Source organism: Salmo trutta, chromosome 33 (genome assembly GCF_901001165.1).
Source record: "Salmo trutta chromosome 33, fSalTru1.1, whole genome shotgun sequence".
In the NCBI taxonomy this organism is placed as follows: domain Eukaryota; kingdom Metazoa; phylum Chordata; class Actinopteri; order Salmoniformes; family Salmonidae; genus Salmo; species Salmo trutta.
The window spans coordinates 27,624,571-27,758,655 of NC_042989.1; the positions used below are offsets into that span (position 1 = coordinate 27,624,571).

Below are 134,085 nucleotides of genomic sequence, written 5' to 3' on the forward strand. Positions count from 1 at the left end.
CATCTGGGACATCATGTCTCGCTCCATCCACCAACGCCACGTTGCACCACAGACTGTCCAGGAGTTGGCGGATGCTTTAGTCCAGGTCTGGGAGGAGATCCCTCAGGAGACCATCCGCCACCTCATCAAGAGCATGCCCAGGCGTTGTAGGGAGGTCATACAGGCACGTGGAGGCCATACACACTACTGAGCCTCATTTTGACTTCTTTTAAGGACATTACATCAAAGTTGGATCAGCCTGTAGTGTGGTTTTCCACTTTAATTTTGAGTGTGACTCCAAATCCAGACCTCCATGGGTTGATAAATTGGATTTCCTTGATTATTTTTGTGTGATTTTGTTGACAGCACATTCAACTATGTAAAGAAAAAAGTATTTAATAAGATTATTTCTTTTATTCAGATCTAGGATGTGTTGTTTAAGTGTTCCCTTTATTTTTTTGAGCAGTATATATATATATATCATGGCCATATATTACCAGCACAAAAGGAGACACTCTAGACCCAAACTGTTATAGACCTATATCCATCCTGCCCTGCCTTTCTAAAATCTTCAAAAGCCAAGTTAACAAACAGATCACCGACCATTTCGAATCCCATCGTACCTTCTCCAATATGCAATCTGGTTTCCGAACTGGTCATGGGTGCACCTCAGCCACGGTCCTAAACGATATCATAACTGCCATCAATAAAAGACAGTGCAGCCGTCTTCATCGACCTGGCCAAGGCTTTCGACTCTGTCAATCACTGCATTCTTATCGGCAGACTCACTAGCCTTGGTTTCTCAAATGACTGCTTCTCCTGGTTCACCGACTAATTCTCAGACAGAGTTCAGTGTGTCAAATCAGAGGGCCTGCTGTCCGGACCTCTGGCAGGCTCTATGGGGATGCTACAGGGTTCAATTCTCGGGCCGACTCTTTTCTCTGTATATATCAATGATGTCGCTCTTGCTGCTGGTGATTCTCTGATCCACCTCTACACAGACAACACCATTCTGCATACATCTGGCCCTTCTTTGGACACTGTGTTAACAAACCTCCAAACAACCTTCAATGCCATTCAACACTCCTTCCGTGGCCTCCAACTGCTTTTAAATGCTAGTAAAACTAAGTGCACGCTCTTCAACCGATTGCTGCCGCACCCACCCGCCCGACTAGCATCACTACTCTGGACGGTTCTGACTTACATTAAGCATCTCCAATCCTAATTTAAATCTAGAATCGGCTTCCTATTTTGCAACAAAGCCTCCTTCACTCATGCTGCCAAACATGCCCTCATAAAACTGACTATCCTACCAATCCTTGACTTCAGCGATGTCATTTACAAAATAGCCTCCAACACTCTACTCAGCAAACTAGATGTAGTCTATCACAGTGCCATCCATTTTGTCACCAAAGCCCTTATACTACCCACCACTGCGACCTGTATGCTCTCTTTGGCTAGCCCTCGCTACATGCCAAACCCACTGGATCCAGGTCATCTATAAGTCTTTGCTATGTAAAGCCCCGCCTTATCTCAGCTCACTGGTCACCATAGCAGCACCCACCTGTAGCACTCGCTCCAGCAGGTATATCTCACTGGTCATCCTCAAAGCCAACACTTCCTTTGGCCGCCTTTCCTTCAAGTTCTCTGCTGCCAATGACTGGAACGAATTGCAAAAATCACTGAAGCTGGAGACTTATATCTCCCTCACTACTTTAAGCATCAGCTGTCAGAGCAGCTTATCGATCACTGTACCTGTACACAGCCAATCTGTAAATAGCACACCCAACTACCTCATCCCCATATTGTTATTTATCTTCTTGCTCTTTTGCACCCCAGTATCTCTACTTGCACATCATCATCTGCACATCAGTCACTCCAGTGTTAATGCTAAATTGTAATTATTTCGCCTCTGTGGCCTATTTATTGCCTACCTCCCTAATCTTCTACATTTGCACACATTGTACATAGATTTTTCTATTGTATTATTGACTGTACGTTTTGTTTATGTGTAACTGTGTTGTTTTTGTTGCACTGCTTTGCTTTATCTTTGCCAGGTCGCAGTTGTAAATGAGAACTTGTTCTCAACAAGCCTACCTGGTTAAATAAAGGTGAAATAAAAATAAATAAATAAAAAATGGGTCAAAAAGGTCTCATCATCTCTGGCTCCTGGACATTTCCGGTGACCTCCATTGGCCAATCAGAGGCAGTGATCTGGCCTGGATGGCCAGAAGCCAGACTTCAGTGGGCTAAACCATGGATCCCGAACTCCATTCCCTCGGACCTCAGCCACCCGAACCACGGCCTGTTCACCCCAGAAGGTGGAGACCGTACATGTGCATCAAAGCTGGGACCGAGAGATAAACAGCTTCTATCTCCAGGCCATCAGACTGTTAAACAGCTACCACTAGCCAGCCTCCGCCCAGTACCCTGCCCTGAACCTCAGTCACTGTTATTAGCCAGCTACCACTCGGTACTCTATCCGGCACCTTAGCGATTGTTGCCCTATGTACAGTCATTGAACACTGGTCACTTTATTCATGTTTCCATACTGTTTTACCCACTTCATATGTAGTCATGGCTCATCCTATATGACTACTGCTGTGCACCTTTTCTATTCATATACTGTCTATACAGAACTTAATTATAATATTTTATATATATAAATAATCTGGACTCTGACATTACTCATTCTGATATTTCAGAATTTTTGGGGGATTATGTGTATATTGTTTTTTATTGCTAGGTATTACTGCACTGTTGGAGCTAGAAACACAAGCATGTTTGTTTGCTTGTTTGACACCCCTGTCCTAAAGCATAGAGAACATCCCAACAGTCTGCACAAAAAACTTCTTTGTTGTCTTTCAGGAATAAATAGCCTACACCCCTGGTTGAGAATGGACGCTGTTGCTGACAATTTTGCAATGATGGAAAGCATTATTGGATAACTTCTAAACATCGTTGGCATGGATACCGCTGCTCTCACTTCCTTCCCCTTTGGAAGAATCATTGTCTCATCCGTTTGTGCGATCTTTTTCCTGGCCCTCATACTCTTGTCGTGCCGTGGCAGGAACCAAGAGGTGATAGGAGCGGGCCGTGCGGTACTGATAACGGGCTGTGACAGCGGATTCGGTCATCATCTGGCCCGCAGGCTGGATGCTCAGGGGTTTGTGGTCTTTGCCGGTTGTCTGTTTCCCAACGGAGACGGTGCCCAAACTCTGCACAGAGAGAGCTCCAGCAACATGAACATTCTCAAGCTAGACGTCACTAAAGATGGAGATGTGACACAGGCAAGGACTGTGGTCCAATCTAACCTGCCAGAGAAAGGTGAGTTCTGTTACAAGTAGGTTACTTAACATAACAATTACGGACTGTTAATGGAATAATTTATATCATTTCCTTCTCAAAAGAAACTCTTAAGACTAAGCAGGGGTAGGCAACTATATTCAGCCATGGGCCAATTTTTGTCGGAGCGGATAGTCAGGGGGCGGAACATAGCCCAATTGTACACTGCAAATTGAGCACAACTAAACCCAATAAGATTTTTTTTTTTAAATAATCATGTCATACACAATCACGTCTCTTTTTGTGGGAATACTTTGGAACAGATTTCATAAATGTAACACATTTTGGCTCAATTCCTGGTGATTTTAGCCTCGTTTTTTTTTTTTTTTTACTTAAAAGAAATTCATTGGGGGCTGTTTTTGGCTTGTGGGACACCTGTTGCTGACCCATGACTAAGACTATTCAGAGGTTGATGTTCCTGCTCTTCACAAGTCCTTTTTCCCCCAGGGCTTTATTAATGATGAATTGACTGTTATTAACCTGTTGTCAACTAAAACATAAAATGTGCAACCTGGGCTCAGGGCAATTTGTAGGATTTTGTGCATACCTCCATTTAGCATGTTATATTACATTTCTTTAGGTAACATTATGAATTGAATAGCGGTCGTACAATATCATACGAATTAGAGGATTTATGGTGTCACTCAAACTCGCAACCCTTGGATTGCAGGAATTAGGGCTAGGGTAGAGCTGGGTGACACGGACAAAAATCCATATCCTGATGTTTACCTATTTTTTGCGATAATGATAAATCAGCGATAAATACTTTTTGTGGGAGGTGCTAGAGCCTGACGATAGTATGGACAAAAAGAAATGTGACAAATGTAACTATTTGTAACGTGGGTCGTCTAATGGGGACCAAGACGCGGCGTGTGATGTGCTCATAATTACTTTTATTGAACTCAAAATCAAACAACAAACGACCGAAAACAGTCCCGTCAGGTGCAACATACACAAAACAGGAAACAACCACCCACAAAACACAGGAAAAAACACCCCTACTAAATAGGACCTTCAATTAGAGGCAACGAGGAACAGCTGCCTCCAATTGAAGGTCAACCCAAGAAACTAAACATAGAAATAGACACACTAGAATAAACATAGAAATATACTACCATAGAACATAAACCAAAAACCCCGAAACACATAAAACAAACACCCCCTGCCACGCCCTGACCAAACTACAATAACAAATAACCCCCTTACTGGTCAGGACGTGACAGTACCCCCCCCCCCCCAAAGGTGCAGACCCCATATGCACCTCAAACAAAAAACACAAAATTAACCCAAAATAAAGGGAGGGAAGGGAGGGTGGCCACCGTCACCGACGGTTCCTGTGCTACACCCCACCTTCCCAAACCTCCCCCCATGGAGGTGGCTTTGGCTCCGGGCTTAATCCCCACTCTAACCTGTCCACCCCTGCTGAAGGCTCAGGGCTGTAGCCTACCGCTGAAGGCTCTGGGCTGAGGGGCGACTCTGGCTGCGCCGGACTGGCGTGCGACTCTGGCTGCGCCGGACTGGCGGGCGACTCTGGCGGTTCCGGACTGTGGGCCGTCTCTGTCAGTTCTGGACTGTGGGCCATCGCCGGAAGCACTGGACTGGGCAGGCGCACTAAAGGCCTGGTGTGTGGGGCTGGCTTTGGAGGCGCCAGAACCGTAACACGCACCACATGGCTAGTGTGAAGAGCAGCAACAGGACATACTGGACTGGGCAGGTGCACTAAAGGCCAAGTGCGTGGGACTGGCTTAGGAGGCACGCACCTCAGGGCTAGTGCGAGGAGCAGGAACAGGACGTACTGGACTGTGGAGGCTTACCTGAGAGAGAGTGCGAGAGGCAGGCACATGCACGACACAATAAGCACGGGGAGTTTGCTCAGGGCCTAACCCTGGCCCAGCCAAACTACCCGTGTGCCCCCTCCCAAAAAAATTGGGGGGCTGCCTCTCGTTCTTCCCTGGTAGGCTCCGATAACGTTCAGTAACTTGCCCCCAAGTCCAGTTTCTTCTCTCCATCCACTCCAATACCAACCAGGTGTCCATCTCTACCCGGGCACGCCGCTTGATCCAGTCATGGTGGGTGGTTCTGTGTGGTTCTTTAAAAATATCACTATTTTGATGGACAGTTACTTTGCAGGGCTCTAAAATATTTTTTTTCCAGTGCCAAGTAAGACAACGGAGATGGTAGCCTATATATGATTCAAAGAGTAGCTATGTCATCAAACCTATCCAGGGAATGCATGATTGAAATTGTGATGTGAAACCTGTCAAAAATTATCCAGAATTATCAGATTTTTGGGGGGGCTCTTCAGAGAATTTGCAGACACCTATAGGCAATATTATTTCACCTCCTGAGGTAGTGGGAACTCAAAACACTTAGCTAGTTTGCTGACTCTAAATATGATATTGTTGCTATATAGCCATGTAGGCTAATAGATTAAGATGAATCAAATATTAAATGTAGGCTAATGGCAAAAACTTTCCAGCACAAGGCCTAGGCTCCTTGATGAAGGCCTAGTCGCTGTGAATTGTGCGCTCGGCTCCGCTCCGCGGGCGTATCTAAACCATATTACAGCCTGCTCCAGATATGTTTAAGATGTACTATGCATAAATCACTCCGCCATTTCCTGGTTGCTAAAATAGAGTAGTTTTAAACCACTGTGAAATACCTTTTCCATAACAAAAAATATTGTACTTTCAGCTGTTTTAAGCTGGTGTAGAAAACTGAAAGTAAAAGACGCAAAAAACGAAACTTGAGAAAGGGAAGCATAGAAATAACGCACACAGAGCATATCTACCGCTTCTTAGACTTGCTTTCAATAAGAATGACAGCTCAATGTGGATTTGGTCAGGTTTAAAGTAACTGGACCATTAGTATATATTTTTTATTATTATTTAACCTTTTTAATTAGGCTTGTCAGTTAGTTAATTAAGAACAAATTCTTATTTACAATGACGGCCTAGGAACAGTGGTTTAACTGCCTTGTTCAGGGGCAGAACGACAGATTTTTACCTTGTCAAGTCAGGGATTCGATCTAGCAATCTTTCGGTGACTGGCCCAACGCTCTAACCACTAGGCTACCTGCCGCCCCAGAAACTGTATATACAGTTTCAATCATCTTGGAGGTGCTCAGAAATATGTATAGTATGCTTGATATGGCTCTGACGCCAGGCTGAAATGTGAGACACTTATGACAAAACTGATTTAACAGGTTTTACACACATTGTTAATGTAAGTTGATTTGTTTTGTTTGAAGGGCTTTGGGCAGTTGTGAACAATGCTGGCATCGTAGACTGGTCAGAGACAGAGTGGAACACCATTGATGATTATCGCATTATGGCTGAGGTCAACTTATTTGGCAGCATCAGGACCTCCATAGCTTTCCTCCCATTGGTTCGTGCCTCAAAAGGTAAGTTTAATAATTATTTTACCATCACCATTTCATAATGGTGATCGCAGTTCTTCATTTATCACATTCAATGTTCATATTACTCCACAGTGTTCTAAAATGTGTAATGTTCATTGATTTCCGTAGGACGGATGGTGTACGTCTCAAGCATCTTTGCGTTCTTCAACTGTCTGACCATGGGGGCCTACAGTATGTCCAAGAGAGGACTGGAGGCGTTTGCAGACTGCCTACGGGTAGAGATGGCCTGTTTTGGAGTAAAGGTAAAGACAACTCTTGGTAATCATAATAATTACTGTGTGTGTGTGTGTCTTTTTAATGCTCTGTAGATTTTTTTTACATTGATTGTAACCAACACATTCCCTTTAGAACGATTGCTATAGCCATTTATGGACATTTAAGTTAATGATATACAGTATACCCATTTATTCTTGAAGAATATAACGTATAAATGCCTCATGAGCGTAGTTCAACTGTGGTACCCCATCAGAACCCAAAATATAAGCTTGTTTTACTTCTTTGTTGGCTATAGCTAACACTATAGCTTTAAAACATGGTTAAATCTATAACTTTGATATCATGGATGACCAATCCTTGCATCCATAGCTCTGTTTATGAATTTGAGAAAGGTTACATTTCTCCAGCCCCATCCCTCAGGTCTTCACCAAAACACTGGCGATGTGACTGCTTATTGTTTGAACTTCAGAGTGCCCCTTTAACATTGTGGTGATGATCTCAGGTGAGCATCATCCAACCAGGTAACTTTGGTCCTGCTACCAGCATCCTGAGGAGGAGAACAGGGACAGAAATCTGGGAGAAACTGGACAGGGAGCGTCAACAGATGTTCAACAGGCAGTATGTGGACCTGGCCAATAACTACCACATGTCTACATGTATGACTGGCAACCAGGACAGCAGCCTGGTCATAGACGCTATGGTGGACGCCCTCACGGCGGACAGACCTAAACGCAGATATCTGTTGGTCTCTAAGCTGGATATGTTGTTCTTCTATGCCTTTCCCTATCTGCCGACATTTGTCACTGATGCAGTTTTCTACCTCAGTCCCATGTACAACAAAAGAAAAGCCATGCTTTATTCCAAATAGAGAATATCTGTATTATGCTGGAGTGACAGTAGAAAAAGTGTATGGCTTTGTGTTATGTTGTAATGTGACAATATTTTTATATCGTGCTTCTCACTTATTTTGTGTTGCACACTTGCATGTGTCCCAAATTCTCTGGGAAGTGTATGCATTCCTTCCCACCAACAATACATTAGGGAAGAATAGAAGATGTTTGGGACGTAACTAAGAGGATTCAATGGCATGTTACTGTGTCTTGCAGCTGCTTGCTTCACTCATAACCACAAAATTACATATTTACCTGATTTGTTTGATATTAATAGTTAGCAATTGATACTTAACAAATAGGAGGATATTTCTGTCCTGTTAGTGTCTGTGTTTTTATGGTCTCCACTCTAGTTTCCTGCAGCTAATCTGGGCGTATGGTCACCAGAGATGGCTTGAGCTGACAATTTAGTTAAAGACTGCATTACATAGACAAGATGTGGTGGGTGTAACCGAGATAGAGATAGCCAGGAAGAGTTTAGAACAATTCCTCATTGTCTCTAAATCCTCCTTGCATCTGGGAAACTAAGCCAGGGTGGGGTAAAGACAACACCCATGTGCAGATAACGACAGGATGGTTTGATGCTCCTTGGTCTGCATGAGGGGGGTTGAATCAACCATGACTGAGCATTGTTAGTGTCAGCTATATATAGTACTCTGCATTTGTGTAAAGGTTAGGTTACTTGGTCCAACACTCAAGGGTGGAGGGTCGACCAGCCTAATTATTGCAATAATTAATCGATATTTAATAAAGATGATTGTTTGAAGAAATGACCAAATCTCTCTCAGTACTGAATTTCCACGACAGTATACAGAACCTACACTACATGACCAAAAGTATGGGGACACCTGCTCTTCAAACATCTCATTCCAAAATCATAGGCATTAATATGGAGTTGGTCCCCCCTTTGCTGCTATAACAGCCTCCACTCTTCTGGGAAGGCTTTCCACTAGATGTTGGAACTTTGCTGCGGGGACTTGCTTCCATTCAGCCACATCATGGATGTGTGCTCAATTTTAAACACCTGTCAGCGATGCGTGTGGATGAAATAGCCGAATCCACTATTTGAAAGGGTTGTCCACATACTTTTGTAGATATAGTGTGTGTGGTTGTTTTATTCAAGAAGCTGTATGCAATGTTCTTTATACCAGTATTTGTTTTACTCCGTTTTTTACTATAATACTTTAAACACAACACAATGCTTTATGCAATAAACTTGTCAAGAATACAACCTCAATTCTAAGTACATTATCACTACAGAATCCATAGGCTTTAAAATGGATGTGCATAGTAACAGTGTCCCCTCTATTGGTGTTAACTACCTTTCTCTTGGTGCAGGAAACTGCAGTTTATGGGGAAGACCCTTTATCTTTAAGCTAATTCTTGCAAATGGAGTGTTGGGGAGTTGTTTGAAAAATGTCCCTTTGTGCTCAAGGGGGCCCTAAATGCTTCCTTATGCTTCGGTTTGGCTGGCGCCTTGCCAAACTCATGAAATCTGTTATTAATAACTAAGATGTTTGGTGCAGTATTTCTCAAGTGAAAAAATGTGCATGAAAACAAGTCGTCTTTTGTTATTAAATGACAACAAACACTTCATTGAAGAATCCCTACTGTTGACAAATGATCGACGGGGCATAGACTTAGTGGATTCGTCTATTTCAGCCACATCCATTGCTGACAGGTGTATGAAATTGATCACACAGTCATGCAATCTCCATAGACAAACATTGGCAATAGAATGGGCTTACTTTTAATTTATTTACATACATACATACATACATACATACATACATACATACATACATACATACATACATACATACATACATACATACATACATACATACATTCATAGGATGCCACCTTTCCAACAAGTCAGTTTGTAAAATGTCTGCCCTGCTAGAGCTGCCCCGGTTAACTGTAAGTGCTGTTATTGTGAAGTTGAGACATTTAGGAGCATCTACAGCTCAGCCGCAAAATGGTAGGCCACACAAGCTCACAGAACGGGACCAGCGAGGACTGACGCTTCCATTGCTCCAAATCATCTACAACACTCACTATCGAGTTCCAAACTGCCTCTGGAAGCAACGTCAGCACAAGAACTGTTTGTCAGGAGCTTCATGAAATAGGTTCCATTGGCCGAGCAGCCGCCCACAAGCCTAAGATCACCATGTGCAATGCCAAGCGGTGGCTGGAGTGGTGTAAAACTTGCCGCCATTGGACTCTGGAGCAATGGAAACGTGTTCCCTGGAATGATGAATCATGCTTCACCATCTGGCAGTCAGATGGACTAACCTAGGTTTGGCGGATGCTAGGAGAATGCTACATGCCCCAATGCATAGTGCCAACTGTAAAGTTTGGTGGAGGAGGAATAATGGTCTGGGGCTGTTTTTCATGGTTTGGGCTAGGCACCTTAGTTCCAGTGAAGGGAAATCTTAACGCTACAGCATACATTGACATTCTAGTCGATTCTGTGCTGTCAACTTTGTGGCAACAGTTTGGGGAAGGCCCTTTCCTGTTTCAGCATGACATTGCCCCCGTGCACATATCGAGGTCCATACAGAAATAGTTTGTCGAGATCAGTGTGGATAACTTGACTGGCCTGCACAGAGCTCTGACCTCACCTTTGGGATGAATTGGAACGCCAACTGCGAGCCAGGCCTAATCGCCCAACATCAGTGCCTGACCCCACTAATGCCCTTGTGGCTGAATGGAAGCAAGTCCCCGCAGCAATGTCCCAACATCTAGTGGAAAGCCTTCCCAGAAGTGTGGAGCAACTCCATATTAAAGCCCATGATTTTGGAATGAGATGTTCGATGAGCAGGTGTCCACATACTTTTGGGCATGTAGTGTTTGTGACGTAGTAGCAATTTTCGGCGACCACTTTTGGCTCGTGAATGCTACTTTCAGAACTACTGACTAAAAAGTATACAAAAGTACCTGAAAATCTCTTTATTAACTTGATGGTTACATAAAGGCCTAAGCAGTTGATGATCATCAAGTGCTGCTCACAGCTCGGCTCCATGACGGTTTCATATCTACAGATGTTGTCCTTATAGGAAAATATTAGATGAACTCAGTCACTTGCTCTGAGAGCATTTTCTGTCATCTTAGAGACAGTTGTACTGCAGTATAAAACGTCTTCAATGTTACTGCTATTGTTGAAGCTATAGTTTCTAGTGCCTTCTGTATGCAGTGTGATAAAATCTACACTGCATACAATAGGCTATATTATATCACTGACTGTCTCATTGTACTTTCTCCCCTCTGCTTCCTCTGGAAGGCTTTATTCAAAGGCAGATGGCATGAGAATCTGTATTCGTCCGAAATACCATATTCGCAAGGAATATTTCAAGCATTTTTTCCTATGGGTACTGTCTACATGGTTGGAAAAAGTTAGTGTATCATCATTAGGGTTTAGTAGAGGTTTAGGGAGGGGCATTACAGGTGCTGTCTGTGACACAAATACTGTGGACATTGTCCTACCAGCAGTCACTTCATTATTGTGCATTATTGTCCAATTATACGGCTAATGTTGTACAACTGTTTTATGGATGCCACTTTTTTAGCTTTTCTTCCTCCGCTGCATCTAAAGCCTTGTTTGTACCTGGTGCTAACATCCATCCATATTCTGATTGTGTCCACATTGTAGTCATTGCGTCTACACATGGTACTAAAATGTGTCTCTTATTCGTCCACTGTGTCCGCATTGCGACCAGATATCCTGGTCCCTCCCAGTATGCAAATTGTTTGACAGATATTCTTTCAAAATAATATATATTTATTTTAAGACAGATATTGATGCTATAAGTCAATGGTGTCACCTGTCAACTGTTTTAGAGGGCGGGATAATGATGATTTAAATGGTTTCACTGTCCAGAGCAGTCTACACTTGTAAGATATACAGATACAATGCGAGTTTGACTACCTCCGGAGGTGGTCAGGAAGATGTGTCTTTTAATGTATACACCAGTCTAAAAATGTGGGCACAATAACAATGTGGACAAGATCAGGACAAAGATAGCATGTTAGAACCAAGTATAAACAGGGCTAGTGCCTTTTAACTCTGCTCAACACAAACACTTTCATGTGGATGACTGCAGTCTTTACTTTCCCTCCTATAATTTTGCACAAAGCAAAACCTATGTTGTTGAAATGTGCCCTTTCCCTGAAAAGCTCATAAATGGTTGAATCAAAAACAGGATGTTAATAGAATAAAGAGGAAGGTCTTAATGTGTCTTTGTTGTGATATTGGACATGGGGAAGTGATCAGAGTACTGTAATTGTTAAGATAAACACAGTATACTGTATGCTAAGGCTGTAATGATATGAACGGCACAGGGGTCAATTAGGGATTTATTAGGGATTTATTCCTTCCTATCACCCAATAAGATCACACCCTGCTTCTGTCTGGTCTTTTTGTTGGAAAGGCTCCCTCTGGCACCAAGTTACTTTTGCTGAAATGATTGGTATATTCAAATCATCCCATGGAAATATTAGTGAGAGCTTATTTGTATTTTCCGTGTGAGATTATATCTGTCCTAGGCAAATACATGTATTTTAGAGACCTGAAATGCAGTATTTGTATTGTATTAGGTTGCATCCAGTTACATGTTTTAGTAATTCTTTGCTACATTTTCACAAAAGATCATATCATGCTGCGAAGTTGGCATTGATAAACACGGTGGAACTAATTCAACATTTCACAATACAAAATATGCAAAGAATGTCATATTCTTGTAAAAACCCATAGCAATTTCATTAAAGAAATAATACAAGGCCATTTATTTTAATTTCTCTCCTTTTCTATGTTGTATATTGCAGCGCTACTGATTTCTGCATGTCGCACCATCAAAGACGCTCACCACCCCCTCACCAGGCTGACGTGCTGGCTGCTTTAAGTGGAAATGCCTTTTTCTCGACAATGGACCTTACCTCTGGCTACTATAATGTGGAGATGCATAAGGATGACCAGAGATTCACAGCCTTTACATCGCCATTTGGATTTTATGAATACAACCATATTCCACAGGGGTTATGTAACAGTCTGTAACATTCATGAGGATGATGCTTGTCACGACTTCCACTGAAGTTGGTGCCTCTTCTTGTTCGGGTCGACGTCACCGGCTTTCTAGCCTGTACCAATCTACATTTCTTTTTCCATTTGTTTTGTCCGTATAGTACACACCTGGTTCCCATTTCGTTTGAATTATTTCCCTATTTAACCCTCTGGAGCCATCATGGTTTTGTGCGTGTTTATTGTTGTCAGTTGTCTCATTTATGTGTTCTGGATTTTTGTTCTCCTTGTTGGAGGATTATTTTTGAGTAAAGTTACTATTATTACTCATCTCTCTGTTCTGCGCCTGACTCCGCCTTACCCACATCACCTAGATTCTGACAGAAACACGCACCTTCAATGGAGTCAACAGGTGCACACAGCCCTCCTCTACCTATGGAGGAGTGCGTCCAGCAGCACGCGACTATGTTGCAAAGTCTCGGCACAGCCATGGATCACGTGCTGCAAACCATGGAGTGATAGGAGAGAGGGGGTTTTCCAGCAACCCCATCATCATCACCCCAGCTCCCACAACAACCCACACCGCTGTCCACCCCTCCTTCACCGGGATCCAGTGGAATTCGGCTCGCGCTCCTGAGGGTATACGATGGAACGGCTGCCAGGTGCCAGGGGTTCCTACTCCAGCTTGGGCTCTACCTGGCAACCGTTCACCCAGCTCCTTCGGGACGCGAGAGTGTAAATGCCCCCATCTCCTGTCTGACAGGTAGAGCACTCGAAAGGGCCAACGCAGTCTGGGGAAGGGAAGGACCGACGTTGGACAATTATGAGGATTTTACCCGCCGCTTCCAGGCAGTTTTCGATCATCCACCTGAAGGGAGAGCGGCGGGGGAGCGCTTGTATCATCTCAGACAGGGGATGAGGAGCGCACAAGACTTCGCTCTGGACTTTCGAACTCTGGCCGCCAGCGCGGGATGGAATGAGCGGGCCCTGATCGACCACTACAGGTGTGGTCTACGCGAGGACGTTCGTAGGGAGCTAGCCTGCAGGAACACCACCGTTACCTTTGACCAGCTGGTAGACCTATCCATCAGACTGGATAACCTGTTGGCCTCCCGCGGACGTCCGGATCGGGGTTCGTCAGTCCCATTTCACCAGCACCTCAGATCCAACGCCGATGGAGCTAGGAAGTGCTGCTATGAGGGGGACCGGAGGGGAGGCCATTCCCTGCACCACCTGTGGCCGCAGAGGGCACACTGCTGGTCGGTGCTAGGGAGGTTCTCCAGGGAGTCGAGGCAGCAGGCAGGGCACTGGTGGATCATCCCAGGTGAGTAGACACCCGACTCACCCAGAACTTCCTGTTTCGCACATGTGTGTATGTGTAGAATTTCCTGAGTTTTCCCCGCATTCCCAGCATAAGGCACTAGTAGATTCAGGTGCAGCTGGGAGCTTTATTGATCGTTCATTTGCAATTAGATAAGGGATCCCTATTGTTCCTGTTGATGTGCCCTTCCCTGTACATGCCTTAGATAGTTGTCCTTTAGGGTCGGAACTGATCAGGGAGGTCACAGCTCCACTATGTATGATAACGCAGGGGGATCATAAGGAGAGAATTAGTGTCTTTCTGATCGATTCACCTGCGTTTCCTGTGGTGTTGGGGCGTCCCTGCTTGGCCGATCATGACCCCACTATTTCGTGGAAACAGAGATGGTCAAGGGATGGTCACGTCAGTGCTCGGGGAGGTGTGTAGGTGTTTCCATAGGTGCAACTACGGTGGAGAGTCCAAACCAGGTCTCCACCATGCACATCCCCCCTGAATATGCCAATTTGGCTCTTGCCTTCTGTAAAAAGTAGGCGACTCAATTACCATTCAATCGACGGGGGGATTGTGCGATAAATCTCATGGTAGATGCAGCACTTCCCAGGGGTCACGTGTATCCTTTGTCACAGGAGGAGACGGAAACATATGTCTCTGAATCTCTGGGACAGGGATACATTCGGCCTTCCACTTCACCTACCTCCTCGAGTTTATTTTTTGTGAAGAAGAAGGATGGAGGTTTACGCGCGTGTATTGACTATCGAGGTATAAATCAGATCACAGTGAAGTACAGTTACCTGCTGCCTCTCATAGCCAGTGAGACAGAGTCATTGCACGGGGCGCGCTTCTTCACAAAATTGGATCACAGGAGCGCTTACAACCTGGTGCGTATCCGGGAGGGGGATGAGTGGAAGACGGCATTTAGTACCACCTCTGGGCACTATGAGTACCTTGTCATGCCATACGGGTTGATGAATGCTCCATCAGTCTTTCAATACATTGTAGATGAGATTTTCAGGGACTTGCACGGGCAGGGTGTAGTGGTGTATATAGATGACATTCTAATATACTCCGCTACACGCGCAGAGCATGTCTCCCTGCTGCGCAAGGTGCTTGGTCGACTGTTGGAGCATGACCTGTATGACAAGGCTGAGAAATGTCTGTTCTTCCAACAGTCCGTCTCCTTCCTAGGGTACCACCTGTCCGCGACGGGTGGAGATGGAGAAGGACCGCATTTCAGCCGTGCGTAATTGGCCGACTCCAACCACGGCAAAGGAGGTGCAGCGGTTTTTAGGGTTTGCCAACTACTACCGGAGGTTTATCCGGGGCTTTGGTCAGGTAGCGTCTCCAATTACCTCTTTGCTAAAGGGGGGACCGGTGCGACTGCAGTGGTCAGCTGGGGCGGACAGGGCTTTTGGTCACCTGAAGGCTCTGTTTACCTCGGCTCCCGTGCTGGCTCATCCTGATCCCTCTGGCATTTATAATGGAGGTGGACGCGTCCGAGGCTGGGATAGGAGCTGTGCTGTCTCAGCGCTCGGGTATGTCACTGAAGCTCCACCCCTGTGCTTTCTTTTCGAAGAAGCTCAGCCCGGCGGAGCAAAACTATGATGTGAGTGATCGGGAGCTGTTGGCTGTTTTCAGGGCGCTGAAGACGTGGAGGCATTGGCTTGAGGGGGCTAAACACCCTTTCCTCATTTGGACTGACCACCGCAATCTGGAGTACATCCGGGCGGCGAGGAGACTGAACCCTCGTCAGGCAAGGTGGGCCAAGTTTTTCACCAGTTTTATTTTCACCCTTTCCTACAGACCAGGTTCCCAGAACGCTAAGGCAGACACACTGTCCCGGATGTATGACACAGAGGAGTGGTCCACGGATCCCACTCCCATACTTCCGGCTTCGTGCCTGGTGGCACCGGTGGTATGGGAGATGGACGCGGACATCGAGCGGGTGTTACGTATAGAGCCCACTCCCAACCAGTGTCCAGTTGGGCGTCTGTAGGTTCCATCTGATGTCCGCGATCGTTTGATCTGTTGGGCTCACACGTCACCCTCCTCTGGTAATCCTGGCATCGGTCGGACAGTGCGGTGTCTTAGTGGGAAGTACTGGTGACCCATTTTAGCTAAGGACGTGAGGGTTTATGTTTCCTCCTGCTCGGTGTGCGCCCAGTGAAAGGCACCTAGACACCTGCCCAGAGGGAAATTACAACCCCTACCCATTCCACAACGGCCGTGGTCACACGGATCTTCCTCCGTCACAGGGAAACACCGCGACGCTGGTTGTTGTGGATCGGTTCTCTAAGTCCTGCCGTCTCCTTCCTTTGCCCGGTCTCCCTACGGCTCTACAGACTGCGGAGGCCCTGTTCACCCACGTCTTCCAGCACTACGGGGTGTCTGAGGATATAGTTTCTGATCAGGGTCCCCAGTTCACGCCTAGGGTCTGGAGGGCGTTTATGAAATGCCTGGGGGTCTCGGTCAGCCTCACCTCAGGTTTTTACCCCGAGAGTAACGGCAGGTGGAGAGAGTTAACCAGGATGTGGGTAGGTTTCTGCGGTCCTATTTCCAGGACCGGCCGGGGGAGTGGGCGGCTTTCATCCCCTGGGCAGAGATGGCCCAAAACTCCCTCTGCCACTCCACCACTAACCTATCTCCTTTTCAATGTGTTCTGTTTTATCAGCCGGTCCTGACACCGTTCCATCAGATCCAGATTGAAACACCTGCGGTGGACGAATGGTTTCAGAGCTCGGAAGAAACATGGGACACTGCCCATGTGCGCCTGCAACGGGCCATCAAGCGGCAGAAGGCGAGCGCCGACCGCCACCGCAGTGAGGCCCCGGTGCATGCACCGGGGGATCGGGTCTGGCTCTCGACCCAAAACCTACCCCTTCGCTTGCCCTGCCGGAAGCTGGGTTTGCGGTTTGTGGGGCCATTTAAAGTCCTGAGGAGACTGAACAAGGTTTGTTATAGGTTACAACTCCCCCCTGATTACCGTATTAACCCCTCGTTCCATGTGTCTCTCCTCAGGCCGGTGGTGGCTGGTCCACTCCTGCTGGTCCACCAGCAGGAGGTTCCTCCATCTCCTCTGGACATCGAGGGTGCCCCGGCGTATACTGTGCGAGTCATTATGGACTCAAGGCGTCGGGCGAGGGGCCTTCAGTATCTCGTGGAGTGGAAGGGGTACGGTCCGGAGGAGAGATGCTGGGTGCCGGTGGAGGACATCCTGGACCCTTCCTTACTGCAGGAATTTCACCGTCTCCGCCCGGATCGTCCTGCACCTCGTCCTCCGGGTCGTCCCCGAGGCTGGTGTCGGCGCACAGCTGGTACCGCGCATCAAGGGGGGGTACTGTCACGACTTCCACCGAAGTTGGTGCCTCTCCTTGTTCGGGCGGCGATCGGCGGTCGACGTCACTGCTTTCTAGCCTCCACCGATCTACATTTCTTTTTCCATTTGTGTTGTCTGTATTGTACACAGCTGGTTCCCATTTCATTTGAATTATTTCCCTATTTAACCCTCTGGAGCCATCATGGTTTTGTGCGTGTTTATTGTTGTCAGTTGTCTCGTTTCTGGATTTTCGTTCTCCTTGTTGGAGGATTATTTTTGAGTAAAGTTACTATTATTACTCATCTCTGTGTCCTGCGCCTGACTCCGCCTTACCCACATCACCTAGATTCTGACAATGCTAAACATCTTCGGAGATCAGAACTTTCTTAGCCTGCTGTGTTACCTTGATGATGTCTTGTTCTATGCACCCACTGAAGACCTGGGTTCTGCAGGGACTGGAAATGGTCTTTGAACGTCTTAAGGCTCACAACTTGAAGCTCAACCTGAAAAAGTGTCACTTTTTGCGGAGGTCTGTGATGTTGTTGGGGCATATTTTTTTATTTAACCTTTATTTAACTAGGCAAGTCAGTTAAGAACTAATTATTGGCATCAGTGTGGATGGTGTAGCTACAGATCCTGAGAAAAGTTAAGGCCATTGCAGGCGTGACAGAAGTTGACCTGATGGAAGACGGAACTGACATCCCCTCTCAGAATAAACTAAGATTGTTCCCCTGGATGGTGGTGTATTACCAACAGTTAATTGAAGGATGCTTGACCATCGCAAAGCTTCTCTTTTGGATGACAACTGGGCACAAGGCTCCATGCTGCAAGATGAAGAAGAGCTGCTCACCTGTCAAGAAGTTGACGGCAGCTGACTGGACAACAGAGTGCAAGCAGGTCTTCCTCGAGCTAAAGCAAGCCTTGCTGGACAAGGTCTTGTTGGCCCACCCCAACTTCGACAAACCCTTTCTACTCTCTGTGGAGGCATCCAGCAATGGTCTAGATGATGTGGTATAGCCTTCACAAGCAAGTCACTCATGATAGCCAGTTTCATCATAGCGCTTGATGGTTTTTGCGACTGCACTTGAAGAAACTTAAGTTCTTGAAATGTTCCACATTGACTGACCTTTGTCTTAAAGTAATGATGGACTGTCATTTGTCTTTGCTTATTTGTGCTATTCTTGCCATAAAATGGACTTTTGCCAAATAGGGCTATCTTCTGTATACCCCCCTACCTTGTCACAACACAACTGATTGGCTCAAACGCATTAAGAAGGAAAGAAATTCCACAAATTAACTTTTAACAAGGCACACCTGTTAATTGAAATGCATTCCAGGTGACTACCTCATGAAGCTGGTTGAGAAAATGTCAAAAGTGTGAAAAGCTGTCATCAAGGCAAAGGGTGGCTACTTTGAAGAATCTTAAATGTAAAATATATTTTGATTTGTTTAACACTTTTTTGTTTACTGCATGATTCCATATGTGTTATTTCATAGTTTTGATGTCTTCACTATTATTCTACAATGTAGAAAATAGTACAAATAAAGAAACCCCTTGAATGAGTAGGTGTGTCCAAACTTTTGACTGGTACTGTACATCCTGACAAAAACAAAGCTTAAAGCTTGTGAGCAGAGATGGGTTGCCAAGCTGGCACCGTATGAGTTTGACATCAAGTACTGTACATCCCTGGTCCCAAAAATTTGACTAGTTTCAGAAAACTAGGCGCATATTGCACGTCACTACTTCACAAGAGAGGCATTTGAATGTAAACTTTAAAACAAAATCGAAATCCGTTTTTTGGCAGAAATGCCTTCTGGAACGTGAACTTTCATGTGCCTTAATAATGAACTTGTATGCCATCTGTAAATACGAATACAATTGTTAAATTATGAGCCTAGTTGGTTTATCCACGGAAAAAGACAGGAACCTTCCCGCTAGCCATGATTGGCTGAGATAATGGATGGTCTAGACATGCCGACAGATGAGTTCGGATTGGTCTGCCATGTGGCACGCTTCTGTCTATAATATGAGCTGGTCAGTATGTGTAGGCAATCCTTTCTAACACAGCTTTTTTTAAAGATATCACATAGTAGAACTACAAAAGTGTTGCTCTCCACTTTCTGGAGGACCGAGTTTTGAAATCAGTGGAATGTCGGTGGAATTAGAGTATGATAACTAAGGAGATGGAGAAAATGTTGCCGTTTGATTGCAAATATGCAGAGCGAGTTGAAAAGCAAACACACAGAAGGCTGTTGTAATCCGGAGACAAGTGTTTTATGCATCTGCAACCATGGCATTCGTGACAGAGAGGGAGAAGCGTCCATCCATGTATACAGGTAAGATAGTCTAGCTAACTACATTTTCAGGTATTATACATTTCTAATTTTGTCATTTTCATTTCAAGTTAAAGCATACTGTTCCCTAGCTAGCTAATGTTAGTGGGCTGGCTCGCTAGCTAACATTGCATGTATGATCTGTGCAGTAATATTATACGCATCTCAGAGCCATTTACATTGCTAGTTATAGTCTAATGTTAGCTAGCTAACATTGAATCTGGTTGGTTCGCTACCTCACAGATTGTGAAATCTGTGAATGTATTGTAATGTTTTTAAAATTGTATAACCTGCCTTAATTTTTGCAGGACCCCAGGAAAAGTAGGTGCTGCTTTGGCAGCAGCTAATGGGGATCCATAATAAATGGTGTGAAGTTACTTTGTCAAGCCAGACAACTTAGGGGAATCTGTGTACTAGATATCACCTCACAAAAGTGATATCTAGTACACAGATTCCCCTAAGTTGTCTGGCTTGACAAAGTAACTTCACACCATTTATTATGGATCCCCATTAGCTGCTGCCAAAGCAGCACCTACTTTTCCTGGGGTCCTGCAAAAATTAAGGCAGGTTATACAATTTTAAAACATTACAATACATTCACAGATTTCACAACACACTGTGTGCCCTAAGGCCCCTACTCCACCACTAGCACATATCTACAGTACTAAATCCATGTGTATGTATAGTGTGTATGTTGTTATCGTGTGTGTGTCATGCAGGGTAGTAACGTTTTGAGTTGGGATTATGGTTCATTGTTTAGCTAGCTGTCTAAACAAAACATGTCTAAACAAAAGACTCCACTACGCAAGTAACCATTTCACTACAACTTCTGTATCCTGTGCATGTGAGAAATAAACAGATTTTATTTGATATACTGTAGTATGTATTTACCAGAGATGGTAATGTGAAAAACAACATGACCTACACCAAAGTCAAATTAGGATATAACATTAGGCAACGAGACAGTGTCCAAGTTCTACAATTCTCTGGTAGAATGCCCGGCTTTTATTTACGCACACTCACAACCGTAAGCTATTTTCTGTCATTTCTGTAATTGGAGTAGCGATGAGCATTCAAAGTGCTTCTACACCTGCATTGCTTGCTGTTTGGGGTTTTAGGCTGGGTTTCTGTACAGCACTTTGAGATATCAGCTGATGTAAGAAGGGCTATATAAATACATTTGATTTTATTTGAGTAATACAGCAAATACTATAGGTAAATGATGTAGATACAGTTGCAAACAAATACTCACACTGTACACAGAATATAAGTCACTACTTGATTTCCTGACTAACCATGCTATCATCACCCATAGTCATTGGAGGCAATCTCTACATACTCCCATCTTCACATGGTAAACGACGAGCCATTCTTGTTGGATCCGTCAGAGGACTTGTGTGCTGGGATATAGAGGTCAGAGGTCATGCGTGAGGAGCGTCCAGACGGGTAGATGTACTTCCTGCCCATGCACCACAGGTCCTCCAGGATCTTCCTGAAGCGACTCCTGAACTTGACCCCAATGAAGGCATACAGGATAGGGTTGAGGCAGCAGTGGAGGTAGGCCAGGCTCCTGGTGATGGTGAGGGTGGTGAGGAGGATGTTCTCTACCTCACACTCCCTCTGCTGGAACAGCGCCACCGTGTGGTAGAGTAGCACCACGTTGTAGGGCAGGTGGCACACGATGAAGACCACCACCACGGCTAGGACCACACGAACCGCCTGAAGAGAAGATGAGATAAACTTAAGAAACATTGACTTGGACACAAATATATTCTTAGAATTAAACATTCCAATTCTATTACTGGAATTTTGGTGGATACTTAAACCTTGTGTCTCTGGGTGCTTTGGGCCCTCAGTAGGGTCCATAGGATGCTGGCATAGCAGATGACCATGGCCAGGAGGGGCAGGAAGAACCCCATGGCCACCTGCAGGCTAGGCACCAGCACCTTCATCAACCGGGCGGTCCTGTTACTTTGGAACTGCGCCTGGCACACGGTTATAGTCCCTTCTAGCAAGATGGTCTCCTCAACCCGCTCATTGTAGATGACTGTGGGGACGGACAGGGCTATGGCCAGAGCCCAGATGGCTGTACAGATTAGGCGGCTATAGATCAGGTTCTGGGACCGGAGGCCAAAGGAGCGCCTGGCCTGGACGATGGAGATGTAGCGGTCTCTACTGATGCAGGCCAGCAGGAGCATGCCACTGTACAGGTTGATGCTGTAGGCTCCTCGAAAAGCCTTATAAATTAAAATAAAATGAAGAAAAACATTGTCCATGCAATGTGGAAATGAACACATTTTGAACTTTGGAACTTATATTGGGAACTTCATTAGGAACTGTGAGAACTCCATACCTTGCAGGCCACTGAGCCCATGCTCCAGTCATGCTGCTCATTGTATATTATGAGAGGTAGGGCCATGATGAAGAGCAGGTCTGCCACCGCCACGTTCAGAAGGTACACGTCCGTCATGGTCTTGGCTTTCTTGTAGAAGGCATATGTGACTATCACCAATGCATTGCCACAGAAACCGAATGCACAGATGAAGGAATGGAAGTAGGTCTGTATGACTATCTCCATATCACGGTTGGGATTCAGGTTACAGATATATTCATTATCATCTGGATAATCTTTAGTGTAGTTTTCTGTGTTGTCATAATCATATGCATCTGTGCACATCTCATTCATGTTTTATCACCTGTGGAGAAGACATATTTTGCTGTAGAGAATAGTAGTCTTCTATCCTGATTTAGTCATTAAATTACTCTTTAATGGTGTACAATCAAGTCCATGACAAAAAAAGAGAAAAACATCACAGTATTTGTGAACTATCTTAAGGCTGCAGCTACAATGTGCCATTTCTTATTTTACACATACTGTTGAGCGCTGCAACTTGGACTCAGGGATAGATGTAACATAGTAAATGTAAATCTGTCTCCCTCCATTTAGTATGATATGTTACGTTTCGTATGTATTCATTTGTGGATGTCCATCATCCATTTTGTATAATATGTTGCAAATTGCGATTGGTACATTAAGTGACTAATTTGCAATATATACACTACCGGCCAAAAGTTTTAGAACACCTACTCATTCAAGGGTTTTTCTTTATTTTTACTATTTTCTACATTGTATAATAATAGTGAACATATCACAACTATGAAAAAACACATGGAATCATGTAGTAACCAAAAAAGTGTTAAACAAATCAAAATATATTTTATATTTGAGATTCTTCAAATAGCTACCCTTTGCCTTGATGACAGCTTTTCACACTCTTGGCATTCTCTCAACCAACTTCCCCTGGAATGTTTTTCCAACAGTCTTGAAGGAGTTCCCACAAATGCTGAGCACTTGTTGGCTGCTTTTCCTTCAATCTGCGGTCCGACTCATCCCAAACCATCTCAATTTGGTTGAGTTCGTGGAGGATTGTGGAAGCCAGGTCATCTGATGCAGCACTCCATCACTCTCCTTCTTGGTAAAATTGCCCTTACACAGCCTGGAGGTGTGTTGGGTCCTTGTCCTGTTTAAAAACAAATGATAGTCCCACTAAGCCCAAACCAGATGGGATGGCGTATCGCTGCAGAATGCTGTGGTAGCCATGCTGGTTAAGTCTGCCTTGAATTCTAAATAAATCACAGACACTGTAACCAGCAAAGCACCCCCACGCCATAACACCTCCTCCATGCTTTACAGTAGGAAATACACATGCGGAGAGCATGTGTATTTCCCATTTGGACTCATCAGACCAAAGGACAAATTTCCACCGGTCTAATGTCCATTGCTTGTGTTTATTGGCCCAAGCAAGTCTTCTTCTTATTGGTGTCCTTTAGTAGTGGTTTCTTTGCAGCAATTCGACCATAAAGGCCTGATTCACACAGTCTCCTCTGAACAGTTGATGTTGATGTGTCTGTTACTTGAACTCTGTGAAGCAGTTATTTGGGCTGCAATTTCTGAGGCTGGTAACTCTAATAAACTTATCATCTGCAGCAGAGGTAACTCTGGGTCTTCCATTCATGTGGCGGTCCTCATGAGAGCCAGTTTCATCATAGCGCTTGATGGTTTTTCCGACTGCACTTGAAACTTTCAAGTTCTTGAAATTTTCCGCATTGACTGACATTTATGTCTTAAAGTAATGATGGACTGTCATTTTTATTTGCTTATTTGAGCTGTTCTTTCCATGAAATAGGGCTTTCGTCTTATTTTACCAAATAGGGCTTTCGTCTGTATACCCCCCTACCTTTTCACAACGCAACTGATTGGCTCAAACGCATTAAGAAGGAAAGAAATTCCACAAATTAACTTTTAACAAGGCACACCTGTTAATTGAAATGCATTCCAGGGGACTACCTCATGAAGCTGGTTGAGAGAATGCCAAGAGTGTGCCAAGCTGTCATCAAGGCAAAGGGTGGCTATATGAAGAACCTCAAATATAAAATGATTAACACTTTTTTGGTTACTACACTTTTTTGGTTACTACATGTGTTATTTCATAGTTTTGATGTCTTCACTATTATTCTACAATGTAGAAAATAGTAAAAATAAAGAAAACCCCTTGAATGAGTAGGTGTTCTAAAACTTTTGACCGGTAGTGTATATTTTATGAATTCCACTTTGTTGTGGCCAGGGGCCACACACACACACACACACACACACACACACACACACACACACACACACACACACACACACACACACACACACACACACACACACACACACACACATCCTAAAATGACATTTAGACCCCCCCCCCCCCCCCACACACACACACACACACACACAGTTTATCATTGCATTGTCATACAAAAAGCGGCATCGGTGTGCTTTAGGACCAGAGCGGTCAGGCTTTTTGGTGGTTTCAGCCGAGGGGATTTAGAACTGCAGGGACACCACTTTGTTTTGTCCAGTTGCAACAGAAGTAAATGAACTTGGCTCGTTTTCGCCAGTTGGCTATCGCCAAAAGTTGGCTAACGTTACATATTATTTTTGCCCCAATCACAGTCAGTGATCACAGCCCCAATCACAGTCAATGTAACGTTATTGATTTGTCAGTTTCCCTAGCTAATTCCCTACTTTTCACACTGACACGGTATAAACAGCTCTACAGCCTTCACTGTCATGGTGCACAGTCAGTACACAACACTATGCTCATCATGTCTTAGCAGGATCAGATGGTGACAGGTGTCCCAGCCGGGTCAGACAGCCAGGGAAGACCAGTCTACGGAACGGAGGTGAATTTTGAAGTATATTATAACAATCAGTGAATGGATACAAAGTTCCATCTTGAGTTGATGGGCAGGCTACAGTCTGGGATCTGGGAATAATGGTCATTTCAATTATTGAACCATTGATTCTCTTCTTGGATAATATAATGTATAAATGTACACCAGGATCAGATGGTGACAGGGGTCTGATGGCTTTGAGGTTAACTCTTGCAGATGCAACACTTTATTCTCTCTGGGTAGCAAACACTGTACAAGCCAGGAGCTTCAAAGATTGAAACTATTTTAAAACAGTCTGACAAACCTCTAAAGTTGATTTCCAAACTGTAGCAAGGGTTGACACAGGCTTTTACCGATGACACAAACAAAATGTGATGAAGACCTGGGAGACACTACTGATGATGATGAATGGATACAGATATGTTTGAATAACCAATCATGTTCATATAATCTCAGACATAAACGACTTTAGTTTAAGACCATCCATAGAATGTACTATATGCTAGTGAAACTGAACATCATGCACTCAGATATGTAATTCCTCTACTGGAGGTATAAAACACAAAAGGGGATATATTTCAATGTTATTGCATATGTTATGCTCTGGTGAAGGCTGAGTGAATTCTGGCAAAGAGTATGTTATTTTATCTTAGCATGTCTACAGATTCTCCCTTCTCTCTGTTTTTGTTTGCTTGGAAATGTTGATACTGGAGACTGTGTAACCTATCATTTATAGCGGCTGTGAAATGCATTGCCATTAATTGGAATGTTGGTTATCCTCCCACAATGTCAAAATGGATGGCAGAAATGTAAAGTTATGTGTCACTAGATTTGATTTATTACAAGATTAAACGTACACTGTGCAAATTTCATACGGTCTGGATACCTTATATGGAATGCTGTATGTGGACACCTGCTCTTCGAACATCTCCAAAATCATGGGCATTATTATGGAGTTGGTCCCCCCTTTGCTGCTATAACAGCCTCCACTCTTTTTGGAAGGCTTTCCACTAGATGTTGGAACATTGCTGCGGGGACTTGCTTCCGTTCAGCCCTAAGAACATTAGTGAGGTCGGGCACTGACGTTGGGTGATTAGGCCTGGATTGCAGTCGGCGTTCCAATTTATCCCAAAGGTGCTCAATGGGGTTGAGGTTAGGGCTCTGTGCAGGCCAGTCAAGTTCTTCCACACTAATCTCAACAAACAATTTCTGTATGGACCTCGTTTTGTGCACGGGGGCATTGTCATGCTTCAATCTATAGCTAGAGGACTCCTGATATCTCCAGGAGTGATAAGTATATTTTTTTTGTCTCTTTATCTGTTGTGGTCTAGTACTGTCTTCTTGTTAGCTAGGGCCATCTACTTTAACTGCTGCCTGTCTTCCCAGTGGCCTACTTGCTGTGTGAACTGCTGACTGTGCATAATTTGCCGATAGTTATTGACACATCAACCCGGATTGGGGGGGTGGGGCCAATTAGCAATTAGTACAGAGAAGTGTGCTCTCCACCTCTGCTAGGCTATTAGCAATTAGAGTTAGTTCTTCAGTCTCCCCTAGTTTCTCAGCAGCATCTGTAAGTGTCGGTCATGTCAGTGGCGGTTTTGTCTTAAAACTAAGACCGTGGCCGAAACAAAGACGGTTCGAGTTATTCTGCAGAGTTGTTCGAGGAAGGAAAGAGAGGAAGGCTCCACACCACTCTCTCACATGAGTATTTTACCTAGTTATTTACAGATTATCAAATGTTGCTCTTTTGTAGCTTTGTCAACTATGTATGCGTTTTCTATACCGTCGCACCTCTTCCTGTAGGCTTTACACAAGCTCCCCACCCCTTGGCTGCAATCCTTCTAATTTAGTGTACCTTACGCGCACAACCCATGTGGAATTCCGAGTCTCAGGCAGCATTTGGAACTGCCGATCTGTGGTCAAGAACGCCGAGTTCATCTCAGCCTATGCTGCTCTTCAGTCCCTTAACTTTTTGGCCCTGACAGAGACATGGATCACTCCAGAGAACACTGCTACTCCAGCTACTCTTTCTTCATCTGACTACGTTTTCTCTCATAGTCCAAGAGCATCTGGTCATCACGGTGGTGGCACAGTTCTACTAATTTCTCCTAAGTGGAGATTTTCTCCCTCTCTCACCTGTCCATCTCTTCATTTGAATTCCATGCTGTCACTGTCAATTGTCCACTCAAGCTTAACATTATTGTCACCTATTGCCCACTACTCGCTACTCTTCTATCATCTCTCCCTTCTGCTACATCCTTCTCCCTCCTGTTTCCTGATTCTGCCTCTTCGACCCTACTCTCCTACTTTCTCTTTCCGCATCCTATAACTCGCACTGTCCCCTTTCCTCCCGGGCTGTCTCGGCCCTCCTGCTCCGTGGCTGAGTGACTCATTGCGAGCTTACAGAACGGGGCTGCAGGCAGTTGAGCGAAAATGGAGGAAACTAAACTTCTGGAGGACCTATCATCCTTTCACTCCCTCTTCTCTACCTTCTCTTCCTCTGTATCCGCTGCTAAAGCCGATTTCTAGCACACTAAATTTCAAGCTTCTGCCTCTAACCCCAGGAAACTCTTTTCCACCTTCTCCTTCCTCCTACCTCTCTGTGAACGACTTTGTCCACCACTGGAAAAAAAGGTTGACTACAAGACCATGGTGCTTACCGCGCTCCAGCAGGTATATTTCACTGGTCATCCCCGAAGCCAACACTTCCTTTGGCCGCCTTTCCTTCAAGTTCTCTGCTGCCAATTACTGGAACGAATTGCAAAAATGACTGAAAGTGGAGTCTTATATCTCCCTCTCTAACTTTAAGCATCAGCTGTCAGAGCAGCTTACCGATCACTGTACCTGTACACAGCCAATTTGTAAATAGCTCACCCAACTATCTCATCCCCATATTGTTACTTATCCTCTTGCTCTTTTGCACCCCAGTATCTCTACTTGCACATCATCATCTGCACATCTATCACTCCAGTGTTAATGCTAAATTGTAATTATTTTGCCTCTGTGGCCTATTTATTGCCTTACCTCCCTGCTCTTCTACATTTGCAAACACTGTACCTATATGTTTCTATTGTGTTATTGACTGTATGTTTGTTTATGTGTATCTCTGTGTTGTTGTTTTTGTCGCACTGCTTTGCTTTATCTTAGCCAGGTCGCAGTTGTAAATTAGAACTTGTTCTCAACTGGCCTACCTGGTTAAATAAAGGTGAAATGAAAATAAAGAAATAAAAAACTCCAGCCGACGCTTGGCATTGCACATGGTGCAATGTAAGCTCTAGCACTTACAGTTGACCGGTGCAGCTCTAGCACTTACAGTTGATCGGTGCAGCTCTAGCAGGGCAGAAATTTGACAAACTGACTTGTTGGAAAGGGGGCATCCTATGTCAGTGCCACCTTGAAAATCAATGAACGCGTCAGTAACAACATTTTACTGCAATATTTGTCTATGGAGATTGCATGGCTGTGTGCTCGGTTTTATACACCTGTCAGCAATGGGTAAGGCTGAAATAGCCAAATCCACTAATTTGGGGTGTCCACATACTTTTGTGAATATAAAGTGTATATTGTGTTAAAGTAAAAATATCTCTACAATACTATTAGGTGTTGATTTTGTTTTATTTTATTTTTTTATGTCTGTTTTCTTTACCCACTACCTTTTTGTGATAAATATGAATTACGTAATTATTGGGACAGTGAAGCATTTCTTCTTATTTTGGCTCTCTACTCCAAAAGTTTGAAATCAAACAATGACTATGTGTTAAAGTGCAGACTCTCAGCTTTCATTTAAAGATATTTTTATCGATATCGGGAGAACCGTTTAGAAATTACAGCACTTTTTGTACTTACTGTAGCCCCCCATTTTAGGGGACCAAAAGTACAGGGACAAATTCACTTGTATGTGTTTTAAAATAAACTCAGCAAAAAAAGAAACATCCTTTCACTGTCAACTGTTTACTTTTAGCAAACTTAACATGTGTAAATATTTGTATGAACATAACAAGATTCAACAACTGAGACATAAACTGAGCAAGTTCCACAGACATGTGACAAACAGAAATGGAATAATGTGTCCCTGAACAAATGGGGGGTCAAAATCGAAATTAACAGTCAGTATCTGGTATTGCCACCAGCTGCATCAAGTACTGCAGGGCATCTCCTCCTCATGGACTGCACCAGATTTGCCAGTTCTTGCTTTGAGATGTTACCCCACTCTTCCACCAAGGCACCTACAAGTTTCCGGACATTTCTGGTTGGAATGGCCCTAGCCCTCACCCTCCGATCTAACAGGTCCCAGACGTGCTCAATGGGATTGAGATCCGGGCTCTTCGCTGGCCACGGCAGAAAACTGACATTCCTGTCTTGCAGGAAATAACACACAGAACGAGCAGTATGGCTGGTGGCATTGTCATGCTGGAGGGTCATGTCAGGATGAACCTGCAGGAAGGGTACCACATGAGGGAGCGTTGAGATTGAATCTAGAATCGGCTTCCTATTTTGCAACAAAGCATCCTTCACTCATGCTGCCAAACATACCCTCGTAAAACTGATTATCCTACCGATCCTTGACTTCGGCGATGTCATTTACAAAATAGCCTCCAACACTCTACTCAGCAAATTGGATGTAGTCTATCACAGTGCCATCCGTTTTGTCACCAAAGCCCCATACACTACCTACCACTGCGACCTGTATGGTCTCGTTGGCTGGCCCTCGCTTCATATTCGTTGCCAAACCCACTGGCTCCAGGTCATCTATAAGTCTTTGCTATGTAAAGCCCCACCTTATCTCAGGTCACTGGTCACCATAGCAACACCCACCCGTAGCACGCGCTCCAGCAGGTATATTTCACTAGTCACCCCCAAAGCCAACTCCTCCTTTGGCCACCATTCCTTACAGTTCTCTGCTGCCAATGACTGGAACGAATTGCAAAAATCACTGAAGCTAGAGACTCATATCTCCCTCACTAACTTTAATCATCAGCTGTCAGAGCAGCTTACCGATCATTGCACCTGTACATAGTCCATCTGTAAATAGCCCACCCAACTACCATCCCCATATTGTTATTTATTTTTTGCTCCTTTGCACCCCAGTATCTCTACTTGCACATTCATCTTCTGCACATCTATCACTCCAGTGTTTAATTGTTAAATTGTAATTATTTCGCCACTATGGCCTATTTATTGCCTTACCTCCCTAATCTTACTATATTTGCACACACTTTATATAGACTTTTCTATTGTGTAATTGACTGTACGTTTGTTTATCCCATGTGTAACTCTGTGTTGTTTGTGTCGCACTGCTTTGCTCAATCTTGGCCAGGTCGCTGGCCTACCTGGTTAAATAAAGGTGAGAATTTTTTTGGGCCTGCAATGACAACAATCTCAGTCCGATGATGCTGTGACACATCGCCCCAGACCATGACGGACCCTCCACCTCTAAATCAATCCTGCTCCAGAGTACAGGCCTCGGTGTAACGCTCATTCCTTCGACGATAAACGCGAATCCAACCATCACCCCTGGTGAGACAAAACCAAGACTTGTCAGTGAAGAGCACTTTTTGCCAGTCCTGTCTGTTTTTTGTTGTTGTTTTTTTTACCTTTATTTTAACTAGGCAAGTCCGTTAAGAACTTATTTTCAATGACGGCCTAGAAACAGTGTGTTAACTGCCTTGTTCAGGGGCAGAACGACAGCAACACCTTGTCAGCTCGGGGATTTGATCTTGCAAGCTTTCGGTTACTAGCCCAACGCTCAACCACTAGGCTACCTGCCACCCCTATGGGTTTGTGCCCATAGGCGATGTTGTTGCCGGTGATGTCTGGTGAGGACCTGACTTACAACAGGCCTACAAGCCCTCAGTCCAGCCTCTCTCAGCCTATTGCAGACAGTCTGTGCACTGATGGAGGGATTGTGCGTTCCTGGTGTAACTCGGGCAGTTGTTGTTGCCATCCTTTACCTGTCCTGCAGGTGTGATGTTCGGCTGTACCAATCCTGTGCAGGTGTTGTTACACGTGGTCTGCCACTGCGAGGACGATCAGCTGTCCGTCCTGTCTCCCTGTAGCGCTGTCTTAGGCACCTCACAGTATGGACATTGCAATTTATTGCCCTGCCCACATCTGCAGTCCTCATGCCTCCTTGCAGCATGCCTAAGGCACGTTCACGCAGATGAGCAGGGACCCTGGGCATCTTTCTTTTGGGGTTTGTCAGAGTCAGTAGAAAGGCCTCTTTAGTGTCCTAAGTTTTCATAACTGTGACCTTAATTGCCTACCGTCTGTAAGCTGTTAGTGTCTTAACGACCGTTCCACAGGTGCATGTTCATTAATTGTTTATGGTTCATTGAACAAGCATGGGAAATAGTGTTTAAACCCTTTACAATGAAGATCTGTGAAGTTATTTGGATTTGAACAAATTATGTTTGAAAGACAGGGTCCTGAAAAAGGGATGTTTCTTTATTTTGCTGAGTTTAGTAAAAAGTTAAGTATTCGGTCCCACATCCATAGCGCACAATCACTACATCAAGCTTGTGACTCTACACATTTGTTTGATGTATTTGCTGCTTGTTTCAGATTATTTTGTGCCCAATAGAAATTAATGGTAAATAATGTATTGTTTCATTTTGGAGTCACTTTTATTGTAAATAAGAATATAATATGTTCTAAACACTTGTACACGAATGTGAATGCTAACATAATTATGTATAATCCTGAATGGATCATGAATGGTGATGAGTGAGAAAGTTACAGACTCACAAATATCATACCCCCAAGACATGGTAACCTCTCACCATTACAATAATATGGGAGGTTAGCATTTTTTGGGAGGTCTGATATTTGTGTGTCTATAACTTTCTCACTCATCATTATTCACAATTCATTCAGGATTATCCATAATCATGGTAGCATTCACATTCATTTAGAAGTGTTTAGAAACATATTATATTCTTATTTACAATAAAAGTGACCCCAAAAGGGTAAAATTACATTGTGTAGAAATACAGGAAATTAGCTTTAGATCCCTCAAACATTCTGAGGGAGGACTCCCAGACCTCCTGACAGGTTATGCTCTCCCCCCCTCCACTTCTAAAACCAGATTTGCACCACTGGTTGTGGCTAATGTTAGCTAGGTGGCAAACTTTAGCTAGGCTAGGTGTTCAGGTTAGGGTTAGGAGTTAGGATTAGGGTTTAAGGGGTTAAGTAAAATGGTGCAGGAGAGGATGGCAGACTTTTTATGTGCCCCGAGCCGATTGTGTTTTTTTGTTCATTTACTTGTGTTTGTAACTTATTTTTTTACTTATTTTGTACATAATGTTGCCGCTACCGTCTCTTATGACCGAAAATAACTTTGAGACGTCAGGACTGCAATTACTCACCATGGACTAGCAGAATCCTCTCTTTATCCTTTCACGACTCTGACGAGCCCGACGCGAAGGATACACTGCTTCCTCGGGAACAGGCCCCGATCCCCGTGATCTGCGTGAAGAGGAGGCGGAGAAAGAGGGGGCAAAGGTCGGCTGCCTTCTGAGAATTCGTAGGCGATCGAATAAACCCCCACTTCCCTCCATTCTGCTAGCAAACGTGCAACGTGTACCGGCAGGACATTAAAAACTATAACATCTTATGCTTCACGGAGTCGTGGCTGAATGACGACAACATCAACACACAGCTGGCTGGTTATACGATGTACCGGCAGGATAGAACAGCGGTGTCTGTTAAGACAAGGGGCGGCGATCTATGTATTATTTGTAAACAACAGCTGGTGCACGATATCTAAGGAAGTCTCGAGCTATTGCTCGCCTGAGGTAGAGTATCTCATGATAAGCTGTAGACCACACTACCTACCGAGAGAGTTTTCATCTATATTCTTTGTAGCTGTTTATACATACCACCACAGTCAGAGGCTGAAACTAAGACAGCATTGAATGAGCTGTATTCCGCCATAAGCAAACAAGAAAACGCTCACCCAGAGGCAGCGCTCCAAGTAGCCGGGGACTTTAATGAAGGGAAACTTAAATCCGCTTCACCAAATTTCTATCAGCATGTTAAATGTGCAACCAGAGGGAAAGAACTCTGGACTACATATACTCCACACACAGAGATGCATACAAAGCTTTCCCTCGCCCTCCATTTGGCAAATCTGACCATAATTCCATCCTCCTGATGCCTGCTTACAATCAAAAATTAAAGCAGGAAGCACCAGTGACTAGATCAATAAAAACGTGGTCAGAGGAAGCAGATGCTAAGCTACAGGACTGTTTCGCTAGCACAGAGTGGAATATGTTCCACGATTCCTCCGATGGCATTGAGGAGTACACCACATCAGTCATTGGCTTCATCAATAAGTGCATTGATGACGTCATCCCCACAGTGACTGTACGTACATACCACAACCAAAAGCCATGGATTACAGGCAACATCCGCACTGAGCTAAAGGCTAGAGCTACCGCTTTCAAGGAGCGGGACTCTAACCCGGAAGCTTATAAGAAATCCCGCTATGCCCTCCGATGAACCATCAAACAGAAAAAGCATCAATACATGGCTAAGATTGAATCAAACTACACCGGCTCTGATGCTTGTTGGATGTGGCAGGGCTTCCAAACCAATACAGACTACAAAGGGAAGCACAGCCGAGAGCTGCCCAGTGACAGGAGCCTACCAGATGAGCTAAACTACTTCTATGCTCGCTTCGAGGAAAGTAACACTGAATGCATGAGAGCACCAGCTATTCCAGAAGACTGTGTGATAACACTCTCTGCAGCCAATGTGAGGAAGACCTTTAAACAGGTCAACATTCACAAGGCCGCAGGGCCAGACAGATTACCAGGACATGTACAGCGAGCATGCGCTGACCAACTGGCAAGTGTCTTCACTGACATTTTCAACCTCAACCTGTCTGAGTCTGTAATACCAGCATGTTTTAAGCAGACCACCATAGTGTTCTTTGGCACAGGGACTAAGCTAACCTGCCTAAATGACTATCGACCCGTAGCACTCACGTCTATAGCTATGAAGTGCCTTGAAAGGCTGGTCATGGCTCACATCAACACCATCACCCCAGAAACCCTAAACCCACTCCAATCTGCATACCGCCCCAACAGATCCACAGATGATGCAGTCTCCATTGCACTCCACACTGCCATTTCCCACCTGGACAAAAGGAACATCTATGTGAGAATGCTATTCATTGACCACAGCTCAGCGTTCAACACCATAGTGCCCTCAAAGCTCATCAATAATCTAAGGTCCCTGGGACTAAACACCTCCCTCTGCAACTGGATCCTGGACTTCCTGACGGGCCGCCCCCAAGTGGTAAGGGTAGGTAACAACACATCCGCCACGCTGATCCTCAACACAGGGGCCCCTCGGGTGCGTGCTCAGTCCCCTCCTGTACTCCTTGTTGACTGCATGGCCAGGCACGACTCCAACACCATCATTGAATTTGCCGATGACACAATAGTGGTAGGCCTGATCACCGACAACGACGAGACAGCCTATAGAGAGGAGGTCAGAGACATGGCCATGAGGTGCCAGGACTACAACCTCTACCTCAACGCGATCAAGATAAAGGAGATGATTGTGGACTACAGGAAAAAGAGACAGAGCACGCCCCCATTCTCATCGACGGGGCTGCAGTGGAGTAGGTTGACATCACCAACAAACTAACATGGTCCAAGCACACCAAGACAGTCGTGAAGAGGGCACAACAAAACCTATTCCCCCTCAGGAGTGAAAAGATTTGGCATGGGTCCTCAGATCCTCAAAAAGTTCTACAGCTGCACCATCGAGAGCATCCTGACTGGTTGCATCACTGCTTGGTATGGCAACTGCTCGGTTCCGACCGCAAGGCACTACAGAGGGTAGTGCGAATGGCCCAGTACATCACTGGGGCCAAGCTTCCTGCCATTCAGGACCTCTATACCAGGCAGTGTCAGAGGAAGGCCCTAAAAATTGTCAAAGACTCCAGCCACCCTAGTCATAGACTGTTCTCTCTGCTGCCGCATGGCAAGCGGCACCGGGGCGCCAAGTCTAGGTCAAGAGGCTTCTAAACAGCTTCTACCCCCAAGCCATAAGATTCTGAACATCTAGTCTAATGGCTACCCAGACTATATGCAGTGCCACCCCTCACCCTCTCTCACCCCTGTTTACACCACTGCTACTCTCTGTTGTCATCTATGCATAGTCACTTTAATAACTCTACCTACATGTACATACTACCTCAAATAACCAGTGCCCCCACACATTGACTCTGTATCGGTACCCCCCTGTATATAGTCTCGCTAATGTTATTTCACTGCTGCTCTTTAATTACTTGTTACTTTTATCTCTTATTCTTATCTGTATTTTTTTTAAATTGCATTGTTGGTTAGGGGCTCGTAAGTAAGCATTTCACTGTAAGTGACGCTTTTGTATCACTGTTGTATTCGACGCATGTGACTAATAACATTTGATTTGAAGATAAGGGGAAAGGTTAGCTAACATGATAAGTAGCTAAAATGTAGTAAGTAGTTGCAAAGTTGCTAAAATGCTAAAGTTGTCCGTGATGTGATTTGAACATGCAACCTTTGATTTCCTAGACGCTCAAGTTATATGCCCATACATCCTCCCTGACCATCCTACCTCCTTTCATGTCTTATGTAACCATACCAAACGTAACGTATTCTAATTTGAGTGTCATAGATTTACGTTTAACCATGTTATGTCTTTGAGGCCAAGCACTGAAAGTGATCAACACTATTTACTGAGAAACAGCTTGAGAACATCTGCTAGTTGTGAATGACCCCATTTTCTGTTGTAACTGAGAGTACGTCAAGACACGTGTAGTTGAGTAAAAAAAAAGCACAAAAAAAGCACAAAAGCATCATAGGTTCCTATGGTTTTAACGACAAACTTAGCCTTAAGATGCGTTTGGGAACCCGGGGCCGGATCTTTCAGACCCAGGGCTAGAGATACTCAGACACATTGTACAGGGCATTTGACTAAAACAGGTCAAAGAGGTGCTAGTGGAGCCTGCTGGTCATAATCAAAGATAAGCACATTGAGAATCAGCTCACAGACTGTTATCAGGAGTCAACACTAATAGTACTATGGTTTCACTTCTGTTTGATAAGAATTATAAAAATTACTGAAAAGAGTTCAAGAGTGTAAAACATTGAACTACCCCATATTACACAGTTGAAATTGGAAGTTTACATACACTTAGGTTGGAGTCATTAAAACTAGTTTTTCAACCACTCCACACATTTATTGTTAACAAACTATAGATTTTGCAAGTCGATTAGGACATCTACTTTGTGCATGATACAAGTCCTTTTTCCAACAATTGTTTACAGACAGATTATTTCACTTATAATTCACTGTATCACAATTCCAGTAGTCAGAAGTTTACATACATGAAGTTGACTGTGCCATTAAACAGCTTGAAAAAAATCCAGAAAATGATGTCATGACTTTAGAAGCTTCTGATAGGCTAATTGACATATTTGAGTCAATTGGAGTTGTACCTGTGGATGTATTTCAAGGCCTACCTTCAAACTCAGTGCCTCTTTGCTTGACATCATGGGAAAATCAAAAGAAATCAGCCAAGACCTCAGAAAAAAAATGTGGCCCTCCACACGTCTGGTTCATCCTTGGGAGCAATTTCCAAATGCCTGAAGGTACCACGTTCATCTGTACAAACAATAGTACGCAAGTATAAACACCATGGCACCACGCAGATGTCATACCACTCAGGAAGGAGACGTGTTCTGTCTCCTAGAGATGATGAAATAGAAATAGAACTATTTGGCCATAATGACCATCGTTACGTTTGGAGGAAAAAGGGGGAGGCTTGCAAGCCGAAGAACACCATCCCAACCGTGAAGCACAGGGGTGGCAGAATCATGTTGTGGGGTACTTTGCTGCAGGAGGGACTCGTGCACTTCACAAAATAGATGGCATCATGAGGTAGGAAAATTATGTGGATATATTGAAGCAACATCTCAAGACATCAGTCAGGAAGTTAAAGTTTGGTCGCAAATGGGTCTTCCAAATGTACAATGACCCCAAGCATACTTCCAAAGTTGTGGCAAAATGGCTTAAGGACAACAAAGTCAATGTATTGGAGTAGCCATCACAAAGCCCTGACCTCAATCCTATAGAAAATGTTTGGGAAGAACTGAAAAAGCGTGTGCATGCAAGAAGGCCTACAAACCTGACTCAGTTACACCAGCTCTGTCAGGAGGAATGGGCCAAAATTCACCCAACTTATTGTGGGAAGCTTGTGGAAGGCTACCCGAAACGTTTGACCCAAGATAAACAATTTAAAGGCAATGCTACCAAATACTCATTGAGTGTATCTAAACTTCTGACCCACTAGGAATGTGATGAAAGAAATAAAAGCTGAAATAAATCATTATCTCTACTATTATTCTGACATTTCACATTCTTAAAATAAAGTGGTGATCCTTACTGACCTAAGACAGGGAAGTTTTACTAGGATTAAATGTCAGGAATTGTGAAAAACGGATTAAATGTATTTGGCTAAGGTGTATATAAACTTCCGACTTCAACTGTGTATACAGTGTATGCATTTTTTTTGTAAATAATATTTTTTTATACTAATTGTTTGCTCAGAGAGAGGGAGAGATTTCTTGAACATGTAATAGTTATGTCACACATGCAGCTAAAAAAATTATATGGCAATTTCTGCTCTACTCAATTACAACCAAACTAATTGCAACATTGCAGCTAAAATGGAAGCGGCAAGTGGAAGGGGGAAAGTAGGAAACGTGTCTGTCGGCCCTCGATTAAGGACCAAAATTGTCTAAAGAAAATTGTGATGAATAAAAAAGTATATATGGGGGATTGGAAATGATGCAGACAATTACATTGATGGAATCTACAATCTATCTGCAATGTTAAAGCTGATCTACCCCTAAAAAACAAAACAAAGGTAGGGGTCAAAATTGACACCCCTGTTTTCAATACCTTTCAACACTTCAACAATAATGGCACTGAGCCTTTCAACTATAATGTTTTATGAATTGGAGAACACATTGGGCCGGTTCTTTAATTTTTTTCTTATTTTTTTTTACTTTTACCCCTTTTTCTCCACAATTTCGTGGTATCCAATTGTCTCATCGCTGCAACTCCCTTACGGATTCAGGAGAGGCAAAGGTTGAGAGCCGTGCGTCCTCCGAAACACAACCCAACCAAGCCGCACTGCTTCTTGACATAATTCCCACTTAACCCAGAAGCCAGCGTCACCAATGTGTCGGAGGAAACATTGTGCACCTGGTGACCGTGTCAGCGTGCACTGCGCCCGGCCCGCCACAGGAGTCGCTAGTGTGCGATGGGACAAGGACATCCCTGCCGGCCAAACCCTCCCCTAACCTGGAAGACGCAGGGCAAATAGTACTTCACCCCATGGGTCTCTCGGTCACGGTCAGCTGCGACAGGCCTAGACTTGAGGCCAGAATCTCTAGTGGCACTGGGACGGTTTCTTAGACCATTGCTCCATACAGAATCCTTTCAGATCCTTGATACCCTTCATCTGCGCTTCAGGACTGCCCTCTTCAATTCAAACCATAGATTTTCAATGGGTTTCAAGTCTGGAGACTGAGATGGCCATTGCAAAATGTCGAATTTTGTGGCCAATTAACCATTTCTTTGTGGAGTTTGATGTGCATGGCCAAAGAGCTCTATTTCCATGTCATCTAACCAAAGTACCGGAAATGATTTGATATTGAGATTAAAAAAAACGTCTGCATTAGACATTTTAAGTTTGTTCAATCGTATCAGACCACAAGTCCAAGACCACTATGATAACACACCAAATGTGTTTGATGGATCCTTTTTGTCTTCTTCTAATGCCTCTTAAGGGGCAAGTGATCCAAAAGTAACGGAAAGTAATCAGATTACCTTACTGAGTTTGGGTGATCAAAAATTACGTTACTGATTACAATTTTGGACAGCTAACTACATAGTAACTGTAGCAGACTACATTTAGGAAATAACCTACTCAACCCTGCTTGAGTTTTGATGTGCCACATTCATTGCCTGACATTTTTATTTTCAGTTGTAACTGAGAACTAGATTATTTCAAATACATTTCGTAAATTATCAGTACATACCTGTAGAAAAGTCCTTGAGAGAACAGGTTGCCGGGATACAAAACAATTGATGAAGTACTTTCTGGTCAGATTATCTCCAAAATAAAGTCCTCCAAATCAGACAAAGGCTGGTCAATCCTGTAAACTACGATGCCTAGAAATATGAGCTTGAGTTGGAGTACTCCTGTTATAGCAACTACAACAACAGGCTACCTGACACTCTTGGCAGACTGAAGTTACTGTTTGTTTGTGTGGTGGGGAGGTGGACACAGAGGTTCAGTGTGGTTGGTTGTGTATTTACTGGGAGGTGGAAGCCCCGCAGCTAACAGCTTCTGCATAGCTTATCTGATCGTTGCTTATCTCATCTCTCCTCTTTTGGCCTTGTCTCCTGCACATCTAAATCCCACCTGTGTTCAAAGATACAGACAGGCTTTTATGTAACACACGCTCTGAAATGAAAAACACAGTACACAGTATGGCATCTCTGGGACATTCCCAGCTTCATATTAAAATCTAACTTTTACAGTTTGAGCACACAACAAGCACTGGTCATGTTTAAAATGAGATGAATTGACATTCATGCAAACATGGACCCCTAGCCCAACACCCTAGGAACAGCATCTGAAAGGATATGATGGGAATAAGCTTTATGGCAATAGCATTACTTATACTAATTAAATCCTTTCCAAAAGTGAATAGGGCTGGGGGCCATGTGAATGAATTACAGTAGATGTATTTGAACTTGAATTTCCCCAATATGGCCAGCAGGGAGGGCCAACATATCTAAAATGTATGTACGCTTTTACAACTATCGAGACAGGTTTTGCCCAGTGATTAGGCTTTTATGGCACACAATTCCCACTTGACACAGTTTGGATATAGCGTTTTTTTTTTAATATCGTATAGCATCGTATGTCTTACTCGATTATACAATAGCATAAGAATTGAATGCCAGGCCTCCCGATTGGTGCAGTGGTCTAAGGCACTGCATCGCAGTGCTAGCTGTGCCTCTAGAGATCCTGGTTTGAGTTCGGGCTCTGTCGCAGCCGACTGCGACCGGGAGAACCATGGGGCAGTGCACAATTGGCCCAGTGTCTTCCGAGTTTGGGGAGGGTTTGGCCGGCAGCGATGTTCTTGTCCCATCGTGCACTAGCGACTCCTGTGGCGGGCCAGGCGCAATGCACACTGACACGGGCTCCAGGTGTACGGTGTTTCCTCTGACACATTGGTGCAGCTGGCTTCCGGGTTAAGTGGGAGTTGTATCAAGAAGCAGTGCGGCTTGGCTGGGTTGTGTTTCAGAGGATGCACGGCTCTCAACCTTCGCCTCTCCCGAGTCCGTACGGGAGTTGCAGCGATGTAACTACCAATTGGATACCATGAAATTGGGGGGGAAAGGGGTAAATATATATAAAAAATAAACTAAAAATAAGGAATTGAATGCCATAACTTATCATACATCTTGGAGGATGTATAGTATTGCACGTCTTTATCTGAGACCAGGTTGCTTGTTGCACTAACAACCAAAGATAATTATGGGGAGAGTTTACTTTGATGGTTAGGGGAACTAAAGACAAATGTTGGTGGTTAGGGGAACCAATGGCAAAGGTTAGGAGAACTAAAACGACAAAGGTCAGGTGAATTTACGTAGCAGGTTAGGTGAATTGGGTTAAGTTTAGAACAAGTGTTAGGGGAAGGGTTAGCTAAAATGCAACGGTTAGGTGAATTTACGTTGCAGGTTAAGTGAATTGGGTTAATTAAGTGATGATGCCCAAGAAGCTGGTGTTTGGAGGATATTGGCACAGGTGTTGTTGTGCCAATATATCCTCCAATCATCGGCTTTGTGTGCATTATCACTTTTAAACAACGGGTTACCAACATGTTCAAATAATGACTGACATATTTTCAATAAACTTCTTCAGGATCAGTGTCCCTTCCACGGAACGGTTGAGCTAACGTAGGCTAATGTGATTAGCATTAGGTTGTAAGTAACAAGAACATTTCCCAGGACATAGACATATCTGATATTGGCAGAAAGCTTAAATTCTTGTTAATCGAACTGCACTGTCCAATTTACAGTAGCTATTACAGTGAAAGAACACCATGCTATTGTTTGAGGAGAGTGCACAGTTTTGAACATGAAAAGTTATTAATAAACAAATTAGGTACATTTGGGCAGTCTTGATTTTTTTTTAATTATCAGAAATGCAATGGTCCATTGGATCAGCCTAAAACGTTGCACATACACTGCTGCCAAATAGTGGCCAAAATCTAAGTTGTACCTGGGCTGGAATAATACATTATGACCTTTCTCTTGCATTTCAAAGATGGTGGTACAAAAAAACACCACAAACCGGTTGTTTTTTTCTTTGTATTATCTTTTACCAGATTTATTGTGTTATATTCTCCTGCATTCCTTTCACATTTCCACAAACTTCAAAGTGTTTCCTTTAAAATGGTACCAAGAATATGCATATCCTTGCTTCAGGGCCTGAGCTACAGCAGGTAGACTTGGGTATGTCATTTTAGGCAAAAATTGAAAAAAGGGGCAGATCCTTATTTAATCCTTCCACGAGATATGGTCCTGAAACAAATCTAGGGTTGCTACCCAAGCCGGCTGGTTGTTCGTTCTATCGTTCAGTTGCCGGAGACGCGACCCAGTCGTTAAGTCTTTTGTTCTGTATCTATGGACGTTAGTTATAAATGTTCTATTACCATACTGGCTGGCAGCGTTCTTATTTATCCCTTGCTTGCTAGCTAGCCGACTACGGCTAATTTACAGTCACGTCAAACAGTGCAGCCAGAATAACATTAAAGTAGCTGCATTTGCATTTGTTTAAGCTATTTTCTGGTGACATTTATTTGGATACATTCATAAGAATGAGTTAATGATGCGCGATTTCACCTGGCATAGTAAAAATGCGCTCTCGTCAGGTCACTGTTGTTCAGACGAGCTAGCCAACAACCGCTAACATTAATAAACGTTTTACCTGTTTTCGATTGACATTTATTTGTGTGTCCATAAAAATTATGCTGATTCATGATTTCAGCTGGCTGAGAAAAGCTGCCTCCCTGCCTTTCTGTCTCATCCCAACCCCTACACGTTCATTACTACGGGATATGAGATCGAATTTCAATGTTGAAACAATGTTCCAAATGTCAGAGACAGATCACAAGTTTTATACAAATCTCCACTATTGAAAACCAATTGTTAGTCTAAAAGAAATGGAAGATAATTTCTAGATGCTTTTTACAGTGGAGTTTAAAAACTGGCTGGCTGGGCTGATGAGACAGTGGATTGCGCAGTGAGATGGAACAGAGTAAATAGGCATTTCAATATCATAGCTTTAGCCATTGGTCATTTGTTGAATAGACACCTGCTGGAATACGGTTTTAACCCATCAGCGTCCAAGATTAGAACCACCCGTTGTATAAATGTATAATAAGTGTTAGGGGAAGGGTTAGCTAAAATGCTACAGTTGTTCCAGATGCGACTCGAACATACAACCTTAAGATTGCTAAACGATTGTGGATTACACCCGCCTGTCCAACCTCTACTTGTGTTTCTGTTTCAAGTAATTTATTAGACTAATAATAGGTATCATAGACTTGGAGGTGCTCAGAAATATGAAAAGTACATTTCGTATTGCTCTGAGGCCAGGCTGTGCAGAAAAGTGCATACAGTTCTGCATGAGCAATGTGTAATTTATGTTATATATCACTGTGACAGATATGAACAGATTTTACCTGTAGCTGCAGGTGGCTCTGAAAGTGAACCAAGACTACCTATTATATGTGCTTGAACTCCGTTAGGACCCGGAAGACGACACACTGCAGTGAGGGAGGTTAAACATTTAGGAGTTTCACTGAGACGGGTAGAAGATCATTATCGCTGCGCATTTGGAAACGCGCGCTAGGGCTCTTGGTATGCGCTTTTTCAATCGCTGTAGTCTACAAATAGTCTGCATAGATTGGTTCTATAACATTTTTTGTTTCACATTTCGATTGTTGTATAGTTTTTTTTCCCAAATAAATGTATTATAGACTTTAAAAAAAGTAGCATTTCGGGCAATCATGAGTAAATCTGGAACATTAAAAATAAAGAATTTGTTTCATAAAACAAAGTCACCGGATAAAGAAAACAAGGAAGGGGAAAAGCACACATTTAAAGATGCAACTTCATATGGAGATGGACAGCTTGCGAGCCCAGGCCCGAGATTACCGTCGAGTCCCGGACTTGTCAGCCCCGTCAGCCCCCTGGATGGGACGCTGCATAGGAGCCCAGCAAGTGAGAAGAAAATGAAGAAGAAACGGTTCTTGTCCTTGCAGCTCAAGAAGAAAGGCTCAAAGGAGGCAGGGCGCATCGACAACCCACTGTTCTATAACGGTGCTGACGAGCTCGACAGCTTCAGCAGTAACATGTAAATTAAACCTTTATTTACCTTATGGAAATTGTACTCACTGGGGTAGGTCTATTATCACCCTGATTTGTGTACCTGGATACACCATTTAGTGCCTTCAGAAATTATTAAAACCACTTGACTTATTTCCCATTTTGTTGTACAGCCTGAATTCAAAATAAATTTAACGGATTTGTTTTTATCACCCATTTACACACAATACCCCATAATGACAGTGAAAACATGTTTGTAGAAATGTTTTCAAATGTATTGGAAGTGAAATACAGAAATATCTCATTTACATAAGTATTCACACCTCAGAGTCAATACCCGTGTGGCTCAGTTGGTAGAGCATGGTGTTTCCAATGCCAGGTTTGTGGGTTTGATTCCCACGGGAGGCCAGTATGGAAAAAAATGTATGAAATTTATACATTCACTTCTGTAAGTCACTCTGGATAAGAGCGTCTGCTAAATGACTAAATATGTAAAAAAAAAATAATAATAATAATACTTTGTAGAAGCACCTTTGGCTGTGATTACAGCTGAGAGTGTCTAAGTGCTTTTCATAACTGAATTGTGCAACATTTGCCCATAGATTTTTTTCTAAATTCTTCAAGCTCTGTAAAATTGGTTGTTGATCGTTGCTAGAAAACAATTTTCAGGTATTGCCATAGATTGTCAAGTAGATTTAAGTCAAAACTGTAACTAGGCCAGTCAGGAACGTTCATTGTCTTCTTGGTAAGCAACTCCAGTGTAGATTTGGCCTTGTGATTTAAGTTATTGTCCTTCTGAAAGGTGAAGTCATCTCCCAGTGTCTTGTGGAAAGCAGACTGAACCAAGTTTTCCTTTAGGATTTTGCCTGCGCTTATAGCTCCATTCCTTAAGTATTTGGATCCACCACTTTTTTTCAATTTTCGCCTAAAAAGACATACCCAAATCTAACTGCCTGTAGCTCAGGCCTTGAAGCAAGGATAAGCATATTCTTGATACCATTTGAAAGGAAATACTTTGGAGTTTGTATATACTGAAATACAGTATATAGGGAACAGATTGCATAGCAGCAAGTCTTGAACCTGTTACGGCTAGACATTCCGCTAGCGGAATATCCGGTGAAATTGCAGAGCACGAAATTCAAATTAAATTATTAGAAATATTTAACTTTCATAAAATCACAAGTGCAATACACCAAAATAAATCTTAATTTCTTGTTAATCCAGCCACCATGTCAGATTTCAAAAAGGCATTACGGCGAAAGCAAACCATGTGATTATCTGAGGACAGCACCCCATCATACAAACACATGAAAATCATATTTCAACCAAGCAGGTGTGACAAGAAAGTCAGAAATAACGATATAATTCATGCCTTACCTTTGAAGATCTTATTCTGTTGGCACTCCAATATGCCCCAGAAACATCACAAATGGTCATTTTGTTTGATAAAATCCTTTTTATATCCCCAAAATGTCAATTTATTTGGCGCGTTTGATTCAGAAAAACACCGGTTCCAACTCGCCCAACATGACTACAAATTCTCTAATAAGTTACCTGTAAACTTGGTCCAAACATTTCAAACAACTTTCCTAATCCATCCTTAGGTATCCTAAAACGTAAATAATCAATAAAATTTAAGACGGAATATACTGTGTTCAATAGCGGATAAAATCAAAGTGGAGCGAGCTCCAGGTCGCACGCCCCAAACAGAAGGGTCCACTTGGCGTGACACTCATTCTGAATAGCCGTACTTCTTAATTTCTAAAAGGAAAAACATCAACCAATTTCTAAAGACTGTTGACATCTAGTGGATGCCATAGAAACCTCAACCAGGTTCCTCATGAATCTAGTTTCCCATAGAAAGCCAATAGAAAACACAGTGACCTCAAAGAAGTTTCCTGGATGGTTTGTCCTCGGGGTTTCGCCTGCCAAATAAGTTCTGTTAAACTCACAGACATTAATTGAACAGTGTTTTCTAGAGTGTTTTCTATCCAAATCTACCAATTATATGCATATCCACGCTTCTGGGCCTGAGTAGCAGGCAGTTTACTTTGGGCACGCTTTTCATCCGGACGTGAAAATACCGCCCCCTATCCCAAAAGGGCCATGTCCTTTTGGTCTGTTTTGCCTTTTAGTTGCTGCCAGTTTGGAAGCCTTTGTTAAGGACTATAGAAGTGCAAGTGATATAAAACACCATATATTCATTAATACACTGTAATATGCAAACACTTTACCTAGCGGCCAAGCTGCTTGTACCAATCCCTTGAAATTACAATAAAATACAAACCCCTTCCCTCAATGAATTTCATCTATCCATTCATTAATTCATTACGGTATAATTTACTTTTTGACAGAATAGTCCTAATACAGTACATTTTACAGTTTTGTACTGTGTGTCATTACACAGTACTTGCTTTGATACCATATTTATATTACAGTAGGTGTACTGTAATATGAAATACATAATTTTACTTCACACTGAGCTGCCTGTAAATTACTGTTAATTTCACAACAACTCCTTTACAGTGTACTTTCTTTATCAAATAATGTGTGATTGCACCATGACCTGCACAGTGTAACAATAGCTATTAGTTGTGTGTGTGTGCATGTGTTTGTTAGCAATGTAGTTGGGATCAGCTACTGGATTTCAACAGATATAGGCCTACCTGATATGATTGGGCTGGGTAATAATACGTAGCCTGGGTGCCAGTCTGTTTATGCTATATTGCCAACTCTATGAAATTTTCGTGCCAAACAATGAGTCACGAGGAGTTGGCAAAATAGCACAAACAGATCTGGGACCAGGCTAGGTAATATGCACTTCTTCATCTGCACTCTGTACACTTATAAAGATAAAGTTAGCTCCTCAAATATTTATGTAGATTACAATCCTGACTCCCGGGTAATCAAATCAAATTGTATTTGTCACATGCGCCGAATACAATAACAGGTCTAGACCTTACAGTGAAAGGCTTACTTACAAGCCCTTAACCAACAATGCAGTTTTAAGAAAAAATAAGTATTCAGTTTTTTTGTAAATACTTTCTTAAGTAAACAATAAATAAATAAAAATAAGAAAATAAGAAAATCCTGTATTTCAGTCAAACCTACAATGCATAATAACTCTGTGGTATTTCCAGGTAACACTACAACTAACACTGTAACAAAACACCACCAGACCAGACATATGTTTCTCAAGTTAAACTCAGATAATCCTCCTTATGGTCATGTGTGTCCTACCGCACCGGGAGTGTTTGTCGACTGAAATGTGTTTTGATGTATTAATTTAATTTTAAACGCAGAGCAGAGTGAATCTTTCCCCTGTGGCAGTTTGTACAGGTAAACCAGTGAGGTGTTTAGTTCCTGCTTGTCTAGTTCAGGCTTGCGCAGGTTTTGTTAACTGTTGAAGGCAGACAAGTTTGATCTGAAGTTTGGGTCATGACTGGCATCCACCCATCTGTGAGACAAAATGTGGAATTTACCAGCAAGCAGCAACAGCATAACAATGAGAAAAGCAAGAGAAGTAATAGCAAGGTGTGATAGGGGTAAAAGAGGTGAAAATGAAAATGGAAACAAATTATGTTAAGCTGTATTTTATAGTTTTTTTGTTCTTAAATGTTTAGTGGATTTAAATCTGCAGTCTGTAGTTTTAAACAGCCTAACCCTGCCACTGTTTGGAAAGCTGAGGAATGGGGTTGAGGAAATGTTTCTCGATAGTTTAAACGTATTTTGAAGCTACACATGACATACCATATGGCATAAACAGTCATGACAGCTGCTAATTATTCATGACGGTTATCTCATGACTATGACAGTGTTATGTCGTCCTTACGGTGGAGGTAAAGTTAAGATAATACATTACTTTCAACAAGCAATAGACTCTTCTCATTGCTATGCAAGTGTACTGTATATGTTTTCTATTAACATATTCCATAACACATCCCCAATAGATGATAACCACCAACCACAACCTAACTGGGTTCCACTGACAGACAAATACATTCCATTGTGTGATGTAGTGGTAAAAAAAAGGGGTGTGGGTAAACTCTGTTACCAGTCACTTCCTATACTTTCAATGCATTTTTCCACTGAAGGTGGGTAAATTGTCGCGCAAAATAAAAAAGGTGGACAAACTGCAATTTACTTGCGTTTAGCCTCTACACCACTGATTGTACATGGTGGGACTCACCTGGTGCTATCCAGTGTAATTTACCTTGCAAATATGCATGCATTCATTGCTTACATCTGCTATGAAAGGATCATTGTCCATCCTCCCTCCCAAAAGCCTGGAAGGGATGAGAATGCCAAGCCTATGGGTTCATAGCTTCAACTATGCAGCACACACACATACTTACACACACCAACTGATTAATGGACTGCTGAATGTACAGTTGAAGTCGTAAGTTTACATACACTCAGGTTGGAGTCATTAAAACTTGTTTTTCAACCACTCCACAAATGTCTTGTTAACAAACTATAGTTTTGGCAAGTCGGTTAGGACATCTACTTTGTGCATGACACAAGTCATTTTTCCGACAATTGTTTATAGACAGAATATTTCACTTATAATTCACTGTATCACAATTCCAGTGGGTCAGAAGTTTACATACACTAAGTTGACTGTGCCTTTAAACAGCTTGGAAAATTCCAGAAAATGATGTCATGGCTTTAGAAGCTTCTGATAGGCTAATTGACATCATTTGAATCAATTGGAGGTATACCTGTGGATGTATTTCAAGGCCTACCTTCAAATTCAGTGCCTCTTTTCTTGACATCATGAGAAAATCTAAATAAATCAGCCAAGATTTCAGCCAAGATTGTAGACCTCCACAAGTCTGGTTCATCCTTGGGAGCAATTTCCAAATGCCTGAAGGTACCACGTTCATCTGTACAAACAGTAGTACACAAGTATAAACACCATGGGAACACGCAGCCGTCATACTGCTCAGGAAGGAGACACGTTCTGTCTCCTAGAGATGAACGTACTTTGGTGCGAAAAGTGCAAATCAATCCCAGAACATCTGCAAAGGACCTTGTGAAGATGTTGGAGGAAGCAGGTACAAAAGTATCTATGTCCACATTAAATTAGTCCTATATCGACATAACCTGAAAGGCTGCTCAGCAAGGAAGAAGCCACTACTCCAAAACTGCCATAAAAAAGCCAGACTGTGGTTTGCAACTGCACATGGGGACAATCATACTTTTTGGAGAAATGTCCTCTGGTCTGATGAAACAAGAATAGAACTGTTTGGCCATAATGACCATCGTTATGTTTGGAGGAGAAAGGGGAAGCTTGCAAGCCGAAGAACACCACCCCAACCGTGAAGCATGGTGGTGGCGGCATCATGTTGTGAGGGTGCTTTGCTGCAGGAGGGACTGGTGCACTTCACAAAATAGATGGCATCATGAGGCAGGAAAATGATGTGAATATATCTCAACATCTCAAGACATCAGTCAGGAAGTTAAAGCTTGGTCGCAAATGGGTCTTCCAAATGGACAATGACCCCAAACATACTTCCAAAGTTGTGGCAAAATGGCTTAAGGACAACAAGGTCAAGGTATTGGAGTGGCAATCACAAAGCCCTGACCTCAATACCATAGAAAATGTGTGGGAAGAACTGGAAAAGCGTGTGCGAGCAAGGAGGTTGTCAAACCTGACTCAGTCACACCAGCTCTGTCAGGAGAAATGGGTCAAAATTCACCCAACTTATTGTGGGAAGCTTGTGGAAGGCTACCCAAAATGTTTGACCCAAGATTAACAATTTCAAGGTAATGCTACCAAATACTAATTGAGTGTATGTAAACTTCTGACCCACTGGGAATGTGATGAATGAAATGAAAGCTGAAATAAATCATTCTCTTTACTATTATTCTGACATTTCACATTCTTAAAATAAAGTGGTGATCCTTACTGACCTAAGACAGGGAATTTTTACTAGGATTAAATGTCAGGAATTGTGGAAAAACTGAGTTTAAATGTATTTGGCTACGGTGTGTGTAAACCTCCAACTTCAACAGTATGTTTATTTTTTTTAACTTGCTTTGTTTGCTCTTTTCCATATTATGTCTTTCTCTGATCAGCTACCAAGGAAAAGGCTGAAAATAGCCCATATTAATATATGTAGCCTTAGAAATAAGGTTCATGAAATCAATATCTTGCTAACACCTGATAACATTCATATTAGCCATTTCCGAGACTCAGTTAGATCATTCATTTGATCATACAGCAGTAGCAATGCAAGGATATAACATCTATAGAAGAGTCAGGAATGCTTATGGGAGAGGTGTTGCTGTATATATTTAGAGCCATATCCCTGTAATGCTTAGAGAAGATGTTATGTCAAGTGTTATTGAGGTGCTGTGGTTGCAGGTTCACCTGGCACATCTAAAGCCTTTTCTTTTGGGCTGTTGATATAGGCCACCAAGTGCTAACAGTCAGTATCTAAATGATATGTGTGAAATGCTTGATAGTGTACGTGATGTAAACTAAGAGGTCTACTTTCTTGGGGACCTGAATATTACCTGGTTTTCAATAAGCTGTCTGCTCAAGAGGATGCTTCTCACTGTAACCAGTGCCTGTAATCTGGATCAGGTTATTAATCAACCTACCAGGGTGTTTACAAACACTACAAGAACAAGATCATCCACATGTATTGATCACATTTTTACTAATACTGTAGAACTTCGTTCTAAAGCTGTATCAGTACCCATTGAATGCAGGGATCTCATTATAGTGGCTATATGCAGGAAAGCCAAAGTTCCAAAAGCTGGGCCTAAAATAATGTATAACAAATCATACAACAGTTTTAGCAGTGACTCTTACAGTTGAAGTTGGAAGTTTACATACACCTTAGCCAAATACATTTAAACTCAGTTTTTCACAATTTAATCCTTGTAAAAATTCTGTCTTAGGATCACCACTTTATTTTAAGAATGTGAAATGTCATAATAATAGTAGAGAGAATGATTTATTTCAGCTTTTATTTCTTTCAGCACATTCCCAGTGGGTCAGAAGTTTACACACACTCAATGAGTATTTGGTAGCATTCCGTTAAATTGTTTATCTTGGGTCAAACGTTTCAGGTAGCCTTCCACAAGCTTCCCACAATAAGTTGGGTGAATTTTGGCCCATTCCTCCTGACAGAGCTGGTGTAACTGAGTCAGGTTTGTAGGCCTCCTTGCTCACACACGCTTTTCAGTTCTGCCCACACATTTTCTATAGAATTGAGGTCAGGGCTTTGTGATGGCCACTCCAATATCTTGACTTTGTTGTCCTTAAGCCATTTTGCTACAACTTTGGAAGTATGTTTGGGGTCATTGTCCATTTGGAAGATCCATTTGCGACCAAGCTTTAACTTCGTGATTGATGTCTTGAGATGTTGCTTCAATATATCCACATAATTTTCCTACCTCATGATGCCATCTATTTTGTGAAGTGCACCAGTCCCTCCTGCAGCAAAGCAACCCCACAACATGATGCTGCCGCCCCGTGCTTCACAGTTGGGATGGTGTTCTTCGGCTTGCAAGCCTCCCCTTTTTCCGCCAAACATAACGATGGTCATTATTGCCAAACAGTTATATTTTTGTTTCATCAGACCAGAGGACATTGCTCCAAAAAAGTACGATATTTGTCCCCATGTGCAGTTGCAAACCGTAGTTGGGCTTTTTTATGGCGGTTTTGGAGCAGTGGCATCTTCCTTGCTGAGCGGCCTTTCAGGTTATGTCAATATAGGACTCGTTTTACTGTGGATATAGATATTTTTGTACCTGTTTCCTCTAGCATCTTCACAAGGTCCTTTGCTGTTGTTCTGGGATGATTTGCACTTTTTGCACCGAAGTACATTCATCTCTAGGAGACAGAATACGTCTTCTTCCTGAGTGGTATGACGGCTGAGTGGTCCCATAGTGTTTATACTTGCGTACTATTGTTTGTACAGATGAACGTGGTACCTTCAGGCATTTGAAAATTCCTCCCAAGGATGAACCAGACTTGTGGAGGTTTACAATTTATTTTCTGAGATCTTTTGATTTTCCCATGATGTCAAGAAAAGAGGCACTGAATTTGAAGGTAGGCCTTGAAATACATCCACAGGTACACCTCCAATTGACTCAAATGATGTCAATTAGCCTATCAGAAGCTTCTAAAGCCATGACATCATTTTCTGGAATTTTCCAAGCTGTTTAAAGGCACAGTCAACTTAGTGTATGTAATCTTCTGACCCGCTGGAATTGTGATGCAGTGAATTATAAGTGCTATAATCTGTCCAACAATTGTTGGAAAAATTACTTGTGTCAGGCACAAAGTAGATGTCCTAACTGACTTGCCAAAACTATAGTTTGTTAACAAGACATTTGTGGCGTGGTTGAAAAATGAGTTTTAATGACGCCAACCTAAGTGTATGTAAACTTCCGACTTCAACTGTACTGTATAGGGATGATGTTCAAAATATGTTTTGCTCTGATGCAATTAATAAGGAGCATCCAGATGCTGCACTTGGAAGAAATTGCTTCTTCCAATTATTGATAAACATGCACCTGTTAAGAAACTGACTGTTGTAACTGTTAAGGCTCCATGGATTGATGAGGAGTTGAAAAACTGTATGGTTGTAAGAGATGGGGCAATATGAGTGGCTGATTTACTGCAAGTTAAGAAATTATTTGACTAAACTCAGCAAAAAGAAGAAGAAACTGTATTATGAAGCCAAGATCAATTGTATAACAAATGGTGTAAATTTATATGTTAAAGGAAATTTTGGGCAGAAAGACAAATTGACTGATTGCTTCACTTGTTTTTATGAGAAACGTTAATGTGTTGGAAATTCAAAATTGTTTGCATAGTCAAATTACACACAGCACTGACACACATACTTACCCTATCAGACATGTCACCAGGGGTCTTTTCACAGTCCCAACATGTGACCTACTTGTTTTGTGTATGTACTGACATGTATGTGTAACTGATAGATGCACACACACCAACACTACATGTTAATGTTCTTAAATGTATGTCAATTGTAGTCTTTTGTCTGTAATGTATTTTTCGTTGCATGTCGGACCCCAGTAAGACTAGCTGTCACCATTGGCTTCAGCTAATGGGGATACTAATAAATCAAATTCAATCAAATTAATTCAGAGACAGTGTTGTTTTCCTCCTACTGATGCCATCAAAGAAACACAGACCATTCAGTTTACATAACATAACAAACCTTCTACCGTACTCCTTTACAAACCCATTTTTTAGCACCCTACAGGAACTAGTACTGTCCTGTATTCTCAGTCATCAGGTATACGTTTTGCAGTAGCTTTTACCCCCTTGAATGACATGTCTTCTGCTCAAAATAAGTGTACGGTCTCAAATGGCCCTCAGCTGAAAGTGTGTACAGAGTAGTCATGCAATCCTACAAAAAGGATATGGAATGATATCCTTCTGGATTGTTAGGAGGCACAGTTGCCAGACTGCAAACCAAAAGTGTGTGAAGTGTAGTGTGTTGCTCCAGCATGCCTGAAGTTATGGTTGTGGGTGAGAAAAGACATGTCACATACCATTTGCCCTGTGCCATAAGGTTATTTTGTACTGTATATGCTTTTGGTAAACTTCAGATTCTTGCTTGATCATCCATCTCCATTTCAACATTTCTAACCTAGTAACCCATGGCTTTTAGTTGTTGTAGCATTTCTTCAGCTTCCCTTTCTAAGATTTGCTGCCCTGCCCACCCATACTGGAATTATAAGACCAACCATACCTGAAACAGAGTTCCTTTTTGTTTGGCCATACTAATTTTCCTTCATCCAAAATAATGTTGAATAGTGGGATGTGATGTATCATTTTTTGATATAACCCACATATTCAGTTTGCACAGTTTGACCAAACATTCACAGCCTTACAGCTTGAATAATTCCATTTTTATTTTACTTCAATGCTTATCATACTGTACTGTAGTTTATAGAATCGATATATACATTTAGGCCTACAGCTTTTTGTGACAGAAAGGGTTATGTGTTTGCTCTCTTTCTGTGTGCTAAAGTATATGAATTGAGTAACGGCATTTTTAAGCAATAAGGCCTGGGTTTGTGGTATCTAGCCAATATACCACAGCTAAGGGCTGTTCTTAGGCACGAGGCAGCACTGAGTACTGGATACAGCCCTGAGCCATGGTATATTGGCCATATACCACAAACCCATGAGGTGCTTTATTGCTATTATAAACAGGTTACTAACGTAATTAGAACAGTACATAAGTAGTGTTGCATCATACCAATAGTACTGTATATTGTCTCATATACCACGGCTTTCAGCCAATCAGAATTCAGGGCTCAAACGACCTGGTTTATAATAAGTAATAAGGCATGACAGCCCATGGTATATTGTGGATTACACATAGTTCATGGGTGTTCTTAGGCCTGGTGCATTGCAGTGTAGGCCTATGAGTACTGTATGTGTATTTGAGTTCATCCGTGTATGCATTTTGTGTTTGCATTGTACATTTTACGCTATGTAATCAGTTAATGTTTTGGACAGGAGTAACAAGAGCAGAGCATGAATGAGAGTATTTTTGTTTAATTTCTCTCATGTCGGCCTACTCCCCCAACATGCATGTTTCGCTGACACCACGATACTGAATCAAAACTTGAGCCTATGAGCTTTACAGACAAGTCTCTAGCAGTATCGCTGAGTGGACTCGTGTTTTATATTCCTGCTAGGCTCTGTACTGACAGGCTCTCCAGTATGATGTGTCACAGCCACGTTGTGGTGTGTGCCTGGGGGGAAGATGTGGAGCAGGGCCAGGTAGGTTGGATGATAAAGTGAAGCAATTTGTAATACACCACATATCCTATGATTCATTTACTGTATGATTCATATACTGTATGATTCATATCCTATGATTCATTATACATTTGAATGATTGGATGTTATTGTCTATTGGTTTTGTGGGAATGTGGCAGTTCAAGTACAGATTGTGTACATACAAACGAAGCTGACACATATAGTATCTGTAATAACCAGATCTTTGCACGTCTGTTGATGGAGTTTGCCAGGGGAACAATAAACAGAAGCAGCCTGACTGCCAACTGCTGCAGATCAGAGTCAGTCTGTCAGTGTTCTCTCTCCAGCTCCCTGCTTTGACTTTGATCCCAGCTGACCAAGGGAGAGTGTTTGTACGCAACTTCCTGTAGAGCAAAAGGAAAGCTGCCACAATGTTTGACTGATAATATTGTGGTGAGACACAGCATGCAGACACAGTGGCGAAGTTCATCATCTGACATGATGTTTCAGATATATCAATAAAATGTGTTGATTGATCACCATTGCAAGACATTCTAGATGGTTCTACTGTAGTTCCAATCAAGTTTTCAATTATTGAAATATTCCCTGCTCACATGATTCATATCCCCCAGGCTTGAACGGCTTTTCTTTACCAGAGAAATCTGCAGTAAATCTCCTCTGATGTGACATAATTTATTCACATACCTGCTCCTTGTTCCCTAGATCGGCAGAGTCACTCCAGAGGAATGCACTTAGCCAGCAAAGCTTTGACAAATAGTGCCTACTTTAGGACCATTAGATAAGACATTGATTTGCCATTCTGTCTATGTCAGCTCATTGATCCCTGTTTTGTTACATCAATTCGGTGCCTTTATAAACAAACATACAGTCAATAATACAATAGAAAAGGTGTGCAATGTGTGCAAATGAGGTAGGATTTACAGTCTAACCAGACACCTAGGTATTTGTAGTTGTCCATATATTCTAAGTCAGAACCGACAAGAGTAGTGATGCTGGACGGGCGGGCAGGTGTGGGCAGCGATCGGTTGAAGAGCATGCATTTAGTTTTACTTGCATTTAAGAGCAGTTGGAGCCCACGGAAGGAGAGTTGTATGGCATTGAAGCTCGTCTGGAGGTTAGTTAACACAGTGTCCAAAGAAGGGCCAGACGTATACAAAATGGTGGCGTCTGCGTAGGGGTGGATCGGAGAATCACCAGCAGCAAGAGCAACATCATTGATGTATACCGAGAAAAGAGTCGGCCCGAGGATTGAACCATGTGGCACCGCCATAGAGACTGCCAGAGGTCCGGACAACAGGCCCTCCGATTTGATACACTGAACTCTGTCTGCGAAGTAGTTGGTGAACCAGGCAAGGCAGTCATTTGAGAAACCAAGGCTGTTGAGTCTGCCGATAAGAATGTGGTGATTGACAGAGTCGAAAGCCTTGGCCAGATCAATGAATACAGCTGCACAGTATTGTCTCTTATCGATAGCGGTTATGATATTGTTTAGGACCTTGAGCGTGGCTGAGGTGCACCCATGACCAGCTCAGAAACCAGATTCCATAGCGGAGAAGGTACGGTGGGATTCAAAATTGACTGTGATCTGTTTGTTAAGTTGGCTTTTGAAAGGTCTGTAGCAGTTTGGGTCTAGAGTGTCTCCCCCTTTGAAGAGGGGGATGACCGCGGCAGCTTTCCAATCTTTGGGGATCTCTGACGATACGAAAGATTGGTTGAACAGGCTAGTAATAGGGGTTGCAACAATTTCAGCGGATAATTTTAGAAAGAGAGGGTCCAGATTGTCTAGCCCAGCTGATTTGTAGGTTCCAGATTTTGCAGTTCTTTCAGAACATCAGCTATCTGGATTTGGGTGAAGGAGAAATGGGGGAGGCTTGGGCAAGTTGCTGTGGGGGGCGCAGGGCTGTTGAACGGGGTAGGTGTAGCCAGGTGGAAAGCATGGCCAGCTATAGAAAAATGCTTATTGAAATTCCCAATTATCTCGGATTTATCGGTGGTGACAGTGTTTCCTAGCCTCAGCGCAGTGGGCAGCTGGGAGAAGGTGCTCTTATTCTCCATGGACTTTACAGTGTCCCAGAACTTTTTATAGTTTGTGCTACAGTATTCAAATTTCTGCTAGCTTCTGCTAGGCTAGCTTTTTCAAACTGCCAGTGTATGTTGGTTCTTAACTTCCCTGAAAAGTTGCATATCGTGGGGGCTATTCGATGCTAATGTAGTACGCCACAGGATGTTTTTGTGCTGGTCAAGGGCAGTCAGGTCTGGAGTGAACCAAGGGCTATATCTGTTCCTGGTTCTACATTTTTTGAATGGGGCGTGCTTATTTAAGATGGTGAGGAATGCACATTTAAAGAATAACCAGGATATATACATGTAGTTGTGTAAAAGAAAAAAACTATTATAAGGTACGAGGCCTGTCTGGGGAGAGCACGAAGGACAGTTGTCAAAATCATGAAAAAAAAGTACAATTAAAAACTTTAATCAATCGTAGCAAAGCTTGAGTCTTATCTGTGCTATCCTAGTATTATCATATTGAGAACTTGCATTATCAGTATTATCCTATTGAGAACTTGTATTATCAGTATTATCATATTAAGAACTTGTATTATCATATTGAGAACTTGTATTATCATATTGAGAACTTGTATTATCATATTGAGAACTTGTATTATCAGTAGTATCATTTTGAGCGCTTGTGTGAGTTTGAGTGGATTAATAGACAGTAACAGACGGAGCCCTGCAGGTAGAGACAGAGAACGGGGTGGGGTCGGCGAGAGGGAGGAAGGGAGGGAGGGGTTGGAGTGAGTGATTGGTGGGAGGAGTAAGACAGAGGGCAGAGTGAGGAGGGGTGGGAATGAGAGGGTGGGACAGTGGAGGATGCAGGGCGATGTGCTTGTAATTTAACCGCCATGGCTGACTGGTTCTGGAGTCTATAGAACTAAGAACTTTAAGCATCTTGTCTTCAGTGAAATAGAATGTGTATGGTATGAACCTGGAACCAAGGTTGAGAGATCTTGTAGAATTTCTCTCCTGAATTAAATTTGTTGTGTGCCTAGTCCTTTATTAGGTCATTTAAAAACAAAATGCATGCATAAAGAAAAGGACTAGGAAATACTTAGCTTAACAGCCATTTATCCATTGAGCGAGGTGTTTAGCAAGGTGTCAGTAGCCATGTAACCACTATGTCTAAGTGACACTAGTGTTGATCCCTGCTTAATTGGTCTTTATTGTTTTCCCTCCCAAAATGTTTCTAAGATGACAGATGTCTGTCTACATCCACAGATTAAATTAATAATAATAACAATATTTCATTTGTAAAGTGCATTTCCCACACTAAATAGAAAACAAAACAAACAAAATTCTGCAACACTACATCAGAAAGCAGAAAAAAAGTTCACAATACATAAAAAACATGACCTACTAATATAGACTTTAAGCAGATTAAGCGATCAAACGTTAATTAATGAGTGTTCATTAACATGGTGATAGAGTGATGCATTAGGCATCACTCTATCATCAACGCATAATTACTGACACAATCAAAGGACGGACAGGGCTGGACGTAGCCTACAGCTTTGTACTGACACCGCTGGGCATTGAGTAGGTGGTGCTGTTGTGTCTCTTTAAGGCCAACTCTTGACATTTTGAGACAATGCAAGTTTTGCTGTTCAATGGTCATTTCGATTCTTGAGCTTAGTACAAGTGTCTTACCCTACCATAACCTGAAGTAAAAGGTTGTACTACATATTTTTTTATATAATTTAGGTCTTTGTAAACAGGGTTGGTCCGTATCCAGATTTCCATACCTTCATACTGTACCTGTACCATACCGGGCTATACGGTATTACCAGCAGTGCACACAAGGGCCGCTATTCCTATTCAAACGTTATTTAAAAAAAACATTATGCTAACAAAGTACTAGCGATTACCCATAGCAGACGCTAGCTAAATGCTCACAAGCTCAAGCGAGGACAGACAAACCTGGCTCATAAAGTTATGCAACTATCTCAAAAGGCTAATCACACTATAATCCAGGAGAGGATTAATTGTCTCTTCTGTAACCAAGAAGCGTTGATCTTGCAAGCTAACCACCTCCCGACTCCGACTGTTTGGTCACCTGGTCAGATCAAACCCACCTCTGGAGCCTGCCCTTATCCTCAAGGAGCCATCCCCCAACTGGCCACACCCAAGATAAAGAATGAGAGTCTGGTTTGGTCACCAGTTGGAGGTTGACCTGCACAACCTGGGACTCAACACCACATCAGCCTGGGACCTTGCTCAGAATAGGATGGCGTGGCGATCACTGTGCTCCAAGCAGCGAGCGAAGATGAGTGAGTGAGTATTTAAAATCATATCGTCTGTATTTCAAAATACCCCTGTATACGGTATATATGGGCTATCTGTCAGGTGAGGAGGACTATGACTGGTATGATCATTAAAGAAGGCCTTCTGAGGCTGAAGAGCCCCAGCCCCACCTGGCTGCATCGTTTCCATTGTGAAGCATCATCACTGTTTAATGGACTGATGTGTTTACAGTCAACGTCGGGAGGTGGCTAGCTTGCAAGACCAAGCCTCTTGGTTACAGCAGAGACAGTCAATCAGGCAAGAGAATGTGGCCGGTTTGGTCTGAGTCTAGATAGATATGCAACATTTTACAACAAGATTCAGTTGTAGTTAGTTAAAAGGCCAGATTAGCTGGTGGCTTGTGACAATGATCTGACCTAGGAACAGAGGACTTGACATTAAAGGAGTAGCATTGTTTTTACATCCAAAGCTAATGAAAAGCAATCTGGGTGAGGGCATTATAGGGGTGTGTGTGTGTGTGTGTGTGTGTGTGTGTGTGTGTGTGTGTGTGTGTGTGTGTGTGTGTGTGTGTGTGTGTGTGTGTGTGTGTGTGTGTGTGTGTGTGTGTGTGTGTGTGTGTGTGTGTGTGTGTGTGTGTGTGCACATCCTGTTATCCCTGCGTGTGTGTGTGTGTGCATACACCTGGACTAGTTTGTTTTAATGGACTGATTTGCTTACCCAATGTCTTGAGCTGTAAGACAGGGGACTCTGTGCCACAACATAGGGCGGAGGTTTGAATCTATATAAATTGTAGTTTGACTAAACAAACTACATTAACCAGGTTTCCATCCAACCTTTTTATGCCCGTAAAGTGCATGTTGGATAAAAAATGTCATGACAGGCCTGATGGAAAGAGCAAATTTGTTATTAAACTTTCCAAATATCTACAAAAATAGTAAATTTGCTAGACAAGGTGGGATCTTTTTGTGTCTGTAAAATTCGTTATGCGAGTAAAAAGTACATTATTTTCTTTAGGAATATAGTGAAATAAAAATAAACAGTAAAGTACAGATTAACCCAAAAAATACTTAAGTGGTACTTTAAAGTATTTTTACTTAAGTACTTTACACCACTGTAGACAAGGTGGGATTTTTTTGTGTCGTTAAAATGAATTATGCGAGAAATGGCGGTGGAAATGTTTTTATGCGCAAATATTGATATAATAACCATCGTATGGAAGTACCATCGTATCGAATTTTCCAGTGGAAATAAAGCTTTCTTTGTTAAGGTAGTTCTGGACTTAGTCATTATTGCAGCATACAGAACTGACTGTTTGAAGAAAAAATGTGTTTCCTATCACCATCCCCTTTACCCTGTTTTTACTAACAGTCAGACATCTGGTGTGTCCATTCTGGCTTGGACATGGCTACTTGCTTACTTTGAGATATGGTGTGCTTGTTTCTGTGCCACCCACTTTTTTTCTGGTCATATTTTAAATACAAATTATTCCAATATAGCTATACAACACATGGTCCATTTGTCAGAAATTGAAAGCTTGCACATTCATGCTAAACTAATCAAAATACCATTGCATAGGTTGTTATTATGGACATAACATCATCATGTCAAGTGTTGCGTTACATGTCCCAAAGATGTCTATCTTTATGTGGAGCAGTGAACAGGAGAGAGAGATAAGTGTCAGGATGAATGTGCGCTCTTTCCTCATCCTCCTCCAAAGTCAACACGTTCAGGATTACGACAGGCCTAGTTGTGAAAGCAGGTCATCCGAGCAGATCACTCTGCATTGGGCTGTTGTGGTAACATCACACTTGTTTCTCAGTCCCTTGATGATTACAAAAGTGATAAATGGAGTCTGTATTACTCTCTAGTGTACTGGTCTGCATCTATAGCCTCCAGTAATCATTTCAGGTTCAGTAGCTCTGTCTTTCAGCTGGTAATTGTGTACTGTACTGTGTGTGCACAGAGTGCTATATAGTGTTTCATATTCATATTCTATATGCAGTCATAAAACTCTAGCTGCTGTCCAAACTAGAGCAGTTAAAGTTTGTTTTGGAGTTTGCATTAGATTGGGCCTGGCAGGAACAAATATATCTTTCATCAACAGCCACTGGTGACTCACCCAACCAGCCCCACTCATAACCTGTAGAATTATGTATGAGTCATGCCTTGACTTCACTCCATCCCTTGTTTGACTTTATGAAGTCCCGCAGGTTCGTTCACTGCATACGTTTAATAAAAATGTTTGTGTCTGTTTCTATATGACGAGTGATGCGAGTCATGTGACTGTTTTGATACCATTGACATGTGCCAAGCTGTAGGCTGTGTGTGTGTGTGTGTGTGTGTGTGTGTGTGTGTGTGTGTGTGTGTGTGTGTGTGTGTGCGTGCGTGCGTGTGTGTGTGTGTGTGTGTGTGTGTGTGTGTGTGTGTGTGTGTGTGTGTGTGTGTGTGTGTGTGTGTGTGTGTGCTTGATACTCTGCCTTGCTGTGTTGAGTTTTGCCATTGTAAAAGTGTATCGATACAGTTAATGCAAAACAACAGAGCCATTGTTTTACTGAGGAGGATAATGCTCTGTGTGTGGGCTGTTGCTGGCTTTTATCAGTCAACTCCTCTGTTGACTATTCTGCAACATTACAGTGTGTTGTCTAAATGATCTGCTTGAGAGCGTCTGTTATGTTGCGTGGGAGGCTGTTCTACTTCTGTAATACTATAACTCGCTGTAGGCTAGCTGCCATATTTCCTAAACATACCCAGGAAACTAGTGGGAGCCACCAAAGGAGTTTCACAACAGTTCATTGAACTTCCAATATGTCTAAAAACATTGTAAAACATTTAAGTTTTCAATGTTAGTGTTTCAGAAAATCTAAAATAACTTAATATAACCCTTCTTGTTATATTGAATTGTGCCAGATCTGAATACCTGCTACACGCTTAGTAAAAAAGGTTTTATCTAGAGCCTAAAGCCACATTGATACCTGTTGCTAACATGCGTCCTTTGTCCTGATCTTATCCACATTCTGATTGTGCCCACATTGAAGCCGTTGCATCTACACATGGTGATAAAATGTGTCTCTTATCCATCCACTCTGTCCACAATGTAACCAGATTTCCTGGTGCCTCCCTGTATGCAGATTATTTGACAAATATCTTTCAAAATAATATTAATTTATTTTAAGACAATTATTGATGCCATAAGTCAATGGTGCTACTTTTCAATGAGTTTGAGGCCGATATAATTATTTAAATGTTTTATCCATCCATATCTGTTTATACTTGATTGATATTCAGATACAATGGGTCCCTGACTACCTCCGGAGGTGGTCAGGATGATCTGATCACAATCAGATCACAATGAGTATTTTCATCGTTTACACTAGTCTAAAAATGTGGGCATAATCAGAATGTGGACAAGATCAGGAAAAAAGACACATGTTAGAACCAGGTATAAACAAGGCTTAAAAGGGTAATTTGGCTGTCCCCATAGGAGAACCCTTTGAAGAACCCTTTGGGTTCCAGGTAGAACCCTTTTCAGTTCCATGTAGAACCCTTTCCACAGTGTTCTACATGGAACCCAAAAGAGTTCTACCTGGAACCAAAAAGGGTTCTCCTATTGGGACAGCCAAAGAACTCTTTTGAAACCCTTTTTTCTAAGAGTGTAGGGGAGGGATGGCATCAGATGGCATGGAGTAACAGAGAAAGACTCCAAGCACTTTGGAGCTGGTTGGTTTAGGCCTCAGACGTGTTCAGATGCTGCAAACTGATACAGAGAGACTGAGGAAATGTTTACCCAAAACTGGTGACTGATGTCTTACTGAGGTCAAAGGGCAAGGTTGGGGGTTAAGTTTATGTAATTACGGAACGATTGCTTTTGTGTGCTTTGTTCCATCTTACTTATTTGACCTCAGCAAAATCTCAAGTCATGTTGATTTGCTGCATGGTTAATATGTTGCATCTGTATACAGCGCCACATGGGAGTGTGGATGGTTCCTGTGGTCTTTATAATTACTCAGTGCATAGTTGTTGCATTGGATATGTCATAGTCATTATCCATTATGAAACATGAGAAAGGTCCTGTGACATGATTGTCTAAAACACAGGGTCCTAATTATGAAACATGAGAAAGCAATTAGCACTCATATTTATTCATATCCTTTCAGATCAAGCTGTGTATGTGAGATAACCCATTCTGCCTGATGTGCTTCCTCTTTGGGCTTGAAGTTGGAACAGATACCGCTGTCTGCAAGTAGACACCCACTGGGCACAGACGTCAGTTCAATGTCTAGTTTTGATTTACATTTGGTTGAGTTGTCAACAAATGTGAATTCAACTTGAAATCAGCAAAACATTTCACTATGTCATTGGATTTAGATTAAAATTTAAATGACCTTAAAATGGACTTTTTTCCAAATCCAATCAGTTTTTCACATTGATTCAACGTCACAGATTTATTTTGGTTGAAATTACGTGGAACGTTGATTCAACCAGTTTGTGCCCAGTGGGCAGTAAGAGAAAACAAGAGAATAAAACTTTATGGATGCTTCTTCTGTAGAAGTCTTGCAAACTCAGCATAATTTAGCAAAATAATCTATTATAATCAAAACCATCCCTGGTTCAACCCCAATTCATGGCTCATAGACCCAATGTCACAGCAATCTATTCGGCACAGTTTGTTATTTACCCAAAGTCACTGTACAAATAAATCATTAACTGACGAGACTGGCTTCAATGTGTTGGCAAAGTAGGCATGGCCAGGGTAACTAAACATATGCCAACGGAAACAATAGATCCTGTCGAGTAGCAGTTTGATGGCTTATGGTTCTGTATGATTCATTTGGCAACTTTGTCATGATGAAAATGTATTCTGCACACACCCTATTGTGGGCAAAGATGGTATAACAAAGCCAGAAGATGCTGGTCAATGATGAACAAACAAACCTCTTTTGGTGAAAAATGTACGTGACTGCCCGTTTTACTCAGGTGGTTGAAACGTCCCTCATGTAGCAGAGTAAGACAATTATCTTATTGATTGATGGGGAAAGTGTTTTTAAATGTAGTGCATTTATCTTCAACATTTCTAAAATGTCTCCGAACATTTCACCCCTCTGAACACACCCATGGTGTTGCACCTGTGTCTACAGTACAGGAGGTTGGTGTCACCTTAATTGGGGAGGACGGGCTCGTGGTAATGGCTGGATTGGAATGGTATTAAATCCATCAAACACATGGTTTCCATGTGTTTGATGCCATTCCATTCCAGACATTATTATGATCCGTCCTCCCCCAGCAGCCTCCACTGATCAACAGTGGAATGCTGGTTCCCATTCTGCATTCTAAGAGTGATTCTCATAGCTCACTATATTGGGATGCCACAATGGGTGTGAGCTAGCCTAACTGCTTCCATTGACAACACAGAGTCAACTTAAAAGCCTTTGGGTACAGTGGTGACCTCCTGAAAACAGACCAGGGCCTAACTACTGCACACACACTATTGTGACTTGTGACTAAGTCAGGGTGAGAGTCGTCTGACCAGTGTACCATTTCTCTCTGCAAGGGTGTCAGATGTCACAGTTAAAACAGGAAACAGAAGCGTTGTGGTTGTGTTCTGGATGTGTTGATGTTTTAAAAAAAGTGTACTTACAGCTGAGTTACTTTCAATGTGTCAAGCAGTCATGGGCGATGACTGGACCTTTGTACCTTTTCATTTTGAAAAGGCCATACAACATTAATGTGATAGCAACATATAGGTGGAATGGGTCGCGGGTGGCACAATTAGCCATGCCATGGGGTTTGTGAATGTGTGTCTGAGAAAGTGGGCCAGAGGATAAGGGCATGTTATAATCCTGAAGTGGGTCTAATCCTGAATGCTGATTGGTTAAAACCATGATAGAAAAGAGGAAATCAAAAGAAAGACTCAGAGAGTGGGCGAGGGATAGAAACCAAGTTTCAGCATCTTTTCAGTGGTTACTGGGTGAGAACAGCGGCCTACTCTAAGCCTAACAGTACCTCTCTCTCTCGCTATGTCTGTCTGTGCGTCAGGAGTTTTGACCAACTGAGCGTGAAAACAGAATACAGCACCACGACTGACAGGGATGCTACGTCCATGATCAGCTATGACATGTCAGCCTTCAACAGCCTCAGCCCCAGCAAGTCCAAAAATAAGGTATGTCACAATATAGTAGACAACAATAGGAGTCCTCTGTTGTGTTGTGGAGAAGTCATCTGGAAATATACGTTCTATATTTGAATTACTGTACTTTTAAACCCCACACTCTTTAACATCTGTGAGGCCAATCTAAGGTAATTTAGGACAGACTCATCTAAGAATAATGATGAAATGTGACTATACAATACATAGTAGCAAAACATACTGTACCATACATTTTTTATCATAGTTCTGTTCTACAATTGTCAAAGGTATGTGTCAAACAGAGAGTACTTTCAGAGTGGTTAGATTCATATGCAACACACTTGATATTGATCAAAACAATGACTAAACATAATTTCAGAGTGACAGAATCTGTCTCTTAGATTGGAGACATTTACCCCATACTACTGCTTGCCACTGCTTGCACTGTGCCTGGCTGTGCAGTCATATAGAAGGTGTGCAGATGAGGGCAGTATTGACTCACTTTGTAGGGCCCTGGCTGGAAAAGAGGTAAGGTAAATCCCAAACCAGTCCCTCCCTTCCTCCTCACTCCTCGGCCCTCCATTTGCACGATCAAGTGTTATTGAGGATGTAGGTGCTAATTAGACCATTTGATAGCCACTTCAACCGAGCCAGCAAGGCCGCAGGCTTCAGGGCGAAGTGCTATCCCAACACGCACCGCGATATGTACATAAACAGTACAGCAGTTCAGATTCTTCAGACAGACCCCTCAATAAAAGTTTGAGTCAGTTTATAGCTTCGTATTATGCAATATTTAGGTTTTGAATACCGATCTATATGATCATTTCTTCAATGCCTTGGGGCATTAAGATAAATGTAAGAGACGTTTATCAGGATGCCTCTTAAAGTTGTATACCAATCATTAGGGTTGAAGGGTATAATATATGCCCACCTACAGATGCAGTATCTGAATTTGACCTATATTGTCACTATACTGTTAATATAATCATGTGCTAGTGTGGGCTTACAGTGAATGTATATCAATTATTTAACTAATCTGCATTTCCTGCGATGCAGGAAAATTCTCAACACCAAAAGAGTGATCAAATTAGAATCCTAAACCTGTATTACATAACATCATAGATATCGTAGGTGAGATGGGATGGTAGAAATGATATGTTAGGACTGAATTTCTTCCTGTGTTATTCTCCATTGGCACCTACTTGTCCAACCTGTTGTCCAACATGTGCACTGTATATTATAGTAGTTATGAATTATGAATTATTATTATTAATGGGGTAGGATTCACTATCTATGTTCTATTGATATCAATCCAGCTTTCACAAATACGTAATTGAGTACATTAATCCGTTCAAGAAGAATGATGTTTCCCTGGAAACTTTGTTACTGGAGTAGAAAGAATAGGATCCTGTGTCTTTTATTTTATTCATTAAAATTAAGAATTTCTAAGCTAGGCATACAATTTGGAACATGAACTTGAACACATTAACCACTAAGTTTGTGCCTGTACCTGTCATGTGTTTCCTGAAAGGTCTGAGGCCATTTAGAAACAAAAGAACAATCAGCTCTGTTTCAACAGGATTTTTAATAGGTGAAAGTCCTGTGGAGATCCAGAGTCTGTTTCTATTACTGAAGAAGGATGTGCACAGGTCCATATGAAACAACAACAGCAAGTCATTCAACTCATGCCAGTTATAGGCACGAAAGGGCAAAAATTTACATCCTTTCGTGTGTCAGAGTTGGTCGAACCATTCGCACTGTACACAGCTAAATCATGCAATGATTAGCAAATGTACATATTGTGTTGGGTACAACCAAAATATATGTTTTTTTCCCCTTGTCTTTTCCACTGTATTATGATATTGATAAAGATGTCCCGGGGCTACTGACTTGCCCCAGTTTGATTGAGGGAAGAAGGGTGGAGATGTTAGTCAGACATCCGTGTCCATATATTCTCATTGGATAATTAGTTCATGTGGGTTTTTTTTATGTGAAAGCTCTTTCACAATAGCCTTTATGCTGCACCTGTGATAGAAGTGGAATTATGCCCTGAAGCAATGTACCTTAGTTTGTTTGATACAAGTCTACTCAGGGCTAGACAGATATAGATACACACGGATATCACACACTCTCTGTCTCTCTATCTGTCTGTGAAGGTAGAAATAAATACTTATTGTATTTGGCGGCATTGACTTTTATCCCAGCTTAGTAATTGTATATTGTTATCTTCAACCAAGCAGCTTAGCAGGAAGTTAGAAGCTGATATACATTCACTTTTTGCACCTGATTTGCTATTGGTGCAGGATATGGTTATTATGCCGGGACTGTAAGGAAAATAAATCTACAGGCTAAAATCCAGCAAGTATCGCTAAAATGGTATGTAGCGGTTTCATTTTAAGTGTTTGTGTGTGTTATCTTTAGTTATGATGTTCTGTATACTCTTCCAGCCTGTACTATAGTAGGAAACGGACAAACAGAGTGTGCTGGGCTTTTGTATGTATGCTACTGTGTATGTATACTACTGTGTGTACTGTGTTTTTGTTTAGACAGCCTTTATGTGATGTGTATGTTTTTATTGATTCTATGGATCCTGGACTCCCTGGAGAACAGTGGCTATCCTGGCTAAATAGACTATCCTGGCTAAATCAATGAAAATAAATGAAATGACAGAATACAAAGTATACAGACACCAAAAAAACATTAGGACAGTCTTGTTCCATGCGCATATAGGCAGTGTGCGTCATGGCTGGATAGAACTTTCTTTTCACTTTGACATTATAGAGTATTTTGTGCAGATCAATGACAAAAAAAATCACAATTAAATCTATTTCAATCCCACTTTGTAGCACAACAAAATTTGAAAAAATCTAAGGGGGTGAATACTTATGATTCCCACTGTATAGATTGAATAAGACATGGACATACGGTAGGTACATTGTTGTGTTTGCTTCTAGGTATGGTATGTAATCCAATAGATCTTATAGAAAACTAGTATTATTTGGTGATCCTCACATTCCTTGTTTGCCTCGTTGGTTCTCATTCGACGTGTCCGGCAGTGGGATTCAAAACCTGTGGATACTGACTTGTGGGAAATTGTATTAGTCACATGCGCCAAATACAACAGGTGTAGACCTTACAGTGAAATGCTTACTTAAGAGCCCCTAACCAACAATGCAGTATAAAAAAGTACGGATAAGAATACAAAATAAAAATAACAAGTCATTAAAGAGCAGCAGTGAAATAACAATAGCGAGACTATACACGGGGGGGTACCGGCACAGGGTCAATGTGCGGGGGCACCGGTTAGTTGAGGTAATATGTACATGCAGGTAGAGTTATTAAAGTGACTGTGCATAGATGATAACAACAGAGAGTAGCAGCGGTGTAAAAGAAGGGGAGGGGGGGTCAACGCAAATAGTCTGGGTAGCCATTTGATTAGATGTTCAGGAGTCTTATGGCTTGGGGGTAGGAGCTGTTTAGAAGCCTCTTGGACCTAGACTTGGCACTCCAGTATCGCTTGCCATGCGGTAGCAGAGAGAACAGTCTATGACTAGGGTGGCTGGAGTCTTTGACAATTTTTAGGTTCTTCCTCTGACACCGCCTGGTATAGAGGTCCTGGATGGCAGGAAGCTTGGCCCCAGTGATGTACTGGGCCATGTCGCACTACCCTCTGTAGTGCCTTGGGGTCGGAGGCTGAGCAGTTGCCACACCAGACAGTGATGCAATCTGTCAGGATGCTCTCGATGGTGCAGCTGTAGATCCTTTTGAGGATCTGAGGACCCACGGCAAATCTTTTCAGTCTCCCGAGGTCTGCCTAATGTTGTCAATACCATAGAATTAGCCATTCGAAAATGACTTTAATAGGATCTCTATGGTCATTGCCCAGGTGCTGTAGCAGTTTGATCCTTTTTCTACCTGGCTGTTACCAGAGAGACATCTACACCAGTGTTTCCCAACTCTGGACAAGCACACCTGATTCTACTTGTCAACTAATCATCAAGTACTTGACAAGTTGAATCAGGTGGTTTTGTCCGGTGGCTACAACAAAAATGTGTGCTGTTGGGGGGTACTTGAGGACCAGAGTTGGGAAACACTGATCTATACCATTCAGCTTGGCCAGTTTGATTTTGACAAGAATGCTATATACTATAGACTATCAGTTACATTTCAACTTACTACCTACAAATTTAACCCTAACACTAACCCTTACCCTAACACTAGCCCTAACCTTAACCCTTACCTTTATTCCAAACCTTACCCTAACCGTAACCATAGCAGGCAGTTGCTTATCAATAGTTAGTCAGTTGATTATCAGATAATTTGTTGATAGTATGACCATCTGTAGAGCATCTACAGAAGAACTATCCAAATAAAGTGTGACCGAATATTTACCTAATCTTAGAAGTAATAGTTGAAGATGTTAAGGATTTAAGGTTAATGCATTATTCAGAGAATTAATCTATTCTATGTAAATGTACTACATCATTGAGCACATCTCATATCAGGGCTCTCCAAAACGTGTTCCTGGAGTGCTACCCCCCTGTAGGTCTTCGTTCAAACCCCAGTTGTAACTAACCTGATTCAGCTTGTCAACCAGCTAATTATTACAATCAGGTGTGCTAGATAAGGGTTGGAGTGAAAACCTACTGGACAGTGGCTCTCCAGGAATAGGATTGGAGAACCCTGCTTTATATCAAGACTGAAAAAAAGTGAGATGGGAACTAACGTCTGTGGTTATTTGTATAGCTGTGCCAAAACCAACAGGTGTGTCTGTTCTCCATCTGGGTATTTATCTTTCTGTTTTTTTTACTCTGTACCTCCAAGAGCTCAGACAGAGTGTTGAACCGCATCGGCAGTTTTTTTTCCATGAAGAAGAAGAGCCGGAGCGGTTCACTCTCAGCAGACTCAGAGGATGGATCTTGGCTGGGTCCTGGCTCACCCGTCTCCCCCCAGTCCCCTGGTTCTCCCGTCTCCCCCCAGTCCCCTGGTTCTCCTTTCTCCCCCCACCAACCTCCACAGGAAGACTGGCAAAGGACCCCCACCACCACCCGGAGAGAGGGGGAGGTAGTGGAAGCCGGAGCTGGGCCAGTGCAGGAAAGTTTGTCAGAGCTCCAGGAGGAGGGATCGGTGTTCAGTACCAGCTCCAGCCCTGGTACCTCCAGCCTAGCCTCTCTGGTGGTGGTGGACGGAGGGGACCTTTTGTTTGCAGGCAGCGACAGCAGCGGTCGTGGCAGCGTGAGGGAGGTGCAGGCGAGCCGGGCCGAGGCAGAGTCAGACGGAGAGGCAGACAGGAATTCTTGGAATCTGACTCCCACGAACTTGTCCTCCACCGGAGCAGACCAAGTCCCAGAGCTCAGCTCCACTGAGGTCGTAGTGGGAGAGGCGAGCAGGAGGCTGCAGGTACATCTGGAACAAACCACTGTGAAAGACAGAGAGGGGTCGGGCAGCCCAGTGGTCCAAAACACCCTCAGGTCATTTGAGCTCTCCCAATCTCACCTTAAGACTGACTTCACACCTCTGGTCACAGAGTCTAAAAAGACCTCCCTGAAAACATCTGTTGGAGGGAAGGGGAGTTACCTGGTGGGAGTGACTGTAGGCTCTCAATCCCGCACCCCGTCCTCCTCAGATCCCCAGCCAGAGGGAGAGGAGGGGGAGGACAGCCCAGCCATGGGGAAGAAAAACAGGAGGAGGGCTCTGAAATCCACCAGCAGCAGCTCGGCTGAAACAGCTCCCCCCACACAGACCACATTACATGGGGGAGAGGAGGGGACGATGCAGGACTCACCAGTGAAGCTACATAAAGCCTTGTGGGTGGAAACACACCTGGGAGAAGAGGAGGGGGAGAGGAAGGGAAAGAGGAAGAGTGCAAACTTGCATCCAGTCCTGGCCATACCTATGACTGTGGCCCCTGTGGAGTACCCTGATACTGCAGGTGTCCTGGCCACTCTAACTCCTTCAGCAGTATCAGCAGCAGAGGCCAGTGGCAGAGAGCCAAAGCCAAAGATGGCTGTATCCACAGCACCAGACTCCAAGGAGTCCAAAACAACAAACAAAGCCCAGCCAGAGGCGAACAGTCCAGGCACAGACTCAGAGAGCAGCACCCCTCTAGAGTACCAGATGACCCTGAGCAAAGAGGAAAAGCGCAGGAGTGTGAAACTGTCCCGCAGTGAGAAGATTTTCCTTAAGAAGGTGTATGTGAGCCCTGAGCCCAGTTTTGACGGGGACGAGCAGACAAAAACAGAGCTAGAAAAGAATGACATCGCAGACTTGGCTTCAAAGATTCCTCAGAAGTCAGAGGTGAAACTGTAAGTATCTTTATTTTACATTTTCTTTGGTCTTTGTAAAGAGTGCTTTGATCCTAAAGTGAGAGAGAGAGATTGAGAGAGAGACTGAGAGATTGAGAGAGAGAAAGAAAAAAAAACACCTGAGCTGTGCCTATTTGTACCAGAGGAGAACAATAACAGCAGTTCTTAGTACAGCTGAAAAACTCCTGCGTCATTAAAATGTCACATTACTTACTGTATACTTTACTTGGACTACATGATTACTGATAGTACTACTATAGGTCATCGACTATGCAACAATACTGTATCTTCCTATGTGATTGTCACAAAATACTGTGTGCACAGTTAGTCTTTACAACCCAGTCAGTAGACTTCCTTAAATTGTTAAGTCAGTTGTTCAAATTAACTGTTTTATTTCAATCAAAATGGAGATTTACTCCAGGCATTATTTCCATCTTGAATGATGACTAATGGCAGAAGCAACTAGTCACTTTGTTTGACTAAAGGGTTTAATGAGTAGACTCAGTACAAGGCTGACAAATGTAAGGCACACTATTCTGATATCCACATATCTTTCAGACATAGTAATGCAACAAGGCATGTTTTTTGTTGTATCATATTAATGTGATGTAGCCTGTTTTTTAGATTAAAATGTATATCTTTATGGAATCAATTTGAAAATGCTTGGAATTCATCCAAGACTCTTCATGGATTTATTGTTCTACTGATACCTGAGGGGATGTTCTGCATTGCTGGAAGTTTTAAGTGAGAGCAGTTTTTTACAATCTGTTTGGTCAAGCTACTCAGTGCAGAAAGATTTATTTCAGTTTCACTTTGCACGTATTGCTAAAGGCTGTTTTCCTTATCTGAATTACATGTTTATTTGGTTTTATAATGGTTGGTATAAATGAAGTACCATATCAATGTAGTTAAACAACAACACCTGTTTGTGGTGACAAGTTTGTTCTGCACACAAAATGATTTTACCCTCCTGTCCTCAAAGTTAATCACACATTTTCTCTCTTTTCTAAACAGCTCGCCAAGCCTCAAACAAGTTAATGTAGACCTCAAGGAACCAAACAATGACTGTATCATCACTGCTGGAGAGATAACCAAGGGTACAGACTCTGATCGAAGACACCATGACCCCAAGGCTGTAGACAGTTCCCCAACGTCCCCAACCCCAGAGCTGGATGAGGCCTCTCCAAACACAACTATGCCAGGACGTAAAACACAGCCCAACACAGGAGGTTCAAGGGTTAGATGTCAGGGGACGACCCAGGTCGCCCCGTCTAAACCAGGTGACAAAGTAGGCAATGTAGCCAGTCGGTCAAAGTGCCCACCTCCTCCGGTTGGACCCAAGTCCAAAGCTGTCCTGGGCATGGCTAAGGGAAAGGGTCTCAAAGATGGTGGCAAGGCAGGGATTTCTAGTGGGGCTTCATCACAAAGGACACCTAAAGATGGCGGTGAGAAAACAGAGGTTATGTCACCTACATTAAAGGATCAACCCACCGCAGGAAAAACAGAGGTCACCGACAGCCCCAAGTCGAAAATTCCCAAAAAGTCACAGACAGAAGCTGTATCAAAACCTCCACTGTCACCAGGCACAACCTCAGTGGTTGATGTTTCAGTGGCTGTGTCTCTACCTGTGCTTGGTTCCAAACCCCAGAAGATCCCTAAACCTAAACATTTAATGATTAAAACAGACAAAAAGCCTATCACCGAGGAGGTGAATGAAGTGGGTTCAGGGGGGAAACCAACTCCAGGGCCTGTTACGTCAGAAGAGGCATCACCTACTAAAGAACCAGACATGTCACCTGTGAACTCAGATAAGGTAAACCTGTTCAATGGGATGGAGAAAGACCCTGAGGACAACACGACTGACATAGCCAAAACAAGTGAAACCAAAGATGTCAAAAAGCAGGCTCCCACACGCCCAGACAGCACCAACAGCAGCATGATACCAAAGAGCCGGTTACCCAAAGCCCCAGACAACTCTTTGTCTCTGGTCAGAAAGATGAAAGATGGCAAACTCCAAACCATCGACACAGGGAGTAAAACTACCAAAACCACTGAGAGAGCATCAGTTGTCAGTAGTAGGCCTTCCACACCAACCAGCCCAAAGCAGCAGGAGCTTCCCAGCCCAGAGGAAAGGCCCCCAGATGAGACAATGACCACTGAACCTGAGAAGGGTAAGACAAACATGTCATGGATTTTGAACATGGGATATTGATAAGATTCTGTCGGTTATTCATAGCCCCTGTCTAGCTAACACGTTTTAGATATGTGTTTAGAAGTGGTAATGTTTCAGAATTATCCAATGGTTTAATTTCTTTGATGGACAAGAGGAATTGTAAATGTCACATATTTAAGAGAGAGGGATAGCTCTCATTTTGCAATGCATTATGAAAACTAACCAAAAAACTGTTATACATAAATAATACTAACTGTCTGACTAACTATTGTATCACCAACAGGAAGCAAGCTGCCCTGCCCTTTGCAAACAAACCTGCCCCAACAGGCCTCCAATAAGAGCACTCCCCGTGATGACGGGGACACACCCACCCCTCCCTCACTGTTACCAACCAAGCCAGAGAAACCCACCTCCCTTGGACTTAAGAAGAAGAGTAACATCACATCACACACCACGGACATGACTGCTGATGATTCTAGGAAGGCTTCACCACTGAGTTTGAAAAGTCCAGTGAAAGATCCAAGTGATTCTGTGACTGTGGCTAGCAAGCGTGCAATGTTCCGTCAGATAACCCCCCCTAAAGGCAAGCCCAGCAAGCCCCTCAAGAAATCCGAGCAAACTATGAACTCTGAAACACAATCTAAATCCATACAAGATCATGTGTCACTGGTCACAGATAACTCTCAAATAGATGATCAACAAACCACACCAGCAACACACCAGCAACTGTTTGTAAATTATCAAATAGATGAACCAGCAGTCACTGGAACAAAGAAATCACTAGAGGACAGGAGCAGTAGTAGTACACCTGAAACAAAACTGCATACAAAATCTGAAAATGCACCAAAAAAATCTACATCAGTCAAAACGACCTGTATTACAAAGGAACAACAAACCAAACCATACCCAGATCTCTCATCCGAGACAGAGAGTGACCACAACTATGTAGAAGCCTTAACCAATACACCACTGCAGCAGATGGGTCCTGTAATCCCAAGTGTAGTCCTGGAGAAACGCCCAACTGAACCAAGCCTCATTGTGTCTGCCTCAAGCACACCTACCCATGAGGAAGTAATATATACATCCACCAAGCCTGAATTGACTGACCACATTCATACTGACACTGAGACCCAAGCTAATCAGAAAAGTGATGAGTATAATGAAAATGCTTCTACAGCTTCAGAGAAGCTCATACTTAGTGCTGGGGAAGGGATATCCAATACGAATCAGCCTGTGGAACATGGCCTGGATGGAGCAAAGGATAGCTCACCCAAAAACGCATCCACTGTGGTTGAAAGAAGAGAGAGTCAAGATACAGCAACACAGTCAACTCTCTTTGGCTCAGAGGAAAAATCTAAGAAACTAGCTAATGCTCAAACCCCTGATATAGTACCTATTCGTAATGGCATAGTTTCTGATATATCCATAAAGTCTGGGAAAGAGACTGAAGTACAGAAGGGGGGAGAGCCAGTGAAGGTCTCCGACATTATAACAGAGGCTGCGATTGTTCTGAAACCAATTAAAAATGGTGAAGTCCAACTGAACAAAGAGCTTCCTTCACTGACACAGAATTTGGCAGATGCACATAGCGGGCCACACAAAGAAAACAAAGAGGACAAACGGGGTGAGGCGGCAACTAAGAGCACAGTTACTAAGATGGATGCAAAACAGGAATCAAAGATTATAACTACAAAAGATCAGAAGGAGAAAGTGACAAAACAAGAAGAAAGACCCAGCGAAGGAGCGACTAAGATATTAGACACAAAACAGGACTCAAAATCCATAAGAACAAAAGCTCAGGAGAAGAAGGTCTTGGTCCTCAAAGAACCCCCTAAAACGACAAAAGCAAACCCCAAGGCTGAGCTGCCTCTTCAGCTGCCAACTTCTCTGAAGCTCCCCTCTCCCCCTAAACCTCTCCCTCTGAAACAGGAATCTCCGTCCAGCTGGCTGAACGTGGAGCGCGGCTCCAAACAGGAGCAGAAGAGGGAGACCAAGAGAAGGCTGGACTGTTCAGCCAGCGAGGATGAGAGTCTGGCTGAGACTGACAACGTGGATGACTTCATCAGGAGCATTAAGGAACTGGGCACCCCCTTTCCCCTGCCCCCCAAGAGGCACCACGACCATGCCAAGACCTCCTCGCCCCCCTTTGCCCTGCCCGCCATCAAGGAGGACCGCTTCGAGAACCCTTTTGACACTGATGGCTTCCAGTTTGGCCTGAAAAAGAGGACAAAGGATAAAGAAACCCCGGCCATGTTGATAAAGAAACAGGCCAGGGAGGAGAAGACACAGACAAGAAGGGCTAATGCAGAGGACAGTCTTCTCTTCAAAGCCCTCCAGTCTCCATCTAGAGCCCGGAGAAAACCAGGGTGTCAAACAGATGGGAAAGATGGAGAGGTGGAAATTAAGGTAGAGGTGAAGAGGGAAGTAGAGAAGAAAGAGGAGCAAGGGGAAGAAACCGGTCAGCTCACGTCACGGCTAGGAAGGACGTCCCTACTCTCCAACCTATTGAGCTCCCCCAGGACTTCCAGAAGGAACAAAGGGGATCCTTCCTCCTCAGTCTCTAAGGGTGCTCCTCCCTCTCCTACCACCCAGGGCACAGTGCCAGAAAGGGCGGGTTGGAGAGGTATGAATCCGGGCCTGAGTATGGGTGTGGTTGCAACTGGTGAGTCAATAATCAGTCCCTCCTCACCTCCTCCTCTCCCCTTGTTCACTGAGCTAAAGCTGCCAGATCCCCTGGAGCAGTATCTCAGGACAGACAAAGGATCTTCACAGAGTAGTGCTACACAGAGTACAATGACTAGCCCTGTAATGGGCTTAGGTCACGGTACTGGACTAAAGGGACTTACCTTAGGACTTCATCCAGCCACCAACCACATCCCACAGGCCCCTCTGAATGGTGTTCCTGCTGCCAACCCTAAGGTAAGAGTCTCAGACAAGACTGCATGAAGCCAACTGACAGTTTGGGCTTTTCCATCATTACTGTACTGTATGTATCTATGTTATTTTATTTATCCATCTAAAATCTCTATACACAGGTACTTTGTACTAGATTGAGAAATATGTTTTCTTTTCCATAGAGATTAAAATTGCATGATTGAGACATAACTATGGTTGTCTCTACCTGCCCGAGTCTCTCATATTCTCTCAGTACTGCTTTACTCCTGGAAACAGAGGATTCAGTTTTACAACTGAATGAGTTCTGACCTGCAGGGCATTGTTTAATGGGCTGAGCAGATACTTCAGAACCTGTTCACTTTATACAGGCATCTAAAGTATCTCCATGGCAACACGCCACTAAATCAAATCAGGTCCAGCTTTGTCTTTTGGAATGTCGAAGTTCAATAACAAGTTCTAGACGTTTACAAGTTATGGCTCTTAGAAACAAGTCATGAATTGTTTGCAAGTAAAGACAAGAAGAGGCATTCTTCAATAAACGTTTATATACACCTTCGCCAGAACCACTCCATTTGTGCATACATTTTAATGCTCAGACCAGACACATAAACCTGCAAATAAGCCTACTTCTCTCATGTTGTTTTGTTTACATGACTGCTATCTTACTTTCTGCCCAGCAAGCAGTGCGTGTGTAGACCAATGTTGGTTTGCTCTTACACACTAATGTACAGTACATGGCGTGTAGGCTGCTAACTATTGATGTTCTTAAGCTGGCAAATGTATAACTGGTAGTCTTTTGTTGAGTTATTTCTATCTGGAGGCAGTCCAGTGTTCTGCCGGGAGTACAGAAAATACACAGGATACTTGTGCTTTTCCACCCCCCAGTCCCTCAGAGGAAAATGAAAGTCAGCATGCTTTCTTTTCCTTTTCAGATTCCAGAAGTGAGAGGGTTCCACAAACGGCCTGGGAAGGTATGATTGACTTTACATTCAAAACAAAATACTGTATCCACCGTTCAGTGTTTTATAGTAACACGATACGATGCAAGGTCTACAACTAGTTGTGTGTTGGGGAGTTCTACATTATTTATTCTCATATACTTTTGATATTTTATGGTGATTATCTGGAAAGATATTTCATAAAACAACATCTGCAGTATTCAACTCAGTCTGTTGTATCAGAAATTGCAATTGACAATGATACAATCACCAAGTGTCACATGTTGTAATGACCATGAGCTGTACTTACTGTAAATCTCTACATCCTGTTGTAGATAGTGCTCCATGAGCAGGCTCAGTTTGGAGGAGAGGCCTACGAGGTGTTTGGGGACGTGGAGGATGCCTCCGTGATGAAGCTGTCTCCTGTCATCTCAGTCAGGGTCATCAGGGGATGGTAAGACTATTTGTTGTGATTGTCACTGGTTACCACAGCCACAAAGTAAGAATTGTCTATATCGTACGTTTTTGGTTGTTGCTTTTTGGTCTTAATTTAAGGTTACGCATAAGGTTAGTAGTGTGGTTAAGGTTAGGTTTAAAATCACATTTTAAGAAGATATATTGTAGAAATAAGCTATGACTTTGTGGCTGTGGGACAAACTTCATTCCTCATTCCCTCACTCTGTATTTCATAAATTAATGCTTTATTTCATACAAATCTTACATTTTTAACTTGTCACAATCCTGTATTACATTATTAATTGATTCATGTCTCATGTTAAAGACGCATGACAGCAACTCAATATTTTGTGACATGTTAGGAACATGCCTCTCAGTGTGTCATCACATCCTGTCCCTGTAGCTGGCTGCTGTATGAGAAGCCAGGGTTCCAGGGGCGGACCATCGCCCTGGAGGAGGGGCCCATGGAGCTGGTCAATGTGTGGGCAGAGGAGGTGACGCCAGGGGCACTGGATCACATGGGTCTGCCTGTGCCAACCTCACCCATGGTCATCGGATCTATCCGCCTGGCAGTGAGGGACTACAGTCTACCTCGGATTGACCTGTTCACTGAAGTGAATGGTCTGGGGAGAATGACATCCTTCTGCGATGACACTATTGAGATCTGCTCTTACGGGAACATACAGAATACCGGCTCCATCAAGGTCCACTCTGGAGTGTAAGTTCTACCTTCATTCTAACAAGGTTGTAGGTTCAAATCTTAGTAAAGAATTTGCTTCATTATTAAATTAAATTCAATATACTATACTTTCCCCAGCAGGCTTGCTATTGTTCAAAAGCATGTTGAAATGGATGATACAGTGTGCAAAATATCATTTTGCATTTTCACTCACTATAGTGTGTATGCGTTATTTTTAGCAACTCTTGTCATGGAGGCTGATCTTTCTTCACTTTTCTCATTGGAATTCAGGCTGGCCTGCATGTGTTTGTTGGTATGACATAATTTGCTGTTAGGAAATGTTATCTCAGTCACAAACATGTTGTTTTTTGTAGACAGTACATTGGTGCTGCTACACTCTTAGAAAAAAAAGGGTTCCAAAAAAAGGGTTCCAAAAGGGTCTTCGACTGTCCCTATAGGAGAACCCTTTTTGGTTCCTGGTAGAACATTTTTGAGTTCCATGTAGAACCCTCTGTGGAAGGGTTCTAAATGGAACCCAAAGGGTTTCTACCTGGAACCGAAAAGGGTTCCTCAAAGGTTTATCAAATGGGAACAGCCGAATAACTCTTTTAGGCTCTAGATAGAAAGAAAGGTGCTAACAGTGTATGTTGATTATTTTGAACATAGTTTAGTGAATCTGCTCATGTCTGTCTGTCTTAGGTATGTTGTCAAATCATAGTGCTAATGCCCTGAAATCGTATTTGGATGTGTTTTAAAGTTAATATTTACATGACAGCTGAAGAACAAGGGTGGGATTTTAGTGTCTTGTACAAGTGTCTAATCTTTGTTTGTGTGTGTGTGGCCCTTGTCGCTATCCCATAGCTGGCTGGTGTATGGTGACCCAGGGTTTGGGGGTCTCTTATCGGTGTTGGAGGCGGGCGAGTACCCCTGTCCAGAGGCCTGGGCATTCCCTCAGCCCTTCATCGGATCGCTGAAAACACTCAAAATGGTACTGGATCATTATGTCATTCTTAATTATCTTTTTAAAAACACTGTCCCCTTACTGTATATTCTACTGTTTTATCTCCATGATGCTAAAGGCCTGTGTGGTTTTCCATCTCTTACAGGGTGGGATAAAGGTGGAGCATCCTAATGAAGTAAAGGTATGCTTCCCCTCTTTGAATTATTCTGTTTTTATAGCTATTCCCATGACCATTCATATTTACATCAACGTTTAAGGATTAAACAAAATTAAAAACAGTCTGTGAATGACAGTGGGAACTTTTAACAACTGCAGAAGCCTCTTACAACAAAACCTCATAATATCCAAATGCCTGCCTTTTTTCTGGTGACATGGCTGAAGACTAGCTGTGATATGATGGGACGACATATTATTATAGCACAGCTGTCATCCTAAGTCCTCTGCCTTATAAAATCTGTTAATTGTGAAACAGACCAACAGGCCTGTTGTTTCAGGTGGATTGACTAGTGACTAGTGAGAGAACTATGTGTGCCCTGGCAGATCTATGGGCGCATAGCACAAAAGTGTGTTGTCTCTGCATGCTGGGTTGTGGTTGCCAGTAGCTGTTTGTTTAGGACATTCTGGCAGACCAGATGAGGTCTAAAATGTAGAAATATGCAAGCGCATTTCATAGGTTTCAAGGGGCTAATAATGTAGCAGTTTGGCTCAATATCTGCTGAACATTTGTTTAACCATTAAAATAAACAATTGATTGATGGTTTAGGAAAAGTACCACCTAGCCCTCTGGGCTCAATATTGCACTGTCAGACAGGCAGTTGAGAAATGTTCTGTCCAGAGGTACAGGGCGGTAGGGGGGTGGAATCTGTGGTATGAGGAGCATGCTTCCCTGGGATGTGGACAGGTATGGACAAGAGCACTTTGCCCACCTCAGCACATCAGCCTCAACTTTAACCCTTCTCTCTCCTTCAGGCTCTGGTGTACGAGAGGCCGTGCTTCGAGGGCGAGTGTGTGGAGATTGACGATGATGTGTACGACTTCAGAGAGGGAGGAGAGGAGGAAGAGGGGGGGGCGGAGGAGGTGGTGGAGGAGGAGGCAGAAGGTAATCCAGTCAGAAGGAAGACGTTGTGTTCTGTGGGATCCATCAAGATCCTTCGTGGACTGTAAGTACTTGTGGTTGATCTCAGCTGACATACAGTAGGGAATAGTATTGTAATGGAATGACCCCTCCTCTGCCCATATTGACCTGCCATAAAACAGATTAACGGTCTATTCATTTTATACTGTATTGGGTCAGATCCGTTCTAACATCACCCTCTGGGCTTTATTTTAACAAACTTAAAGCAATGGTAAATCTAAGCGCAGGAGGTAGAGCTATATGGTTCAGGTGTGTGTCAGAAATATTTTTGCTATTTTCACTTTCACACTTATCGGTAAGTGAGCGAAAGGCCTGGGTTTTGATGAATGAACTAGTTGTGGGTATGTCAAGGCTTGGCCCCTCACTGGCCAATCAGAACGTGCCCCAATGACAAAATATGTGGTTGCGCCAAGTTGTGTATTTACGGTCTTTTATGTACTGCCTTGGAATCAATTCCAATGTTAGTCTGTTATAGTTTGTTAAATGGCTTACAGAAACAAAATAACAAAATGTAAACCTATCTTTGCTAAATACGTTAACTTGAACCCATTTGCAGTTCACATTGTTCTAAGTAATTGCATGGCATCAATAGCCTTCACACTGATATAGGGGCTAGGTCTACTGTAAATTGCATTATGGCTGAGCCATGGACATGCTAAACATTGTCAATAAACAAGATTAAATAAATGATTGATAAAGCCTAAAAAGAGAATGAATAATTTGAATCAAATTCTAAACGAAACAACTTGTTTTAAATAGGCTATGTCACACTTACAGGCACCATACTTTCTCCCCGTGGGCCTATAAAACAATGGAGGGTTTTATGGCTCATCCAAACTTTTCACAGTAGCTGGACAAAGATCCTAAATAAATAGAAATGGAGAACGTCCAGTCACCGTTATAGTGCCCCCAAATGTTTTCTGAATATATTCAGAACCATTTTACAGATCAGATCGCATTCACACATCTCCAGAAGGTGCGTTCCAAGCGCCCCACGGACGTTGTCACCATGAAACCGTAAAGGTGAATCATTCAAATAAGTTTTGTTGTAATAAATGTAAACGAAAAACAAACAATCCATTTTTGTTAGACAACAACAATAATAAATAAATGGCAAATGTAATGACATCATCCCCAGGATTAAAAAAGACAAATTGCTGTTGTGAAACTGTTAGATATTACTGCACTGTCGGAGCTAGAAACACAAGCATTTCACTACACCTGCAATAACATCTGGTAAATACGTGACCAATAAAATGTGATTTGATTTTGATTGGAAAACCAGCCTTCGATATAGTAGGCTTAAGGGAGGGCTTGGGTTTTGAACATATGAAACGGAAAACAAGCCATTTTCACAGGTTACAGATAACTTGTAAATACGAGATTCACCGGTATTCACCGAAGTTCTCATCTCTAGTTACATGATGGGCATTGACACTTAGCCTACATCATGGAGGGGGTTTTACCGATGTCCAAAATGGGACCTGCATGGCAAAAATGCTTACAATGCATAGACAAAAAGGGAATATTAGCTCACTGTTTTACTCCTCTCAAACTTGATATTTGCAGTTGCATTGGGCAGACAAATAAAGCCTTCATTGAGAGGAGGGGAGGCTATGCTTGGTTTTTAATCAAATAAAACAAAATGGGAAAAAACATGAGTTTTTAATGTTAGGCTACTCTTGTTCCATGCGCACCTGGGCAATGTGCGTCATGTCTGGATAGGCTGCCTTTCCGCTGTCAGAATTCACGCCATAACCAACTGCGTTACCGCTAAAATCAGCTTCTGGCTGGTCTTACATATCCCTATCAGTGCTGCCTGAAATTAGCACTTTGGATTATGTTTTTAATGACACACCTCAAATATTTCCACCCCGCCCATCTGAGCGCAAGCGAGCTGATATAAGACAGGTCAATGGCCGAATCTGGCGTTAGGGCTGGAACATGCCAGTGTGACGCTATTTATATGACAAAATTGCAAACTACCGTGCGTTTGACACTAGCGCAAATAGAGCCATCTGTGTTCCTGATTGTCCCTGTAGCTGGGTTGGCTATGATGAGCCAGAGTTTGAAGGTCACCAGTATCTCCTGGAGGAGGGGGAGTATCCTGACTGGAGGGAGTGGGGAGGCTACGGAGACCAGCTCCTGTCACTACGCCCTGTACGCACTGTAAGTACTGGAACTCTCATCTATTCAGAGCCATGGTTTAAATCTGTTTGCTTCGGCAAAGAATATATAGAATGTTTGTGATGATTGACAGTACCTAGTCAAAATAAAGTCAGTTTGGTCTTTGTAAATAGAGATCATTTGGGTGTTTGTGTTTACATTCTCTGGGTTGTAGGATGTCCTGTCTCCCCATGTGAAGTTGTTCAGTGAGAGGGACTTTGGGGAGAGAGGGGTCAACATGGACCTGCTAGGGCCTGTCATTAACATGGAGGACACCGGCTTTGGCTCGAAGACACAGTCTATCAATGTCCAGGGTGGAGCGTAAGTCAACTTCTCTGACAGTCCTTTGTAGCAGTCTCCTGCATCTATTAAAATAACTCGGTGTGTCACAACTGCACCAGGGCTTTGGCTTGCTGTGCTGGAGAAATATAGGTGGGTCACTCCTATTCTCTTTTCTCTGATTGCAAGCTTTTAATTAACACACACACACATGCGCACACAGGCACAAACGCGAAAGACTGGTGTGAATGTCACGCTTAGTAAAGTGATACTGAAGGTTAGACAATAGGTGGGAAAATGAGATCAATCTCTGGGGCTATATATTCTTAGAGAGGAGAATAGATTGTAAAGGCACAGTCCTGGAGTCACAATTCAAACTGTATAAGCTTTGTACATATTTCAGTAAAGAAAGGGAGTGGCCATGTTCCAGACATACCTGAATTTAATCACTTAGAAGTTCATTGGCTATTAGTTCATTGGCTATCTCTTTTATAGATAAAGTCAGTTGTCTCAGTGGTTCATAAGCTATCACAAAAGTCTCTCTGTTAGAATGAACAGCTTTCATTTTAATATATCTTTCCAAACTGGTTATGTAGAGCATACGCCTAAAGCTTATGTAGTTCAAAATTAACTCCACTGAATAGGGATAGCCTTTACATAATCTCTTTATAACCTTCTACTGTTTCCTGTGTAGTTTACCTGGCTAATTGTTTTATGGCCTTTTAAAATGCCATAGTTCAGTGTTTGGTTAGTGATAAAATGGAGTTAGACCTAGTGATTTCAAGTTATAAACATCTAATATTACAGGATTAGAAACTACAGTAAAATTATAATAATCATATTCAGACCTCCTGTTTAAAGTTAATGATGCTATTTACAACATGTTGTATTGTAAAATGTTATTATGGAGTGTCCTAAGTATAAATGTACCAGTTTACCTGTTGTGTGTTTGTTCTAAACAGGTGGGTTGCCTTTGAGAACCCTGGGTTCTCCGGAGAACTTTACATTCTAGAGAGAGGCCTCTACGGAAGCCCAGAGGACTGGGGAGGACCGAACCTCAAGATATCCTCACTGCAGCCAGTCTTCCAGGTAAACAGAACATATTTAAGCACAGTCAATGGGTGGACTAGGGCAAGACTATGATACAATAATAATCACAGTAGTACCACCTGTGTAGTATCATACTTGATCATACTTAGAGTGTACTTTCATGACTCTGATAAACTATGAGGTTGGTGAGGAAACTTTGAACTGGTTTACCCATAATTCCTTTATTACTTTCAGGATAACCTGGGTGGATCAAGCAAGTTCAGGGTAAGTTCTGATTGTGAAAAACAAATAATATTAACTATCTTAACATAGTCAATAGTCTATGGATGTGATTATACCATCATTTTGCATGAAGTAGCCTACCTGTAATCCACTGTAGTTGTAGGTCATGTTTGTCTCCTGTGTATGCACCTTAGCTCCAGCTGTTCTCAAAGCCTGGGTTCCAGGGCAGAGTGGTGGTACTGGAGGACAGTGTGGTAGCCCTGGAGGAAGACTTCTTCCCTGGCTCCTGTAGAGTACTGGCTGGGAGGTGAGCAGAACATCAACTTTAAACACAGCATGTTCATTCTACTTGTTATAGAGTGACATTTAGTATACAGAAATGTTAGTTGTATATTACACTCAAAGAGGACTTAGTACTGGAGAGAGCTGTAGTTGACTGTGTGCCTCTGTGCTGTGTACCAGCTGGGTGGCGTATAAGGGATCCCAGTTCACAGAGCACATGTATGTCCTGGAGGAGGGAGACTACCCCAACACTGAGTCCATGGGCTGTCTGGGTCCTGACTCTACCATCCGCTCCATACAGACCATCAGCCATGTGAGTACAGAGGAGATCCTGGAGTTATGTGTGTTGACATGCAGGGTTTTTTGTAATCTGTTACATGTAAGAGATTACAAAAAACAGTAACTTTAATCCCTTACATTACCAGCTAAAATATTGTAATCAGATTACAGATACTTTTGAAAAACTAGATGATTACTTCGAGGATTACTTTTAAATTCAGAAAGGATGTTTGCGGAAAATGTATCTTTGACACTTCTCTGTTTTCTCAATGACATTTCAAATCAGCATTGAAAAAAGGCACAAATTTACATTTGTTCCACCTGAGCGAGTCTGACCACAAGTTAGAGACCACTATGATGACACACCAAATGTGTTTCATGAATCACGGTTTAAAAAGTTTAAGCTGCCTATCATTCATTGTTTTTGAAACTAGTGGACAGCCAGTGAAAAATGCGCTCTTGCAACAGCTGCATAGTGCGAATCCAAGCCTATGGAATAAAAGGGGGGCTTTTATTACTCAGTCTACTTCATGCCGATAAAAAAAAAAGTATCCATAGGCCTAATGGACACATGCTCAAACTTGCACACTTTTGATTGGCTTAAAGGGGCAATCTGTAGTTGCTACATCCATTTTTGGACTTATAAATTATATATATATATATATATATATATATATACAGTTGAAGTCAGAAGTTTACATACATCTTAGCCAAATACATTTAAACTCAGTTTTTCACAATTCCTGACATTTAATCCTAGTAAAAATGTCCTGTCTTAGTTAGGATCACCACTATTTTAAGAACTTGAAATGTCAGCATAATAGTAGAGAGGATGATTAATTTCAGCTTTTACTTCATTTATCACATTCCCAGTGGGTCAGAAGAATACATACACTCAATTAATATTTGGTAGCATTGTTTTGAAATTGTTTAACTTGGGTCAAATGTTTCGGGTAGCCTTCCACAAGCTTCCCACAATAAATTGGGTGAATTTTGGCCCATTCCTCCTGACAGAGCTGGTGTAACTGAGTCAGGTTTGTAGGCCTCCTTGATCGCACATGCTTTTTCAGTTCTGCACACACATTTTCTATAGGATTGAGGTCAGGGCTTTGTGATGGCCACTCCAATACCTTGACTTTGTTGTCCTTAAACCATTTTGCCACAACTTTGGAAGTATGCTTGGGGTCATTGTCCATTTGGAAGACCCATTTGCGATCAAACTCCTTGAGATGTTGCTTCAATATATCCACATCATTTTCCTTTCTTATGATGCCATCTATTTTGTGAAGTGCACCAGTCCCTCCTGCAGCAAAGCACACCCACAACATGATGCTGCCACCCCAGTCCTTCACGGTTGGGATGGTGTTCTTCGACTTGCAAGCCTCCCCTTTTTCCTCCAAACATATCGATGGTCATTATGGCCAAACAGTTCTATTTTTGTTTCATCAGACCAGAGGACATTTCTCCAAAAAGTACGATCTTTGTCCCCATGTGCAGTTGCACACCGTAGTCTGTTTTTTTTTATGGCAGTTTTGGATCAGTGGCTTCTTCCTTGCTGAGTAGCCTTTCAGGTTATGTTGATATAGGACTCGTTTTACTGTGGATATAGATACTTTTGTACCTGTTTCCTCCAGCATCTTCACAAGGTCCTTTGCTGTTATTCTGGGATTGATTTGCACTTTTCGCACCAGAACTGAAAAAGCATGTGCGAGCAAGGAGGCCTACAAACCTGACTCAGTTACACCAGCTTTGTCAGGAGGAATGGGCCAAAATTCACCCAACTTATTGTGGGAAGCTTGTGGAAGGCTACCCAAAACGTTTGACCCAAGTTAAACAATTTCAAGGCAATGCTACCAAATATTAATTGAGTGTATGTAAACTTCTGACCCACTGGGAATGAGATGAAAGAAATAAAAGCTGAAATAAATAATTCTCTAAATGTATTTGGCTAAGGTGTATGTAAACTTCCAACTTCAACTCTCTATCTATCTATCTATCTATCTATCTATCTATCTATCTATCTATCTATCTATCTATCTATATATATATATATTTATACCTATAGCAAATGCAGCATATGGCATTCATTTTTCACATGTAAATAGCACTTTTCAGTAGTGCTCAAAGCGCAGCATTTATTTTTCAACTCAAATCAATGAGCCCAGTCAGTCCTCCAACAAAATCATAAACAACAGAGTAGGGCTGGCTAATAAGTCCTTAGTTTTGGGGTCATCCTCAGGTAAAACAATTTGGCTAATCTATACTTTCATACTTCCAAGTCCTATTCTTGAAGATCAAACGGTTTAACATTTATTGGAATGACTAGAATTCTGATAGACTTTGGTTTTTAATGTCAAGAGATAATTTAATCGTATTATTATATGTAGTAGCAATGGAAAAAGCCTACTTAACCAACCCATCAAGTAAAATGTAACATCCATATATGGCCAGCTATGTAAACTTTAACATTGATTTATCCTGCAATAGATGTCATTCAATTGGTAACACACATTTTTGCTTTCTTCTAATGTCACTTAAAGCGAAAGTAATCTAAAAGTAACGGAATGTAATCAGATTACGTTACTGAGTTTGGGTAATCCAAAAGTTGGGACAGGTAACCTACCCAACCCTGTTGGCATGGCATGCATGTGTACCGTATTTGTAAACCTAAGTCATGTCGGTGTGACGTGACTGCATATCTTGGATATGTCCTGTACCTACAATACCATAATGATGTATAATCTCACGCTTCACGCATCCCTTTCACCTTATCTTTCCAGGAGTTCTCCCTCCCGTCCATAACGTTGTTCAGTAAGGTTGGCTGTAGAGGCCGTAGGGTGGTGCTGACGGGAGGGGTGGTGAACCTGCAGCTGGCTGGGGTGGACGGACGCATACGCTCCCTGGTTATTGACGGAGGAATGTAAGTCACACCTGAATAGATTTGACAGTTTTTATTAGGCAATAAAACAAAACAGAACATTGTAAAGCGAGAGTTGCACCTACTATTCAAATTGGTTGATGAAGCACTGTCTAAGCACCTATTAATCCAGCAACTAGATTTGCTAGTTTATTGTAAACAGGAATGCTGTAGGAATGTGGATTGTTTACATTTAAGGTGTGTTTGAGGTTTGTGTAAGTAGAGCAACTGACTGTGTGTGATTTGATAATTCCTGCTCTACAGGTGGGTGCTGTATGAGGGGTGTCATCACCACGGCCGTCAGATCTTGCTACCGCCCAGCAAACTGGGTGATTGGTTCAAGTTCAGCAGCTGGCCGCGAATCGGATCCCTGCGACCACTATTGCAGGTATGGAGGCAGGGCATGCGGGCCAACAGTATATTTCTATATTCTGGTCTAGTCTTTTTAGTTCTATGTTTAGGGTTATTGGTTTGACCTTCAATTGGAGGCAGCTGTTCTTCGTTGCCTCTGATTGAAGGTCCTATATAGAGGGGTGTTTTTGTAATGGGTTTTGTGGGAAGTTGTTTTTGCACTGCTAGGGTTAGACTGCAAAACTGTTTAGCTGTAGTTCGTTTTGTTATTTTTGTTAAGTGTTCAAGTTTATTCAAATAAAACGTGAAAATGAGCACTCAACCCGCTGCGCCTTGGTCTACTTCATACGACGGCCGTTACAGAAACACCCCTCTATATAGGACCTTCAATCAGAGGCAACGAAGAACAGCTGCCTCCAATTGAAGGTCAAACCAATAACCCTAAACATAGAACTAAAAAGACTAGACCAGAACATAGAAATATACTAACAAAGAACATAACCAAAAACCCGGAACACTCTAAACAAACACCCCTCTACATAAACACCTAGCCCAACAAACCCCGAAACACTCTAAACAAATACCCCCTGCTACGTCCTGACCAAACTACAATAACAAATAACCCCTTATACTGGTCAGGACGTGACACTCTCACTAATGATCGACAGCAACAACCACACGGCTGTGACAATGTTTTCAGAGCAAGCAAATGAAGATAATCAAAATAATGTAATTAAATGTATGTATAATGTATACCAACTGAAGGGAACTAATGGTAAATTGGCAGTTGAATCTGTGTGGTTATTAGGCCTACTGACGGGCAATACTGATAGTGGCTAATATTTAACATGATAGAAATAGGAAAGAGAGAAAGTCGACATTAGAGAGTGCTCATCCCTTTAAGTTAAAAGGCCGTACAATTAAAATTCTGCATAATGGCACAGCATTTCATAGGCTTTACTGTGGGAAAGTTGATATGCTTCAGATTGCTGCCATATGACTGGTTTCACATTTGTCTCCAGGGATTATAAGGTAAAATATATCTAAAACAAGTGTAATTTATATTTACAATTCCCTTATCCAAACGGATTAATCATATGCCTAGCTCTTATCAATAGCTCTTATCAAGTGGTAAATTACAGTGCATAGAGAATGGTGTTATTTCTATTGGAAAAAATAAAATGGATGCTTTTTCCACTTGGAACCGGTAAGTTCGCTTGACCTTATTCAAGGTTTCATTCACACATAAAGGTGGTGGATTTGTTGGGGAATTAAGTCAAGGTCAGAATATGCCGTATCTGTGGACACACCTCCGTCACACCTTCATTTATTTGATCTCCACCCTGGACGAAAAGCATGCTATTCTCATGCTTAAATTCAAGGTCAGAATACGCATATAGGGGCCTCCCGAGTGGCGCAGCGGTCTAAGGTACTATATCACAGTGCTAGAGGCATCACTACAGACCGGGGTTCCATACCAGGCTGAGTCGCAGTGGGCCGCGACTGGGAGACCCATGAGGCTACGCTCAATTGACCCAGCATCGTCCGGTTTAGGGGAGGGTTTGGCCGGCCGGGATGTCTTTGTCCCATTGTGCTCTAGCGACTCCTGTGGTGGGCCAGGCGCATGCACGCTGACTTCAGTTGCCAGTTGTACAGTGTTTCCTCTGACATATTGGTGCAACTGGCTTTCAGGTTAAGTGAGCAGTGTGTCTAGAAGCAAGTGCAGAATTGCAGCAGTGGGACAAGACTGTAACTACCAGTTGGATATTACGAAATTGGGGAGAAAAAAAGGTAAAAAGTAAAAAAAATTAAAAAAATATAGAATACGCATATAGTGAAAAGTGCATAAAAAGGGAAATGCGTTCCACTTACGCTCGCTTAACTCGGGTTGGAATCGGCCCATATCGGCCACATACAAAATAGCCTAATCTTCATGACTAATGTTCAAACTTATTGACTACAACTCAACTTCTGCACTGATCTCATTCAGTCATCAATGCAAATGATCACACAATGGAAATTATACAGAGCCACAGCAAGCCCTATAACTCATAATGACCACTTTCAGGGGAGAAGAACTTATCTAGCCTAGTCTAGACATGATCATATTATCTGTGTTGTTGCCCCCTACAGAAGCAGGTGTACTTCCGTCTGCGAAGCAGGGAGACGGGCTACGTGATGTCCCTCTCAGGGCCTCTGGATGACATCAAGCTGCTGCGGGTCCAGGCCCTGGAGGAGACTGGGGGAGTGGACCAGGTCTGGCTCTTCCATGACGGAGTCCTACGCTGCAAGGTACTGCATGGGCTCAAGATTTTGCAATGGATCATCTTTTCCACTCATTAACTCCACAGACATCCTTATTCATTCCATCATCACCACCTTCAAGTGTTACAGAACTGGCTTCCTCATTATTTCAACATAGTTTCATGTCACGTGTTGAGCATATCCCAGTACAATTGTCATTTGTCTCTCATATAACATTGCAAAACTTTATTATCTGTATCATGCTTATAAGTATGTATTCAATACAGAATCCACCCACATCTGAACCCCTATTCCCTGTCTCTACAGCTGGTGGAGGACTGTTGCCTGCAGATCACGGGGAGCGTTGTCATGGCGGGCAGCAGGCTGAGTGTGTCTCCTCCGGAGCCAGGGAAAGACAACCAGCTGTGGAACATTACCCCAGACGGCCTGGTCCGATGCCACCTCAAACCTGATCTGGTGCTTGAGGTTAAAGGTCAGATCCGCTCTCCTGCTCTCGCTCTCTCAGCTACAGTAGCATCTATACTGAACAAAAATATAAACGCAACATGCAACAATTTCAATGATTTTACTGAGTTACAGATCATATAAGGCAATAAGTCAATTGAAATAAATGCATTAGGCCCTAATCTATGGATTTCACATGACTGGGCAGTGGCGCAGCCATGAGGGGGCCTGGGAGGACATAGGCCCACCCACTTGAGAGCCAGGCCCAGCCAATCTGAATGAGCACCTACAAAAGGGCTTTATTACAGACAGAAATACTCCTCACATTCATCAGCTGTCCGTGTGGCTGGTCTTTCACGATCCCACAGGTAAAGAAGCCGTATGTGGAGGTCCTGGGCTGGGGTGTTTACATGCGGTCTGCGGTTGTGAGGCCGGTTGGATGTACTGCCAAATTCTCTAAAAAGACATTGGAGGTGGCTTACTGGTAGAGAAATTAACATTCAATTATCTGGCAACATCTCTGGTGGACATTCCTGCAGTCAACGTGCCAATTGCATGCTCCCTCAAAACTTGAGACATCTGTGAGAAAACTGCGCATTTTAGAGTGGCCTTTTATTGTCCCCAGCACAAGGTGCACCTGTGTAATGATCATGCTGTTTAATCAGCTTCTTGATATGCCATACCTGGATCAATTATCTTGTCAAAGGAGAAATACTCACTAACAGGGATGTAAACAAATTTGTGCACAAAATTTGAGCAAAATTAGCTTTTTCTGCATATGGAACATTTTATGGGATGTTTTATTTCAGCTCATGAAACATGGGACCAAAACTATATGTTGAATTTATATTTTCATTCAACATACAAAGAGGATAGGAGCTCTGACGTTCAGCTCAGTCCCCAGTTATCTGGCTCTATCTGGTGGTAAGTTTAGGAAGTGTTTAGTTAGTTATTTTCATTACCCATCTGTTGCAATGCCATTGAATATGTAGCCTACACTAAACTGTATAATATCTTCTACTCACAGGTGGACAAAGTTATGACAAAACTCAAGTGATTCTCAACACATTTGATGAGAGAAAACACAACCAAAGATGGTCTTTGGAGATCCTGTAATATAGTGTCAATAGGCATGGCCCTTCTACAGCAGCTCTGCCATGGGCTTCAGAACTCTCTGGTGCAGCTCTGCCGTGGGCCTCAGAGCTCTCTGGTGCAGCTAAGCCAAGGGTTTAAGAGCTTTCTTGCATCAGAAGGCCATGGGACTCAGAACTCTGTGATGCAGTTCCACTGTGGGACCCATACTCTTGTTTCTTTATGAAGTTCCTACAAGGGCCTTAGTGCTCTGTGATTCTAGTCTGCAGTGGGCCTCGAGATATTCTGAAACAATTGTTGAGCTTGTGCGCATCCATACTAGACTGTCTTTGTGAAACACAACTATAAACTAGTAAACTACACATTTCTAAGTCACTGCAACGAGAAAGAAACCAAACAACATGTGGCTACAGAACTATCTACAGAGCAAGGGCGGCAGGTAGCCTAGCGGTTAAGAGCATGGTTCGAATCCCCAAGCCGACTAGGTGAAAAATGTTGAGGTGCCCTTGAGCAAGGCACTTAACCCTAATTGCTCTGGATAAGAGAATCTGATAAATAACTTAAAGTAAATTTAAGGAGCACTGCAATGTACTGTCAGGACTTGAATGATGCTTTACAAATTCCACAATTCATTCTTTCATTGACCATACCAAAGAATAACGGTAGTGGAATATGTGTGTGTCTCTACTATATTCATAGCATTTACAATGAGTTAAGTGTGCTTCACCAGTCAATTACTGAAATGTATATGTTTTCACACAAGGGTTAGTCTATGAAGTCACACATTCTTAATGTCATAGATGAACACTCCTTGAATTCTCCAAATCATACGTTTTGTGTAGATATGTTGGTAACACTTGACACCCAGCGTGTCAACCCCATAAAACATACCATGATATTATTTTATGGCTGGTTGTGACACCTATATAAGAGTGTCAAAACACATAAAACCTACCATGGTAGTGGACATGTATATAAGAGTGTCAAATAACACAAAAACTACCACACAAGGCAAAACATTCCATTACACCACAGCCTACTTGTCAACAGTATGTTTGTTGTTCATTTTTAAATTGACCATATACAATTATCATTGTAATTGCACACACATTGATGTCAGACATGCACCTATCCCAATGCTCTGTTTCTGATGACTGGGATAAATGCAGGAGCAGATTTCAGGAGCATTACAAGACACCCTCTTTGTGACTGATGACTGACATAAGGGCATGTGCGTGATAGGCCTATATGGCTTAGATGATTATGATGGTAATAATGCTTCTTAACAGTGTCATAAAGTGTATTTTCTTAGTCCAAGTAAAGTGACATAGGATGGTCATAATGCGTTTGGACTGTTTCATAAAGTGCATTTTCTTAGTCAAGTAAAGTGACATAGGATGGTCATAATGTTTTATGACAAGTTATTTCAAATATAATGAAAAAAATGACTGTTAAGAATTCATAACAACAACAAAGGACAACAAACAAACTTTCAAACGAAAGGAAACTTCTTGGCAGGGAAAAACACATTTGAATACATTTGGGTTTTGACACTCTTATGTAAATGTCATAACCAGCCAAAAAATAATGCAATATGTCACAATAGGTATAACTATACGGGCCATGACAGTGTTATGACCATATTATGACAGGTTATGACAAGTTATGTCAGTTATGATATATTATGACATGGTTAAGACCGTCAAGTAAAGTGTTACTGATATGTTTTTTTTCATGTTTCAGAAGTACTTTTCTTGTCTGGATTTATACTTTACTACAAACATCACTTCACAGAACATTAGCTGCAACGGGTGCATGTATTTCATATGTCAAATGATTAAAGATCCGTTTCAACACTGTGCTACAATATCATGCTAACCACTGTGTCTTAAATGTAATGTCAACAAAATGCTGTTACGATCTACAAAAAAATAAACGTTTTTTTCCTTTTCTTGATTTGTGTTATTTTGTTGAGGTATCTCAATAACACTTCCAAAGTCAAGGACTTGAATTATCATCAACTTCCTTAACACATCCACTACAACAGCTCTACTCAAACAGACACACACTCACAAGCTTAGCACAGACAATCCTAAAGGCAGTCATAAAAATGATCTGACTGAAACACACCCAGCATTGCCATATCAGGCCACGCTCTATGCCCACAAGTCTGTTTGTCGCTCAGAAACGCCTCACGATGTAGGCTTAAGGAAAACCTTATAGTTTTTAGGAGTGGCAGTGGTTGGTGTTGTTCCCCTGCATCTCCCCTAGGCGGCAGTGGAGTCGTCCAGTGGTTTGTCTGATGAGTCCTCTCCGCTGCTGATTTTGACAAGTCTTGTCCTGAACTTGATCCTTCTCTACATTCAGCATGGCCTGAGGCACCTGGGAGATGGTGAACTCCTCCTCCACCAGGAACAGGAAGTGAGGTCACAAGGAGTAAAAAAGAAAAAAACCTGACTTTAGAGCTGTGTGAAGGGGCAACGGTCGAGATTCAATAGAAGGCTTGTTGTCAATAAGTGCATTGCACTTGACATTTAAAGATAATTTATGCTTGAGCTGACATCCGCAGGGTGCAAATGTCAGGGAAATTGCCTTTTAAATGCAAAATTGTTGGTAGTGCAGTGTGCAGCGCTGCAACACGCCATTGAATGAATACCCGGCCATCTTCCAAAAGATAAATGAATAATAGATCATAGAAATAGATGGGGTCAGATATGTTTATCTGTCAACACAGTAGCCTACATTGACAAATGGAGAGGATGGCTGTGGTGATGATTAGACCAGCACATGGGTATCTAGTTCGTCTTCTACACAGAATGACCTGTGTATGTCGGTGTGGATTGAAGAAACTGTATTGAACTGGTGAGGATGCCCTGACATCCTTATCAGACCGCAACCTATGATGCACACCAACGCCATACACAACAACACCCTGTTCAGCCTCACCTGACCTGTACAAATCTGCTCTCATCGTACGTAGTATCAGGTATTTGAAAGAGTAGAAAACGTGGAAAGGAAAGAGATCACTAAAGAGAAAATTACATAATTGATACAGTATGCTGCTTAGTCTTTCTCTAACCTAACATTGTAATGAAGTAAGGCCTATGTCCTCCCACTCAACATATACATTTGCATCCTGTTGTGTTTGTTGTCATGGCAAACTTACAAACAGTATGGTATTGCAACCAACAGAGAATCTGGTGACCAGGCTAGCTGTTGCTGTTTCATCAGAACAAAATGGAGCCATGATGTCATGGTGGAACGCTTCCATAATGCCCAGGCAGACAGGAATCTGTTCTGCCTCCAAGCTGGGGAGCGGACCCGGGAGCCCCGACAGGGCCACAGACAAAGGGCTTGAATAAAGGGACTGGATTAGGGGCCTAGCACCAGGATTACACTAGCATTGCAGCCTGGCTGGTCAGCACAGCCCTAGACAGCGGTTCATCATCTGGTCTGACCGTCACTGACTGACCATACCAAATCAAACCTAGCCTGCCTTACTGTCTGTCTGACAGAGAGAGCAGAATAGGTGTGTGTGTGTGTGTGTGTGTGTGTGTGTGTGTGTGTGTGTGTGTGTGTGTGTGTGTGTGTGTGTGTGTGTGTGTGGCTTCAGACAATTGCTTACTGATTAACTTCCTCCACTTGGACAAGGGGGTCATAAAAATCCCGCTATTGGCAAATATATTGTGCCACTATTGACCAATGTAATTCTATCCAAGCTGCAATATGCCGCAATATGACATATTTTGCCAACCATATTAACTGTAATAATATAATGTCTCTCTTCAGCTTTACAAATACAGTGGGTGCCCATTGACTCGCTGGCACGGTGTGTCACATCCCTCCTTGGGCAAAAACCCATCCAGATCTTTGGACGTCTCACACTTTTGTGTCAACACTCCCAGAGATGATCAAGTATCACCAAGCTGCTCCAGTGTAGTAGGTGCTAGATTAGATATGGCCAAGTTACCTACTGTCGGTGTGTGTGGTGTGTGTCTGTGTGTCTCTGTGTTTGTGTCTCTGTGTCGGTCTCTGTGTGTGTGTGTCTCGGTGTCGGTCTCTGTATGTGTGTGTAAATCTGTGTGTGTGTCTGTGTGAGTGTGTCTCTGTGTGCGTGTGTCTGTGTGTCTCTGTGCGTGTGTGCACGACTGTGTGTGTGTGTGTGTCACTGTACGTGCACGCGTGTGTGTGTCACTGTATGTGGGTGTGTGTGTGTCTTTGTGTGTGTGTGTGTCCGACTGACTAATTGACATAATCATATTAATTGACTCTCACACTAATATGGCATGTTGTTCACTATCTATTCCCTTCTGTTACTATCCCGTTTTAATGCCACAACCACAATCCTTAGAGGAGAACATGTTCTCACTTTATTTTTGTGTACCACCAAATCTATTGTTGTTGCCATTCTCTGTCTGAACACATGGTGCATATTCATTTCCATGAATAACTTCCATAATAGCTGGTCTCTCAACTTTATAAAATAATAATTTTTCACTCAAAAGAAAATGTACGGATCAACTTCCTTGCCAGTGTGAGACGCTTTTGACAGAAGGCGGTGGGGAATGCCCAAACTGCCATTTTAGGAATGTGGTTCAATACTGTTTATATACTGATCAGTTAAGCCTCTCGTTCAATTGGATCGTAATCATCTCCACCGCTGAGTAGGGATGATACTCAAATGAGGTTATAATGGACAACACATAAAGATAGGAAAAGACATTTGCAATTCAGCCTTGTTTCATTCTTCTAAACAGAGAACGGGAGTAATATTCATCAAATCAAAGACCATGATCTTCATGCTAGTGGCTATTTTAGGCATTGCTTGTAAGTCTTCAAATAAAATTCATTCCGAAAAGGCAGTATATGTGTAAATTAAACTGTTTTTGTAAACTGTAAAAACTTGAGAACTGTGCTATATACAAAGAAATATTGAGATTGAGATTTTTCCAGTAATTCCAGATGGAATACAAGAGAGATCTGCATCTCTATATTTATGCGTCATTAGTGGGGAGAGGGTGCAGAAACCTTCCTTTGTGCCTTGGTTCTGGTGGTAATGACATTGTTCATTGGTTCTGGTGGTACTGACATTGTTTCTTGGTTCTGGTGGTAATTACATTGTTCATTGGTTCTGGTGGTACTGACATTGTTCATTAGTTCTGGTGGTAATTACATTGTTACTTGGTTCTGGTGGTAATTACATTGTTCATTGGTTCTGGTGGTAATGACATTGTTTCTTGGTTCTGGTGGTAATTACATTGTTACTTGGTTCTGGTGGTAATGACATTGTTCATTGGTTCTGGTGGTAATTACATTGTTTCTTGGTTCTGGTGGTAATTACATTGTTACTTGGTTCTGGTGGTAATGACATTGTTACTTGGTTCTGGTGGTACTGACATTGATCATTAGTTCTGGTGGTAATTACATTGTTCATTGGTTCTGGTGGTAATGACATTGATCATTGGTTCTGGTGGTAATGACATTGTTACTTGGTTCTGGTGGTACTGACATTGTTCATTGGTTCTGGTGGTAATGACATTGTTCCTTGGTTCTGGTGGTAATTACATTGTTCATTGGTTCTGGTGGTAATGACATTGCAAAAATGGGATGTGCAGAGGGTGTGTTTAAGTTTATCAATGACCAAAACGGACTTGATAAAACAGAAATGCAATGTCCCATTTTGAATTTCAAACACATTCCAATTACTGTATTCCTGTAAATACGGTAGGGGCAGTAATATGCAATGTTTTACATAGAGCCATAAATGGTTGCTTTCTCTTTCAGATGCTGTAAATGGTAAAATGATACTGGCCAGCGTTTTGACAATGGCCACTGAGGATCCCATGGAACGTTCAGCAAGATTAGGGAATAGGGGCAGTAGGAGGTGTTAACCCCTGTGTCTTGGCCAGATGCCCAACCGGTATCTCTTAGGCTTTGATTAGACATGCAGCCCAATTCTGATATTTTTTCCACTTGGTCTTTTGACAAATCAGATGTTTTTCAGAGCTAATCTGATTGGTCAAAGGAGCAACATTGTATCACTGCTACACCTGGCTATCAGCGGAGCCTTGTCTGGCAGTGAAACAGTTCAGCCTCATTTACTGACTTTTAAAAAAACATAGCTGAGACGGCTGACTTGCTTAAACAAATGTGGTTTCTAATGGCAATTGAGATGTACAAACTATGACGTGAGGGGACGTCAAGCGGATAAGAGTTAATCCGTAATTTCGATTAAAACATTAATGAGCGAGCTAGGACGGACGTAGTCAATATAACTATTTGTTTAGCACTCTTGAAATGTACAGCGACAGAATTGAAAACATGGGCCGTTCTTACAGTGTTTTCCCTGTACACCAAGTCAGAACCATAGTATAAATAAAGGGGGCATATAAGCAGATGATGAAAGCTCTTACAATTTTTGGACTCACCTTGTTGTGCTGTGATCACTTGAACAGGAAGGTCCTTCATGGGCAAATTTTGTCATCAAAATCTGGCATTCTCTGTATTTATGGTGCTTTCAAAACAACTGGGAACTCTGAAAAAAACAAGGTCGAATCAGGATGACATCAGTGATCTTCAGGTCATAGCTCTAGAAAGAGGCCGGATTTACAATTCCGAGTTGGATGACCGTTCAAAACTTATTTTCCCAGTCGGAGGTAATTTATTCCCAACTTCCCAGTTGTCTTGAACTCACTGAAGTCAAGTTTTTGCAGTTCCGAGTTAACAGTTGTTTTGAGCGCAGCACAAATCATGCTTCATTGACAGCATGGCCAATGTTGAATGTTTATAATTTTAAACTTGGAAAAGAGCCCCTTAATCCCAGATTTGGGACCACACAGCCACACCACTGAATAGCAGGCTAGTGATTGCTTTGCAATGTTTGCAGTTAATCTTAGCCTCTGTCGCTGATTCCTTCCAAACCACTCATTGTTGAATTTGCGATTTCCAACTTGTTGTGTAATGTTTATGTCCAATGGCTGATGAGCACCGCTATGTTTTATCTATCATTTCTCTTCATATGACAAGGATTAAAAAGGATTTGCCAGTAGATTGTCGACTTGATTCATGATGACGTATGACGTTAACATGATCAGTCCAATCAAAGCTACTGTACATATAACATGATTTGACATAATTTTATCTGTGGCCAGTGACCTTGAGCCTTCTTGGATGGGCACTTCTAATGTAACTCTATGGCAGCACCCAAGGGGCTAGAATTTTCTAGCTCTCCCCTTAGACTTGGTGGTGACGTAGTGTCCCCATGAGTGACAGAACACTGAGCCAATCACGGCGCAACACTCTGTATTATCTGCTGGCTTGCCCCACCACCACAAAAAGCACTGAGAAAAGCTGAAACATCTTCATTTTGGAGCTGTCTTACCCAAGAAAACAATAAAGAGACCATGTTTGTCTGCGGATTTATTAACTCAATGATGTTATTATTATTTTCATATTGTTTGCAAACTGATATGTGACGCGTATTAATGCCAAAATAACATGCAAAACAGGCAAGACTTTTTTGCAAAAAGATTAGGGCTCAAAATTTGAAATATGCAGGTGAGCAGCCATATTGTTATACTGTAAAAACATAGACAATCATTCAGAACTTTGATAACTGTTTTTGGCAGAAAATCATCTCTACTTTGCATTGCTGTACAGGAGGCCAGTAAATACCTTGATGACATTGGCAAAGAGGGATGTGGATACGAGAAAAAGTATCTTTATCAATGACCAAAACTGATTTTAGGGGTAGTATTATTCCATGTTGAGTTTTCTATACAGTTATGAATGTTGCATACTTGTCCAAATCACATTTATTGGTTTTCTCTTTCAGAAGATAGACAACATGGTCTTGATGCTGGTCACTGAGCATCCCATGGTACATTCTCCAAGAGTAGGGATGTTAATCCCTGTGTCTTGGCTAGATTCCTAATTTGGCAATTCATACTATCATGGCCAACTTGTCCACCTCATTTGATTCAAATCTCTGTTTGAATCTCTAGTCTTGATGTGTGCTTTCATGTTGCAGAATAAAATGGCAGTGAGAAAATAGTATTTGTTCAGTTTTAAAGTAACAGTAAAATCGAAGCCAAAAATTGAACGAGTTGGGTTTAAGAGATTGTGAAGTAGGATAAGTAGTAAGTAAGCCTTTGCCGAGCCAGAACACCCATAGGGATTGTGAAACGGGTCAAATTTTGCTGATTAATTTACTTCCCCCTTTGAAAGAACTTCTATATTGGGAGTAGCACTAATTGCACTCCTCACCAAGCCAACAGCTAAGCACCTTTCAGAATGCCTTTTGTAACGGCCGTCGTCAGAATTAGACCAAGGTGCAGCGGAGGATGTGTTCATCATTAGAATTTTAATTCAAAAAGAGAACACTTTACAAAAATGAAACAAAAACGACCAGAAACAGTCCTGTCAGGAAAACACACTAACAGAATACAATTACCCACAAAACCCAAAGGAAAAACATGCTCCTTATGTGTGACTCCCAATTAGCAACAACGAACTTCAGCTGTGCCTGATTGGGAGCCACACACGGCCCAAAACAAAGAAATACAAAAACATAGAAAAAGGAACATAGAACGCCCACCCAATGTAACACCCTGGCCTAACCAGTAATAGGAGTTATTTTGTTATTATAGTTTGGTCAGAACGTGGCAGAGGGTATTGGTATCAATGCCACAGATGCCAAATCAAGCCACTTACTGCTCCAACCAGTATCGAAGGGCATACTGTATTGAGCCGGAGAGGCCAGAGGGAAAATCTGTGTCGTTGCGTTTGAGCAGGACTAGGTAACAAAGGTCCAACACGACTCTGAGGCCTGCTGCCTAGATCTCCATGAGAAGACGTTGGATCTGAGCCGCTGTCACCACCCCCTCGTCCATCTCTGTGTCCCGACGCCCCTCCAGTATCAGAGTCCCCACCCTGAGGGACTTCAGGTAGGGCATGCTGATACCCCCTGGTCCCTAGTTCTCTGTGTCCATGAATGAGGCTAGCTGCAGGCGGTAGAACAGTGTCCTCTGCCACCAGAGAAGAAGTGGTTGATCAGTGTCCTCTGCCGCCAGAGAAGAAGTGATTGAACAGTGTCCTCTGCCACCAGAGAAGAAGTGGTTGAACAGTGTCCTCTGCCACCAGAAAAAAAGTGGTGGAACTGGCCGAGGGCTCCACGCCTGTCCTATGATGATGATAATATTATTTATATTTTAACTTTGAACTTTCTTCAAACATATTATTTATATTTTAACTTTGAACTTTCTTCAAACTACAAATCTACCATTCCAGTGTTTTTTCTTGCTATACTTTATTTACTTTGCCACCATGGCATTTTTTGCCTTTACCTCCCTTATCTCACATCATTTGCTCACATTGTATATAGTCTTATTTTTTTCTACTGCATCATTGATTGTATGTTGTTTTACTCCATGTGTAACTCTGTGTTGTTGTATGTTGTCGAACTGCTTTGCTTTATCTTGGCCAGGTCGCAATTGTAAATAAGAACTTGTTCTCAACTTGCCTACCTGGTTAAATAAAGGTGAAATAAAAATAAAAGAAATAAATAAATAATCAGCATGGCCAGCCAACCCAGTCAGAAGAGCAGCACCAGGCTGAAACACACCTTCCTCCACCCTAGTCCCCCAGCTCCAAGCCTCTGTTCCTCTTTGGACATGGGTTGCAATTTGGACTGCTCTGGTTCAGTCTTCAACATCAACAGAGGGAGCGAACCACCCAGACGGGCCAATGGCCTGGCGCCTGCTCTGGTTGCTATGCTGCCATAACCAGGGTCTCAATTCAGATTCAAAGGTGTAACGCCCTGGCCATAGAGAGGGGTTTTTGTTCTTTATTTTGGTCAGGACGTGACAGTGGTACCTTCAGGCGTTTGGAAATTGCTCCCAAGCTGATTTCTTTTGATTTTCCCATGATGTCAAGCGAAGAGGCACTGAGTTTGAAGGTATTGACTCAAATTATGTCAATTAGCCTATCAGAAGCTTCTAAAGCCATGACATAATGTTCTTGAATTTTCCAAGCTGAATTTGTTGGGGCTAGGGGGCAGTATTTTCACGGCCGGATGAAAAACGTACCCAATTTAAACAGGTTACTACTCTGGCCCAGAAAATAGAATATGCATATTATTAGTACATTTGGATAGAAAACACTCTGAAGTTTCTAAAACTGTTTGAATGGTGTCTGTGAGTATAACAGAACTCATATGGCAGGCAAACAAACGGAGAAAAATTGAGTCAGGAAGTGGGAGAAATTCGAAATGTAGTTTTCTTTTGAATCCCTTGAAAAACTACAATGACATAGGATTTACGTTGCACCTCCTGACTCTTCCATTGGCTGTCAACAATCTTTAGGAACTGCTTTCTTCCGTCATCTGTAACCGGGCAGAAAATTCTGGCTCGTTCAATCCCTGGCCAGTCTGAGAACAGGTGTCTTGTGACGCGCATCCACGTGACTTAGCTGTTGTTTTATTTTTCTTGTATGACGAATACCTATAGACCGGTTGTAAAATTATCGCAATTTTACGTAAAAAAATACCCTAAAGGATTGATTGTAAACATCGTTTAACGTGTTTCTACAAACGGTAATGGAACTTTTGGCCATTTCGTCTATGGATTTGCGTCCACGCCAAATGGCATTGTAAAGTGTTCTGGATGGGCCAAAAAAACGGACGTATTTGGAAATAAATTATGGGCTTTGCAGAACAAATGAACATTTCTTGTGGAAGTGGGTGCCCATCCGAGTGCATTCTGCCAAAGATCAGCAAAGGTAAGTAAATATTTCGAACATATTTTTAGAGATTTGTCGACGTCGGGGTTTTAGGCTAACTGTATAGCTTAGCATTGAAGGCTAAGTTCTGTACTCAGAATATTGAACAATGTGCTTTTTCCGTAAAGTTATTTTGAAATCTGACAAAGTGGCTGCTTAAAGGAGTAGATTATCTCTAATTCTTTAAATAATTGTTATAATTTTTTTCAACGTTATGAGTTCTTCCGTAAATTAAATGTGCCTTTTCACCGGAAGTTATCGGGGGAGAACATTTTCTGAACTTAACGCTCCAATGTAAAAATTGGGTTTTTGGATATAAATATAAACTTGATCGAACAAAAAATGCATGTATTGTCTAACATGATGTCCTAGGAGTGTCATCTGATGAAGATTGTCAAAGGTTAGTGCTTAATTTTAGCTGTATATCTGGTTTTGTGATGGCTATCGTGCTTTTTTTTAAAATTGGTGATGTGCTATGCTAAAATAATCTAATGTTTTGCTTTCACCATAAAGCCTTTTTGAAATCGGACAATGTGATTGGATTAACGAGTAGAGTATCTTTAAAATGCCGTATAATACTTGAATTTTAATTTTTTTTTTTTTTTGAATTTCGCGCCGTGTTCTCTCACTGGTTGTTGCCCAACCAATCCCGTTAACGGGATTGTATCCCCAACAGGTTTTAAGGCACAGTCAACTTAGTGTATGTAAACTTCTGACCCACTAGAATTGTGATACAGTGAATTATAAGTGAAATAATCTGTCTGTAAACAATTGTTGGAAAAATGACTTGTGTCATGCACAAAGTAGATGTCCTAACCGACTAGACAAAACTATAGTTTGTTAACAAGAAATTTGTGGAGTGGTTGAAAAACAAGTTTTAATGACTCCAACCTAAGTGTATATAAACTTCCGACTTCAACTGTAGGTCTGTAACAGTTTGGGTCTAGAGTGTCTCCCCCTTTGATGAGGGGGATGACCGCGGCAGCTTTCCAATCTTTGGGGGTCTCAGACGATACGAAAGAGAGATTAAGCAGGCTTGTAGTAGGGGTTGCAGCAATTGCGGTGGATCATTTTAGAAAGAGAGGGTCCAGATTGTCTAGCCCAGCTGATTTTGTAGGGGTCCAGATTTTGCAGCTCTTTCCGAACATCAGCTATCTGGATTTGAGTGAAGGAGAAATGGGGGAGGCTTGGGCAAGTTGCTGTGGGGGGTGCAGAGCTGTTGATCAGGGTAGGGGTAGCCAGGTGGAAAGCATGGCCAGCTGTAGAAAAATGCTTATTGAAATTCTCGATTATCGTACATTTATCGGTGGTGACAGTGTTTCCTAGCCTCAGTGCAGTGGGCAGCTGGCTGGAGGTGCTCTTATTCTCCATGGACTTTACAGTGTCCCAGAACTTTTGGGAGTTTGTGCTACAGGATGAAAATTTCTGTTTGATAAAGCTAGCCTTTGCTTTCCTAACTGCCTGTGTATATTGGTTCCTAACTTCCCTGAAAAGTTGCATATCACGGGGGCTATTCGATGCTAATGCAGTACGGCACAGGATGTTTTTGTGCTGGTCAAGGGCAGTCAGGTCTGGAGTGAACCAAGGGCTACATCTGTTCTTAGTTCTACATTTTTTGAATGGGGCATGCTTATTTAAGATGAGGAGGAAAGCACTTTTAAAGAAAAATCAGGCATCCTCTACTGACGGAATGAGGTCAATATCCTTCCAGGATACCCGGGCCAGGTTGATTAGAAAGGCCTGCTCGCTGAAGTGTTTTAGGGAGCGTTTGACAGTGATGAGCGGACCCATTACGGATGCAGGCAATGAGGCAGTGATTGCTGAGATCCTGGTTGAAGACAGCAGAGGTGTATTTAGAGGGCAGGTTGGTCAGGATGATATCTATGAGGGTGCCCGTGTTTACGGATGTAGGGTTGTACTTGGTAGGTTCCATGATCATTTGTGTGAGATTGAGGGCATCTAGCTTAGATTGTAGGACGGCCGGGGTGTTAAGCATATCCCATTTTAGGTCACCTAACAGTACAAACTCTGAAGATAAATGGGGGGCAATTAATTCACATATGGTGTCCAGGGCACCGCTTGTGGCTGAGGGGGTGTATAACAAGCGGCAACAGTGAGAGACTTATTTATGGAAAGTTGGATTTTTAAAAGTAGAAGCTCGAACTGTTTGGGCACGGACCTGGATAGCATGACAGAATTGTGCAGGCTGTCTCTGAGATTGCAACACCACCCCCTTTGGCAGTTCTATCTTGGCGGAAAATGTTGTAGTGGAAATGTCTAAATTTTGGTGGCCTTCCTAAGCCAGGATTCAGACACAGCTAGGACATCAGGGTTGGCAGAGTGTGCTAAAGCAGTGAATAAAACAAACTTAGGGAGGAGGCTTCTGATATTAACATGCATGAAACCAAGGCTTTTGTGGTTACAGAAGTCAACAAATGATAGCGCCTGGTGAATAGGAGTGGAACTAGGGGCTACAGGGCCTGGGTTAACCTCTACATCACCAGGGGAACAGAGGAGGAGTAGGATAAGGGTATGGCTAAAGGCTATAAGAACTGGTCGTCTAGTGCGTTGGGGACAGAGAATAAAAGGAGCAGATTTCTGGGTGTGGTAGAATAGATTCAAGGCATAATGTACAGACAAGGGTATGGTAGGATGTAAGTGCAGTGGAGGTAAACCTAGGCGTTGAGTGACAATGAGAGTGGTTTCGTCTCTAGAGGGACAAGTTAAGCCAGGTGAGGTCTACGCATGTGTGTGGGGTGGGACGAAAGAGCTATCTAAGGCATTTTGAGCAGGACTGAAGGCTCTATATTGAAATAAAACAGTAAAAACTAGCCAAGACAGCAGTAGACAAGGCATATTGACATTAGAGATAGGTATAAAGCAATCACAGGTCCTGATCAAGAGAGCTAAGACAGCAACGGGTAAATGGCGATGAATGGGCAGAGCGGGTCAGTTAGGTACATACAGGACCAGAGTTCGGGGGGTGCTACCCAATGCTGGAAGGGGGGCCTGAGTGAAAAGTTTGGGAACCCCTGATTTAATGGACTATAAATAATTCACATAATTTGTACAGTAATTAGAAATACATTTTGTGAATAAAGTTTCAAAATTTGACTTGTGTTTAGCCATTTTTACAAGTCAACTTCCTTGTTGCTGTGAAATACTTTATTTGGCAGAAAGTGTTTTGGCAAGGAACATGGTTCAATTCTGTTAATTTGCTGGTGCTGGGAAGAGGCATATCGTCAAATCCTAAATCATGATTCACCAGTACTAAAACAAGTCTATAAAATACACAAAAAATGAGACAGGAGAGAAACACTAAAATGTATCTTTGTTCGATTCAGATTAAAAAAGTTAGGTTACGAGTCGAGTCGAACAGAACCTTGAACCGTCACTGTCTGACTATCTTCATGCTTGTGGCTCTGTTAGCCATTGCTAGTAAGTATTCATAATTTCTTGGATGGTTGTATAGTTTAATATTGTACCTCTAACCATTCAGTCAGGAAGCTTTAATCTCCTGTTATTCAGCTTGGTTACTGTTATAAAAGGGAATACAGCTGGTGGTTCAACAGAGATGCATGTGCATGTTAACCACCATCTCGCTGATGTCATCGAGTGTGGGTCCATTGGGTGCAAACTTCCCCCAGCGATAGGAACAAGGTTAAACAGGAAACCACATGCAGTATACGTGCCAAACTCATGATTCATTTGGTGTTTTGTTACACTCAAATAAAATAAAGACATTTATGTTGGTGGTGTTGTCCGCCCTTACACAGACTAAAGTACAGATGCTTAAGTAAAGATCTGTGTCTGAGATGTACTGTATACCATATCTCATTCAAACTATCCATAATCAGAGTTTATTACCAGTTTATAACTCACTCCTAACTATGGGTCTGTAAAATAGAAACATTCATATGTAGATGGCCACCTCAGTCTGAATCTCTGATTACATTTTCCTTCGTTGCATGTGGTATACGTGTTTAATAATTAATGTCATTACAAATGCATTGGTTTTATTTTTGCAGTTGATCACTCACTATACCATTGTGAGCCAGTGTTGGCACACACAAGTCAAGACCCACACAGACACAATGGCCTCTGTGGCTGTACCTGCTACCTTCTGTCACAGACACAATGGCCTCCGTGGCTGAACCTGCTACCTTCTGTCACAGACACAATGGCCTCTGTGGCTGTACCTCCTACCTTCTGTCACAGACACAATGGCCTCCGTGGCTGTACCTCCTACCTTCTGTCACAGACACAATGGCCTCCGTGGCTGTACCTCCTACCTTCTGTCACAGACACCATACACACAAACAAGCATGCACACACACAGACACACACATTTTTATTTTTTAATGAGGTGACATTCTAACCCAAAGAGGACTGCCTAAGTCTAAGCGCCAAAGTGAAGTATCCCTCTTTCAGGAAGCCAATCCCTATTTATTTAGTTTCCCAGCATCAAGATGAGATTCCCAGCTCTATTCCAAAAGGAAAAAGGAGACAGCTGATTGCTAAGGTTTGTGGGTTGTGTCGCTGGAGGGCGTGGTCCAGGGGAACGTTACTCAACATAAAGCCTTGGGGGAGATACCGGTACCCCCTGTATATAGCCTCATTATTGTTATGTAATTTTCTAACTTTCAGACATCTGTGTACACTGTGTGCACTATGAACACTAAGAGTTTGCGAAGAAACAAAGGTTGAAACTGATAGAGTGGGTCATTTCCTGTCTGTACCCACACAATACATCCACCATCCATTCTTTTCCAGTTTGAGCTCCTGCTTTCACTGCTGCTCAATGATACATAAATACCTATGACGCACACAGTTAACAGCGTTTCAATGGTTGGAAGGAGAAAGAGATCTTGTTGAGAGCCACTGTGTGTGAATAGGGTTGCCTCTGTTCCTTTGGAACTCATTTTGACACCTGTCACACAAGGTCAACATACCATTAGCTGTATTAGTAATCAGTGGTGTAAAGTACTTAAGTAAAAATACTTTAAAGTACTACTTAAGTAGTTTTCGGGGTATCTGTACTTTACTATTTCTATTTTTGACAACTTTTACTTTACTACGTTCCTAAAGAAAATAATGTACTTTTTACTCCATACATTTTCCCTGACACCCAAAATAATTTGTTACATTTTGAATTCTTAGCAGGACAGGAAAATGGTCCAATTCACACACTTATCAAGAGAACATCCTTGGTCATCCTACTGCCTCTGATCTGGCAGGCTCACTAAACACATTTTGTAAATTATTTCTGAGTGTTGGAGTGTGCCACTGGCTATCTGTACATTCAAATAACAAGAAAATGGTGCCATCTGGTTTGCTTAATATAAGGAATTTGAAATGGGTATACTTTTACTTTTGATACTTAAGTATATTTTAGCAATTACATTTACTTTTGACACTTAAGTATATTTAAAACCAAATACTTGTAGACTTTTACTCAAGTAGTATTTTACTGGAGGACTTTCAGTATCTTTACCTTTACTTAAGTATGAAATTGGGTACTTTTTCCACCACTGTTAGTAATATTAAAACAAAAGATGCCTCCAAAGTGTCCAATCGCCAAACCAAAGGTAAAAATGTAAAGATTAACCAAATCTGTTAAGTCTGCCTCTGTCAGTCCTGCCTGAGGGCAGTTTCCATGGATATGCTAGGCCAGGGGTTGGGGTTGAGAAGTTAACTGTACCCTGTTGTAACATGCTCTCTCTCTCTGGGTACAGAGGCCTTCTCTCTACCCAAACTACCCAAGGCTCACTAATACCGGGCTGGTTGCGAGATCAGCTCGACGCTCCCACACCGATGGAGCCAGCTTTGTTTATCTAAAGCCTGGGGGGCATGTTTTTACCAACAGTAGGATGTAGGCCATTGAGTGGTGAAGATCCAGAACCTTTTATCATTTATCGCAGTGTTGGCCTAGCACAGAGGGCAGAGGGGGCTCCATTACTGGTAAGGAGAAGCTAGGGAGAGGAAATGCAGCAAAAGACACATGGTTTACAGATCTGGTTGCACTTTGTCTTGGAAATGAGAGATCATATGAGTGAGTGGAGAGAGACAGGGTGAGGGATAAAGGGGAGAAATAGGGGGAGACAAGTGGGTGTTGAAAAAGTGATCGACAGTATGGGGCTGAAATAAATCATGTGTGTTTACACTTTACTCCCCCACCTCTTCTATATTCTAGCCAAGGTCTATCTCTAACTACTGTCAACACTGCTACGGGACAAACCCCATGGTTCAGATCCACCGTGTCATTCTACCTATAGTGGGGGACAGGGACAGTGCATGTTTCTATGGGGCTCCCCCAAGACAAACCATGTCTTCACACACACATCCACCTCGTCTTAAGTTTCTATTTCCCAGAGTAAATGGTTTTCCATTTCCGTTACTAGAAACTACTACATTGCTGATAAAGTGATTACCTTATGGCACTGGAGTACCATTTGTGACCTACCACCTGGATTCAATCCTATATAGCAAAATTTGAAATGTGTTTTTTTACATTGGATAAAAGTAGAGACTCAGAGCTAGAAAATGGTATATCATACACTGCAGTTCAGGAACAAATGTTGTGTTCAAGTTCTACCTATTCCTGCTACAGTATTTGAGCAGTGATAAATGTAATCAGCACTGCTCTGGTTCTCCATGATGAGACCCACTTAAACATACAGCTATCAGTACATCTTGTGGATCGTGTGGTGATGTGGTGGGTGGGACTATGACAATGAGAGAAAAAAGGCACGCACAAAACCTCAAATGCACTGCACATTTTGCAGTCTGTACACCACAAATGCCAACAGGATGTCGGTGTTACTATGTGAGGGCGGGATGACAAGCAAGGGGAGTGAGATTGGGTGTTGCCTTATAAGGGGACATTTCAAACGTCTAGTAAGTGCTTTGCTGTACATGTTCATGGTAGGCGTTGTATATGGTTCTGTAGTCAACCTGTGTAAATAAAGGATGCATTATATTAAATACAGAAATGCTGCCATGGTTGCCTTGAGTGCTTTGGATGACATGGAGACCCCGGTATGGAGCATTCCATCAGCGATGTCCAGCAGGTCGGTGTTCCGGAGGAAGGGCATTACCAGGGTTACGTGCTTGGTGCCACACCACGGCTTCAGAAGGCCCAGAGCCCAGCTCTCTGTGTCCGCGCCCACATTATCCAGAACCAGATCAAAACTAGGACGGTGGAAGAGAGAGAAAGAGAGGGAGAGAGAGAGAGAGAGAGAGCAGGAGAGAGAGAGAGAGAGAGAGAGCAGGAGAGAGAGTTTATTTCATTAACTGGAGAGACTTATTTTCCCACACACTAATGAGAGTTTACTGTGGCAGTGAGAGAGAGGTGCCCAATCCTTGATTACAGTTAACTGACCCATGGGGAACAATCCTCATCCTATTCAGATAAATGCCACCATGGAAGTTTTTAAGGGATGCTGCGAGATTCTGTGTTCTACTTACCCAGAGTCAGATGAACTTGTGGATACCATTTGTATGTTTCTGCGTGTGTAAGGCTCGGGCGTCATGAGTGAGGAATCAAACGCAGGAAGCAGCGAGCACAGGGTAGTGGCTTTTTTAATGGGTCAAACAGGCGAGCACACACAAGCCACCCCAAACAGCGAAATAACGCGCACACAAAATAAAGTGTCCCAAACACAGGGGAAACAACATGCGGCGCAAAACAAACGCACAAGCGTAAACACAAGCACAACAGGAAATAATCCCGCACAATGAGAAGGCGGACCAGCTAATACTAATAGCCCCGCTAATCACCCCCACTAAGAACAGGTGCACACAATCACAAACAGGGGGAAAACAAAAAAGGGAATCAGTGCAGTATGAAGGAAGTTAGCGATCGTTTTGCGAGCCAACGCTAACTAGCACTAATGCAATGACTGGAAGTCTACAAGTACAGTCGTGGCCAAAGGTTTTGAGAATGACACAATTATTAATTTTCACAAAGTCTGCTGCCTCAGTTTGTATGATGGTAATTTGCATATACTCCAGAATGTTATGAAGAGTTATCAGATTAATTGCAATTAATTGCAAACTAAATCCCCCCAAAAACATTTCCACTGCATTTCAGCCCTGCCACAAAAGGACCAGCTGAAATCATGTCAGTGATTCTCTCGTTATCACAGGTGTGAGTGTTGACGAGGACAAGGCTGGAGATCACTCTGTCATGCTGATTGAGTTCGAATAACAGACAGGAAGCTTCAAAAGGAGGGTGGTGCTTGGAATCATTGTTCTTCCTCATTCAACCATGGTTACCTGCAAGGAAACACGTGCCGTCATCATTGCTTTGCGCAAAAAGGGCTTCACAGGCAAGGATATTGCTGCCAGTAAGATTGCACCTAAATCAACCATTTATCGGATCATCAAGAACTTCAAGGAGTTGTTCAATAGTTGTGAAGAAGGCTTCAGGGCTCCCAAGAAAGTCCAGCAAGCACCAGGACCGTCTCCTAAAGTTGATTCAGCTGCGGGATCAGGGCACCACCAGTACAGAGCTTGCTCGGGAATGGCAGCAGGCAGGTGTGAGTGCATCTGCACGCACAGTGAGGCGAAGACTTTTGGAGGATGGCCTGGTGTCAAGAAGGGCATCGAAGAAGCCACTTCTCTCCAGGAAAAACATCAGGGACAGACTGATATTCTGCAAAAGGTACAGGGATTGGACTGCTGAGAACTGGGGTAAAGTCATTTTCTCTGATGAATCCCCTTTCCGATTGTTTGGGGCATCCGGAAAAAAGCTTGTCCGGAGAAGACAAGGTGAGCGCTACCATCAGTCCTGTGTCATGCCAACAGTAAAGCATCCTGAGACCATTCATGTGTGTGGTTGCTTCTCAGCCAAGGGAGTGGGTTCACTCACAATTTTTCCTAAGAACACAGCCATGAATAGAGAACGGTACCAACACATCCTCCGAGAGCAACTTCTCCCAACCATCCAGGAACAGTTTAGTGACGAACAATGCCTTTTCCAGCATGATGGAGCACCTTGCCATAAGGCAAAAGTGATTACTAAGTTGGGGCCATGGCCAACTATTTTGGGGCCATGGCCAGGAAACTCCCCAGATCTTAATCCCATTGAGAACTTGTGGTCAATTCTCAAGAGGTGGGTGGACAAACAAAAACCCACAAATTCTGACAGACTCCAAGCATTGATTATGCAAGAATGGGCTGCCATTAGTCAGGATGTGGTCCAGAAGTTAATTGACCGTATGCCAGGGCGGATTGCAGAGGTTTTGAAAAAGAAGGGTCAACACTGCAAATATTGACTCTTTGCATCAACTTCATGTAATTGTCAATAAAAGCATTTGACACTTATGAAATGCTTGTAATTATGCTTCAGTATTCCATAGTAACATCTGACAAAAATATCTAAAGACATTGAAGCAGCAAACTTTGTGAAAATTAATATTTGTGTCATTCTCAAAACTTTTGGCCACGACTGCACAGTTTTATTGCTTTGGGTAAGTAGAACAAGGGGTTAAATGCCAGAATCTCGCAGAATCCCATTAAAATGTGTCTGCTTTTGTGTGCGTGTTTGCGTGGGATTACTTTTCCCGCGCCCTCAGGGGCACCTCAACAGGCCCAGCTGTGTAGTCCACCACGTGATCTTCCTCCAGCCCCCTCACCAGCCGCTCGGCATTCTGGGAGCAGGTTACTGTCACATGGGCTCCCCAGCCCAGGCCTTTAGCATCTGAGATGAGAAAACTGACTCTACGTCATCATCAAACACACACCATGACAGTCACTCTTTGCAAGGGTGCAGCAGGTACACATATCATCTCTTATAAGAGGAGAGATCAGAGGCACCAGCTCTGAATCACTCTAATGTGAGATAGATGTCAGTGGTGGAAAAAGTACTCAACCGTCATACTTAAGTAAAAGTAAAGATACCTTAATAGAAAATGACTCAAGTGAAAGTCACCCAGTTAAATACTACTTGAGTAAAAGTCTAAAAGTATTTGGTTTTAAACATACTTAAGTATCATAAGTAAATGGAATTGCTAAAATGTACTTAAGTATCAAAAGTAAAAGTAACAGTATAAACCATTTAAAATTCCTTATATTAAGCAAACCAGACAGCATAATTTCTTTCTTTTTTTTATTGACGGATAGCCAGTGGCACACTCCAACACTCAGACATAATTTACAAACGAAGCATTTGTGTTTAGTGAGTCCGCCTGATCAGAGGCAGTAGGGACGACCAGGGACGTTCTCTTGATAAGTGTGGGAATTTTCGTGTTAAAATCTAATGAGTACTTTTGTGTGTCAAGGATAATGTATGGAGTAAAAAGTACATTATTTTCTTTGGGAATGTAGTGAAGTAAAAGTAAAAGTTGGCAAAACTTTAAATAGTAAAGTAAAGTACAGATACCCCCAAAAACTACTTAAGTAGTATTTTAAAGTATTTTTACCCCACTGCTAGATGTGCTGATTGAGGTCACAGCAATGGGTTAGGGTGACACAATAGGACAGCCGGGCCCAGACACACATATAATGTTACTCACACAAATATAAACAGCTTTTTATGGAATTGATATGCCATTGTTATTTGTTATTAAGGCTTTGTATTATGTCCATGTAGCTGTTGTCATGGCGATGGGGTTTGAATACCTAAGATTGCCGGTAAACATTTTCACAGTGAAAATGAAGTCATGAATTTACAGTACCAGAACATGATGGTCATCGTCATCATCAGTATGTACATCTGTATGGAAAATGTTCAGACTCCTCCTGAACCTCCCATGATCAGAGTGCTGTATGGAGACGGAAAAACACCAGATTAAAAACACAGATAAGTAGACACAGAGTGAAAATGGAGAAAATAAAATACATTTAATACAAATCCAACACAAAAACGTGTTAAACTCTTCTATCTATTGCATGTGAACCAGTGGCTTCAGAGTGCCAAGTCCCATGCCATGCCAGCCACTGCTGAAGCCCATTTCCAAAGGGCCCACTATGCCACAGTACAATTCCCTCCCCATGCTCATAACCCACTGGTCTCATACAGACAGGCTTTTTATGAAATAACCAAGTGGAATAATCAACAAGATCAAAGACATGAGGATTATATGGGATGAATAGGGACAACAGCAGGGGTTAGAGGGGGAAAGAGACAAGTTGACCTCAAATTGGCAGGAGATGTGTGTGTGTGTGTTTGCATATGCATGTGTGTGTGTGTGTTTGCCGTTTCTTGGCACAGTTGTCCTTGTTAAGGCCTCCTGTGTTGACCAGGGCAGACCAGGCTGTGGCAGACCAGGCTGTGGCAGACATGTAAGGAGCTGCCGCCACCTCCGTGTGACTCAGAAATGTGGGCTTTTTGGGCACCGGACCCCGTCACACTCAGGACTAAAGAGTAGGTCAAAGATATCGGTTCATCCTCCAAAATGTTAGGTAGGATAAGAGGGAAGGGAAATCTGATCCTAGATAACTTCTACCTTGAGCCTCACAAACCTCCGACCAAACCTGTCACTATCTGAAAATGTTGAGTCATCATCATCCATTAAAAAGCCCTGCGTAACGATACCAACTCAGAGCTGGCTAGTCTGTCTGCAGTCCTGATTGCTCCTCATTTGGCTCCTCATCACACAGAAAGCCTATTTAATGAGTCTGTCATTAATGACCAGGCCTCACTGAGCAGCACCATGGAGTCTAACTCTGCCGGTAGCTTTTATTCTCAAATCTGAAACCATCCCAAAATTCCATTCTAGCCTAGCAATATCATTTAGCCCACAGGATACACCTAATACTGCCTATACTAATGTATCCAAATGCATTCTCTCTTGAACATGCTAAATAAAGCAGAGTATCCCGGGCAGTAGTAATTGTCAACTACACATATTTGCATGTTTATTATAGAAATAACCACAAGCAAACAATGGTTATGAAAACAAACTACAAAACATAAAGGGATCATAAACAAAACAGTACCACATTTGCACTCAACACCACAATCTCAGTCAGGCTTCCATGTTTCCAAGGGGGAATGGCTGCCCACACCTGAGAAGGAAAAAAACACTGGCTTAACCAACCAAGCACTTGTAAAACCCTGCATTGATGGCACAGATACCAAGATTGTGACATTTTGAATTCTCTGTTTGTGTATATATTCACATCCATATGATGGGATAGTGTTTCACTGACACACTGACGACGAGTCGAGCAGTTGGCCCCAAGGTGGTGTGATGATGTAACATTATACATACATTTATAAAATGCTCATCACCATCTGTAATTCCCAAAGGCCAAGGTACAAAACGCGTTGGTTTTACTTTTTGACAATAAAGAAGCTCTTTTATCACTGTCCTCCAAGGGTTGCTGAATTTCCTTTTCACTAGGTGAAAGGGAAATTCAGGCTATTGTGAACATGCTATTGAGAACATACTATTGTGAACATGTCTCGCATTTGACTTCTTATAGGCTATTATGTAAAAGATCTGATAGTCTATGTTCTCTGAGAGCTATGAGAAACATCATAGGAAAACCACTGACAATGACGATGATACAATGAGGTGCTTCACATTTCAGCTGCGCTTGGATTAAGTAAACAAAGCAGTAAGACAAAAACACACAAACGCACACAACCCCAACCCTTCCCACAGAGAGTACCACCCTATTCTACTGCATCCTGGGGGCTGTCTGTTTGTGTGTTACCTCATCCATCTATTTGAAGTAGTCTGGTGCCACATCCAGAAAACACTCGATGATGACTCCGGACACGTCACGGCCCAGGATCAGAGGGAACTCACTGCCGGATTGGTTGATGTTTAGGAGGTCTCTCTTCATGGCCATGGTGGCAGTCCCATACCCACCTGAGAGGGCAGAAACAACACAGAAATTAGGCAAAACGCAATCAGAAAAAGTAGACGTTGAGACAAGTGAATTCAGATACGAACAGAGGCCACAAGATGACGAGAACAGTGAAACTAGCTGGGAAGATCATTACTGATTAGACTGAGAGGTAACCATAAGAAACAGCAGGCCCCCACCTCTTCAAAGAGCACATCTAGGCCTAAGTGTGAGGTTTAGCCTAAAATTCACAGTTTCAATTTAACACCCAAAACAAATGTGCCATAGCAGTCAACTTTCCCTTTGTGTCAGAAGAGTTCTCCTCGTCTCCAGGGGTGATCTATTATGCCCACTCAGATCTCTCTCTCACACACAGACCAAATTTGAATAGTAAAACAACAGATGCTCAGTCAGCTCTGAATGAGGGCAGTTTCCTTTTCACTAGACTGTGGTGTGTGCACAAAAAGGCTATTGTGAAGATGTCACACAACTGTCTTCATATAAGCTATCTATAAAAGATCTGATAGTCTATCTTCTTTAAGAACTCTGAGAAGGTCATAGGAAAACCACTGGCTTGAAATGAAGAGTTAGCCTATAAAAATAAGGTAACTTCAAGGGAATCTATCGGGTGAGTGGTGAAGCAGAAGAGTCATTGTCTGTTCTATTGAGTTTTGATGTTGAGTCTCTGGCCGACAATGTGTTGTTAGGTTATTTCAGTTATCCCGTATGAGCTTATGTGCTGAATACATTACCTTATTACAGGTGTCAAGCTTATGGGCATGTGGCAGCAGTGTGTAGGAGGGAGGTTCCTAGGTATGCAGAAGGGCAAGAGACAAAGGAATGTGTAACATTGGGGAAAGTAGTGGTATGTGTTAATTGTAAGGGTGCCCATGGGGCTAGGGATCAGAAATGTCCAGTGTGAGAGAGGCAGGTTGAGGTTACCAGGGTTAGAGTAGAGCGGAGGAGGCATTGAAGAAAGTTGAGGAAGATGGGTCAAGGGGGAAGGATCCTGAGAGTATTCGTGTGAGTAGTAGATCTGTATCAGTACAGAGAGATAGACCAATAAATGATATATGCTTCAGTAAGATTGGCTTTTTAGCATTCATAGCAATGGTTATCAACTGTACTGCAGGGATGGAACGCAAGTTGCAGATAGAGGTTGTGGTGGCAGCTGCAGAAAAGTATTTGGGTGTAAGAGATTTGACGCGAGGTTGTGTTACAGGTTGTGTTGAGTGGTGGTGTCCTGTCCTGTCCTTTCAGGCTGTTGGCCTGAGGTAGGACTAGACAGATTTAAATAGTGGAGTAGGGTGGTTGGTTCTATCCTCACTCTGGTAGCCTATGGACAAGCATTAAGAATAAGCTACGTGGTGAGTTGATGCCTATTTGTCAGTGTTGTTTGTTGGCAACATTATATTTTACAACGTTTTTGGAACAGATTCCTGTTGGAACTTTACACAAATTAGACCCACCCTTTCAGCAGTCCACTCAGTCATGTTGATTCAGCTAGCATACTGGTAATAATAACAAATGGAAATAATTACATTTACATTTACATTTAAGTCATTTAGCAGACGCTCTTATCCAGAGCGACTTACAAATTGGTGCATTCACCTTATGATATCCAGTGGAACAACCACTTTACAATAGTGCATCTAAATCTTTTAGGGGGGGGGGGGGGGGGTTAGAAGGATTACTTTATCCTATCCCAGGTATTCCTTAAAGAGGTGGGGTTTCAGGTGTCTCCGGAAGGTGGTGATTGACTCCGCTGTCCTGGCGTCGTGAGGGAGCTTGTTCCACCATTGGGGTGCCAGAGCAGCGAACAGTTTTGACTGGGCTGAGCGGGAACTGTGCTTCCTCAGAGGTAGGGAGGCGAGCAGGCCAGAGGTGGATGAACGCAGTGCCCTTGTTTGGGTGTAGGGCCTGATCAGAGCCTGAAGGCTAATTATACAGTACCTATTCAACATTATTTGATTGGTCTCCTTGGCTCTAAAAAATGCCTGAAAATGATCAAGAAATCCCACAATCTCAATGCTTACATCACCTTGACAGAGGAGCTGGCATTGAAACAGGCAGAGGAGGCCGAGAGCAGGCTCCTCAAAGGCGTCTGTCTGTCTGTCTGTCTGTCTGTCTGTACTGGACGTGCATGTGTTGCACAGTGCACATTATGATCTGGTCTCACATTTTTATCTTCCTTGCAGGTGCCCCCAAAGGTCCACTGGATGGGATCCCTTTCGCTGTGAAGGACAACTTCTACACAGAGAACATCAAGAACACTTGTGCCTCAAATGCTGAAAGGTATATCTGCTAACAGGCCTAAAAATGGATTCATTCCTCCTCTTTTTATCTGGATGGATTTATTATTATAGTATCTGTTTTGTATAATACACTCCTCCATACAATGCCACAGTGGTTCAAAAGCTCCTCGACTAGGGTGCTGTTCTCATTGGAAAAACTAACCTGGATGTGTTTGCTATGGGCTAAGGCTCTCAAACTCCCTTTAGGAAATACATGCATTTGCAGAATTACCAAAGTATTATCATATCTGTAAACTACCCAACCTGCATTCATGACTGAAAGTGAGTGTTTAGTAGAGGCAGTGTATTGTACCCTCCCTCCATTATTTTCCAGTGCAGGCAGTACTGACAATGCTTTTGGACCTGTCTGGAACACCTGGAGCTATGCCACCCCTTACAGAGAGCAGACTGGGGCTGACCCAGACTCTGACTGGGTCATCTCTGGAGGAAGTGCTGCAGCTGTGGCCTCTCTCACCAGCTTCCTGTGAGTCTGCAGACACAGGGCTGAGTTCAAGTTTCCCATACTGTTGCAAAATGCTGCATAATAGGAACATACTCAACCACTGTGACTAACAATACTACTTCCTGAGCATTGACTAATACCGTAGTTAATGTATCTATGAAGCATTCTACTTTACTTTTAGTTCGTAGTGGAGCAAAGAGAGTCAACAACACCTTTATTGAACTCTGTGAAACACTAAAGGTATGTTATCTCCTGGTTCTGGCCCCTGACAGCTCTTTGTGGTTGGATACAGGTGGCTCCACCCATAACCCAGAGGCCCTGTGTGGCATAGTGGCCCCGAAGCCAACCTACGGCCTGGTGTCCAGACACGGCCTCATCCACCTGGTCAACTCGATGGACGTCCCAGGCATCATGACTCGGAGTGTTCATGAATCAGCCACCGTCCTGGGTCAGGCATGTTATATGGCCATCCCATGAGGCCTGTATTTTTTCCTGACCAGGTAAAAAGTATTACTCTGAAATGTTAATTTTATGGCATGTAAAACTGCAATGTGGGGTTTCTTGACCTGGGGTGCGGGTTGTTGTGTCACAGGTATTCTCCAAGGCCATGATGGCAGACTCTACTACCATAACCCATAGCCCCTCCACACTGACAGACCTACCGGGTGACTTTGATGTCAGGAACATCTATGTGGGCATTCCCAAGGTGAGATCACCCTATCCTCCCAGTAGGATCAGGCATCTCAGTTCATCCCAGTGGTTTAACATTAACATGGAGATTGTTGGTAAAACTTTGAACAACTCATCTATCTGTCAGACTGTTTGTCTGTCTGGCTATGCTGTTGTTTCATTGTTGATCTATGATGTGAATTAATAGTGCTCATTTAATGCAAGACAAAGACAGAAGTCCATTGCTATGAAAGCCAAATAAAGTCAAATTGACCATGAATGGATTCTAAATATTATGCTGCTATTATAACTAGCAGAGCCCATGATGACGACCTTTGTTTATTTTAATTGTTGCTGTATGTGTACTTCATATTTGTTTACATTTACAAAGGATTTTGTAAATCGCCACCAGCGATTTAACAATGTCATACAAGGAAGAATCCTCTCAGGGAACTACTTCCTGCTCAGACAGTAAGACACAGCAAACACATTTTTCAGTATAAACCAAGACTTTTCTACTACTGTAAGATCGATGGTCGTGTTGGGGATGGAAGCATGAACTTGAATATTTGGACAAAAGTTAAGACAGACCCTCATGGTTGCCTCCCTTCTAACAGGAATTATGAGCACTACTTTGTGATGGCCCAGCAGGTGCGTTGTCTGATAGCAGAGGACTTCAAGCGAGTGTTCATCTCGGGTGTTGACGTGCTGCTCACGCCCACCACACTGAGTGACGCAATGCGCAACACGGACTTCATGCAGGAAGACAACCCCACACGTAGTGCCCAGGAGGACATCTTCACACAGCCCGTCAACATGGCAGGTACTGAGGACACACACAGATACTCCATCCATACTTCAATGGAAATAATTTGTAACTCTCCCTTTTCAAAGGAATTGGGTTGGAATTCCTATTTTGGTCAACACTTTGATTCCAAATCCAGATAAAGGTCTACCTGAAACAGATAATCTCCAACAGGGAAGCCGATAACTTTGCGGGCAGTTAAAGTTTAACCCATCTTTTATCCCCCCACAGTCTGGCCTTCAAACAACCTTACCCTGCCAACCCCTCTCCCTCTCGACTTTCTCACATTTATCCCTCCAACGCTCTCATTTCCTGCTCCAGGACTCCTTGCTGTTTCTGTGCCAACAGAACTGTGCCAACAGCGTTATAGAGCATACCTATTAGCCTGCAGCTAATAGGCCCCGCCCTCCAGGACAGGAAGCTGCTGACAGTAGCCCAGTGGATAAAGCAGAAGGTGGGCTTTACCCCTATCCATTACCATGGAGATGACGGACAGGGGGAGCGAGGTGCGGAGGTCCATAAGCGAGAGCAGACCTCAGTTGTATGAGGTGAAACTAATGAATACAGAGCTACTCAGATGAGTGACATCATGGTCATGTAAAGGACATACTCAAAGATGTATGGCTTTTTCTGGATTTGTTCTGAAGTTACTGACTTCCATTGAAGACACTTTATGACTTGCTGTTTGTCTGGCGGTTCCAAATATGAATTTGAATGAATGACTTAAAAAGATTAGGTCATGTCGTATCCAGAAGACAAGTATTGTGAACCTGGGTGTTGAACATCAGTGGTAAGCACTGGCGTAGCATGCAGCTCCCGCAAGGCAGGGGGGGCCCATGAGCTTTGGGGCCCTCAACCCCCCCAAAAAAGTATTATTAATATTTGTTTTTGTCGAGCCCCCCAGAAAGCATATGAACACATCATAAGCCATGAAAGAAATGTTTAGAATTACAGGAAATTACCTTTAGAACTGCAAAATGTTCCCTCAGCATCATGGCAAAATGTGTAAAATAGCAGGATATTAGCTCATAAATTCTTGAAAGTCGGGTCAATCCTTGTCCAGCGGGGAAACGTATTTATTTTTTTACATTTTGTAGCATTATTTGAGCTTAAAATGTACATTTTAGAGGAATTTTATAAGTGAAAAGATTTGTTTTTGGAATTTTTCTAAAACGCTTTCAATATAATTTATTTCCATGTCGGCTCTATGCATAGATCACGATTTCAAACTATCCAAAAAAAGTGTAAAAGCAAGATTTCAACAAACAATATTTGAATCACTCTGGTCACAACAGTTTTCCATCTAAACCGCATGCGGCGTAGACGACCTCCTGGACTGTTGAGCAGAAGAAATGCCAGGCCTCGCAGCGACACGAGATTAAACTTCACTGAGTTCGCCCCATTAGATTGCACCATTTAATGTGATCGAATAAACATATCTGCCCCTTTTCAATGGAACAAAACAAATCTAACTTTGCAAGAGTCTGTGATTTTGTTGGAGGCAGAGCCAGAGTGCATCGGAATAGAATTCTATTGACAGGTAGCCCGTGAGCGGTCTTTCAATCACCCATAAGTGAATGTGCTGTTCAGGTCAGCGAGCATAGCATGTGCACGTTTGTTGATATTCTTTGTTAGTTAGCGAGCTATTAGCTCAGTTTTAAATATTGGTCAGCAACAGGGATTTACTGCCTCCTAGCACAAAACGTGTAGGCTCCATTTCAAGCTGTCTTTGAAAAGCTAGTTGGGTAGAAAGCTTGTTTGTCTTCATTAAAGGGGCAGTGTTGTATTTTGAGAGAGGCTTGAATAAGAAAAATACAATTTTTGTCAACTAGGTAAAAAACTCTAGACAAAGATCTGACAGCGTCAACTCCATCAGAGTGCTGATAGAATGGTTGTTTTTATTGGGGATTTTCAAATAAAGCATTTTATATACAGATGTTTGTATTGAACTTTTATTTTTAGAGGCAAAAATATGTCTGTTTTGAGTATCTGTCAACTCTGTCTGTGGCTTGTCAACTCTGTCACTGATTGAGTCAATATTCAGGAAAAAAATATTTGAATCACTGTTCTGCACCATATGCTTAAATTATTGAGGTATTTGCTGTGCTAAACCTAAGGGATAATGTTTGCTTTATAAATGTTTTGTGTTCTAAATGTAGAAAAACATGCCAAAATGCTAACTAAATTAGCCCTGGAGAATTATATAGTGCTATAAAACAAAAATACATTTGGAGATTTGTGCTACATATTTGAATAATCTAATGTTAAAATTAAACAAGCCAAAGCCTTTTAAACAGTTGTTGGTCAATAATTGTTAAATGCTTTTTATGGTGTCTGACGGAGTTTACATAAATACAGTTAGTTGCAATTTATGAAAAAACATAAATTAGGTTCTTTATCGTGTGATAGCTGATACTTTGGTCTCTCAAAATATATATTTCAAATTTTGTTCATATTAATGTTAAATTGAGATTGCCCTATCTTTCACGAATCCCTGAGCTCTAAAATGGCAACATTTTCTCTCCGCCTCATGGCAAAATGTGTAAAATGGGGGGCTTGATGAGACCTTGCGGGGTGGAGAAAATCTCACATCCCATTAGTCTATAACATTGGACATGCAGCCTCCTCTGAGCTGAGGGAAATCCATTCATTACATACAGTAATACAACTGCTATATATCAGGTGTAACGTGACCATGAAATGTGGAAGTTGGCCTTGGCTAAGAGATGTTGTTTGGTCCAAATAAACCTGCTCCCATGTCTGAAGATGATTTGTACAGAGAGAACCCTTTCATGAGTTGCAACCTGTTTAACTCAGGTTTTTTGTGCAAAATTACAATTTTCTGGTTAATAGTGGGGGCCTTGGAAAAAACATAAAATGGGCAGGTGTGTTAGAAATGGCGGAGCTGATTTTTGGTCCTAACTTTCCATACACAGTTCAGCTAGGTAAACTTTCCAAGGCAATATTAATCTGATATACTAATGTCTACCTCATTTGACCTGATAAGATTAGCGTAAGAAATGTTTCAGAAGATGTTTTTGTAACTTTGAGAAGGGTTGTTCATGTGTGCAGTTCCAAACACTGCACAGGAGTCGGTGTGAGAAGATTTGTTTGCCTTAAGCTAGGTTACCATACCCTGAGGCATGGTCGAGTAACAGGGCACAACATAAACACGCAGTCTGATATAGAGATTCTGTCTAATTTTAACCCACGTATAGGGGGGCTAATTTTACGTTTAGGATTAGGTGTAGGATAATCTGGGCACGTATTCACAACCACAACCCAAACTGTAGTAGCCTACATATCAGATGAACAGTAATTTTCATTGCAGTTACAGAGCTGTAGTGAAAACTCACTAGCGACATGAATGCAGTATCTTTGCACTGAAGAACACACACACACACACACACACACACAGGCACATACATACATACACTGACACAGCGGATAACTCAGAGCCCTGCCTTTCCTCTTGTTACCTTTGACATTCTCTCTGTCAGACATGTGGATTTGTGTTGTATCCCCCTCTCCCCTCTTTCTTCCGTACCCCTTCCTCCACCCCCCTGTGCTCTTTCCAGCACTCCCCATTTAGTCCTAACCCCATCACCACTCATTATGCAAATGTCACCCGCGCTCTGCCTCAGTGACGGACGGGAAAGAGATGGACATGTTAATAAAATCTTTGTTCTGTAACAGTAGATACTGTGTCATGGCTTGTTTCCACACTATATTGATTTATCATCAAGATCATGTGCAAATGAACTACCTACATTTAACGTTATAGTCATCTGCCCATGTGATTTGCATACTATAACATACAGTATATGGCACAAAACTGCTTTCACTTTATAGCCTGCAACAAAAGCAAGTCTTGAATTTTCACATGTCATGTAGATGATCAGTCTTGTAATTTCCAAAAGGTGGGAGGATTTTAAAGAAAAGAGCAGAACGGACTCACATAATCCGATACAATTGGTGAAAAGTCTGCCAGCGAGAAACATCATTGGGGTCGTGGGAGAGATAAAAACAAACAAGGGGCCTCCTACAACAACTGCTACGACTGAGCAGTCTCCACTCTGAGTGCACTTGTCCAAAGACAAGAGTGGGTGTCCATGCACTCAACACAGAATTCCAAACAGTATGATCTCTACAATGCTTTTTATCCACATGGTGGACATGTGACATGCATTCAAATTTCTCTTATGTGGTATTTTGATTGACAGATGCCCACAGTGTGTGGTCAGTCACGTCACCACTCATTGTTCACAGCCCCCATGTTAGACAATCGAATCCTGTTCAGTCTCACACATGCTAGTTGCTTGACTGTTAACGTTATAGTCATTTACCACACACCACAATAAAAATACACTGCTCAAAAAAATAAAGGGAACACTTAAACAACACAATGTAACTCCAAGTCAATCACACTTCTGTGAAATCAAACTGTCCACTTAGGAAGCAACACTGATTGACAATACATTTCACATGCTGTTGTGCAAATGGAATAGACAACAGGTGGAAATGATAGGCAATTAGCAAGACACCCCCAATAAAGGAGTGGTTCTGCAGGTGGGGACCACAGACCACTACTCAGTTCCTATGCTTCCTGGCTGATGTTTTGGTCACTTTTGAATGCTGCCGGTGCTTTCACTCTAGTGGTAGCATGAGACGGAGTCTACAACCCACACAAGTGGCTCAGGTAGTGCAGCTCATCCAGGATAGCACATCAATGCGAGCTGTGGCAAGAAGGTTTGCTGTGTCTGTCAGCGTAGTGTCCAGAGCATGGAGGCGCTACCAGGAGACAGGCCAGTACATCAGGAGACGTGGAGGAGGCCGTAGGAGGGCAACAACCCAGCAGCAGGACCGCTACCGCCGCCTTTGTGCAAGGAGGAGCAGGAAAAGCACTGCCAGAGCCCTACAAAATGACCTCCAGCAGGCCACAAATGTGCATGTGTCTGCTCAAACGGTCAGAAACAGACTCCATGAGGGTGGTATGAGGGCCCGACGTCCACAGGTGGGGGTTGTGCTTACAGCCCAACACCATGCAGGACGTTTGGCATTTGCCAGAGAACACCAAGATTGGCAAATTCGCCACTGGCGCCCTGTGCTCTTCACAGATGAAAGCAGGTTCACACTGAGCATGTGACAGACGTGATAGAGTCTGGAGACGCCGTGGAGAACGTTCTGCTGCCTGCAACATCCCCCAGCATGACCGGTTTGGCGGTGGGTCAGTCATGGTGTGGGGTGGCATTTCTTTGGGGGGCCGCACAGCCCTCCATGTGCTCACCAGAGGTAGCCTGACTGCCATTAGGTACCGAGATGAGATACTCAGACCCCTTGTGAGACCATATGCTGGTGCGGTTGGCCCTGGGTTCCTCCTAATGCAAGACAATACTAGACCTCATGTGGCTGGAGTGTGTCAGCAGTTCCTGCAAGAGGAAGGCATTGATGCTATGGACTGGCCCGCCCGTTCCCCAGACCTGAATCCAATTGAGCACATCTGGGACATCATGTCTCCTCTATCCACCAACGCCACGTTGCACCACAGACTGTCCAGGAGTTGGCGGATGCTTTAGTCCAGGTCTGGGAGGAGATCCCTCAGGAGATCATCCGCCACCTCATCAAGAGCATGCCCAGGCGTTGTAGGGAGGTCATACAGGCACGTGGAGGCCACACACACTACTGAGCCTCATTTTGACTTGTTTTAAGGACATTACATCAAAGTTGGATCAGCCTGTAGTGTGGTTTTCCACTTTAATTTTGAGTGTGACTCCAAATCCAGACCTCCATGGGTTGATAAATTGGATTTCCATTGATTATTTTTGTGTGATTTTGTTGTCAGCACATTCAACTATGTAAAGAAAAAAGTATTTAATAAGATTATTTCTTTCATTCAGATCTAGGATGTGTTGTTTAAGTGTTCCCTCTATTTTTTTGAGCAGTATATATATACATTATCCAGGAAACATTCTTGACAGTTGAGCATTCCTGATTGCATGGGAAAATGAGAAACTTGATCATCTCAGTGTTCTCGGAGGTGGATGCCAGCACCTGCTTTTACAGCAAGAAGAAAGAAAGCGATGAAAACCAATGACCACGTGAGCCCATATTAACACATATTTCTGTCTGCACGGATAGAGTTGGGGACTTTGCATTGCAAAAATAACCCCTGAACAGGATGTTTTCTTCCTGCTCATTTAAGTGGAAAGCAGGTGATGATAATAACCAAATTTGAGAAGTGTGTTTAGGCCCTGTTAGAACTGGGGACTGTGTGTGTGTGCGTGTGTGTATGTATCTGCGTGTGTCTAAGCCCTGTTAGAGCTGGGGACTGTGTGTGCGTGCGTGCGCTGGGCACCGTCCAGGTGATGGGATGTTGAATGTGGTTGTCCTATCCTCACTCCAAAGATAAACAGTCAGGCCTATCTCTAAAGAAAACAACTGACATTCCCCAAAGACCAATAAAGTCAGTTGTATTTTTAAGCCATGTAAATACAGCCTACAAACCAACACTGTGTGGTATTATAGTGGTGGTGATGAAACGATAGAGAAATCTACTGTTTGTGACGAGAGCTGCCATCCACCATCAGCCACTTAAACGTCAACACCATCTAATTTACAAACCTCCATGGACTGGGCAGTGGTGGTAAGCTCTCCTCCCTTCCGCCACAGGTCACAGCCCTGCCATGCAATGGAGGCCAGCAGCATGATAGTCTGTAGCACATTGCAAAATGTCACAGGGAAATGGCAAAGGCGCAGGCTGGGTTATCTTTCTGCAAACAGCCAATAGCTGTACAGAGATTTGATCTCTCCACTGTCCTGAGGAATTTGCTGTATATCTGCATTACTATCGTATGGTTAGGGCTGGTCTGGTTTCCCATGTAGAAATGGATTCTGATTGTGTCTGAGAATGGGAACAGGACGTGGGGAGAAGCTTAGTTTGGATGCTATCCCTTCCATTGGTTTCAATACAGATTTGGAAGACAAAGCCACACACACACACCCTTATAAAACTGTGCCTTATGGTCATGCTACACATAATATGTCCATATCATATTCCAATAACATTCTCCTATCTCCTTCCACCCTCATGCTGAGTTACATTAGGGCCACTGTAGCACTCTGGTGTCAGATAGATGGATTACAGAAAGGGCTCGTGCGTATGTCTGGTGTCATTAGATCACAATGGTGACAAGAAGGTTGTCGATGACAATCTGGTTTAGGTACAGATGATTGGATGATTGCCCTGACTTGATTAGACTCCTGGTGCACTTTGTGTCCTGAGTGTTAAATAGAATCACCACTGTGTTAAGAAGAAGAAGAACAGGAAATCTCACATGCATGACATAGCCCACATGTTCTTAACAAAGTATGTGGACACCCCTTCAAATTAGTGGAATCGGCTATTTCAGCCACACCTGTGTATAAAATCGAGCACACAACCATGCAATTTCCATAGACAAACATTTGCAGTAGAATGGCCTTACTGAAGAGCTCAGTGACTTTCAATGTGGCATCATCATAGGATACCACCTTTCTAACAAGTCAGTTCATCAAATTTCTGCCTTGCTAGAGCTGACCCGGTCAACTGCAAATGCTGTTTTCGTGAAGTGGAAACGTCTAGGAGCAACAATGGCTCAACTGTGAAGTGGTAGGTCATACAAGCTCACAGAACAGGACCGCCGAGTGCTGAAGCGCGTAGCACATAAAAATCGTCTGTCCTCGGTAGCAGCACTCACTAGCAGCACTCTGGAAGCAATGTCAGCACAATAACTGTTTGTCTGGAGCTTCATGAAATTGATTGCCATGGCCAAGCAGCCGCACACAAGCCTAAGATCACCATGCACAATGCCAAGCGTCGACTGGAGTGGTGTAAAGCTCACCACCATTGGACTCTGGAGTGATGAATCACGCTTCACCATCTCACAGTCCAATGGATGAATCTGGGTTTAGCGGATGCCAGGAGAACGCTACCTGCCCCAATGCACAGTGCCAACTGTAAAGTTTAGTGGAGGAAAAATAATGTTCTGGGGCTGTTTTTCATGGTTCGGGCTAGGCCCCTTAGTTCTAGTGAAATGAAATCTCAACACTACAGAATACAATGACATTCTAGACGATTCTGTGCTTCCAACTTTGTGGCAACAGTTTGGGGAAAGCCCTTTCCTGTTTCAGCATGACAATGCCCCTGTGCACAAAGCGAGGTTCATACAGAAATGGTGGAAGAACTTGACTGGCCTGCACAGAGCCCTGAACTCAACTCCATCGAACACCTTTGGGATGAATTGGAATGCCGACTGCCAGCAAGGCCTAATCACTCAACATCAGGGCACGACCTCATGAATGCTGTTGTGGCTGAATTGAAGCAATTCCCTGCAGCAATGTTCCAATCTAGTGGAAAGCCTTCCCAGAAGAGTGTACAGCAAAGGGGGGACCAACTCCATATTAATGCACATTATTTTGAAATGAGATGTTCAACAAGCAGCTGTCCACATACTTTTGGTAATGTAGTGTACCTCTCTCAGTCAGAGACTGTGAGGAGGTCCCATGTATATCACCAAGGTGTCTCAGGTATGCTGACTATAGTCATTACCCACTCAGCTATAACAAGCCTCTATTGTTCTGGGGCTCCCTTTGGATATTCACCTTGGATCTCTCTCTCTCCAACTCTCTCTCCATCTCCCTCTGTCTCCCTTCATCTTTCTCTCCCTCCCTCTCTTTCCAGCAGCAGGTGGTCTCTAGAAGGATTGATTTCAGTTTCGGCTGTCTCTCTGTTTAATGAGTAAACACTTGCTGAACACAGGGAGAAGATAAGGCACAGATCTCATTCAGACTACTAGAGACCTACTGTGTATCGTTCTGTTTTTGCATTGTTTTGTTCTTGAGAAGGGAATATCCACACCTCTATTTCATGTACATTTAATAGTCAAATTACCTCTCCCTTTTGCCTGACTGTTGTTGTAAGTCACTGTCCTTCATGTTATTTGCCTGAACAATCAGTAATCAGTTAACTTTTCATAATGATGTCTCCGTAGAAGCTGTACTGAATGGGAACAGGAGAACATCAGGGGAAAACTGCTGATATTTTGGCTCTGACCAGTCACTGTTACACAGCAACTCATTGACATTGTGCCTAAAGTATGTGTTTAAAAGATCTAGAGTGATTTTAGCCTGATTGAATAGTGACATAATGTCAGTGTAATCCTTCTCCAAGGATACGGTTTGTGATTTTTGGAAGGTCCTTGAAATTCAATAGTCTTTATGCTGGGTTATGTATGACTTACAAAGCAAGCCCACTGTTTTCTATGTCTAGTTTATTGTTTTGACCTTCAATTGGAGGCAGCTGTTCCTCGTTGCCTCTAATTGAAGGTCCTATTTAGTAGGGGTGTTTTTCATGGTTTTTTTGTGGGTAGTTGTTTCTTATCTAGCTGTGTGCCTGACAAGACTGTTTTCGTCGTTCTTTTTGTTCAGTGTTCATTTTATTTAATAAAGAGAAAATGAGCATTCATGTACCCGCTGCATTTTGGTCCAATCCTTACGACGCCCATGACACTGTGCACCGACACAATCCTGTCTCGGAACTCTATGGACAATTCCTTCGACCTCATGGCTTCAAAACATATAGCCCTACGTTTGTATCACTAAAGTTGCATAAATAACTCTGTTTTTATTTTAATACATTCTAAGGCTGCATGATGCGACTGTAATGATGATTGGAAAAAAGTTGCATGAAAGACATGAGCTCTGATTTGTGTCTTTTTTCTTTTTTTAACCTTTATTTAACTAGGCAAGTCAGTTAAGAATAAATTCTTATTTACAATCACGACCTACACTGGCCAAACCCGGATGACGCTGGGCCAATTCTGCATCACCCTTCGGACTCCCAATCATGGCTGGTTGTGATACAGCCTTATTGTGCAGGCTGCACACACTTCATCAGTCTCTCATTCATACTTTGATAATATTTTCACCACGCCGCCTATGTATGCCAGTTAGGCTTTACACCGGTTATAAAGCAGATTAATGTGCTTAATTTTAAGAAGTTATTTGGCCACTTTAGTTGTGATACAAACAGTATCAAAACATATCAACCTATGGGCTAGGCTTCATAAGGTGTTTGACTACGATTTGAGAAAGTGGCAAAAAAAAGGCATGCACTGTTTCTTGCCTAACTGCACATCATTCACAAGTGATAATACATCATTCACAAGTGATAGGCTAATATTGTCACCCATCAGACAATTTTGTATTTATTGTTGTCTTTACAAATACTAATTAATATATGTGTGAAATTAGTTTTGATTTAGACTGGACCATTATCATGAACCTGTCTCGGGACAGGGGCATGGGGGGAATGTTTTTAATCTATTAACTTAAATTGTGAATAGAGGATGCTTTTCCTGTGGTTCATTTTCATGCCAGCCAGTTAGGCTTTTGACTGCCGTCATGACTCGTGACTGCCGGTGTGCCAGTAATACCGTCACTGTAACAGCCCTAGGCACCGTAGCAACAAAGACAAAATCATCACAGGATGTGCATGACAAACACATACAGTACTGCAGCTTTTTGATGACGCTGGTGATTTCTGGAATGCGGATTTCTGGCTCAAGGACCCTGTATCGGGTTCTCATCAACATACCTCCCAACCCCCTCCACCCTTCCTCTCCCCCTTCCCCTTCCCCTCCACTTTTTCTCTCTCTTTCGTTCACTTGCTTTTAATCCCCAACCTTTACTCTTTCCCCACTCTCCACCTTCCAACCACAACCCCCCACACCACCACTCAGGTTTCAGGTGTGTGTGGGGGGGGTCTGCGGGTTAAGGAGAGTGGAACACACACTGGATTAAAGGGGTCATGCAATGGTGACTATAGTGAAAGAGTGGCCAAACCCTCTCTCCACATCTCCCGAATGAGTCTACCTCTGAAAAATAAGATGGGAGCCTTAGAGGGACAATGGGGCTTTTGTTATGCAATCAGGGAGGGATGAAGTTCCCACAGTGATGAAAACTGGGGGTCAGAATGCATGGTGTGTGCGTGTCTATGTGTGTTTATTTGTAAATGGGGTAGCTGTTTCTGTATTTGGGGGTGCAGGTCAGGTCTAAAAGGGACCTTGTTCTGTCCAGAGGGGCAAACCATGGACGTAGTGACTGAGGGAAACACGGGTCTCCTCACATCCAATTATTAATCGGCCTATGTAAATTATTGAGGTGTTTTTATTTCTCCTATGTCACCAAGAGCAACAGGAAAACACTAACATGTGAGCCCCACTTGCTGGCTGTGCATCTTACAGTGAGCTCTCCCAGTGACCATAACTCGAGCATCTAAATGTGATTGAGGGTAAGAGCAGATTACTGACACAAAATCCAGATCAGACCTCATCTCCTCTAAGTTTTGCAGACAGAGGATTTGAAGAACAAAAAAAAAGAAGCCTCTTTTTGGAGCGTGTTGATTAATACATGGCTTATAAACTCAGCAAAAAAAGAAACGTCCCTTTTTCAGGACCATGTCTTTCAAATATAATTTGTAAAAATCCAAATTACTTCACAGATCTTCATTGTAAAGGGTTTAAACACTGTTTCCCATGCTTGTTCAATGAACCATAAACAAATAATGAACATGCACCTGTGGAACGGTCGTTAAGACACTAACAGCTTACAGACGGTAGGCAATTAAAGTCACAGTTATGAAAACTTAGGACACTAAAGAGGCCTTTCTACTGACTCTGAAAAACACCAAAAGAAAGATGCCCAGGGTCCCTGCTCATCTGCGTGAATGTGCCTTAGGCATGCTGCAAGGAGACACGAGGACTGCAGATGTGGCCAGGGCAATAAATTGCAATGTCCATACTGTGAGATCCTAAGAGCGCTACAGGGAGACAGGACGGCCAGCTGATAGTCCTCGCAGTGGCAGACCACGTGTAACAACACCTGCACAGGATCTGTACATCCGAACATCACACCTGCGGGACAGGTACAGGATAGCAACAACACCAGGAATGCACAAATCCCTCCATCAGTGCTCAGACTGTCCGCAATAGGCTGAGAGAGGCTGAACTGAGGGCTTTCAGGCCTGTTGTAGGCAGGACCTCACCAGACATCACCGGTAACAACGTCGCCTATGGGCACAAACCCACCATCGCTGGACCAGACAGGACTGGCAAATAGTGCTCTTCACTGACAAGTCATGGTTTTGTCTCATCAGGTGTGATGGTCGGATTCGCGTTTATCGTCGAAGGAATGAGCGTTACAGCAAGGCCTGTACTCTGGAGCGGGATCGATTTGGAGGTGGACGGACCGTCACGGTCTGGGGCGGTGTGTCACAACATCATCAGACTGAGCTTGTTGTCATTGCAGGCAATCTCAACGCTGTGCGTTACAGGGAAGACATCCTCGTCCCTCATGTGGTACCCTTCCTGCAGGCTCATCCTGACATGACCCTCCAGCATAACAATGCCACCAGCCATACTGCTCGTTCTGTGTGATTTCCTGCAAGACAGGAATGTCAGTGTTCTGCCGTGGCCAGCGAAGAGCCCGGATCTCAATCCCATTGAGCACATCTGGAACCTGTTGGATCGGCGGGTGAGAGTTAGGGCCATTCCAGCCAGAAATGTCCGGGAACTTGCAGGTGCCTTGGTGGAAGAGTGGGGTAACATCTCACAGCAAGAACTGGCAAATATGGTGCAGTCCATGAGGAGGAGATGCACTGCAGTACTTAATGCAGCTGGTGGCCACACCAGATACTGACTATTACTTTTGATTTTGACCCCCCATTTGTTCAGGGACACATTATTCCATTTCTGTTAGTCACATGTCTGTGGAACTTGTTCAGTTTATGTCTCAGTTGTTGAATCTTGTTATGTTCATACAAATATTTACACATGTTAAGTTTGCTAAAATTAAACGCAGTTGACAGTGAGAGGACGTTTCTTTTTTTGCTGAGTTTATATTGGGCACCGGGTTAAACAAATATTATTATCCACTGAGATCTGAATTCTAACTTCAAGCCAATGTGTAACATTCACATCATTCATATTTACTGTGTCTTATGAACTATGATAAATCATATAATTGTATGTTGGAAAAACGCTTTGGAGTACTTTCATTGCAGAAATGGTACTTCAACTTCATCTTTCAAGGCTCATTCATCACAAAACCTTTCGATATGACCAATTATTTGAATGACTATTTCATTGGCAAAGTGAGCAAACTCAAACATGAAATGCCAACAACAAACTGTGAGCCATCATTCATGCATAAAATACCTAATAATTAAAGAAAAACATTGTAATTATTGTAACTACTTTGAGGAAATATGTACTTACTATGCCTGTGATATGTGGTTTCCCCACCTAGCTATCTTAAGATGAATGCACTAACTGTAAGTCTCTCTGGATAAAAATGACAAAAATGCCAAATGTACAGTAAATGTAAAATTAGTCCTTTTTAAAAGATATAAGATCTCCTCTTCTCTCTACGGAGGAAGCTGGCTTGCAGGGAGCCCAAATATCTCTCCATGAAGTCAAAAGGTCATTGGATAACATGAATAAATGAAAATCACCTGGTTGTGACAGTATTTCTTCTGAGGTACTGTATATTTAACATTTTTAGGTCCACTGTTACTTAAAATGATCAACGTTCACAAAGATTAATTTGAAAGGGATATAAATATAGCACTAATTTTGCGTTTATTTTAAAAAAGGATGCCACCCAGTGCTCTCACTTTGATCAACAGATATGAAACTATTTTCTAAACTTCTGTCCTTCCGTCTCAAAACATGCATACCCAAATTGGTACACACGAACCAAAGCGAGTTTGTTAAAAAACGATTATCCTCAGATAACCTCCGTCATCTATTACATGTCTTACATGCGTCATCCGAAACCAAAGCTCCTTGGGCAGTTCTGTCTCTCGACACAGAAAAAGCTTTTGATAGACTAGAATGGTCATATCTTTGTTCGGTTTTGGAACATATGGGGCGGGGATACAATTTCATTAATATGATTCAAATACTATATGCCAATCCCTCAGCCGCAATAACAGGTAATGCCTGCTCTGTTTTGTTCAGAATTATTAGAATTATCAACAGCGAGAATGAATGGTGCTAGTCAAGGAACAATTGAGGCCTGGACAAATATACTTGTCCCTGTAAAGAGTAATCTCAGCTAAAGCCCAACACATACAACAAAAAATATACACTTTGTGTACAAAACAATAAGAGCACCTGCTCTCTCCATGACATAGACTAACCAGGTGAATCCAGGTGAAAGCTATGATCTCTTATTCATGTAACTTGTTAAATCCACTTCAACCAGTGTAGATGAATGTTAGGAGACAGGTTAAACAATCATTTTTAAGCCTTGAGAGAATTGAGAATGGATTGTGTACGTGTGCCATTCAGAGGGTGAATGGGCAAGACAAAAGATTTAAGTGACTTTGAACAGGGTATGTTAGTAGGCAATGCTGTTGGGTTTTTCACGCTCAACAGTTTCCTGTGTATATCAATAATGGTCCACCACCCAAAGGACATCCATGGTGGGTGACCATGGGTGACTGATGAGCAACCCTAGTTGCTAGAGGTGGTTGGAAAGGAAACATGATTTTCGGGAGGGCTGTGGGTTGGATGGAGACATGTTAGGTGGGTGGGGTTGGGGGAATGG

The 134,085-nt window shown here is 42.6% G+C and overlaps 6 protein-coding genes and 2 long non-coding RNA genes across 11 annotated transcripts; 4 read left to right on the plus strand and 4 right to left on the minus strand.

Annotated features, from left to right (window-relative positions):
* Positions 1 to 2,866: 2,866 nt before the first annotated feature.
* zgc:113142 (D-beta-hydroxybutyrate dehydrogenase, mitochondrial) lies at positions 2,867 to 7,903 on the plus strand. The gene is made up of 4 exons (XM_029730521.1): positions 2,867 to 3,306; positions 6,575 to 6,727; positions 6,854 to 6,987; positions 7,464 to 7,903. Exons 1-4 carry the CDS (start codon positions 2,946 to 2,948, stop codon positions 7,827 to 7,829), a joined length of 1,014 nt encoding a protein of 337 aa, XP_029586381.1. The 5' UTR covers positions 2,867 to 2,945; the 3' UTR covers positions 7,830 to 7,903.
* A 12,901-nt stretch (positions 7,904 to 20,804) lies between these two features.
* Positions 20,805 to 39,389, minus strand: LOC115172779 (C-C chemokine receptor type 6-like). Of its 2 annotated transcripts, XM_029730523.1 has the most exons (4): positions 39,162 to 39,389; positions 22,190 to 22,532; positions 21,663 to 22,073; positions 20,805 to 21,555 (listed from the first exon to the last, which is right to left on the minus strand). In XM_029730523.1, the coding sequence occupies exons 2-4, from the start codon at positions 22,520 to 22,522 to the stop codon at positions 21,184 to 21,186; spliced, it is 1,116 nt and encodes a 371-aa protein (XP_029586383.1). In that variant the 5' UTR covers positions 22,523 to 22,532; positions 39,162 to 39,389; the 3' UTR covers positions 20,805 to 21,183. The 2 variants fall into 2 exon arrangements, with proteins under 2 accessions (XP_029586383.1, XP_029586384.1); XM_029730524.1 differs by lacking the exon at positions 39,162 to 39,389 and having other exon boundaries at positions 22,190 to 22,703.
* A 3,564-nt stretch (positions 39,390 to 42,953) lies between these two features.
* LOC115172780 (beta/gamma crystallin domain-containing protein 1) lies at positions 42,954 to 93,582 on the plus strand. Of its 2 annotated transcripts, XM_029730525.1 has the most exons (22): positions 42,954 to 43,558; positions 64,649 to 64,772; positions 69,564 to 71,044; positions 72,059 to 73,215; positions 73,501 to 76,136; positions 77,045 to 77,083; positions 77,386 to 77,504; positions 77,910 to 78,224; positions 79,047 to 79,173; positions 79,292 to 79,327; positions 80,116 to 80,306; positions 82,324 to 82,450; positions 82,623 to 82,768; positions 83,689 to 83,815; positions 84,011 to 84,040; positions 84,193 to 84,305; positions 84,461 to 84,593; positions 87,340 to 87,479; positions 87,741 to 87,864; positions 89,961 to 90,119; positions 90,399 to 90,564; positions 91,564 to 93,582. In XM_029730525.1, exons 1-22 carry the CDS (start codon positions 43,212 to 43,214, stop codon positions 91,650 to 91,652), a joined length of 7,926 nt encoding a protein of 2,641 aa, XP_029586385.1. In that variant the 5' UTR covers positions 42,954 to 43,211; the 3' UTR covers positions 91,653 to 93,582. The 2 variants fall into 2 exon arrangements, with proteins under 2 accessions (XP_029586385.1, XP_029586386.1); XM_029730526.1 differs by lacking the exons at positions 42,954 to 43,558; positions 64,649 to 64,772 and adding an exon at positions 66,814 to 67,115.
* Positions 93,583 to 105,551: 11,969 nt separating this feature from the next.
* On the minus strand, positions 105,552 to 107,017 carry LOC115172781 (uncharacterized). Its single transcript, XR_003871487.1, has 2 exons — positions 106,697 to 107,017; positions 105,552 to 106,653 (listed from the first exon to the last, which is right to left on the minus strand). It is a non-coding gene; the product is annotated as an uncharacterized LOC115172781 (long non-coding RNA).
* A 2,070-nt stretch (positions 107,018 to 109,087) lies between these two features.
* Positions 109,088 to 113,047, minus strand: LOC115172100 (reticulon-4-interacting protein 1 homolog, mitochondrial-like). Its single transcript, XM_029729283.1, has 4 exons — positions 113,028 to 113,047; positions 111,966 to 112,127; positions 109,412 to 109,595; positions 109,088 to 109,129 (listed from the first exon to the last, which is right to left on the minus strand). Exons 1-4 carry the CDS (start codon positions 113,045 to 113,047, stop codon positions 109,088 to 109,090), a joined length of 408 nt encoding a protein of 135 aa, XP_029585143.1.
* Positions 113,048 to 113,085: 38 nt separating this feature from the next.
* Positions 113,086 to 115,564, minus strand: LOC115172783 (uncharacterized). Its single transcript, XR_003871488.1, has 3 exons — positions 115,071 to 115,564; positions 114,348 to 114,416; positions 113,086 to 113,170 (listed from the first exon to the last, which is right to left on the minus strand). It is a non-coding gene; the product is annotated as an uncharacterized LOC115172783 (long non-coding RNA).
* LOC115172782 (glutamyl-tRNA(Gln) amidotransferase subunit A-like) lies at positions 113,684 to 118,958 on the plus strand. Of its 2 annotated transcripts, none has more exons than XM_029730528.1 (4): positions 113,684 to 113,772; positions 117,404 to 117,500; positions 117,834 to 117,983; positions 118,255 to 118,958. In XM_029730528.1, exons 2-4 carry the CDS (start codon positions 117,491 to 117,493, stop codon positions 118,437 to 118,439), a joined length of 345 nt encoding a protein of 114 aa, XP_029586388.1. In that variant the 5' UTR covers positions 113,684 to 113,772; positions 117,404 to 117,490; the 3' UTR covers positions 118,440 to 118,958. The 2 variants fall into 2 exon arrangements, with proteins under 2 accessions (XP_029586388.1, XP_029586387.1); XM_029730527.1 differs by lacking the exon at positions 113,684 to 113,772 and adding an exon at positions 115,766 to 115,833.
* LOC115172101 (glutamyl-tRNA(Gln) amidotransferase subunit A, mitochondrial-like) lies at positions 118,573 to 119,887 on the plus strand. Its single transcript, XM_029729284.1, has 4 exons — positions 118,573 to 118,668; positions 119,023 to 119,102; positions 119,249 to 119,454; positions 119,785 to 119,887. The coding sequence occupies exons 1-4, from the start codon at positions 118,573 to 118,575 to the stop codon at positions 119,829 to 119,831; spliced, it is 429 nt and encodes a 142-aa protein (XP_029585144.1). The 3' UTR covers positions 119,832 to 119,887.
* The last annotated feature ends 14,198 nt before the right edge of the window (positions 119,888 to 134,085 follow it).

Bases quoted from the DNA above. Each gene is read 5' to 3' on its own strand.
- LOC115172782 (XM_029730528.1), top strand. The intron at 117,984-118,254 runs GTGAGTCTGCAG...GGTTGGATACAG, and splicing joins GCCTCTCTCACCAGCTTCCT to GTGGCTCCACCCATAACCCA.
- LOC115172100 (XM_029729283.1), bottom strand. From the start codon at position 113,047: ATGTTTACCGGCAATCTTAG. The intron at 112,128-113,027 runs GTATTCAAACCC...ATGATGACGTAG, and splicing joins ATGTTTACCGGCAATCTTAG to AGTCAGTTTTCTCATCTCAG. The intron at 109,130-109,411 runs GCAACCATGGCA...TCATTGTCATAG, and splicing joins TGTCATCCAAAGCACTCAAG to TCCCACCCACCACATCACCA.
- LOC115172779 (XM_029730523.1), bottom strand. From the start codon at position 22,522: ATGAATGAGATGTGCACAGATGCATATGATTATGACAACACAGAAAAC. The intron at 22,074-22,189 runs GTATGGAGTTCT...TTAATTTATAAG, and splicing joins TGGGCTCAGTGGCCTGCAAG to GCTTTTCGAGGAGCCTACAG. The intron at 21,556-21,662 runs GTTTAAGTATCC...TCTTCTCTTCAG, and splicing joins AAAGCACCCAGAGACACAAG to GCGGTTCGTGTGGTCCTAGC.
- LOC115172780 (XM_029730525.1), top strand. From the start codon at position 43,212: ATGAGTAAATCTGGAACATTAAAAATAAAGAATTTGTTTCATAAAACA. The intron at 77,505-77,909 runs GTAAGACTATTT...CTGTCCCTGTAG, and splicing joins GTCAGGGTCATCAGGGGATG to CTGGCTGCTGTATGAGAAGC. The intron at 84,594-87,339 runs GTGAGTACAGAG...TTATCTTTCCAG, and splicing joins CCATACAGACCATCAGCCAT to GAGTTCTCCCTCCCGTCCAT.
- zgc:113142 (XM_029730521.1), top strand. From the start codon at position 2,946: ATGGATACCGCTGCTCTCACTTCCTTCCCCTTTGGAAGAATCATTGTC. The intron at 6,728-6,853 runs GTAAGTTTAATA...TGATTTCCGTAG, and splicing joins ATTGGTTCGTGCCTCAAAAG to GACGGATGGTGTACGTCTCA. The intron at 6,988-7,463 runs GTAAAGACAACT...TGATGATCTCAG, and splicing joins TGGCCTGTTTTGGAGTAAAG to GTGAGCATCATCCAACCAGG.
- LOC115172101 (XM_029729284.1), top strand. From the start codon at position 118,573: ATGGCAGACTCTACTACCATAACCCATAGCCCCTCCACACTGACAGAC. The intron at 118,669-119,022 runs GTGAGATCACCC...ACATTTACAAAG, and splicing joins TCTATGTGGGCATTCCCAAG to GATTTTGTAAATCGCCACCA. The intron at 119,103-119,248 runs GTAAGACACAGC...CCCTTCTAACAG, and splicing joins AACTACTTCCTGCTCAGACA to GAATTATGAGCACTACTTTG.